At 38.9% G+C, this 140,839-nt stretch overlaps 17 protein-coding genes across 30 annotated transcripts; 8 read left to right on the top strand and 9 right to left on the bottom strand.

Annotated features, from left to right (window-relative positions):
- Positions 1-1,291: 1,291 nt before the first annotated feature.
- LOC135624025 (uncharacterized) lies at positions 1,292-3,212 on the top strand. The gene has a single exon (XM_065127497.1). The coding sequence runs from the start codon at positions 1,292-1,294 to the stop codon at positions 2,954-2,956; it is 1,665 nt and encodes a 554-aa protein (XP_064983569.1). The 3' UTR covers positions 2,957-3,212.
- An 18,933-nt stretch (positions 3,213-22,145) lies between these two features.
- Positions 22,146-26,260, top strand: LOC135623277 (uncharacterized). Of its 2 annotated transcripts, XM_065126061.1 has the most exons (3): positions 22,146-22,268; positions 23,730-25,124; positions 25,216-25,382. In XM_065126061.1, exons 2-3 carry the CDS (start codon positions 23,819-23,821, stop codon positions 25,242-25,244), a joined length of 1,335 nt encoding a protein of 444 aa, XP_064982133.1. In that variant the 5' UTR covers positions 22,146-22,268; positions 23,730-23,818; the 3' UTR covers positions 25,245-25,382. The 2 variants fall into 2 exon arrangements, with proteins under 2 accessions (XP_064982133.1, XP_064982132.1); XM_065126060.1 differs by having other exon boundaries at positions 23,730-26,260.
- Positions 26,261-29,080: 2,820 nt separating this feature from the next.
- LOC135623348 (peroxidase 1-like) lies at positions 29,081-30,569 on the bottom strand. Its single transcript, XM_065126208.1, has 4 exons — positions 30,306-30,569; positions 30,049-30,237; positions 29,802-29,964; positions 29,081-29,718 (listed from the first exon to the last, which is right to left on the bottom strand). Exons 1-4 carry the CDS (start codon positions 30,522-30,524, stop codon positions 29,303-29,305), a joined length of 987 nt encoding a protein of 328 aa, XP_064982280.1. The 5' UTR covers positions 30,525-30,569; the 3' UTR covers positions 29,081-29,302.
- An 8,638-nt stretch (positions 30,570-39,207) lies between these two features.
- On the bottom strand, positions 39,208-40,698 carry LOC103997680 (peroxidase 1). Its single transcript, XM_009418979.3, has 4 exons — positions 40,436-40,698; positions 40,179-40,367; positions 39,932-40,094; positions 39,208-39,848 (listed from the first exon to the last, which is right to left on the bottom strand). Exons 1-4 carry the CDS (start codon positions 40,652-40,654, stop codon positions 39,433-39,435), a joined length of 987 nt encoding a protein of 328 aa, XP_009417254.2. The 5' UTR covers positions 40,655-40,698; the 3' UTR covers positions 39,208-39,432.
- A 3,534-nt stretch (positions 40,699-44,232) lies between these two features.
- Positions 44,233-46,613, top strand: LOC135583104 (uncharacterized). The gene is made up of 7 exons (XM_065126310.1): positions 44,233-44,364; positions 44,453-44,529; positions 44,653-44,727; positions 44,829-44,975; positions 45,089-45,185; positions 45,282-45,465; positions 46,246-46,613. Exons 3-7 carry the CDS (start codon positions 44,707-44,709, stop codon positions 46,325-46,327), a joined length of 531 nt encoding a protein of 176 aa, XP_064982382.1. The 5' UTR covers positions 44,233-44,364; positions 44,453-44,529; positions 44,653-44,706; the 3' UTR covers positions 46,328-46,613.
- Positions 46,614-48,727: 2,114 nt separating this feature from the next.
- On the bottom strand, positions 48,728-55,721 carry LOC135622955 (gibberellin 2-beta-dioxygenase 8-like). 4 transcript variants are annotated; one of them, XM_065125342.1, is made up of 7 exons: positions 55,492-55,721; positions 53,180-53,269; positions 52,966-53,067; positions 50,523-50,968; positions 49,974-50,295; positions 49,021-49,877; positions 48,728-48,881 (listed from the first exon to the last, which is right to left on the bottom strand). In XM_065125342.1, exons 2-6 carry the CDS (start codon positions 53,222-53,224, stop codon positions 49,647-49,649), a joined length of 1,146 nt encoding a protein of 381 aa, XP_064981414.1. In that variant the 5' UTR covers positions 53,225-53,269; positions 55,492-55,721; the 3' UTR covers positions 48,728-48,881; positions 49,021-49,646. The 4 variants fall into 4 exon arrangements, with proteins under 4 accessions (XP_064981414.1, XP_064981413.1, XP_064981412.1 ...); XM_065125341.1 differs by having other exon boundaries at positions 53,180-53,266; XM_065125340.1 differs by lacking the exon at positions 48,728-48,881 and having other exon boundaries at positions 52,966-53,100; positions 55,492-55,710.
- Positions 55,722-63,852: 8,131 nt separating this feature from the next.
- Positions 63,853-67,214, top strand: LOC135622954 (protein translation factor SUI1 homolog). 4 transcript variants are annotated; one of them, XM_065125337.1, is made up of 8 exons: positions 63,939-64,018; positions 64,670-64,740; positions 64,877-64,970; positions 65,059-65,149; positions 66,207-66,318; positions 66,455-66,660; positions 66,768-66,821; positions 66,937-67,214. In XM_065125337.1, exons 5-8 carry the CDS (start codon positions 66,282-66,284, stop codon positions 66,979-66,981), a joined length of 342 nt encoding a protein of 113 aa, XP_064981409.1. In that variant the 5' UTR covers positions 63,939-64,018; positions 64,670-64,740; positions 64,877-64,970; positions 65,059-65,149; positions 66,207-66,281; the 3' UTR covers positions 66,982-67,214. The 4 variants fall into 4 exon arrangements, with proteins under 4 accessions (XP_064981406.1, XP_064981407.1, XP_064981408.1 ...); XM_065125336.1 differs by having other exon boundaries at positions 63,935-64,018; positions 64,670-64,970; XM_065125335.1 differs by lacking the exons at positions 64,670-64,740; positions 64,877-64,970; positions 65,059-65,149 and having other exon boundaries at positions 63,881-64,018.
- A 3,638-nt stretch (positions 67,215-70,852) lies between these two features.
- Positions 70,853-73,685, top strand: LOC103997675 (isocitrate lyase). Its single transcript, XM_009418974.3, has 3 exons — positions 70,853-71,011; positions 71,729-73,331; positions 73,414-73,685. Exons 1-3 carry the CDS (start codon positions 70,982-70,984, stop codon positions 73,509-73,511), a joined length of 1,731 nt encoding a protein of 576 aa, XP_009417249.2. The 5' UTR covers positions 70,853-70,981; the 3' UTR covers positions 73,512-73,685.
- Positions 73,686-75,208: 1,523 nt separating this feature from the next.
- LOC135622953 (nuclear transport factor 2B-like) lies at positions 75,209-75,916 on the top strand. Its single transcript, XM_065125333.1, has 2 exons — positions 75,209-75,614; positions 75,683-75,916. The coding sequence occupies exons 1-2, from the start codon at positions 75,234-75,236 to the stop codon at positions 75,755-75,757; spliced, it is 456 nt and encodes a 151-aa protein (XP_064981405.1). The 5' UTR covers positions 75,209-75,233; the 3' UTR covers positions 75,758-75,916.
- Positions 75,917-76,947: 1,031 nt separating this feature from the next.
- Positions 76,948-84,012, bottom strand: LOC135583086 (protein NEOXANTHIN-DEFICIENT 1-like). 7 transcript variants are annotated; one of them, XM_065125328.1, is made up of 12 exons: positions 83,359-84,011; positions 82,855-82,980; positions 82,657-82,740; positions 82,465-82,528; positions 82,173-82,219; positions 81,987-82,029; positions 81,883-81,921; positions 79,946-80,093; positions 78,535-78,586; positions 78,403-78,459; positions 77,353-77,624; positions 76,948-77,266 (listed from the first exon to the last, which is right to left on the bottom strand). In XM_065125328.1, the coding sequence occupies exons 2-11, from the start codon at positions 82,932-82,934 to the stop codon at positions 77,354-77,356; spliced, it is 885 nt and encodes a 294-aa protein (XP_064981400.1). In that variant the 5' UTR covers positions 82,935-82,980; positions 83,359-84,011; the 3' UTR covers positions 76,948-77,266; position 77,353. The 7 variants fall into 7 exon arrangements, with proteins under 7 accessions (XP_064981400.1, XP_064981397.1, XP_064981399.1 ...); XM_065125325.1 differs by having other exon boundaries at positions 81,987-82,041; positions 83,359-84,008; XM_065125327.1 differs by having other exon boundaries at positions 78,535-78,583; positions 81,987-82,041; positions 83,359-84,005.
- Positions 84,013-84,407: 395 nt separating this feature from the next.
- LOC135624024 (uncharacterized) lies at positions 84,408-84,797 on the top strand. Its single transcript, XM_065127496.1, has one exon. It carries the CDS (start codon positions 84,408-84,410, stop codon positions 84,795-84,797), a length of 390 nt encoding a protein of 129 aa, XP_064983568.1.
- A 179-nt stretch (positions 84,798-84,976) lies between these two features.
- Positions 84,977-104,166, bottom strand: LOC135622952 (protein disulfide isomerase-like 5-4). The gene is made up of 15 exons (XM_065125324.1): positions 103,979-104,166; positions 102,821-102,911; positions 102,044-102,138; positions 100,374-100,431; positions 98,673-98,857; positions 96,566-96,623; positions 93,838-93,878; positions 93,666-93,740; positions 92,488-92,544; positions 87,218-87,284; positions 86,921-87,067; positions 86,330-86,554; positions 85,621-85,782; positions 85,469-85,546; positions 84,977-85,386 (listed from the first exon to the last, which is right to left on the bottom strand). Exons 1-15 carry the CDS (start codon positions 104,017-104,019, stop codon positions 85,309-85,311), a joined length of 1,458 nt encoding a protein of 485 aa, XP_064981396.1. The 5' UTR covers positions 104,020-104,166; the 3' UTR covers positions 84,977-85,308.
- Positions 104,167-107,031: 2,865 nt separating this feature from the next.
- On the bottom strand, positions 107,032-107,973 carry LOC103997669 (vascular-related unknown protein 4). Its single transcript, XM_009418962.3, has 3 exons — positions 107,566-107,973; positions 107,389-107,454; positions 107,032-107,297 (listed from the first exon to the last, which is right to left on the bottom strand). Exons 1-3 carry the CDS (start codon positions 107,887-107,889, stop codon positions 107,148-107,150), a joined length of 540 nt encoding a protein of 179 aa, XP_009417237.1. The 5' UTR covers positions 107,890-107,973; the 3' UTR covers positions 107,032-107,147.
- Positions 107,974-112,879: 4,906 nt separating this feature from the next.
- Positions 112,880-119,600, bottom strand: LOC103997789 (uncharacterized). The gene is made up of 2 exons (XM_065127495.1): positions 118,386-119,600; positions 112,880-115,357 (listed from the first exon to the last, which is right to left on the bottom strand). Exons 1-2 carry the CDS (start codon positions 119,583-119,585, stop codon positions 113,066-113,068), a joined length of 3,492 nt encoding a protein of 1,163 aa, XP_064983567.1. The 5' UTR covers positions 119,586-119,600; the 3' UTR covers positions 112,880-113,065.
- Positions 119,601-131,231: 11,631 nt separating this feature from the next.
- On the top strand, positions 131,232-134,465 carry LOC135622951 (glucose-6-phosphate/phosphate translocator 2, chloroplastic-like). Its single transcript, XM_065125322.1, has 5 exons — positions 131,232-132,115; positions 132,210-132,435; positions 132,877-133,099; positions 133,631-133,844; positions 134,116-134,465. The coding sequence occupies exons 1-5, from the start codon at positions 131,585-131,587 to the stop codon at positions 134,125-134,127; spliced, it is 1,206 nt and encodes a 401-aa protein (XP_064981394.1). The 5' UTR covers positions 131,232-131,584; the 3' UTR covers positions 134,128-134,465.
- An 835-nt stretch (positions 134,466-135,300) lies between these two features.
- On the bottom strand, positions 135,301-138,433 carry LOC103997667 (large ribosomal subunit protein eL42). The gene is made up of 4 exons (XM_009418960.3): positions 138,276-138,433; positions 136,007-136,186; positions 135,698-135,772; positions 135,301-135,617 (listed from the first exon to the last, which is right to left on the bottom strand). The coding sequence occupies exons 1-4, from the start codon at positions 138,276-138,278 to the stop codon at positions 135,558-135,560; spliced, it is 318 nt and encodes a 105-aa protein (XP_009417235.1). The 5' UTR covers positions 138,279-138,433; the 3' UTR covers positions 135,301-135,557.
- Positions 138,434-138,892: 459 nt separating this feature from the next.
- LOC103997666 (septum-promoting GTP-binding protein 1) lies at positions 138,893-140,563 on the bottom strand. Its single transcript, XM_009418959.3, has 6 exons — positions 140,155-140,563; positions 139,928-140,048; positions 139,747-139,840; positions 139,585-139,624; positions 139,395-139,478; positions 138,893-139,201 (listed from the first exon to the last, which is right to left on the bottom strand). The coding sequence occupies exons 1-6, from the start codon at positions 140,440-140,442 to the stop codon at positions 139,037-139,039; spliced, it is 792 nt and encodes a 263-aa protein (XP_009417234.2). The 5' UTR covers positions 140,443-140,563; the 3' UTR covers positions 138,893-139,036.
- Between the last annotated feature and the right edge of the window lie 276 nt (positions 140,564-140,839).

The raw sequence follows: 140,839 nt of genomic DNA, 5'->3' as shown, positions 1-140,839 counted from the left end.
AGAAAACTGTGTGTTTTCTATTTGGAAGCTCTTTTGGCTGGGCGAAGAAAGGAATATACTTGCATGAACGATCGTGGAAAGCTGAGCACCGAACTAATCCAAAATGGACTAAAATTTTTAGTTTGTAACGCTGGAAAGTTCTTGCTTTTTGTGCTTTATTGGTTGGAGGAACAGAATCTCTACAGAGCTTATATGTCAGCTTACCTCGGCACCGATTGGTGCATAACTGTTAGTAGTCTATTTCTCGTCGTGCTACGACATGATTATTAAAACTAAGATTTTTCATTAGCTTTGTGATTATTACAACAAAGCTTTCCATTGTTCATCTAAATCGATTTCATAGCTTTCGATTAAGGGAAAAAATAACTTTTTTTATGTTAACTGTCAGAGCACATATGCTGCGCAGTGGTTATGCTTGACAACAATAAAATCATAATTTTAATTACTTATATTAAGAGTGCTTACATCTTTATTTATAATTTCTATTATTTTTTTTATTTTTATCTATCTCTTCTCATATCACTAAGACGATATGTTTAGACATAATAACAATAATAATAATAATAATAATAATAATAATAATAAACCTAGCTTACTTATTTATCTATGTATACGCAATAGGAGCTTCTAAGTTGTATACAATGTAATTTTCCTTTCTTTCTTCTTCATGTAAGGTTTATCGAGGATTAACACCACAAAAGGGATGAAAAGGACATATCAACAATACATATTGAGATTTAAATATGCATGAAAATAAAATTTAGGATTTATCATTTCAGCTACGGGATTATCGTATCATCACTATTCGTTTACTTTTCGTGATATCTTCATTTTTTTTTAGGACAAAAATCTTATGGAATCAATGAAATACCTAAGCATGCTCTCATGCAATCGTCACTGTATCAGAAAAATGAGATGAACTCTGAAAGAACATCGCTATCGTTTTAAGCGGAATGATCTTATGATAAACAACAATGAGGTCGCCTGCACACAGCTGAAAAGTCACCGGAGAATTTTCTTATGAAGATACTATACACAGAGATAGGCACCTTAGAATCTTTATTTCGTTAGTCCGTGCAATAATTGTCCAGGGAAATGGATATGTAGGAGCTGAATCTGCTACTGAAGCACTTGATTAAGATTCTATATGAAGGAAAGATCAGACAATGAAAATTGGAAGAAGAATTTTGCAGAACATATGATGTACTTATTTATTATTGGTGGCTTGGTGGGCACATATGTCCAGCCCACACACTCCAGCTTCAAAGTCCCGGTTATTGTACTTTCGATTATGACGGCTTTCAGAGTAGGTCAACGGACAGATGCATTTCGAATGGCCACAAACGGGCGGAAGAAAAGCAAATTAATCGCAGACTACATGAAATACGAGCCCGAATTGACGCCTCAAGATGAACCCGATCCCACGAACATGAGAGGATACAATTATCTGGTTGATGGAGAAGATCGCGTTGATCATATCTGTGAAGCTCCTGACTACTTACTCCGAATAGAAATAACTGATCATCGGGTTATTACCGTCAACAAAATCTGGCGGTGCACTGGAGGTCTGCTGAGCTCGAGCGGAGATCCAGAAGGGCGTTTGAAAGACATTTGTCTTTCGTTTGCCCTGTTCAAGCTAATTCAGCGTAGATTTTCCTGCTATCAACTTGCTGAGAGCAGCCTCCAAAAGACCAGGGACTTCGTGATTCGGGGATTGCTCTCCAACGATGATGATGCTCATGAAAGAGCCTTCAGGGTGATCGAGGTAGAGCTGGCTTTCCTTCATGATTATTTCTATACAAAGTATCCTTTGATATTTGTCAGTGAGAAATTCATGCTAGCCATGTCAGCTACACTTCTGATATTTCTATGTTGGTCCGGAGTATCAGTCATGAAGTATTATCTATCCCCTACCACTTACTTCAACCTTATCACAATCGGAAGGAAGAGCTTCGATGCAATTTTTACCTTGATAATTGTAGCAGCCATTTTTTGGCTGGAGCTGTTCCAGATCTACCTCTATGTGTGCTCGGAGTGGGCCAAAGTATCTCTCGTTTGTAGATACGTTGCTCATCCTTCATGGCATGATAAGCCATGGATCGCAGAATTGATAAAACATCTTTGCCAGCTAAAGGTTTCCGACAGGGTTTTGCAGAATAAACTGGGTCAGTATTCGCTTCTTAAACATTGTGATTATAAGCCAAAAGCTAAGAACATGTTATATTACATGACATGTGAAATTGTTGGGAAGACCAGAGCTGGCCAAAAACAAAGCAAGCGATTAAAGCTCCCAAGTGAGGTAAAGAAAGCAGTCGTCCGTTGGCTCAAACTCAACCATGACACGCTGCCGACCAACGGAATTTCATCTCTGCAACGAAATGGAATGAGCGCACAGCTTTCATGGGCATGCAATCTTGAAACTCACGCGCAGGTAATATTGGTTTGGCATATAGCCACTTCTCTGTGTGACATCCACGGATCCCGAGTGGAGCACGCAAAGGTTACTTCGATGGAGATGAAGGATAACCAAGTCGTTGCTAACAGTTTATCGCGATATTGTGCATACTTGGTAGGGTTTGTCCCAGATCTTCTACCGGACAACAGTTTTGAAGTTCGGTTGATCTTTGATGACGCAGTAAAGGAAGCTTCCTCGCTACTCGGGACATTCAACTTGGACCAAAGGTTTCGAAGTATGATGAACCTAAGTGACACTTCTCAGACTGTCGTTTGTAGGGGTGCGAGACTGGGAAAGCAGTTGATAGACATGGAGACGCCAGAGATGCGATGGAAGGTGATGGCGGAATTTTGGGTGGAGATGATCCTGTTCCTTGCTCGATCAGACAATGCAAAAGCTCATGCGGAGGGTCTTGCAAGAGGTGGGGAGTTCATCACGCATCTGTGGGCGTTACTTTCCCATGCAGGCATACTTGGAAGAGGCCCCAGCTGCATACTTTAGTTGATTGTCTGATGCATTCAGCATTCTCCTGTGTGTGGGTGTGTGTCAATAAGCGCTAGTTTGTGTGTGGGTGTGTGTCGATAAGCGCGAGTTTGTGTGTGCTAGTGCGTGCATCTGCCCGTGTGCGTGTCTGTAAGCGCTAGTTTGTGTGTGCCAGCGCGTTTATGTGCCCGTGTGCGTGTGCATGTGCGAGTGTTACTTGCGTGCATTGCGTGCGTGCGCGGTACAGCCAGTTTTCGTTCTTTTAGCAAGTGTGTTCGTCGCTACTCAGGTGGCCTTTAGATATAGTGTCCGAGGTGCTCTTGAAGGATGAGCTTCTCAATCTAGTTCTTTAAGTTATGGCATTCCTTAGTGTCATTACCATAGTCATAATGAAATCGATAGTATTTTGAACGATTTTTGAGTTCTCAGGGGGTCTTCATCGGATTGAGCGCTCTTAAGAGTCCTCTCTATCTGATATGGAGAAATATTTCTATTATGGATGAATTCAATGGTGGGAGAGAGGGTTTCGGGAGTGATAGGTCGGGTTGATCATGCTTCTCCTTGGCGGACCCGAAACCTGCCCTCTGGATGACTTTGCGTGGGGCCTCTTGTGCTCTTCGTGCCTTCCCACCACCAACGCCTCAGCAGCCACGTACTAGTTTGTGTGCTAGAGCAACTCAGGGACGGTCATCGCTGATCGTTCAACCAGCGACCAGAAGAATATGGATGTTTGCAGACCCATCAAAAACACCTGCATTAACAGAGAAGGGTGAGCATCAGGGACTCCTGGAGTCATAGTAGCGAAACGGGTGACAAACTGGGAGAGAGGCTCGTCATCTTTCTGGTTGAGGCCAAGGAGAATGGCTGCATATGGCTTTGGCCGTGCGTTGGCAAGTAAGTTAAGCTCGAACTTTTTAGCCAATTTGTCGAAGGATGCAACCAAGGCCAGCCTAAGTCAATTATACCACATCCGAGCTGGGCCTCGAAGAGTAGTAGTAAATGCTCAGCACATTAGGACGTTCAAAGTATTGTACAGGGTCATTTGGGTTCAAAATGCAGCAACATGTTCCACTAGGTTAGAGCTGCTGTCATAGGCTTCAAGCACGGGAAAATGAAAGCTTTATGGGATGGGATTGTCCTGGACCTCCTGTACAAAAGGTGACCCTCCCAAGGAAACCTCGCCCAGCTCTTCCTTGGACTTGTGAAACTCTCTTTGGACTTCATCAAGACGTCGATTGATCGAGGGTAATTGAGCCCGGAGAGAGTCCACCAAGTCGGATGACAATGTGTTAGGGTCGGGAGCGCTGTGCTCGGGTATCAGCCTCAAATTCTTCAATAGCTCCTTGGGTGATAGGGTAATGTTCACCACAATAGGCTATTGAGTGGCCGACGGTGATGTGGGGATACGAGCTGGCGATTGTCATTGTGGAAGCTGAGGCAATGCCGATTGTTGGGCGAGCTGAGGAACTAAAGGGATGATGGTCGGCATCATCCTTGCCAAAGCTTGGACCTGGTGAGTGAGACTAAGGAACGCCTCAGCTGAGATGGCAAGCTACCCCATGCTAGTGCCGGGAGGCAATAGCCTAGGGTCATTAAACAATCGCCATTAGCGACTTGGGGTTGCGGTTAAGGCGTTTCCTTCCAAGCTCGGAGGAAGCATAGGTTGTCCTACGAACTCGAAGGTTGGGTGTGGCTCCTCTCGTGGATACTCTCCCGGGTTGTTCGACTAGGGGCATTTTTGCGACATTGGGCCCTCCTTCTAGTGACATCGGTTGGTGAACCTTTATATCGTGGTTGAGGAGTCAGCGCAGCTTGGTCTAGTCCCCGATGCATAAGGTTGGCCACATAGACACTCGAGTGGAGTGGGCGAGCGTTGGGTTGGGTCGGGTTCGAGCCTCGTCCCCCGAGCGTGGCCTTCTCTCTTGACGAGCAGCTTACCTCTCTATCGTTGGGCTCCTGCAAACAGGTCGAGGTCGGGAGGGGGATTTCTCGACTCGACCCATCCAAAGCTTAAATTAGTTTTTAGTTGAATGAGAGAGAGTTGAGTATTCGAAAAAAGTCCTTCGCTAGTGCTGGCGAGGCGATGGGTTTTTATACCTGCTCACGAGGGTCGATCGTACCTAGTTCGCTAATGACCATCGACCCCTTAAGTGGTGAACCCATATCCTCCATGTAGACATCGATTTACCTGTATGGATCGATGCCGAGCGGCATCGTTCGGAGCTTTTCGGGGTAGCTTCATACGACGGTGCCATCCCGAGCTTTGCAGGGCAGCTTCGTACCCAACGGCACCATCCCAAGTTTTGCAGGGTAGCTCCGTACCTGACAGTGTCATCCCGAGTTTTACAAGGCAGCTTCATACCTGACGACACACCTTGCACGATCTTGTATGGCATGGGGGATGGTCATGCCATCTGAGTTCAAGGTGTCGCGCCGACGTGGTTTGCCACATTGGCTTCAAAGATCCACATTGGTGATGTCATGGCTGTGTACTGTTGCCAAAGGGCGTGCTACCAAATTATGCCCTATCAAATAGGAAAAATGAGGCCCGACCTATAACATACATAATTTGATTTGACTTACAAGTCTACATGTATCGATTGTTAAATTATATGGTCCTATTTAATCATGTAAGATATATTATAGATATGATTGAGTTAGTTTCATTGTTGTTTGTGGGAGTCGACATGCATGGCTAGGAAAAATGATACTGTTTGACTTGTAACATACGTAATTTGATTTAACTTACTAGTATATATGCATCAATTATTAAATTATATAATTTTATTTAATTAGGTAAGATAAATTATAAATATGATTGAATTAGCTTCGTTGTTCTTTTTGGCAGGAGTTGACATGTATGGTTAGGAAAAATGACACTCATTCGATCTGGGTTCAAAATGCAACAACATGTTATGTTAGGTCGGAGCTACCATCTTAGGCTTCGAGCACGGGAAGACAAAAGCTTTGTGGGATGGGATTGTCCTGGACCTCCTGTACAAAAGATGACCCTCCCGGGGGAACCTCGCCTAGCTCTTCCTTAGACTTGTGAAACTCTCTTTGGACTTCATCAAGATGTCGATTGATCGAGGGCAGTTGAGCCCGGAGAGAGTCTGCCAAGTCGGATGACAACGTGTCAGGGTCGGGAGCACTGTGCATGGGTATCAGCCTCAAATTCTTTGGAAGCTGAGGCAATGCTGATTGTTGGGCGAGCTGAGGAAAATAAAGGATGATGGTCTGCATCATCCCTGCCAAAGCTTGGACCTGGTGAGTGAGACTAAGGAATGCCTCGACTGAGATGGCAGGCTGCCCCATGCTGGTCTCGGGAGGCGACATCTCAAGGTCATTGAACAATCACCAATAGCGGCTTGGGGTTACAATTAAGGTGTTTCCTTCCAGGCTCAGAGGAAACATGGGTTGTCCTCCGAACCCGAAGGTCGGGTGTGGCTCCTCAAGTGGACACTCTCCCAAGTTGTTCGACTAGGGGCATTCTTGCGACATCGGGCCCTCCTTCTAGCGACATTGGTTGGTAAACCTTTATGCCATGGTTGAGGAGTTAGCGCAGCCTAGTCCAGTCTCCGATGCGCAAGGCTGGTCACGTAGACACTTGAGTGGAGAGGGCGAGTGTTGGGTTGGGTCGGGTTCAAGCCTCGTTCCCCGAGCGTGGCCTTCTCTCTTGGCGAGCAGCTTACCTCTCCATCGTTGGGCTCTTGCAAATAGGTCGAGGCTGGGAGGGGGATTTCTCAACTCGACCCCTCCGAAGCTTAAATTAGTTTTTGGCAGAATGAGAGAGAGTCGAGTCGAGTGTTCGAAAAATGTCCTCCCCTAGTGCTGGCTAGGTGGTGGTTTTTATACCTGCTCACGGGGGTCGATCATACCTAGTTCGCTAATGACCATCGACCCCTTAAGCGGTGAACCCATATCCTCCATGTAGACATTGATTTACCTACACAGATCGATGCTGAGCGGCATTGTCCTGAGCTTTTCGGGGCAACTTCATATGATGGTGTTGTCCCGAGTTTTGCAAGGCAGCTTCATACCCAATAGCACCATCCCGAGTTTTGCGGGGCAGCTTCGTACCTAATGGTGTCGTCCCGAGTTTTATATGGCAGCTTCGTACCCGACGACACACCTTGCACAGCCTTGTATGGCGCGGGGGATGGTCATGCCATCCGAGTTCGAGGCATCACGCCGACATGGTTTGCCACATTAGCTTCGAAGCTCCACATTGGTGATGTCATGGCTGTGTCCTACTGCCAAGGAGCGTGTTACCAAATTATGCCCTATCAAATAGGAAAAATGAGGCCCGACCTATAACATACATAATTTGATTTGACTTACAAGTCTACATGTATCGATTGTTAAATTATATGGTCCTATTTAATCATGTAAGATATATTATAGATATGATTGAGTTAGCTTTATTGTTGTTTGTGGGAGTCAACATGCATAGCTAGGAAAAATTATATCGTTTGACCTGTAACATACGTAATTTGATTTAACTTACTAATATATATGTATCAATTATTAAATTATATAATTTTATTTAATTAGGTAAGATAAATTATAAATATGATTGAATTAGCTTGGTTATTCTTTTTTTTGCAGGAGTTGACATGCATGGCTAGGAAAAATGACACTAATTCGGTCCATAGTATATATAATTTGATTTGACTTGCAAGTCTATATGCACCAATTGTTAAATTATATGATTTTATTTAATTATATAAAATAAATTATAGATAAGATTGAGTTGGCTTCATTCTTATTTACGAGGTCGACATACATAGGAAAACTGAGGCTCATTTAACATACATAATTTGATTTGACCTACAAGTCTATATACACCGATTATTAAATTATGTGATCGTATTTAATTATGTAAGATATATTATAGATATGATTGAGTTAACTTCATTGTTATTTGTATGAGTCGACATGCCTGGCTAGGAACTAGGAAAAATGATGCCCATTCGACCTATAGCATACGTAATTTGATTTGACTTACGAATATATATGCATCGATTTGATTCTATTTAGTTATATAAAATAAATTATAGATATGATTGAGTTGGTTTTGTTTTTTTTGTTTTTTGCTTGAGTCGACATGTATGGCTAGGAAAAATTAGGCTCATTCGACCTATATTATACGTAATTTGATTTGATTTGCAAGTCTATATGCATTGATTATAAAATTATATGATTTTATTTAATTATATAAAATATATTATAGATAAGAATAAGTTGGCTTTATTCTTATTTATGGGAATCAACATACATGGATAGGAAAAATGAGGCCCATTCAACCTATAGCATACATAATTTGATTTAACTTACAAGTCTAAATATACCGATTGTTAAATTATATAGTTCTATTTAATCATATAAGATATATTATAGATATGATTGAGGTAGCTTCATTGTTGTTTGTGATAGTCAGCATGCATCGTTAGGAAAAATGATACTCATTCGACCTATAACATACGTAATTTGATTTGACTTATAAGTATATATGCATCAATTATTAAATTATATGATTCTATCTAATTAGGTAAGATAAATTATAGATAGAATTGAGTTAGCTTCGTTCTTTTCGTAGGGGTCAACATGCATGGCTAGGAAAAATGACACTTATTCGACCTATAATATATATAATTTGATTTAACTTTCAAATTTGTATGTACTAATTATTAAATTATATGATTTTATTTAATTATATAAAATATATTATAGATAAGATTGAGTTGGATTTGTTCTTATTTACGAGTGTCGAGATACATAGGAAAAATGAGGTCCATTCGACCTGTAACATACATAACTTGATTTGACCTACAAGTTTATATGTACCGATTATTAAATTATGTGGTCCTATTTAGTTAGGTAAGATATATTATAGATATGATTGAGTTAACTTCATTGTTATTTATGGGAGTCAACATGTATGACTAAGAAAAATGATACTCAATCCACCTGTAGCATACCTAATTTGATTTGACTTACGAGTCTATATGCATCGATTATTAGATTATGTTATTCTATTTAATTATATAAAATAAATTATAGATATGATTGAGTTACCTTCGTTCTTTTGTACAAGGGTCAACATGCATGGCCAAGAAAAATGAGGCTCATTCGACTTATAGCATATATAATTTGACTTGATTTACAAATCTATATAAATTAATTATTAAATTATATAATTTTATTTAATTATATAAAATATATTATAGATAAGAATAAGTTGGCTTTGTTCTTATTTGTGGGAGTCGACATACATGGATAGGAAAAATGAGGCCCATTCGGTCGATAACATACAAAATTTGATTTGACTTACAAGTCTATATGTACCTATTGTTAAATTTTGTGATCCTATTTAATCATGTAAGATATATTATATATATGATCTAGTTAGCTTCATTATTGTTTGTGGGAGTCAACATGTATGGCTAGGAAAAATGATACTCATTCGACGTGTAGAATACATAATTTGATTTGACTTACGAGTATATATGAATCAATTATTAAATTTTATGATTCTATTTAATTAGGTAAGATAAAATATAGATATAATTGAGTTGGCTTCGTTCTCTTTTGCACGAGTCGACATGCATGGCTAGGAAAAATGACATTCATTCGACTTTAAGCATATATAATTTGATTTGATTTGCAAGTCTATATGCATCGATTATTAAATTATATAATTTTATTTAATTATGAAAAATATATTATAGATAAGAATAAGTTGGCTTTATTCTTATTTGTGGGAATCAACATACATGGATAAGAAAAATGAGGCTCATTCGACCTATAGCATATATAATTTGATTTAACTTACAAGTCTAAATATATCGATTATTAAATTATATAGTTCTATTTAATCAGGTAAGATATATTATAAATATGATTAAGGTAGCTTCATTGTTGTTTGTGACAATCAGCATGCATCGCTAGGAAAAATAATATCCATTCGACCTGTAACATACGTAATTTGATTTGACTTATAAGTATATATGCATAAATTATTAAATTATATGATTCTATCTAATTAGATAAGATAAATTATAGATAGAATTAAGTTAGTTTCGTTCTTTTTGTAGGGGTCAACATGCATGGCTAGGAAAAATGACACTTATTCGATCTATAATATATATAATTTGATTTAACTTACAAATTTGTATGCATTAATTGTTAAATTATATGATTTTATTTAATTATATAAAATATATTATTGATAAGATTGAGTTGGATTTGTTCTTATTTACGGGTGTCGACGTACATAGGAAAAATAAGACCCATTCTACCTGTAGCATACATAATTTGATTTGACCTACAAATTTATATGTACCGATTATTAAATTATATGGTCCTATTTAGTTAGGTAAGATATATTATAAATATGATTGAGTTAACTTTGTTATTTATGGGAGTCAACATGTATGACTAGGAAAAATGATACTCATTCGACCTGTAGCATACCTAATTTGATTTGATTTACGAGTCTATATGCATCGATTATTAGATTATGTTATTCTATTTAATTAGATAAAATAAATTATAGATATGATTGAGTTAGCTCTGTTTTTTTGTATAGCGGTCAACATGCATGGCTAGGAAAAATGAGGTTCATTTGACCTATAGCATATATAATTTGACTTGATTTACAAATCTATATAAATTAATTATTAAATTATATAATTTTATTTAATTATATAAAATATATTATAGATAAGAATAAGTTGGCTTTGTTCTTATTTGTGGGAGTCGACATACATGGATAGGAAAAATGAGGCCTATTCGGTCGATAACATACAAAATTTGATTTGACTTACAAGTCCATATGTACCAATTGTTAAATTTTGTGATCCTATTTAATCATGTAAGATATATTATAGATATGATCTAGTTAGCTTCATTATTGTTTGTGGGAGTCGAAATGTATGGCTAGGAAAAATGATACTCATTCCACATGTAGAATACATAATTTGATTTGACTTACGAGTATATATGAATCAATTATTAAATTATATGATTCTATTTAATTAGGTAAGATAAAATATAGATATAATTGAGTTGGCTTCGTTCTCTTTTGCACGAGTCGACATGCATGGCTAGGAAAAATGACGTTTATTCGACTTTAAGCATATATAATTTGATTTGATTTGCAAGTCTATATGCATCAATTATTAAATTATATGATTTTATTTAATTATATAAAATATATTATAGATAAGAATAAGTTGGCTTTATTCTTATTTGTGGGAATCAACATACATGGATAAGAAAAATGAGGCTCATTCGACCTATAGCATACATAATTTGATTTGATTTACAAGTCTAAATATATCGATTATTAAATTATATAGTTCTATTTAATAAGATAAGATATATTATAGATATGATTAAGGTAGCTTCATTGTTGTTTGTGATAGTCAGCATGTATCGCTAGGAAAAATAATATCCATTCGACCTGTAACATACGTAATTTGATTTGACTTATAAGTATATATGTATCAATTATTAAATTATATGATTCTATCTAATTAGGTAAGATAAATTATAGATAGAATTGAGTTAGCTTCGTTCTCTTTGTAGGAGCCGACATGCAAGGTTAGGAAAAATGACACTTATTCGACCTATAATATATATAATTTGATTTAACTTACAAATTTGTAAGCATTGATTATTAAATTATATGATTTTATTTAATTATATAAATTATATTATAGATAAGATTGAGTTGGATTTGTTCTTATTTACGGGTGTCGACATACATAGGAAAAATAAGGTCCATTCAACCTGTAGCATACATAACTTGATTTGACCTACAAGTCTATATGTATCGATTATTAAATTATGTGGTCCTATTTAGTTAGGTAAAATATATTATAGATATGATTGAGTTAGCTTCGTTGTTATTTGTGGGAGTCAACATCCATGACTAGAAAAAATGATGCTCATTGGACCTGTAACATTCCTAATTTGATTTGACTTACGAGTCTATATGCATCGATTGTTAGATTATGTTATTCTATTTAATTAGATAAAATAAATTATAGAAATGATTGAGTTAGCTTAGTTCTATTGTACAGGAGTCAACATGCATGGCTAGGAAAATTGAGGCTCATTCAACCTATAACATATATAATTTAATTTGACTTACAAGCCTATATGAATCAATTATTAAATTATATGATTTTATTTAATTATATAGAATATATTATAGATAAGAATAAGTTGGCTTTGTTCTTATTTATGGGAGTCGACATACATGGATAGAAAAAATGAGGCTCATTCGATCGATAACATACAAAATTTGATTTGACTTACAAGTCTATATCTACCGATCGTTAAATTTTGTGATCCTATTTAATCATGTAAGATATATTATAGATATGATTGAGTTAGCTTCACTGTTGTTTGTGGGAGTCGACATGCATGGCTAGGAAAAATGATACCCATTCGACATGTAGCATATGTAATTTGATTTGACTAACGAATATATATGCATCAATTATTAAATTATATGATTCTATTTAATTAGGTAAGATAAAATATAGATATAATTGAATTGGCTTTGTTCCCTTTTGTAGGAGTCGACATGGAAAAATAACGTTCATTCGACTTGTAGCATATATAATTTGATTTGATTTACAAGTCTATTTGCATCGATTATTAAATTATATGATTTTATTTAAATTATATAAAATATATTATAGATATGGATAAGTTGGCTTCCTTCTTATTTGTGGGAGCCGACATATATGGATACGAAAAATGAGGCCCATTTAACTGATAGCATATATAATTTGATTTGACTTACAAGTCTATATGTTCATTTGTGGGAGTCAACAAACGATACTAATTCATTGTGAGTTAGCATATATATATTATATATATGATTGAGTTAGCTTCATTGTTGTTTGCGGGAGTCGACATGCATGGCTAGGAAAAATGATACTAATTCGACATGGTTGAGTTAGGTTCATTCTTTTTTGCGGGAGTCGACATGCATGGCTAGGAAAAATTATACTAATTCGACCTATAGTATACATAATTTAATTTGATTTGTAAATTTATATACATTGATTATCAAATTATATGAATCTATTTAATTAGGTAAGATACGATGTAGATTTAGTTGAATTCTAATTATAATAGAAAGAATGTCAACTTATGATGAGATTCTCTAAACTTTTTCTAATTATTATTCTAGAGTCTTTTGTCACTCCTATAAAAGGAGATGACCGGCGAACAACAGAAATTTAGATTACAATATATGTCCAATTTCCTTTCTTAGTCCCTATTCCTTATATATCGATACTGTTGCTTCTTTGTTTTGAATGAAATCTAAAGGTACGCAGCCATAATCTTTAATATATGATTATTTGATTTCGATTTCTAACATTAAAGCTTTTCACATAATAACATAACTACAATTTTTATTCTTAAAATTGATATTAGAATCTATTTCAAAATTAATATCTTAAATTTATTTTACATTAGATCTTTATTGTGTTATCGCACTTAGCTTACAAAGGTAGGATGATATGATTTATTTTATTTATCTCGTCCATCTTAAGCGATGAATTTGTAGAAAACTGTGTTTTATATTTAGCAGCTTTTTAGGCCGGGCTAGGAAAGGAATGTACTTGCATGAACTATCGTGGATAGCTGAGCACCGAACTAATCCAAAATGGACTAAAATTTTTAGTTTGTAACGCTGGAAAGATTTAGCTTTTTGTGCTTTATTGGTTGGAGGAACAGAATCTCTACAGAGCTTATATGTCAGCTAACCTCGGCACCAATTGGTGCATAACTGTTAGTAGTCTATTTCTCGTCGTGCTACGACATGATTATTAAAACTAAGATTTTTCATTAGCTTTGTGATTATTACAACAAAGCTTTCCATTGTTCATCTAAATCGATTTCATAGCTTTCGATTAAGGGAAAAAATAACTTTTTTTTATGTTAACTGTCAGAGCACATATGCTGTGCAGTGGTTATGCTTGACAACAATAAAATCATAGTTTTAATTACTTATATTAAGAGTGCTTACATCTTTATTTCTAATTTCTAATTTTTTTTTTTTTATCTATCTCTTCTCATATCACTAAGACGATATGTTTAGATATAATAATAATAATAATAATAACAATAATAATAAAGAACCTAGCTTACTTATTTATCTATGTATACGCAATAGGAGCTTCTAAGTTGTATACAATGTAATTTTCCTTTCTTTCTTCTTCATGTAAGGTTTATCGAGGATTAGCGCCACAAAAGGGATGAAAAGGACATATCAACAATGCATATTGAGATCTAAATATGTATGAAAACAAAATTTAGGATTTATCATTTCGGCTACGGGATTATCGTATCATCACTTTTCGTTTACTTTTCGTGATATCTTCATTTTTTTGAAGGACAAAAATCATATGGAATCATTGAAATACCTAAGCATGTTCTCATGCAATCGTCACTGTATCAGAAAAATGAGATGAACTCTGAAAGAACACCGCTATCGTTTTAAGCGGAATGATCTTATGATAAACAGCAATGAGGTCGCCTGTGTAAGAAATTTTAATGAAGCCAACTTGTGTTTCTAAATCATTGTAATAGAAACACAATAAAACTAATGCGGAAACGAAATAGCGTACCTCCAGCCATTGTCACCAAGAATTTCTGCAGAGGTTTCTTCTTGAACTTTGGTTCTTCTCGGCTCAGAACTCTCGCTTTAGATGGTGTAGGAAAGCCTTTCGCTTCAAAGAGATGGTTGAGCCAAGGGACCAAAATCCTCATGTATATATAGATGTTCTCCCATCAAGAACATTTATCATCACCAACTCATAACGTTCAAGAATTAATTCAGATTTGTAACGTTTGGACCATAATGAAGAACTTTAATGATATTAAATATTTAATTTAATAATAACGGTTTCTTGCATAAAGAATAAGAAACTGAAATCATTTAAACCATAATTAATGAAGAAATTCATGATAATGAATTATGAATCTTAATGATAACAGTTATATTATTATTAAATTAGATATTTAATAATAACAATTACATTCTCCCACTTGGTCCATACGTTTATCTTAATAATTTGAATTAATTTTTCTTGAACAACTTTCTTAAGAAATAAATACACGAATCATAGCGATAAGTCCTCTAAGAGCGAGTATTATCATCCATGTATCACGATGTATTTAGTTTCTTAATCTTAATGTGGTAATATTACTTTATGAATAAACCTTATGTTTATTCTTGGTCCAATAACAATATATTTTCTCAAAAATAATGTGCACATAAATGAGAAAATTTCACAATATATAAGAGTTTCAATATTATTACAAAGTGGAACCAAGTCCCATTTTCTCTACATGATCCTTGAATTTCAGAGGTGACATGCCTTTAGTCAAAGGATCAGCAATCATCAATTCAGTGCTAATGTGCTCAATGACCACTTTCTTTTCTTTTACACGTTCTCTTATGGCTAAATACTTAATGTCGATGTGTTTACTTCGACTTCCACTTTTATTGTTTTTAGCCATAAAGACAGCAGCTGAATTGTCACAGAAAATTCTTAATGGCCTAGAAATAGAATCCATGATTCTAAGCCCAGAAATGAAACTCTTAAGCCATACACCATGTGAAGTAGCCTCAAAGCAGGAGACAAACTCAGCTTCCATGGTAGAAGTAGCAGTCAAGGTCTGCTTAGCGCTTCTCCAAGAAATAGCTCCACCGGCCATCATAAAAATATATCATGATGTTGATTTACGAGAATCAACACAACCGGCGAAGTCTGAATCTGAGTAACCAATCACATCCAGATTGTCTGTATGTCTATACATAAGCATGTAATCTTTGGTTCCTTGTAGATACCTCATCACTTTCTTTGCAGCTCTCCAGTGGTCCATACCTGGATTACTCTGATATCGACCTAGCATCCCTACAATAAATGCAATATCAGGTCTAGTACAGACCTGAGCATACATAAGGCTTCCTACGACAGAAGCATATGGGATGTTTTTCATTGATTCCCTTTCAAAATTGTTCTTTGGGCATTGGTTCAAATTGAACCTATCACCTTTCACAATAGGAGCAACACTTGGTGAACAATCCTTCATCCGAAATCTTTCTAAAAGTTTATCAATATAGGTTTCTTGTGATAGACCTAAAATGCCTCGAGGTCTATCTCTATAGATCTTAATGCCAATGACATAAGATGCTTCACCCATATCCTTCATGTCAAAATTTTTAGAAAGGAATTGTTTCACCTCATGCAGCAATCCCTTATCGTTGGTTGCAAGCAAAATATCATCTACGTATAAAACAAGGAAACATATTTTACTCCCACTAACCTTCTGGTATATGCATTGATCCATGGGATTTTCAACAAATCCGAATGAAGAAATCACTTCATGAAATTTAAAATACCATTGGCGGGAGGCTTGTTTTAAACCGTATATAGACTTCCTAAGCTTGCAAACCAAGTGTTCACCAACACTAGAGGAGAAACCTTCAGGTTGTTTCATATAAACCTCTTCCTCTAGATCTCCATTAAGAAATGCTGTTTTCACATCCATTTGTTGCAATTCAAGGTCAAAATGAGCAACTAATGCCAAAATTATACGTAGAGAATCTTTCTTAGATACAGGAGAAAACGTCTCCGTATAATCGATTCCCTCTTTTTGAGTAAATCCCTTTGCAACAAGTCTTGCCTTGTATTTCTCAATGTTGCCTAACGAATCTTTCTTAGTTTTAAAGACCCATTTGCAACCAATGGCCTTTGCTTCATTAGGCAACTCTACAAGATCCCAAACTCCATTGCTCATCATGGAATTCATCTCTTCTTTCATGGCATCATACCATAAATTTGACTCTTTGCAACTCATGGCTTGTGAAAATGTTTCAGGATCATTTTTGGCTCCAATATTATAATCAGATTCTTGTAGATATACAACATAATCACTAGGAATTGCTGATCTTTTATTTCTAGTAGATCTTCTTAATGTTGTACCAATGGTTCCTTGAGGAACTTGTGGTTCAACTAGTTGTTCAGGAGCTTGTTGTAATTCCTGAACTGCTTGATCTATTAGAATACTATCAACAACTTGTGGAATTTCAATGATTGGTTGTTCAACACTAGTTTGTACTTGAGGAGTGCTATGAACTATAACCAATCTATCATTTGATGTGGAAGGTTGAGATTCTATATGATCATGTTCGGAAACTATGTTCCTGAAATGATCGCTCCCACTAATCATATCATCCTCAAGAAATTTAGCGTTTCTTGATTCCACAATCCTAGTTGTGTGAGATGGACAATAGAACCTGTAACCTTTGGACTTTTCGGCATATCCAATGAAATACCCACTAACAGTCCTCGGGTCCAGTTTCTTCTCTTGTGGATTATATATCCTGACTTCAGACGGACATCCCCAAACGCGCATATGTCGCAAACTCGGTTTCCAACCTTTCCATAATTCAAATGGTGTCCTTTGGACAGCCTTGGTTGGAACTCGGTTTAATATATACACAGCCGTCTTTAGTGTTTCAGTCCACAAGAACTTAGGAAGATTGGAGTTGCTAAGCATACTCCGCACCATGTCTAATAATGTTCGGTTTCTTCTTTCTGCAACACCATTCTGGTCTGGAGAACCAGGCATAGTGTATTGGGCAATAATCCCATGTTCTTGAAGAAACTTAGCAAAAGGACCAGGTGCTTGTCCATTTTCAGTATATCTACCATAATATTCTCCACCTCTATCTGATCTCACAATTTTAATTTGCTTACCACATTGGTTCTCAACTTCAGCCTTAAAGACTTTGAAGGCATCCAATGCTTCATTTTTATTATGAAGCAAATATATATACATATATCGTGAGTAATCATCTATAAAGGAGATGAAGTATTTCTGACCATGTATGTCCATGTCTGGACAACATATATCAGTATGAATTATTTCTAATGAGTCTGAACTCCTATTAGCACCCCTTTTGGACTTATTGGTCTGTTTTCCTTTAATACAGTCCACACAAGTCTTAAAATTAGTAAAATCAAGAGTAGTAAGTACCCCATCTTTAACTAATCTTTTAATTCTCTCTATGGAGATATGTCCTAATCTCCGATGCCATAATATAGAGGAGTCCTCATTAATATTATACCTCTTAATGCCAGTGTGAACATGCATTGAACCTTGAGTATTATCATTTTGTAATAAAATACGGTAAAGACCGTCAGACAAAATACCATTCCCAACACAATCAGATTTATATAATAAACGAAATGATGTGTCTTTAAAATTAAAGGAATATCCAAATGGTACGAGTCTGGAAACAGAAATTAAGTTTCGTGAGAAACTTGGTACATAAAAGGTTATTTCCAATTTTAAAACAAAACCAGTACTTAAAGTTAAAATGCATGTTCCAATTGCTTCCACATGTGAGCCCATCTTATTTCCTGATAAGATGCTTTGCTCACTTCCCACTGGCTTCCTTAGGTTTTGTATACCCTTCAAAGAGTTTGCAATATGGATTGTTGATCCAGAGTCAATCCACCAGGTGTTAATATTAACATTGACCATATTAGATTCATAACATACATATGAGGTTGGTTTACCTTTCTTTTCAAGCCATTGTTGGAATTTCGTACATTCCTTCTTCATGTGTCCCTTTCTTTTACAAAAGAAACACCTTGCTTCTTTCTTGATATCAGCTTGGGGTGGTATTTTACCTTTTCCCTGCTGATAAGCTTTTTGGTTGGCTTGATGTTTGTCAGTTTTGTTCTTCCCTCGAGTGGTTACAATCAATGCACTCTCACCCAATTCCATTACTAGCCTCTCTTCTTCTTGAACACACATGGTCATTAATTCATTAATTGACCATTTGTCCTTATGTGTATTGTATGAAATTTTAAAAGGGCTATATTCAGGTGGAAGGGTGTTCAGAATATAGTGCACCAGGAAGGATTCTGACATATTAACCTCAAGTTTCTTAAGTTGAGCCGTAATATCTCGCATTTGCATTATGTGCTCACGCACACCCTTTATGTTGGTGAGTCTAAGGGATGAAAATTTCATTATAAGGGTGCTTGCTAGTGCCTTATCCGAAGTGATGAATTGTTCATCGATAGCCTTTAGCAAGTCTCGGACATTTTCATGCTGGTCAACAGAACCACGTATGCCAGCAGTTATCTTAGTTTTGATAAACATCACGCTGAGCCGATTGGATCGCTCCCATCGCTCATATAACGCGATCTCAGTTAGAGTGCTGGTATCAGTGACTATAGGTGGTTCGTCTTTTCTAATAGCATAATCAATATCCATCCACCCTAAATGGAGGAGAACCCTCTCCTTCCATATCTTATAATTATCATCACTAAGTTCGGGAATATCACATCGAATATCAGAGAAATTAACCGTTTGAGAAACTGCATAAAATCAAACATGCTTATGTCAAAATTTGAAGCTTAATAGACTAAATTACATGTTTTACCAATGTGAAACATGCCAAAAATATGAATCTCATGACATAAAAATTGCCTGTGGGCTAAATTCTTAATTCAAATAGATTCATATGGTCTTTATGAAAAAACTATCAAATTATATTCCAATTCATAATCCCTGTGGGTAAATTATGAAAATAATCTGATATTTTATCCTGATTAATTATATTAAATATAATAAAAGATCCTGTGAGATAACAATTATTATACAAAATATAATCAATCACAATATGATGTCTAATTACTTATGTGATCCTTATTTTAACTTTATATATAATTTTAATTAATTAAGGATGTTGTGGCTAATTCTTAATTAATTAAGATTATATGGATCACTAGACATTTTAAACATAAAAAATTGGCTCATAAACATAATTTAATATAACTAAATATGCATACATAATATGAGCATTTTACTGACTAAAAATGTTGAAAATGATATTTCCTCATGATTTTCAACAAAATATATCAACAAGTTTCCAAGAAGAAATCAAAATCAAATCATTTTCATGGCATAAAAATGAAAACTTTTTTCATATCAAGGCAGAGGTCATTCGACTCTGATACCAAATGTAAGAAATTTTAATGAAGCCAACTTGTGTTTCTAAATCATTGTAATAGAAACACAATAAAACTAATGCGGAAACGAAATAGCGTACCTCCAGCCATTGTCGCCAAGAATTTCTGCAGAGGTTTCTTCTTGAACTTTGGTTCTTCTCGGCTCAGAACTCTCGCTTTAGATGGTGTAGGAAAGCCTTTCGCTTCAAAGAGATGGTTGAGCCAAGGGACCAAAATCCTCATGTATATATAGATGTTCTCCCATCAAGAACATTTATCATCACCAACTCATAACGTTCAAGAATTAATTCAGATTTGTAACGTTTGGACCATAATGAAGAACTTTAATGATATTAAATATTTAATTTAATAATAACGGTTTCTTGCATAAAGAATAAGAAACTGAAATCATTTAAACCATAATTAATGAAGAAATTCATGATAATGAATTATGAATCTTAATGATAACAGTTATATTATTATTAAATTAGATATTTAATAATAACAATTACAGCCTGCACACAGCTGAAAAGTCACCGGAGAATTTTCTTATGAAGATACTATACACAGAGATAGGCACCTTAGAATCTTTATTTCGTTAGTCTGTGCAATAATTGTCCAGTGAAATGGATATGTAGGAGCTGAATCTGCTACTCAAGCACTTGATTAAGATTCTATATGAAGCAAAGATCAGAGATAGCACGCCCACATATTGGAAGTACGCAGATATCACCTATAACCCAAGTCAAACGTGTTAGGTTTTTGGCATGATGTCATAAGATTCCACCTACAGGTAACTCTTACAAAATCCTGTCAAGAAACTCTGTTTCCTCATCATTTAAAAACCAGAAACTTCCAAAGGTTTTCTGATGGGAGAGTCATTTCTTATGAAAGTTGACTTGCTACAAAAAAGCATGTCTTAACTGCAAGGGTATATAGACATGAAAGTTTGATTGCTTTAAGATAGATAAATGGGATTAAAAAAATTGTGGAAGTTGAAATGTCTCGCGTACAAGACTTCTTGATCGACACTGTAATCATTTTTCCAAGCTATCCATAATTTATTTATTACTATTAGAGGTTTATGTGTACGCTATTATTATTATTATTATTTGGTGTTTCACACGTTATCGATGTAGCTTAACCTCACAATATAACAGGCAGTTGCTCCCACCAAACTGGATAGATAGCTCAAGTAAGGAGAAGCCAAAGAAAACATGGTGCTCGATGATTGTCTTACTCCCTTTCCCGAAATGCTTCATGGCTTGAACTCCCCGAAGGGCAAACTCATCCTCATCGAAGTCCTGGTTCTGTTGGGGACTGTCCTTCTGTTTCTGCTGATCATCTTCGGTTCGTTCCGGCGCCGGTCCAGCAACAGCTTTATCCAAGCCGTCGTCTGGGTTGCTTACACGTGCTCCACCTACTTGGTGGTCTACACCGTTGGACTAATGCAATCCTCTGGCTTCAAGAATGGATTGCTTGCGCTATGGGGCATTTGCTTGTCCTTGGTACTCGGAAGCGCCATCGTCCCGTCACATACATGATTTGATTGAGTTGGCTTCATTCTTATTTACGAGGTCGACATACATAAGAGAAATGAGGCCCATTCATCCTCTAACATACATAATTTGATTTGACCTACAAGTCTACATACCTACAAGTCTATATTATAGATATGATTGAGTTAACTTCATTGTTGTTTGTGAGAGTCCACATGCATAGCTACGAAAAATGATACTCATTCGATTTGACTTGTAAGATATTTGTATGTTACGATGTAACATACGTAATTTGATTTAACTTACGAATATATATACATCAATTATTAAATTATATGATTTTATTCGTGGGAGTCACACATGGCTAAAAAAAATAACACTCATTCGAACTATAATACACGTAATTTGATTTGATTTACAAATTTATATGCATTGATTGTTAAATTATATAACTCTATTTAATTAGATAAGATATAATATATATGTAGTTGGATTCTAATTACGATTAGTGACCAATAGAAAGAAAATCAACTTATGATGGGATTCCTTAGAAGATGATGAGAGAATTTTTTTCTAATCATCATCATAGACCCTTATGTTTCACCTATAAAAGGAGATGACCTCTTGTCGATGAACTACAAAAAAAAATTAGAGTACAATATGTTCTCAATCTCCCTTCTTAGTCCCTATTCCTTATATATTGCTTCTTTCGGATCGATCAGTATTTATGCATCAGAACAAATATGTTCTGAATGAAATCTAAAGGTACGCAACCATAATCTTTAATATATGATTATTTGATTTTGATTTCTAACATTAAAGTTTTTCTCATAATAATATAACTATAATTTTTATTCTTAAAATTGATATTAGAATCTATTTCAAAATTAATGTCTTAAATTTATTTTACATTAGATCTTTATTGTGTTATCGCACTTTGCTTACAAAGGTAGGATGATATGATTTATTTTATTTATCTCGTCCATCTTAAGCGATGAATTTATAGAAAACTGTGTTTTATATTTAGCAGCTTTTTAGGCCGGGCTAGGAAAGGAATGTACTTGCATGAACTATCGTGGAAAGCTGAGCACTGAACTAATCCAAAATGGACTAAAATTTTTAGTTTGTAATGCTGGAAAGTTTTTTCATTTTGTGCTTTATTGGCTGGAGGAACAGAATCTCTACATAGCTTATATGTCAGCTAACCTCGGCACTAATTGGTGCATAAAACAAAGCTCGGACTTATTAGTAGTCTATTGCTCCTCCATTAGCTTTGTGATTATTACAACAAAGCTTTCCATTGTTCATTTAGATCGATTTCATTGTTTTAGATTAAGGGAAAAAAGAACTTTTGTTTACATTAACTGTTATAGCACATATGCTGCGTAGCTTAGTATAGGAAAATCCATTTGTTGTGGTTATGCTTGACAACTATAAAATCATAAAGTTGTAGCTATTTGAGATCGATGATCCTTTATCTTCATTGAGATATGTGACTATATTAAGAGTAATTAATTTTTTCATAGTTTTTATTATTATTTTAATCTTTATCTATTTCTTCTCGGGATGTGTTTAGATATAAAAAAAAAGAAAAAAAAAAGAAAAAGAACCTGGCTTGCTTATTTACCTATGTTTACCAATATGAGCTTCTGAGTTGCATGCAATGTGATCTCAGTTTTCTTTCTTTATTACTTCACCTAAGGTTTATCTAAGATTAGCCCACAAAAGGGATGAAAAAGTTATGTCAATGATGCATAGTTGAGATTTAAATATGAACAAAAACTAAAATTAAGATTTTTCATTCCAAACATGGCTTTGGGACTGTTGTGTTGTCACTATTTGTTTACTTTTGGTGAAAACTTCAAATTTTGTTTTTGAAGAACAAAAATCTTATGGAAACGTTGAAATACCTAAGCATGTTCTTATGGAATCGTCACTGTATCAGAAAAATGAGATGGAGAAACTTTGTTTCCTGACAAGAAACTCTGTTTCCACCTTCAAGTAATTCTTACAAAGTCCTGACAAGAAACTCTGTTTCCTCATCATTAAAAAATCCAGAAACGTCCAAAGGTTTTCTGATGGGAGTCATTTCCTCATCATTAATCATTTTTCCAAGATATCCATAATTTATTTATTACTATTCGAGTTTTATGTGTACGCTATTATTTTTATTATTATTTGGTGTTCCACACGTTATCGTTGTAGCTCAACCTCACAATATAACAGACAGTTGCTCCCACCAAACTGGATAGCTAAAGTAAGGAGAAACCAAAGAAAAGATAGTGCTCGGTGATTGTCAGACTCCCTTTTCCGCAATGCTTCATGGCTTGAACTCCCCGAAGGGCAAACTCATCCATATCGAAGCCCTAGTTCTGTTGGGGACTGTCCTTCTGTTTCTGCTGATCATCTTCGGTTCATTCCGGCGCCGGTCCGGCAACACCGTCATCCAAGCCGTCGTCTGGGTTGCTTACACGTGCTCCACCTACTTGGTGGTCTACACCGTTGGACTAATGCAATCCTCTGGCTTCAAGAATGGATTGCTTGCGCTATGGGGCATTTGTTTGTCCTTGGTACTCGGAAGCGCCATCTCCATTTCAGCTTATCGCCTTGAAGAAAATGAAAATTGGAAGAAGAATTTTACAGAACATATGATGTCCTTATCTTTTATTATTGGCTTGGCGGCCACATATCTCCAGCACACCCACTCCGGATTCAAATTCCCGGTTATTGTACTTTCTTTACTGATGAGTGCCCGAGTAGGTCAACGGACAGATGTATATCGAATGGCCACTAAAACAAACGGGCAGGAGAAAAGCAAATTAATCGCAGACTACATGAAATACGAGCCCGAATTGACGCCTCAAGATGAATCCGATCCCACGAACATGAGAGGATACAATTATCTGGTTGATGGAGAAGATCGCGTTGATCATATCTGTGAAGCTCCTGACTACTTACTCCGAATAGAAATAACTGATCATCGGGTTATCACCGTCAACAAAATCTGGCGGTGCACTGGAAGTCTGCTGAACTCGAGCGGAGATCCAGAAGGGCGTTTGAAAGACATTTGTCTTTCGTTTGCCCTGTTCAAGCTAATTCGGCGTAGATTTTCTGGCTATCAACTTGCTGAGAGCAGCCTCCAAAAGACGAGGGACTTCGTGATTCGGGGATTGCTCTCCAACGATGATGATGCTCATGAAAGAGCCTTCAGGGTGATCGAGGTAGAGCTGGCTTTCCTTCATGATTATTTCTATACAAAGTATCCTTTGATATTTGTCAGTGAGAAATTCATGCTAGCCATGTCAGCTACACTTCTGATATTTCTATGTTGGTCCGGAGTATCAGTCATGAAGTATTATCTATCCCCTACCACTTACTTCAACCTTATCACAATCGGAAGGAAGAGCTTCGATGCAATTTTTACCTTGATAATTGTAGCAGCCATTTTTTTGCTGGAGCTGTACCAGATCTACCTCTATGTGTGCTCGGAGTGGGCCAAAGTATCTCTCGTTTGTAGATACGTTGCTCATCCTTCATGGCATGATAAGCCATGGATCACAGAATTGATAAAACATCTTTGCCAGCTAAAGGTTTTCGACAGGGTTTTGCAGAATAAACTGGGTCAGTATTCGCTTCTTGAACATTGTGATTATAAGCCAACAGCTAAGAACATGTTATCTAACATGACACTTGAAATTGTTGGGAAGACCAGAGCTGGTCAAAAACAAAGCAAGCGATTAAAGCTCCCAAGGGAGGTAAAGAAAGCAGTCGTCCGTTGGCTCATACTCAACCATGACGCCCTGCCGACCAACGGAATTTCGTCTCTGCAACGAAATGGAGTGAGCGCACAGCTTTCATGGGCATGCAGTCTTGAAACTCACGCGCAGGTAATATTGGTTTGGCATATAGCCACCTCTCTGTGTGAGATCCACGGATCCCGAGTGGAGCGCGCAAACGTTACCTCGATGGAGATGAAGGATAACGAAGTAGTTGCTAACAGCTTATCGCGATATTGTGCATACTTGGTAGGTTTTGTTCCAGATCTTCTACCGGACAACAGTTTTGTAGCTCAGAGGATCTTTGATACCGCAGTAACGGAAGCTTCCTCGCTACTCAGGACATTGAACTTGGACCAAAGGTTTCAAAGTATGATGAACCAAAGTGACACTTCTCAGAATGTCGTTTGTAGGGGTGCGAGACTGGGAAAGCAGTTGATAGACATGGAGACGCCAGAGATGCGATGGAAGGTGATGGCGGAATTTTGGGTGGAGATGATCCTGTTCCTTGCTCCATCAGACAATGCAAAAGCTCATGCGGAGGGTCTTGCAAGAGGTGGGGAGTTCATCACGCATCTGTGGGCGTTACTTTCCCATGCAGGCATACTTGGAAGAGGCCCCAGCTGCATACTTTAGTTGATTGTCTGATGCATTCAGCATTCTCCTGTGTGTGGGTGTGTGTCAATAAGCGCTAGTTTGTGTGTGGGTGTGTGTCGATAAGCGCTAGTTTGTGTGTGGGTGTGTGTCGATAAGCGCGAGTTTGTGTGTGCTAGCGCGTGCATCTGCCCGTGTGCGTGTCTGTAAGCGCTAGTTTGTGTGTGCCAGCGCGTTTATGTGCCCGTGTGCATGTGCGAGTGTTACTTGCGTGCATTGCGTGCGTGCGCGGTACAGCCAGTTTTCGTTCTTTTAGCAAGTGTGTTCGTCTGTCAGTGGTGATGTAAGACGTACTCGTGTGAAGTGAATGTAGTGTCATTTGACCAACCTCGTACTTGTGGATTGTGTCTGCACATTGATGTTCATGGGTGTGGGACAATTTTACTGAGGGTTATCATATGACTTTCCTTTGTTAAATACCATATGAATTCAATACTAATGGAAAACTTTAGCTAATCCTCCTAAATATGAATAATGAAGCAACTTCCATTTTTCCAATTAAGATTAAAAAATTATATACTGACCAATTAGGAATTCTGCTCATGTAATTGATGTTGAAATATTAAGACCCATTTAATAAAATGAAAATATGGTTTTAATCCATTTTCATAATTATATTTTATTATTTTCGTAAACTAGGACTGGATTTAGGAGTTGGAATGTCAATTTTATCAGCCTTAGGTTGGATGCAATGATCTGTCAGATAATAGATACATTGTTTTGACATGTGAAACAAACATAATTCTCTTCCTTCATTCCCGAAGCAATCCAATAATTGCACATCCGCCGCCCAACCACTGTTCCGGTGACACCAGCCAGATCCAGTTTTTTGTGTGATGCAGACTACAAGGTGGTAACACGGCATACCTAAAATGTAAATTGATACTGATTAAAGAATCATTATGGATGTTTTGTTTCGGCATCTTGAAAAAGGATTGGAATTCGGCATCTTGAAAAAGGAAGAAGGATTATAAGGAATGATGTAGTGAGATCAACTAATTTACTTGACTAAACCCTTTGTTTTATTTCATATAAATATAATGGATTACGAGTTGGCATTGATATGCTCAATCGGACAATGATTAGTACTTAACATGTGCAACCTCTTACAAGTAAAACATTCAAGAACTATTAGTTAACCAAATCACAGTTGCTTATGATCTCCCCTGCATTGCCTGTGAGGACCACAATCTTTCCCATCTTGATCAGTGAAGTGACCCACTGATGTCGAATTCGTGTTAATACTTAATGGCTAGTAAAGTAGTTATCTAAGAATTGAAGAAAGATTGTTGAATTTGTGTTGCTGCAGCCATTAACTCCTCACGTCCATTGCGAACACCGAGTCAAAACAGGTTTAAAGGTGAAAAAAGGTGTGATGTATGGTCTCTGATTGATTTAGTAATAGATGGGAGATAGAGATTGAGAGAAACAATGCGTGATGGATAAAGCTGTTGGATTGGTTAGTGCATATTATATTCCTGCTATCTTGCTTTCAATCCGTCAGCGTTGGTTAATGTTGCGGTCGGAGAAGTTGCTGTTTTGGACCGCGTCCACTGTTGATCCGTTCTTGTTTGCGGTCGTACGACTAGGAAAAATGAGGAGCATACAAATTATTTTGGGACTTTGATAAAAGATTAAAAAAATAAATCTAGTTATTCTTATAGCTTTGGAATGATAATATATTTATTGATAGTATATTTATAGATGAGATAAAAGATATTCTAAATGATATTGAAAGCCACATAATTCTAATATTAGTATATCATTATATGATTTTAATTCTCACATTATGTTAGAACATATGATGTTCATATGGTTTATATGGTGAGTTTAATAAATTAAGGTCACATAAAAAGAAAAAAATGAGGCTTCTACCTATAACATACATAATTTGATTTGACCAATAAATCTATATATACTAATTATTAAATTATATAATTTTATTTAATCTAATAAAATATATTATATATATATGATTGAATTAGCTTCATTGTTATTTGTGAGAGTGGCATAGCTAGGAAAATTAATGCTCATTTGACTTATAGTATACGTAATTTAATTTGAATCATCGATTATTAGATTATATGATTTTATTTAATTAGATAAGATAAATTATAGATATGATTGAATTGGTTTCGTTCTTTTTTGCATGAGTCAACATACATGGCTAGAAAAAATGAGGCTCATTCGACATATAGTATACATAATTTAATTTAATTTGCAAGTCTATATAAATCGATTATTAAATTATAGAATTTTATTTAATTATATAAAATATATTATAGATAAGAATAAGTTGGATTCGTTTTTATTTGTGAGAGTTGACATATATGGATAGAAAATATGAGGTCCATTAGACCTATAGCATACATTATATGATTCTATTTAATTATGTAAGATAAATTATATATATATATATATATATATATATATATATATATATATATATATATATATATATGGGCCTCCCTTGTGCTATTGGTTAGCACGAACGTGTTGTAATCGATATCGACAGCTCCTTTTACATATTTATTCTTACAAAAATTTGAAATAGCATGTTTGGTCTCTTAAAATTTCCCTCTTTTAAATTTATAATACATAATATTTATATAATTATAAATTTTGTAGTAATTTAGATGCTAAACTTAAATTTAGAAGAGTAAATATGAACATCGTTGACTTTGACTTTGTATCGATATTTACACAATTTTACCTAACCTAGAAATGAGTAAGCATCTCAATGAAACCACTTAATATTCGAAGTGTCACAGAATTATTATCGCATTGTATTTGTGCTTCTGACATCATTACATAACAACCACAGCATGCGTCAAATCATACTGAAGAACCAATTTCTTAATTAAACCTCATTATTTAGGCATCGTAAATACGCAAATAGGCAAGAGATTGCTGAGCGGAGCCGTCAATTTTGGTCACCGGATCCAACCAAAAGAATCTTGACTTAGGTGTCGAGGAGAACTCCACACTTTGACTGGACTTGTTTGAACAGGACAAGCTCAGAATCTTACAAAAATCGTATTTACCCAGGAAATTATATAGAATTCTTTGGGACATTCAGACTTTTGAGACGAATATTCATGGAGAATCCCCAGGAAATTATAAAACGAGAACACAAGAAAAAAGGACTCTGGAAATATCAACTTATTTATTGAAAGATATGAACTTCGCTGGTAGAGTTCTACCAGTCATTCCGAAAAGTATCATTAGGATACAGAGAGTTACAAAGAATCACAGCAGACTTCACAAATGACAAGCTACCAAACCACGAATCATTTTGGTAGTCAAACACACAGCGTAAAAGTTGCTTCCTAAGTCTCTTCGATTGCTGATCGAGAAAGTTCGTACCCTCTAGTTGACAACCGAACATTTCTTCCTGACCTCACCTGCTGAGCCAGTGAGGACACCAACATTCCCCGTGTTGATCATGGAGTCCCCGAAGTCCTTGAAGAATTCCGACTCGGAAGCACCGGCATGGCTCAGGACGTATGCCTTTGTCAGGGGATGCTGCAGGAGAGCCTCGTCAGAATGGAAGACACCTCTTCTCTTGGCTACCAGCTTGTAGTAGCCTGTGTCGAATGTCCTGAAGCTCCCTGGATCCATCTCCACGAAAGTGACGGCGTCGTTGGGTTTGCAGATCGTCCTCAACTTCGCCAGGTAGTACTTGTCGAGTGTGGGATCGATGTCGGTGGGCGTGGCCTTGCCGGTGAAGTTGTAGAGCCTGTCGCTGAAGAATGAGCAGTGCGAGATCCCAATCGTGTGCCCACCTAATTGGCAAACATGAAAACTTCAGATCTCTGTAGCAAACCATCTGAAGTCCGATCTCTTAAGTTGAAGAGAGAGAATGCACCTGATAGAACAACAAGGTCCTTCACGCTCAATCCTTTGGATGCAAACATTGAGATCAACGTAGTGATGTTGGCGGTGGGTGGTGGCAGCTGTTTGGTCTCGTTGGCTATGGACACAAAGCCATCCCTTCGGCCAGTCGGCACAGGCCAATAGGGTCCTTTGCTCTGAGGAAAGATGGCCATCAGCTAAACAAATCCCTTGACGTTTACCGTATATCGGTTATAGAAAAAAGATAAAGGTTATCGTACCAAAACCACCGCATCCCTGGCGACCAAAGCTAGGATATCAGCGCAGGAGACGATCCCGGGGCAAGCTTTCTCCAGTTTAGCCTTCACTCTGTCAATGACACCATAGCCTCTGAGTGAGAGGTTGGGATGTGCGTCCTTCTCAGCTACATTTCCCTTCGTGGAGTTCAACAAGACTGACCCATCACATCCCTGCATGCTGAAAAGTTTAGGCAAAACACATTTTCGATGTTTCGATGAAAGCTCAAAGTTGACATTACCCTTACGAAACAATCATGGAAGTGCATCCTCAGGAGAGCACCAGCAAGGCTTGGTGCGACTTTGATGACTTTGGCCATCTCCTCGAACACGATAGCTTCGGCATTTGGACACGTCTTGCTGTAGTAACCAAGACTCAAGCCCTGTTCCTCTGCTGACCCTGTGAGTAGAAGGGAGAGGGCCATAGAGGCCAAGAGCATCGAGAGAGTCTTAGAGGCCATCTCAGAAATCAAAGATGTGTTGGCTCTGTGATGCTGAAGCTACTAGGGACTTGGAGCACTTATATAGAGTGAGCCTCATGAGTGCGACAGCTCGCCTCTGCATGGCCACTTCTTTGCTTCTTACTTCATTACTCTACATCTTTCGTTCTTATGATTGGGAATCTTCCAGTTAGATATATCAAGTGGCGTGTAGCGAGTATAGTGAGCAAGGTTCCATGACATTTGTAGAAGGATTGAGGGATGCAAAAGTTAGATACAGCTTTGGTGATGCTATGATCTAATTTTTTTGCTTTTCATGTTCATTACTATCTGTATGGCTCTTAAGATAATCATGCTACTCATCAGGCAAAATTGACACAAACGAAAAAGATAAAAAAAAAAAAAATAATTTTTCCCCCTGAACCACGGCTACAGTCCTCGGTCCTCAACCGCATGGGATTCTGCATTCTCCTTGCGCAAGGATGATGAGAGACAAAGGACATCAACTGAAGAGCTACTGATCTACCCACACAGTCACATGGAGCTTTTCCTGCACCCTCAAGAACGAGTTGTCTGGACGAACTGGAGGTGTTGTCGATTAACGTAAGCCATTGCATAACTCGGCTGATTTATTTTATTTCACAAGAAAAAGAAAAGGGAAAAAGAAAGGGAAAAGAGTTCCTCTCAAACTCTCTCTTTCCAAAAAAGAAAGAAGAATCACGTTCTTCTGTGGATTTCTGAGCCACCTGCCCTATGGTTCCGCTTTGCTTCGGTGGTTTTGCCTACGCACAACACTCGCTGTTGCTTTTCTTCCTTACAATTCAGTGTGTCGTGTGGTGTACATGGTCGGTCCTCAACCTGCAGCCACGACGGTGCAAGAAGAAGAAGAAGAAGAAGAAGATAACGAGAGGGAAAAGGACGAAATTATTTTTTAAAAATAATAAAAAAATATTTTTAATTTTTTTAAATAATTTTTAAAAAATGAGATTAAATGTTTCACTTTGATAATTAATAAGAATCCTAATACTATTTTTTAAACCAACAGGATACTAATCATAATTAACTATATGACATAATCTATGATTAATCTACTTATCAACTTAAAGATGATAGTACAGGCTGAGCAATATATGATTTCTCTGTCTTGCTTGACTAGGTTTTTCTTGCTCTCTCAAAATGCCTAGTAAAGTAGTTCAAAGGTTGTTGAATTTGTGTTGGCCATTAACTCCTAACATTCATTTTAAACACCGAGTCAAGCAAATCACAGTTGCTTATGATCTCCCCCCCTGCATTGTCTGTGAGGAGGACCCCAACCTTTCCCATCTTGATCATTGATGTGACCCACTGATGTTGAATTTGTGTTACTACTTAATGGCTAGTAAAGTAGTTATCTAAGAATTGAAGAAAGATCGTTGAATTTGTGTTGCTGCAGCCATTAACTCCTCACGTCCATTGCGAACACCGAGTCAAAACAGGTTTAAAGGTGAAAAAAGGTGTGATGTATGGTCTCTGATTGATTTAGTAATAGATGGGAGATAGAGATTGAGAGAAACTGGGAAGAACGAGTGATGGATAAAGCTGTTGGATTTGTTTCCTGCTATCTTGTTTTGAATCCGTCAGCGTCGGTTAATGTCCTGTTGACTCGGCTACGTTCTTGTTTGCGGTCGTCGACATGAATGGCTAGAAAAATTCATATTATTATAATCATGAAAGTAAATATTTAATTTTATTTATCTTAATATCATTGTTTTTATCAATTATTAATTTTACTAATGATAAAATAATTATTTTAAATATTAATTAAAAGGTGATAGAAAAGGATCATTGGCTTAGATAGTCATACAATTAGTTTCTTTCCCAAATCAATCTCTTAGGATCATTGGCTTAGGTAGTCATACAATTCCATCTTTTATGATTTAGGACAAAGCTCCTCGTAACGTTAAGTCAAGTCATACAAAAATTGGTTGGTGAACTTAGAAATTCCTTTGGACCAACATAAAATCCGAACTTATTTGAGGAGAGAATTAGATTTTGGGTTTGAAACCATGACAGTGGTCTTTGTTTTGTTGCAAACGATGATAATTCATAATTATATATTTTTTAGTTATAGGTATATGGTCGAAAAGAATAGTCTCTATTGAGATTATTATTATTATTATTATTTTTACACCAAGCACTACAGAGTTGTACATTAAAACTGATTCAATAATCATTGTGAATGATGTGCTACGAGATATTCTCTCACCATGGACCATTTTTGACCCTGATAAGAAAGATTAAAGAGTTGATCCCTTGTTTTGATGACTATAAATTCTCTCATATTTTTTTATTTTTTATTTTTAGTGAGGGAAACAAATGTAGCTAATTGGTTGGCAACATATGCACATACAACTAAATCTTGTAACCTTCGGACCAAAGGTGGACCTTCGGAGCTTTATTTTTTGGTTGATTGAGATGCAAACAAGCGTGTACTTTGGCGTTATAGTTACTAAAGTTTTAGTTAACTTATGCATGATTTGGACGGACCTGTTAAAGCGATTTTTGTATTTATTATTGTAAATTTATATGTATAACTTGATAGAAGATAAGATTTTCCCAACTTGATAGAGGATAAGATTTCTCCAATTATATGAGGAAATCTCTTTATTCTGTTTATTCTGTTGAGGGAAATCCTTCCTCTATAAATAGGAGAGAGAACATGTTAATAGATTCAAGCTAAAGCTACTTCATTTATTCAATAAAGCTTCTTTAATTATTGTTCTTATCTTTTATTATTTCTATTTCTATTATTTCTATCATGGTATCATAGCAACTTGACTAGAGCCAGCTCTCTTCTCGCTGCCAATTCATCATTGGTGTTGCCACTCTGCGCCAACGTCCGTTCCCTTCCGCTACGGCATCTCTAGTGCTGCTCATCAGCACTGCCCCACCTTTCTTCCTCGTTGTAGCTATTTTCTTTCCTCTTTTGCTATAGCTTTCTCTTCTGCTACAGCTTCCTCCTTTGTTGTAGTTTCCTCCTTTGATGTAGTAGTATCACTGCAATATTGCTATAGATTTCTTCTCTACCGTCGCAGCCGTCGTAATCGTAACCACGACCAACGTCGCTGAGAAAAGCGAAGCTTCGCCCTTGTCTTTGGCCACCAACGACCAACGCCGCTGCAGCCACATTCCTGAGAGGCTTCACGGCCAATCCTCATCTTCCTCACCGCGGTAGTCTTCGCTGATCTGCCAACAGTCGGCGGACTTAAGGAGAACGAAGGGCGGATGTAAGGAGAATGAAGGGAACACCTGTGCCCTCACAGCAACAGCAATCGCAACAACAACAGCGATCTGCTCTTGCCCTACTCACGAAGCCTCTTGCTTTAAACCATTCTTTGCATCGATCCAAGATTGGTATCCTTGTTAGGAGCACCATCTTGCGGGGGCATGATAGAAGATAAGATTTTCCCAACTTGATAGAGGATAAGATTTCTCCAATTATATGAGGAAATCTCTTTATTCTGTTTATTCTGTTGAGGAAAATCCTTCCTCCTAATCTGTATAAATAGGAGAGAGAACATGTTAATAGATTCAAGCTAAAGCTACTTCATTTATTTTCAATAAAGCTTCTTCAATTATTGTTCTTATCTTCTATTATTTCTATTTCTATTATTTCTATCATAACTAACTTGACTTTGGTGCTACTTTTAGGATCATTAGATTGCTAGTGCTGGTCGAATCGGATGTTGGGTTGTGTTGGATGGATTGATTTCGCTTAGGCGAACTTAAATTGCACAAGGAAATAAATATAGTGGTTTATTTTCCCAGGGTGCCAATAGTCTAGTCTTGTAAGGTCGTCTAAATGCTACCTGCTTCAGCAGCTGTATCCAGTTAAAATGATGCAGGCCTTCTATTTATTTATTAACTATCACAGAAGCTGGACTGGGCTTGGAGAAGGTCGAATTATAATGCAGGATAAGATCAGTTCATGGATTTCGCCTCAGCATAAAAGGATTTTGATTTTGGAATTCGGCATCTTGAAAAAGGAAGAAGAATTATAAGGAATGACGCCAGTTAGATCCACTAATTTACTTGACTAAACCCCTTGTTTTATTTTATATAAATATAATTAATTACGAGTAGGCACTGATACGCTCAATCGTACAATGATTAGTACTGCCACCTCTTAGGACTAAAACATTCAAGAACCTACTAGTTAATTAACGCACAGTTCCTAATGATCTCCCCTGCATTGGCCGTGAGGACCGCAACCTTTCCCAACTTGATCGTTGACTCGCCAAGGTCAGAGAAGAAGCTGGATTCGGACAAATGAAGCCGAGAAAAAACGGAGCCTCTGGTCTCCTTGTCCTGGAGAAGAGCCTCATCGGAATGGAACAGTCCCTTTCCCTTGGCCACCAAATCGTAGTGATTGGTGTCAAACGATGTCGAGCTTCCCGGGACTACCGTGTTGTTGTCACCCGGATGACATTTGCTTCCTAATGTGATTACATGGTTTAGATTTTCTTGTTTCTTAATTTTATTTATTTAAAATGTATTATTATATAAATAAAGGACAATTAAAACTTAAATAAATTGACTAGTATGTACAATAATTAACATTAAAGTGAAAAAAGTCTTATGATATTCTCGTTACTATTCGAGGAGTGGATAATAAAAAAAATTAGAGTATAATTTATAAAAAAATCAATTGAGTTTATAAAAGGTTATACAAACTCATAAAAGAAAAATCTTTATAGGAAAACACTATTTCTATGACAAGAAAGGTTAATGACTATAATATTTATTTTGAAAGGAAAAGATATAAGTTGAACCTTATATGTTCAAATAAAATATTATAAAAATATTTTCTAATATTTACTAGATTGTACTTAGTGCTTCATCTCATATTATTAATAATAGACAAGATTTCATTTTAACTCAAAAAGGCCAAAGCAACATGAAAATAGGGAATCATCTTAAGCTATAATTTTAACTTACGTTTAAGGATGATTTGAATTTTGAGACTACATGTTATATTTATATAATTCCAAAAATTAGTTTCTTTATCTAGAATTATTTTTTTAGTGATCATAAACTCAATATATTTATGATTCAATAAAAGTTAGATGTTGTATGATGGTTTGTAAAGAACTAATATTAATCTTGAATTTATAACGACACTATAGTAAAATGTTTGATACGAAATTTCATGAACTAATATTAATCATTTCATGTTCTCTATTACATGAAGAAATTTTTTTTTACCACTTCTATAAATAAATGAACTACCGAAATATATTTCTAATACATGTAATATATATATTTATATGTATATATATATATATATATAGTTAAAAATCTATTATATGCTTAAGTCTATAGACTAAGTATTAGTTTTATAGTAAAAAATATTGGATAGATATTATAGTTACTCGTAAATGGAACATTAAAGTGCTACAGTAATAAAATATCTATAAGGGATTAAAGAATTATATGTTCACATACAAGACAATAGATCAACTTGATAATAAAATTTTTGTATATTAATTCTATAAATTATCTCAAGAGAAGTCCACTTTATGATTTATATTTATATTAGTTAGAGAGATAATTTTTAAAAATGACATAATACAAATTGTATTATAAAAAATAAAGGCTGATTTCACAGGTCTCTAATCAAGTTTTATATTGGTAAAATTTTATCTTATAAGTTGGTATTGTGAGACTCAATTGTAATATCTTTAAAAATACTTTCTGATATATTATAGTAATTTTTTTTAAGAATATTAATTACTCTCATAGTTCTATATATTATGGGTATAAAATACTTGATAGTTGAATAAAGAATTAAAAAATAACTAATGTCAATTGAGAGCATGAGTTCCACTACTGATCCATTTACTAAGGTATTACAATCTTAAGTATTTAAAGAATATGTTCTTGTGATTGAGCTCGTAAGTAATTTATGAAAGATATGATAATGTATATATAATTAGACATCATAATTGATATTTTACTTATATAATTAAAGTTATTTATTTCTATTATCCTATTGATATTTATTTATATACATATTATAATTAGATGTGATAATAAGATTGTCTTGACAAGAGAATTTTCAATAGTCATTATAGATTATATTAGAAAAGACTAATAGTATCGTGGTACATAAAATAGAGTATGACATTAACGATATACAAGCGATATGACTCACATTGATAAGTCATACTCGGTTTAATATTATTAAATTTATTGGTTTATTTTATAAAATTCATGACAATGTGTAAAATACTTTTTAAAACTTTTAGAATTGAATTAAGTAAAATTATTTTCAAATATTTTTTATTATTTTATTTTATTTAAAAATTTTAAATATCTTATTAATTAATGGATCAAATAGAAGAATGCTAGATTATATGGTTTTGTTAAATTGAGTAAGATATATTATAGATTTGATTATTTTCTGATTATTTTATCGACCAATAGAATTTTTTTTTAATTATTATATCTTTTTATTAGGATGATCTTGACGAGAGACACTCACCTAATTGATTATCTTAAACCTCTTACTTTCTCTTATAAATAAATATGACATCTTAGGAATTAAAAATATTGAAGAAAGATTATTGATTTACTCTATCTCCCTTTAGTTCATATTTCATCGTTTATAAATCACTTTCGGATGATAATGCATTTACATATTAAATGAAAGATATTCTGAATTATATTAAAAGATACATAATTTTGACATTAATATATCTTATTTGATTTGGATTCTCACATTATGGTAGAATATGTGTTGTTCATATGGTTTATAGAGTTGTGCAAACGTTGGGTCAAATTGGATAGCTTATATATTAAAAGCAACCCCGTTGATTAGCTTATGAATCTTCATATAAATCATCCTGTAGTAGCGTGGTAGCAAAGTCAACTGATAGGCATCGAGCAATGTCAATTCGCTTGTGGATTTTTATTGGGTTTGGCAAAGTCTATTTACAAAGTGAAGTCAACAATAGCTGAAGCTGTATTATCTTTTATATAATGAATCTTACGTATGTAATGACCTTAGTCAAATTGGCTTAAAGATGGCATAGTATGGACGACCTTATTTCCTCTTGTGATCTAACAAGATAAACATTTATTGACTTAAGCGTGAATATTGTATACTTTCCATAAAATTAAAATTTGATTGTTCGATTGGAATGTCAATTTGGAGCAATTGGAGATTCCATTTTACATCTGTCTTTGATTAGTATAAGGAAATATCAAATCCTCAAAATTACATTTGGATATACCCAACAAAATCTCTCCATGCCTAAGTTTAAGAAGTTAGGTATCAACTAAGTGTTGAGATTGCTAGAGTTAAATGCATAAAGAACTCATAAATTCTTATCTATGGAAGAATGCGGATTTTTTTGTAGTGCAATCTACTCATAAATGCACATTGATGTCGGGACGATTATGTGCACATTCTACCCAATGTTTGAATGGAATCTTGCTATGTTGAATCTATTAGATGAACAATAACTATGACATGTTTGATAATGTCCGAAAGATAATGCTATGCCAGCTAAATGCAATTGAAATATCGAAAAATAGCATCGTGATATTAGCCACGTAATGTCGAGATATCAATCATGTAGTATCGATGTGTCAACAATATAATAACAAGGTGATGATTACATAACATTAATTTATCGGTTACATCATTATTTTTCAATCATCTTCTATTTTATTTTAACAAAATGATTAAGATTTGATTGGATATCACTAGGAGAAAAATTTTGCATGACCTGAACCCAACAATTTGAATGAATAAATCATCTTACGTTAGTCGGTCTAAATAAGTATCATATCAACACATAAGTCTAATGTCATAATTTCGTTTAAAGTGAGAATTCAAAAGATATCTGAATCGATGAGATCAATCGAACTTAACATAAAGACCTGATTTATTGGATGGATCGTGTTGTATTAGAAATTTCTCAATCCCACTGTACATATATACATACATATCGGGATAAAAAAAAATTTATCCATGGACGAGCCTCCCATGTGTTATTGACTAAACGAAATGTACTAATCGATAGCACCTTTTACATATTTATTCTTGTAAAAATATGAAATAGCTTGTTTGGCCTCTTAAAATTTTACATAGCATGCAGGTCCCTCTTTTAAATTTATAATACATAATATTTATGTAATTATAAATTTTGTAGTAATTTAGATGCTAAACTTAAATCTAGAGGAGTAAATATGAACATCGTTGACTTTGACTTTGTAGCCATATTTACACAATTTAACCTAACGTACAAATGAGTAAGCATCTCAATCAAACCATTTAGTATTCGAAGTGTCACGAAATTATTATTGCATTACATTTGTGCTTCTGACACCATTTCGTAACAACCACAGCATGCATCAAATCAGACTGAAGAACCAATTTCTTAATTAAACCTCATTATTTAGGCATCGTAAATACGCAAATAGGCAAGAGATTGCTGAGCGGAGCCGTCAATTTTGGTCACCGGATCCAACCAAAAGAATCTTGACTAGGTGTCGAGGAGAACTCCACACTTTGACTGGACTTGTTTGAATCCCAGTATTTACAAAAATCGTATTTACCCAGGAAATTATATAGAATTCTTTGGGACATTCAGACTTTTGAGACGAATATTCATGGAGAATCCCCAGGAAATTATAAAACGAGAACACAAGAAAAAAGGACTCTGGAAATATCAACTTATTTATTGAAAGATATGAACTTCGCTGGTAGAGTTCTACCGGTCATTCCGAAAAGTATTAGTAGGATACAGAGAGTTACAAAGAATCACAGCAGACTTCACAAATGACAAGCTACCAAACCACGAATCACTTTGGTAGTCAAACACACAGCGTAAAAGTTGCTTCCTCAGTCTCTTCGATTGCTGATCGAGAAAGTTCGTACCCTCTAGTTGACAACGGAACATTTCTTCCTGACCTCACCTGTTGAGCCAGTGAGGACACCAACATTCCCCATGTTGATCATGGAGTCCCCGAAGTCCTTGAAGAATTCGGACTCGGAAGCACCGGCATAGCTCAGGACGTATGCCTTTGTCAGGGGATGCTGCAGGAGAGCCTCGTCAGAGTGGAAGACACCTCTGCTCTTGGCTACCAGCTTGTAGTAGCCTGTGTCGAATGTCCTGAAGCTCCCTGGATCCATCTCCACGAAAGTGACGGCGTCGTTGGGTTTGCAGATCGTCCTCAACTTCGCCAGGTAGTACTTGTCGAGTGTGGGATCGATGTCGGTGGGCGTGGCCTTGCCGGTGAAGTTGTAGAGCCTGTCGTTGAAGGCTGCGCAGTGCGAGATCCCGATCGTGTGCCCACCTAGTTGGCAAACATGAAAACTTCAGATCTCTGTAGCAAACCACCTGAAGTCCGATCTCTTAAGTTGAAGAGAGAGAATGCACCCGATAGAACAACAAGGTCCTTCACGCTCAATCCTTTGGATGCAAACATTGAGATCAACGTAGTGATGTTGGCGGTGGGTGGTGGCAGCTGTTTGGTCTCGTTGGCTCTGGACACAAAGCCATCCCTTCGGCCAGTCGGCACAGGCCAATAGGGTCCTTTGCTCTGAGGAAAGATGGCCATCAGCTAAACAAATCCCTTGACGTTTACCGTATATCGGTTATAGAAAAAAGATGAAGGTTATCGTACCAAAACCACCGCATCCCTGGCGACCAAAGCTAGGATATCAGCGCAGGAGACGACCCCGGGGCAAGCTTTCTCCAGTTTAGCCTTCACTCTGTCAATGACACCATAGCCTCTGAGTGAGAGGTTGGGACGTGCGTCCTTCTCAGCTACATTTCCCTTCGTGGAGTTCAATAAGACTGACCCATCACATCCCTGCATGCTGAAAAGTTTAGGCAAAACACATTTTCGACGTTTCGATGATAGCTCAAAGTTGACATTACCCTTACGAAACAATCGTGGAAGTGCATCCTCAAGAGAGGACCAGCAAGGCTTGGTGCGACTTTGATGACTTTGGCCATCTCCTCGAACACGATAGATTCGGCATTAGGACACGCCTTGCTGTAGTAACCAAGACTCAAGCCCTGTTCCTCTGCTGACCCTGTGAGCAGAAGGGAGAGGGCCAAAGAGGCCAAGAGCATCGAGAGAGTCTTAGAGGCCATCTCAGAAAGCAAAGATCGGTTGGCTCTGTGATGCTGAAGCTATGAGGGACTTGGAGCACTTATATAGAGTGAGCCTCATGAGTGCTACAGCTAGCCTCTGCATGTTCACTTCTTTGTTTCTTACTTCATTACTCTGCATCTTTCGTTCTTATGATTGGGAATCTTTCACTTAGATATATCAAGTGACGTATAGCAAGTATAGTGAGCAAGGTTCCATACCATTTGTGGCAGGATTTAGTTGACCATGTTGGGGAAATATGTTGGCTTTAGCTAATAGTAATTGACTCGGCTGCTACTTTCAGTTCTACATCCTAAAGTTGAGAGAGTCAATTGACCGTGAAGAGTTAACTCTGTACATCTATTTACACATTCTTTAGAAGTAAAAATCCAACTTGGACAAAGCATACCATTTTACGGAGATGAGAGCTAAAAGGACCGACAATTAAGTTGCTATGAGAAGCTTGGGAGCTCTGCTCAGATGATGAAAAGAAAAAGAGCTACTTTTGCCTTCTCTTCATGCAGCTTGGACAGCAACATTTGGATGTCTAAGTAGTTGTGTCACCACCTTTAACATAATGGATCACATGCACCAGAAGTTTCTCCAATCTGAAACAACATGGCCTTTAGCTCAATGACAAGCTAGAAAAACAGAGGACTTCAACTACTACTTGCATAGTTTTCTCAGTAGGTGAAGATGAGGATTGGAAATAGAATGCTGGTTTATCTCCCAACCCAAGCAATGCCAGATAAGCTGTCCAACAAGAGTCCTTCAGTAGTTACTTGCTTTGAAATAACAAGATTATAATTTGGATGTCACCCACTGATGACCTACAAAGTATGAGGGATGCAAAAGCTTTGGTGAAGATATGATTTGGCTTTTCATGTTCATTGTTATCTGTATGGCTCTTAAGATAATTATGTTACTTATCGACTGAGAGATGCTGGTACAGCTTGTCTGAGCAATACATGATTTCTGATGTCCTGCTTGACAAAATTTTTCTTTATCACTCACAATGCCTAGTAAAGTATTTATCTGAAAATTGAAGAAAGATTATTGAATTTGTGTTGCTGCAGCCATTAACTCCTCACATCCATTGCAAACACTGAGTCAAAACAAGTAAAAGAAGAAAAGGAAAGAAAAAGATGCTTTTAGGTGAAAAGAAAAAAAGTGTGATTTCTACAAATCTCTACTTGGTTTACTAAAAGAGGCAGCATATGCGAGCTGCATCAGACAATGCTTGTATGGACCCAATCACATGTCACCATTGCACTGGAAAAGAAGCACTTCTCTTCATTAATCATTTATTTGAGATCATTTGACATATGGCAAATTATATCTAATGCAAATGGACTTACCTAAAGACCTTTGGATTAGACAGAGGTGTTGCTAAAGACAGAGAGGTAGGTGACACAGGCTGCTAAGAACATGCTGTTGGCCGGTGACATGAGATGGTTTCTTTCCATCAACCTCACTGCAACACTAAAATACTAAGACAGTTCTTCCAGATGGCTATCAGACAATACTAAAAATTTAGATGTCGGCAGATCAACTCAAGAAAATTTTACCAAGGTGAGTGTATTTGCTAGTAACCTCAAGAACTCGAATGTCGTGAAAACTTTTGGCACCGGTGGCTGTCTTTGATTGTTATGTCGCATACTTTAAGTATGGAATTTAGGTAAATTTGAGTGAAGTTTTGCATAGTTTAACTTAATTCAGTTCGATAATTTGGTCAGCGTAGGTCAAGCGACTCGCATCCAGTATAAGCCCGAAAAAACACCAACTTTGGTCGAAAAATGTCTCGATTTGGTCTAGTTGGATGACACAGAGTTGAGACATCTTCAGTGGCAAATGCCTTGGAGAATTAGACGAATTAAAATTAGATATGTGATCAAGTCAACCAGCAATAATTTAGAGGCCAAAAACTGTCAGACTTTGAATGGAATACTGAGGATGAATAGTTATGTACATTTTGAAAAGCCAAGTAGCTGATTATACTAAATATTTGGGTCAAAGGACCCAATGAAGAACATGAAGAAGCACCAAAGTACAACTATGCCGAAGCTTCTTTCTTCACTTTAAATTCCTTTCAAAGAAGTTGCTTAGCTACTACTCTCTTCCTCTCTCTCAAAAAAACTGCTTGTCCAGCAAAGACATGTTGGGTTATGAAACTTTTTAGAAGTAAGAGATTCTATATATGGCTGGCCATGTGAATATATAGTTGGCTTGGTCTCTATTTATTTCTATATTATGTTATAATTTTGATTTATGGAGTATTAGTTCTATATTGAGGGAGAATTTAATTAGGGAGTTTCTTGGAAATCTCTTCACTTACAAGGCATGAATGAAAATGATTAAATAAAACATAATAGAAAACATGCTCAGCTTAATACATTTTTGGGCCAAGCATGTATAAAGCATAAACAGCTAATTTATATGAAATTTAGTGAGTAGGAAGAACACTAGCAATAAAATGAAGCCTACCAAGTGCTACACAAACTAAAGGCACAGCACACTCCTCTGGGACTCTTTTCCAGGACCCTTTAATGAGCTAATAGCAGCTTCAGAAGAGGTTAAAGCAACAGAGATTTCTCAGATTAGGAGGCTGAAATCATGCTAGACTCCTAATTTAATAAGCGAGTCATTGATCAACATCATATCGTCGTCTGAAGCAAGAAAGTCAAACATTTTTCGTAGTTAATCCTCATTAGATATTATGAATTTGGCTCAGCTGACCTGCCTCAGAAATTGGCACTTCCTCGCATATGCTGCAAGCTCCACTAATACTGGAGAACATTGAGTAGAAAATTAAGGAGTTGACTTGGAAGGTGCTAAACTAAGAACAAGTTGCACCATCCAATATAATGTATTCCAGACCTCAAATAAGATGACAAAAAAATGAAAATAAAGAAACGATATTTGCTTAATTGTTCTTCTACGTAGTAGTATTCGACTCTGCTGCAGTACGCTTGACATGTCAAACAGAGTATTTCATTTCACTGTCTTTATCTTCAACACTTGTCTACCATGAATGAAATCTTTTCCTGGCTTTCTCATCTCATCTCCTCGTGATTGTGCTGAAGTAATTAATTAAAAGATTTTTTGGAACATAATAAGTGCATTTCCAATTCAGATGGGAGCAAAAGTGGAATAGTGCCTGTACATCTATGCTCGATTCCAAGAACGTAAGCAACCACAATTACTCATTGATCATCATGGAGCAACTGTCCATGCACTGGATAATTGTTGGCCCAGTGTAGCAGTATCTTTGGCTATGTAACAGAGATCAATGAGTTTCCAAAATCTAAGATAGTAGTTGGTTGTTGATGTCGGATGGTCAACTCCAGCTCATTCCATCATTTTCATGAAATAATAGGCAGATAGTACAAGCGATCCAATGGAATTGGAACATTAATGCGATAAGGGTTGACAGTTAGTAAGATGCAGATAACATTCTCAAAATCAAATCGAGATTTCTTATAGACTTCCATTCTCTTTCTGCTTCTTCTTATATATGTTTCCGGAGTAGTTACTCCTTTGACCGCACAAAGCATCCACTGCATGCGAGGAACACCTGTCCGCTCTCCCGTACCACTATTCCTGCCAAAGAGAAAGAACCCAAAAATTGGCGAAATAATAATAACATCAAGCCTACCATCTTTGCCTCGTAGTTGGAGTCAACCAATATCTCATCTGTCATTCAAATCTCACTGTTCGTGTTTTGCCCATTTGTCCATTTCTGATGCTTGTTGCCACTTCTTGTGTTCATATTGATGAATACTTGTGTCCATATTGAACAGGAACTATTCATTCTTGGGAAAAAGGCGACAGAAGCTGGGCTATTCCTATCTGATTTCCGCAGCAATCCAGATCTTCCGTAAGTGTTCACACCTCCTTTTTCCTATATAGGAGGAGAGTGACACAGAATACTCTCCTTCTCTCCTTTTGCTTCCTTCCGTTTCGCCATCACCTGTATCATACTCTCCATCGTTTCTTGCAGTAATCTATTCTTCATGTCGTAGCGAGGAAACAAATAGATATCCATAGTGAAGCGATGGCCAAAACCGCGCACTTGGTGAGTACTCATATAGGTACTTCAATCAGCTGCTGTTCCAATGTATTCTGTTGTACCCACTCCTCCCAACTTATTATCACTGCTTCGACTCGTCTACGAAGAGTTCTTACGAGCTTGCATCGACCCGAGAACCGAAACCGGATACTTCAGAGAGGGAGACGTTCGACTGCTTCGTTGCTGTTGACATCGATGAGATCTCTCAGCAACTCGTAGCAAACACCAAGGATCATTCCAGTTCAAGCCCACGAGTACTCTTCCTTTTTTCCTGCTCTTTGTCCTCTACGATTTCATGTTGATTTGGTAGAAGATTAATCATGAATGTTTATTGACGATTTAACTCATCGGGATCTGGTTTCTAAAGTTGACGAAGAAGATTCCTTCAAGAAAAGGATCACATGGCAGCGGCGTCGAAAAAGAGAAGAGCAAGACTGTGGAAGGAGAGGAGCATCCTGGCGCCGGTGAGTCACGACCCGAGTCGTCCGGGTTGTGGACGAGTGCGCTCGCCATCGGACTCGCGTAACTGATTGGGCTTTGTACAATGGATAATCGCGCAGGTGGGCACGGATGGGCCGAGAAGTCGCCTCTTTCGGTACACGTGGCGATCGAGGGTGAGGCAGTCGGGATTCCCCGTGCGATGGCTCCGACACTGGATGGAGCGAGGTGGAGGCGAGTCGGTGCTCGGCGTCCAACCTCGCGATGGCTCGACCCAAGCGGAATCGTTATCGTCTTCGCCACCTTGTAAGTTTATGACACCATCTGTTTCTACAGAAAAACTAGGGTATTTTTATGAACGAATGCGATTCTCCCTTTTAATGCTTATTATACGATAGAAATAACGATCAATAAGTTTCTTATTATTTTAACAGTTTGGTCGCTAATAATCGTTCACTTTTCATGATTTCTAGTATAAACTTAGTCTTCTCCAATGCCAATCTCTTGTAATGATACCAATATTAATATGGCTTTAAAACCATGTCGTCATAGTAATGGTAGGTGTCGATGGTGACACATTTCCACGAGTATATGAAATAGTTGGATTACTTGCATAAAACGGCAAGAAGAACGAAGGAAGCATTCTTTGACTAAAAATGGGTCCTCCAATGGTGACAATTTGATGCGTGGGGGTCTCGAATCAATGTGCAAAAGGGAGAGAAAGTATGCGACCATGATGCAAATTCAACTTTCTTTTAGTTGAGTTTCTCGGCTTGCATTTCAAGAAAAGAGTTGTTTCATGTCCTTTCCTTTTTCCTCCTTTAATTCCCTTAGGTGTCAAGTCACCCTCAGGAGGGTGAAACCTGGTGATGGTGATGCTAATGGTAGAAACTTGGACTTAAAAAGTTTGAATTATTATTATTGATCAGATAGATAGCCTCGAGCTGTACTTTCTTTTGGATAATGTTTCTATCGGTCACATAGATAGCGTTGGTAGCAAGAATTAGAGCTAATAGGAAACATAGTAAAGCAGTAAGAATTGGATTCGGTGATTTAGATTTTCGATGTGTGGTCTCATTTGTGCAGGTCTTGTATGGGAACACTGATACTGCTATACCTCACACTCTCCATGGGCAAGATGAACAGCGGTAATGAAACTGCCAGGTGATGTGATCCTCACCACCACCACCACCACGGGGTGAATTCAGAGCAATATATACTGCTCAAAAGACGGATATTTTTTACTGTGGTCATGCTTTGCATCTTCTCGATCCTACCTTATAACAAAGACAAAAGAACATGCAGAAGCTGACAAGAATGAGACTTATTGAGTCGTAGATGGATGCATAGATAGAGGTAGCTCAGTCAGCATGTTGTGGGATATCACATTTTCTCTTTTCCACAGATACTTGGTTTGCTTTCCTGAATGCATTGCACTTTGGCTTGTTCTACTACTCCGCCGGTTCCTAATCTTGTCGGAAATGCGTGTTGTGGAAGGTATGTGGTGGACTCAAGACAGACAATTTGATGCTGATGGCATTGCATGTTGTGAGAGGCATGTGGAGGAGGTTCAAGAAGTTCTAGCTCTTCTGATACGCCCAAAAAAGTAGAGAAGAGAAAGAAGGCATGTCAAAGTTATCTAATATTAGATGATTATTGAATTTAATACCATCAAACTAGCTACAGGAATTGGCAGTAAGGTATGAACCATCAAAGAGAAAATGATCTGCACACAGATGAGCCAAAGATCATGTCATGGCACCGACCACAGTTCTTTCCTTGCCAACAGAAAGCGTATATTTTTGTCTGAACATAGAGAAAGGGTAGGGGATCATACAAAACATTAACAACCAATCCTTTCTCCATGGACAATTCCTTGCTGGGGGTCCTTGATTGTTTCCGGAAGTCAAGAGCAACAGGCCATTGGCACGAAGAACGACCACCACTTCCCTGTAGCCCGATCTCCGTTGGGCAGCTAAACAGAGACCGTGAAGATCTACTGCTTGCTTGCTTCGAGCTGGACTTGGCTGTTGGGAAGCAATTACATATGAACAGCGGACAAGCATGCGATCCAACACCCTCGGCGTGGCCGCCATTGGTTTCGAGCGACAAGTCCAAACCATTTGCGTGGTTCTTCTGAGAGTTATTCGGTACAGATCTTGGCAAACTTCCAGTAGCTGAGGGACCAACTGTTGCTTGAGAACCATCAGTTGAAGGCAGTGAGGGCTGAAGGGTAACTGCTTCCCTGGTTTGCAACGTCGTCCTCGCCGGTCTGGAATCATCTGAAAACGTTGAGCTGGATCTCGCTGCCCTCTTGGTCTGCCGCAGCTCCTGTCATCTGCTCAACTTGTTCTTGCAACACCTTCTAGTGCAGCTCTTGTCATCTGCTTAATTTGTTCTTGCAACGCCTTGTAGGCAGCTCGTCGACCAAGTCATCGGCGGCGTAGATGACATTCCTGAACTGGATCATTAGATCAGCAGCGAGCTGGGTGGTGGAAGCCTCTTCCCCGCTGTCTTGAGCATAGAAAGCTGTAGTGTCTGGAGCTGCTGTTGAAGGCTGGAGAACGGTGGGGGATTCTCGTTCACCAGCTTGGAGGCCAACCGGTGGAATGTAGAATGAAGCGTGCGAGGTGCGAACATTCCATACTGCCGTGACCGGTGAAGCAGCCATATGGAGGAGCAGTAACTTCTTTGTCTGGAGCAGGAAGAAGAAGGGGGTGGGAAGGGGGGCGGGGGGGGGGGGGCAGAGGTGGAAATGGTGGCAGAACTTGGTGGGCAAAGATGGCCTCTGTCTCCCTGCTTAGGAAGGTAAACAGGGAGGAAAGAGAAGCCCACTCCCCAAGAAGGTTTTGTAGCAGTAACAAAAACTATTAGAGAATGTCCCAAACAGTGCCACTAAAACCCAAATTTACTATCAAAACACACACAAGAAGTTCTTGTTAGTTTTATTGGGACATTGGATCGATCAGTGTCTTTACGTATGAATGTCATATATATTATTTGATATAATATAATTTTTAATTAAAAATAAAATAAAATTGGATATTTACAGCCTAGCCTCACAGGAAACGCCGGCAATTGATAGGAATCATTGCCAAGTTGTTGTTGAACAGCAAACGAATAAATAAAAGAAAAAAAAAATTGAGAAGAAGATGAAGATGAAAAAGGAATTTTATGGATTAGATGAAAAGGTATCTTTTTATATATGTTAATTCTAATCATAATATTTCCTTTTGTGTTTATAGTTTTATAACTTGAAAGGTATAGTATTTAAGTATTAATAGGCATGAATTCAAGATTAAATATTGGCATGCAAAATAGAGATAGATTTTGGGCCAAATAAATTATGTCGACCAAGATCTAATATCAGGACAAACAAATTACAAGTTTATTACTGGTTTTATTCCCTTCAATCAATCAATAATGTAACCAGACAATTTTTTTGTAATGGAAAACTGCATGTTTGTTTAGTTCCGTCCTAATCCGAGGAAAGAGTCATGAATAGAATAAGAAAAGGAATCTTGACTTCAATTTCTGTCGTCCACTACGGATCTGAGTAGGATTGGAGAGAGATATTGTGATCTTTTGACCTCTTATCTGGTTCCTCTGCATGGCGTCACAACACCACATTGTTCTTCCTCGGCGATAAAAGCTTCGAGATCTTCGATTCGTAAAGAACTTGATGTCTGCTGCTAAATCGAAGATGCCGAGTGGTTTGAAAGCTTGGAATGGGAATTACAATGAAAGCATTCAAGTTTTGAAGTCAGGCGAGAATTCACAAGCTGTTCTTTTTACTTCAAGTAAGTCTAACCAAAACTTAGAAGTTTACGATTGACCAAAGAAAAGAGAGCCAGGCATTACCTGTGGCAAGTGCTTCTAGGGATGCTTCATATCATGGTCATATCGAGCCGATGATTCTCTCTTTCGCATATTTGATACGGCTGATGCATTCATTACTGAATCCAATGCCAATCCAACACCGAGGTCAACGAGGTAACATGTCGAAGGATGCATTCTTTTCTGTGGACGAAGATTCTGCCTACGGTCTTACAAAGTTTGGCAACAATCGCAGATCTCATGTGGTTTTATCTCCTCCTACAAGTGATTATGAGCAGCGACTGAGAAGTTTTGTTTTGTTGTATAGTTCCTGCGACATCTGAAACAGGTTGTGTACGTCCAAATATTTATCGAATACTACCAATTTATTCATGTTGCCTCCTCCCCAAGTAGTACATCTTGAAGGTAGCTCAAGCGGTTTCTACCTCTGTTTCTTCGATTTACAAATGTAACCTATAGATCTATCTGTTTCCTGTCAACTGTTTCGAGGATCAGATGACTGCAACACTTACTATTTGGACTCTAAATATTTAGCACTCCTTGGGACTATGGTTTGTCGCAATTTTAGATCTATAATTAGTGGCCAAAAAGCTAAAATTGGCACTCGGAGAAAAGAGCTGTGGAGGGAATCGCTGGATGTTTCATCTGCTTCAAGCAAGAAACCTTGTGAGCCCAACCTTGTGGCCCATTCGCCTGACGTCTTGCTGGACTTGTTGTCGGTATTCCCCAAAGCTGAACTTCCTGTAGATGGCCGGCTGTGCGCTGCTCTCGATCACAGTTTCGTTGGAGGGGCACATAAAGTAGGCCACTGAGAACCTTTCCAGGTGTGGGTTCGACATGACCCTGTGCTCCACACTCTTGTATAAGCCATTGCTCCATGCCTGCATTCCCATAAAACACCAGGTCTCCGTCTCGGTCGAGTATTTCATGTGTCAAAAGCACTTGGAAACACTTACTTGCAAGAACTATTTTCTCACCTGGAATAGATCGCCGATGTTGATGACGAGCGTGTTAGGATTAGGCCTAACAGTGACCCATCTCCCACCCTTCTTCAACTGCAGCCCGATCACTTCGTCTTGGCACAGGATGGTGAGGAAATCACTGTCAGTGTGAGGAACCAATCCAAACACTTGAGCAGGTATTGGGCATGGCGGATAGCGGTTTAGCCGTAGATAACACATGTTACGTGTGCAGTTTTCCTTCATATATGTGCCATCGCGTCCAAATCCTTCCGCAAGCGTATCGACCAGTTGAGTTGCCAGTTGGGCCATCGCCAAAGAAAGTTCTTCTATCACGCACCTGCGTTGCAAGATGGCCATTTGAAGCATTACTGAGGGTGTCATAAGAGATATGCAAAGTAACTTAACAGATGTGGAAATAAACTTAGGGTTCACAAGAGATATACACAGTCAACCGAGAGATCTATGAGGAAATCCAAGCTTAGCAAGAAAACCATGAAATTTGGCTGCAACACATGTCATGTATTATCTATTACTCCGTGATATAAAGAACATCTTGTGAAGTACCTGATCGTGCTACTTCTTGCAGGCTTGTTTGACGAAGATAGAGGAATATGATACGCCTCCGACCACGACAAGTGCTTCAGGCTGGTCGCCGTGGGTGTCCCCCACCGATAGCTGTCGTCGGAGAAGTCGAGGAGTTTCTCGCTGGTCTTCCGCTTGAACGGTTGACGAAACATCTTAACCTGCTCCTCTCGCAACCTCGCCAAGAGACCGTCGGGTATGCCGTGGCTCACTATCTGGAAGAAGCCCCACTCGGAGGCGGCGGTGACGATATCTTGCTTACATTGCGCGGCCTCGAGCACGTCGTGTAGACGGCTGAGATCGATGAGCGGGAGGTCGCAGCACTCCACCACCTCGGTTTCAGTGTCAATGGCTTGTTGTCCGCCGAAGAGGCTCTTGTAGGTGGCTAAGAATGGTGGACTGTGATCCATCACAGGAGCAGTGTGAGCCTGAGGGAAGGAGATGAACTTAGTGCTTAACTCTCACGAAGAAGAAAACCAACAGGCCTTCATGTTTATATAGCCATGAGCTCAGACCTCTGATGTTTAATCCAATGTTGTCTTGCTTTTACTTTCAAGGTAAAATTAATTAAACTCTGTTAAAAATATAACTCTAAATCATATCTTTGAGTTAGGATTTTGGATAAAATAGCAATAATAACTAATTTAAGAATTATTTTCGAATATCTCTGGCTCACACGTTCCATAAAATTATGTCCCCATTTAATTTAAGTAAGTCATCCGTCATCTACACGAGCCTTAAAGCCCATGCAGTAAGAAATTTCCTACGAATTCAAAATTTATGTATTGAATTTGAGCCATCTGTCATGCAGGTGTAAGGAGAATGTTAAAAATATAAATGATATCATCTCATTTACAGGCTTAAGTTCACTACTCAATACCTAATGATGACCTAACGCAGGAATATATGAACCACTATCACATCTTCATCACATAAAAGGAAAAGTAAGAAACAGTGTACTCCTCAAGAGAAAGAAACCCAATTCCAGAACTTCTTCCTGATGACATAAACGGAAATGTAAGAAATGGTAAAAGAAACCCACTTCTAGAATTTCTTCCATGTAGAAAGAAAGAGTTATCCTTTCTTGTGCCTTGTCCGGTGTGAACACAATGGCCTTTCTCTTTCTGATGTATTTAACATCAACGTTCCAGAGTTCGCTTTAACATTGGGATGCGGAATTTTGTATCCCTTAAAACTAATAATTGTTTTACTTGAATATATACGGTGTAATCGGAGAGGAGACAAAAAAAAAAGAAAAAGAAGGCGTAAGATTTTGGGGAATTGGCTTCATCCGCATGGACAAAGCAGCATAAGCATCTCCGTGTTTGGAGGGGGCGGCGGGGCGTGATTTTGGAGCATGCCACCCTCATAATTGTCGACCATCGTTTCTGCCGAACGCTCCACTTCGAGGCTTTCTGCGCCCAGAAGCGACGCAACGCGACGTGGGACTAGAAGCTGCGGCCGTGGACGGACATGACCCATCATGCGACGTCTCTCCTCTTCCCCGACTCCATCGCACATCAGTCTCTCCTCCTTGTATCCTTGCACACCCCACCCCCCACACGCCCACGGCCACAAGGTGTGCTGGCCATACTGGCCACATCCCACGTTGCAGCTCTACCCAGTTTGTATTCTTTCGTAAATTTGTTTTGTTTTCTACGTTCGAGGAATTGTCACGTTAGGGACATGGATGCTAAAGATCTGGTGAGGGTAATATCCTTTTATGATACCAGTGAGAAACTCAGCTTTGATGTAAGAAACGCTATGCTGGTCTTCTCACCTAATCCGAAAACAAAGACGGAAAGTAGGGAGTCGATATCATGGGATTGTTATGAACATTGGGCCACTACACTCGAAACAACAATCGGAAAGAATTCTCACCGGGAATAAAGATTTGGAAATAGTTCTACAACAAGTTTGAACAGGTCGGCAAGAAAAGCCAGTGGCTGGGTTGGCACTTCTTTTTCAGCCCAGCCATCGACACTACGGGAATCGTCATTGTCTAGCTAAGAATGAAGACTTGGCATCTCACCCCAGCCATCAACACTATGGTGAAGTCGTTATCTAGCTACGATTAATGAAGCGTTACGCTATATAGGTTCGACTTTACAAGCTTAACAAGGATTCCAGGCGGTGTTGTCTGACGATGTTGGAGAACTCCGTGTGTGGATCTCACTGCAGCAGGTCATTGAATGACCACATCAATGGGCGGAAACGTTTGCCATGGTGTCCCACGGCACAGGAATAGAAAGGGACAAGGAAAAGAAGACTACAGTGAGTTGATATTTTTATGATCCAAACCAGTTTTCTCTTTGACAAGGACGACTCCACATGTAGTATCCGAACAAAGAACCCTCTGAGTTACGGAAAATATCACGGAGAATGTAAAGACAAAGCACTGCATGCGGAGAATTTAGAATAATACCTGACTTAGCTCTCGTGCCTCTGAAACAATTCCCAACACCTCCATTCTTCCCAAGGACATTTGTTTGGCTTCCTTTAACTCACCGAAAGAATACGCTTTTATCTGCTTGGATATGGATTGCGTCGCAGGAATGCACTTGATAAGAGAAGCGAACCACTATAAGATGAGACCGATCGAGAATGCAAAGACTAAACTAACCATGCGAAAAAACTACCTGATTGAGATCTCGCGCTTCCGAAACGATTCCCAACACCTTCATCTTCTTCAGCTTCCTTCGACTCGCCAATGGGATACCCTGGACCTGCTTATATAGAGATTGCACGACGTGTTAGACTCGTGAAAGGGAGCTCCGGTAGCTCTGCGACTAAACGCTGTTCCCGCTGACTAGACGCTGAAGAAGTGCCCCCACTAACTAAACGCTGAGGGTGTTTGCCCTCTTGCATGGGGAAGGGAGTAATGCCGTCGCGGTGACCCCCCACAGAGGCCTTCGACACGCTACGGCCGCGGCTTTAACCCAGAGTTCATGAGGTGATTTCAGTGAGAACGATGGATGCACATGGGCTCAATGAGCAATGATGCGATCGTGTGTGTACGGATTAATGTCAGGCATTGCACGGATTAATGCTCGTAAATGGTGCTGCTTACTGTTTCAGAAGAACGGTACTCTTCCTACCTACTAAATTGGTCCTTTACTCCCTCATTTACTCATCAGGTACCACGGTAGTCAATTAAATCACGGCACTTGCGTATTGACTCTAATGGACTTAAGCATTTTTTTCTGAAACATCATGTATTTTATCTGCCGTAGTAATTAGAGAAATACAATTTATATAATTCCAAAGTTATTCTCTGGTCAAAAAATTCATGTCATTACCATATGGGTTGTATCAAAGAAAACATGAAGTTGTCGGTCAGTTTATGTACTAGCTTTTTCTTTTGTTTTGACAGACGAGTATCGAAGCAATCTAATCACATAATTAATGCTTGTTTAGGACATTCGATTAAATCTTGGACGTTCTTATTAGATGATGTAAACTCTACGTTTTTGTTAAGAGAATAGGACTCAAAAGCGAATGATTGTGCAAATAGCATGTACATGGCTACTCATAATCTACTAAGCCATTCGCACACATTGGTTTGCAATTCATGCATAGCTAAACTATATATTTTCCAATAGAAAAACTATTAACTCAAGGAAACCATTATTATAGAAGTCAATTATGAATACCAGAAAGAAGGGCTTAGAAGTTGCTCTAGCAATCAAATATCTTATTCATAAAATAACTAAATAACTTCACAATAAAATATCTAATTTATAAAAACTAGTGGCAATAATAATTGGAAAACTTTCTAGCAATGGAAAAACTAGCATTTACTGTCTTTTTCCAATGATCAATATCCAATGAATATTGGAAATTCAGGTGAAGAAATATACGGAAGAAATTTATTGTAGAGGCTTAATTAACAGACTTCTCTAGCAACCTTCAAGTGCTCTTGAATCTACCTTTTAATGCGGCTATTACCAAATTTTGTTTCAAACATAGTGTTTGTGTGTATATTTGAGGATCAAAGAGAGAGAGAGAGAGAGGCGACTGATCCCACCTAGTCACCTAGAAACAATTGCATGTCCTTGCCAAGGACATATATAGGACCCTGCCAAGGACATATATAGGAAACTTCTCCCTGGAATCTTTCGAGTGGAATGAAGGCCATACAAATCGGTACGTTTTGTTTCAGAATATTATTCCATGTAAGCTAGTATATCTTGGAGCAGTTTAAGTATTTTTACCTCAACTCCATTGTCTATGAGCTAGCGCGAGACGGATTGGAACTTCTGAGAGTTCTATTGGAATCCACTTGTAGATCCATATCACACTATTCCTGGAACCTTTGAAAAGCTAACGAGTTTAATCCCCAACTCTTCTAACTTGTTAAGGATATGCCTAAGTTTTTGAGGCATGATCGTTTTCAGAGAAGTGCTTCAGGCATCACAAGACGACGATAATGCATTATTTACTATTCGTACACCTTCAATGATTAAGGACGATAGTTGAAAACATATATTTGAGGAGAGATTAAAAACAAGAACTAGGAAAATAGTCCAGTATTAAATAAATATAGATATATATTTGAGCCTAGTTCATAATCTATCAAATTTAGTTTTTTTTATTGAATTGATGCTTGGCCCAATATATGTTTATCCTGATTAATTTGATTCATTTATCAGTAATAGATTTCTGGTATGGTATCAGAGTCAACATGAGTTTGGTAACAGGAGTTAAGCTTGCGGTCCACTGACCAGATATTATATATATATATATATATATTGAATTGATGTATGACTCAATATATATTAATCCTAATTAGTTTGACTCAATTATCACTATGAAACATAGGAAGATTAATGTAATCTTTATATAGAACGGTTGTTTCTATATGCAGAAACTTGGTTTGTATGAAAAATCATAAGCTGAACCAGATAAGAAGTGACAACAAAAGGAAGACATGGAAAAAGCCTAAACTTACTTGGGGAGGTCTGGGAGGCGTTGACTGATCCCTGGAATGAAGCAGTTGAGCAATTAATGTGGTGAAGCTACAGATATAAAGTGTTCAGCCATATCTCTGTGTTGCTTGGGTGTCTGGCTGCTAAAAAGAACACGTTCATCCATAGAATATCAAAGGATATATAGTACACTTCTGCAAAGGGATTGGCAGAGTGTTAGGAATCAGGATCAGAAGAGAAACGAGGACCAAAGAAGTTGATGAAGTGGGGATAGATAGAGCTAAAATGATTATGTCGGATGAAGAAAGATTCAATGAAACAAGAAAAATAAATAGTTTTCTCTAGCCTTCTCCTTCACAAATCACAACCAGCAAGTCACATGCTGCGGTTGAATGGATTGTACCACCTTCATTTCACTCTCTTTCTCTCTGTTGATTCTGTGTATTTTAGTAGCCGTCCATGTCGGCATGATATATATAAGGTTGACTGACTCTCATGTATCAGCGACGCCAAACATCTCTTGCAATGATTGGGAAGGGAAGGAATGGTTGGACTTATAGCTACGTTGACAAGCCACATGCACATAAAGATCCTAATAACTCTGCAGAATCTTCTCTAATGTGGACCACGCATAGGATGTTAGCATTGTTAAATGGTAATTCAGATTCTATTGTGATTCCTACAACCCTTTCATGGAGTGAGTGCCTTTACAATTGCAAGATTTCTTGGTGACCTCCAGATTTGATATAACTCTTGAATCCTGGAGTTGTCACTAAAACCGTAGAAGCAAATAGGAGAATTTGGCTGAAACATGTTCAGTGCAGTGTAGTTGTTAGTTGTGGTAAAGCATGCATACAGGACAGAATACTTAAGTTGGTAGATATATATATATATATATATATATGCTATCAGTACATACATACATACATACATACATACATACATATATTGCCATGAGACTTAAATAATGCTTCATATAATCATTACCAACATAAGATTCAAAGTTCACACCAACGTTTCAGGAGAAGAACATCATATCTTTAATTTCACTACTGACACGACAACGAACACTTGGAGGCAACCTTTTGGAAGCATTTAATTTTATCTGGAAAGCTATAGAACGGAAACTAGTTTTAGCCTGTCGAAGGCATTTAATCTGATTTGCAGACTCCCACTATGACTGTACCAACAGCTTGCATAAATATCGACAACATCTTGGATCTAACTTCGGCACAAACTGAGACGTTGACCCTTTTCCTTCAGACGTTCGAAGAGCACAAGTAGAGGATAGAGCTCCCGTAAGTGTTGTTGGACGTCGGCATGGCCACAGAAGCTTCGCTGCGTGTCAAACTTATCCATCAGTGTTCAAGTTAAGCAGGTGGGAGGACATCCATCGAGTGCTCTAAGATAAAGGATGGCTCAGATCAGAAACACCGGAAGAAGATGAATGCTTTTTCCAATCTATCTCCCTGTGCCTGAGTTAAGACATAATTATCCGCAGAGGTACAAGACCTCGCAGAAGATTGTCAATATCATAAAGACGATGCCTTCGATCTTACTATACAAATAGTAAGCATGTGAATATGTGCTGAAGGGTACGTGACATTACATTTGTGCTGACGTTGTTGAATCCCAATCATTCCTTTCCTCCTATTCACAGACACATATCTCGGAAAATACATGATGTCAATGCAACCACGTCATTCACGCATCGCCCCATACAGCCGCCCTAATCATTGAGGACGGGCGTCTTCCACTTCTCTGTGTCTGCTCAATCATCAACCATTACGTCCAAGTCGGTGTTGGGTTGCTTTGTTGGAGTACAATTGTTTGTTCATATGCATGGGCTGTACAACGTGCACACTTGACGCATTGCAAGGAAAGAGAGTTGTTTTCCAAGGGGGTACATTTGTGGCTTCAACAAAAATTCTATGGTTCCTACTGCACTGCATCGTGGAGGATCTTTTGGAGAGCAGTAATTTGTCGGTGTAACACATCACGTTAACATTTAAGATGATGATAATAATAGGATCATCACATCAACTTAAACCCTTGTGAACATATTAATGTGGATCATCCATCCATCAATTGATAGGACTAGTAACAATGGTCCCTCACGAGCATTGATAGGTCACCTTTTACTCCTCCTGGTCCCAGCTCATGTCCCTTCCGCTAATAATTGTGCTACAGGAAGTCTCAAATCAAGTTCAAGTGAATCGCATGGTCTGCATTAAGTATCCTTTTGGTTGATTCTGAAAAATGCGATAGTGCAAACCCGTAAGCTATTGCCTATCAAATCAGAGACTCCTGCCGACATAGTGACGATGAGAGTGATGTTCTTTCAAAGTGTGAGCACTGGGCTGGACTTTTACTGACATTGAGTGTGTACTGTCTTTCTCTTGATAAGATTTCGAAAATGCTATCAAACAACAACAATTGTCGGTAAGAATTAAAATGTAATGGATGCTGTTGCTACTGCTATGAATCATCACTGCTTGCGGTTGGTTGCCATCATCACTCACTCGAGTCCCAAATGATTCGTATGAAGACACCAGAAACCATACGCACCAAGAGACTCGAATCATGGTAATAATTCAAACAGTGGAATCACCATTAATTTTTACTCCCTTACAGCTACTACATGTAACCCTGTTTCTTCCATCATTATTCTCAGCAAGTACATGGGCTTATTATATCAGCAAAATCACCTCCTGCTAACGATGTTTCGGGCCTCAACTCAATTTCGTGATTTTTTAAATATTTATTTAAATATGTATGAAGAAATGTTTACTAATTTAGTTGATAAAGACCTTGATTGATTATTGTAAGGTTCTGATTCGAATTTCGTTTTCACCCTTTATCCTTTCCGAAAGAAAATAAAAAATCATTTCTTCTTCTAAATTACTTAAAAGCAAAGTCTACTATTTAAGCTTCACCTGCGGCTTTGAACAAATACTGTGTCTTCCACTCTGTTTCTTTCTGAAATCTCTCTAATTCTACCAAAGAAAATTGGCACTCCAAATATATATTTTTTTCATGTTTGAATTCCTTTTCTTTCAAGTAATTTGGTTGTTACCAAACCTGTACGTATGTTTCATCAATCACACAACAGAAGTGCAAGTGATGTGGTACAACCGGTGGGCTTGGAACAGCGTCGACATCTCTCTGCTGAAAACAAGTCATCTGCAATACAGGATTTGGGTTCAATATGTATAGTTATATCTTTACAACATTTCAATCTCCATAAGTTATCGTTAGATCTTTACAACATTTCAATCTGAATTCACCTGATGTCATAGTTATTAGCTATCTACTTTCGGCTCTGGATTTGTACCGAATCTAAAGCCACATTGCAGCCACAATCGGAGTGTAGTTATATATAGGGCAATGCGGCTTTTGATCACGCATGTAAAGGTCAACTAGAGAAGCTCGTGAATTGCAAGTGAATTGTAAGTGATCACTCATGGAATATATTTTCTTCAATAAAAGAAATATATTAAGATTCAATCGTTCTCTGGTATGACCTAAGAAGCTCGTGATACAGGATGGTGGAGAGCTCCACTGGAAGACACAACGAATCAATCCAAAGAGAACAGTAGTTTTATAGGCTCTTGCTTGCTTGACAGCCCAGTTTACCGCCCTGTTGCATTCACGAAAGCAGTGAGTAATAGTATACGACTGTACATGGTTCGGCATGTCTTTGATGTCGTGAATAGTATGAGCAATAGCCCGAGGAACTGCCTCATTCCCATTCAGCACATCTACTATCGTAGAAGAGTATGTTTAAATTGATAAATGGAGATTTTCCTTGAACTTACTGTTTGTAATCCACGTTTAATGGCTGCTGCTTCACATTGCGCAGCTGACTTGTTTTGAGAGTATTGCTGTCCAATTGCTCGACACTCTGATCTCTGATGATAAATCTCCATCCTGCAATAGGGAAGCACAATTAGTATTCAATTTTAACCAAGCTATAATTTTTGTCATTTGAATTAGTCAGTCTATTCCCTTCGGATATGGATTCTCTAGCACAATAGCTAGTATAAGACAATACTTGTGTCCAAGACCATAAAATGAAAGATTTTTTTCTTTGATTAAAATGTTCAGCGTATTTTTCGAATAAATCACAACTGGTTTGCTATTGCAGTCTATAGCAGTTTGCGCAGCCCCAGACTTGTTCTTTCTTGAAGCCAATCCCAGTGTTCCAGGATGCTTTATAAGAGAATGAGAAGTTGAAAGTAATTTCCCAGAGATTCCATTTATATATATATATATATATATATATATATATATATATATATATATATATATATATATATATATATAGGGCATTGGAAAAAAAGATGGTCAATAGTTTTAGGTACTCAAAGGCATAGGGAACGAGTAGATTGAACATTGAAACGAAGATGTAGCAGATAGTCAGCACTAGCAAGTAATTTCCAATTCCAACTAGATAGATTGATGATATTTAGGAATGTGAATTTGACCATATTTTGCATGAATAATTTTGTTCTAACGATTGTTATCATTACTAAGATATCGAAGAATTATGCGAGTGACCGTAAAGTGGGTTCTGAAGGTTGAAGAAACTATGCTAAGACCACCATGATATTTATGAGAAGTAACTAAATTAAAATGAATAAGATGTAAGTCTTTTTTTTTTCTGAATTATTTTATCATAGAAAGTTTTTAATCAATGTTTGAATTTTGTGTATGAAACCTTCTTGAAGCCAAGTATCACTTAATAGTGTGTGAAGCGATGGAAGTCAAAAACAGATTTTATCAAAACTAAATGATCAGCTTGAGATCAATGATTGCATTTCCATGTAACAAGTTTAGTTTTGATTTTGATTTTATTAATGAATTGATCATGGGCCGATTGAGAAGTTGCATGTAGCAAGAACATGAAATATATACTTCAACAAGAACCAATGGGTTTTGGCCCATTACAGGACAACTTACTCTCGTTCATCATGAAATAAAAGGTGACAAACGTTTTTAGAAAAGAAGTTACAGAGTAAATAAAACTACACATGTCAAATTGTCATGCTACAGAGTAAATAAAACTATCATCATACGATACAAGATCATTATAGAGGCAAACATGGAATGACATCAATGCATTTCTTACATCTTTTTAATCAATTTATGATTTGAGGATCAGATTTGATTGATTGATTTGATTATATAATTTTAGTATATTATTGATAAAAAGCTCTTTCTTAAAAATTTATAAATATATATTATCTAAATGGATGTTATCAATTTCTTTCACAACATATTCCTATATTCTACATGATATTAGAGCCTATTTGCTTCAAAAACAAGATTTTCTCTAGAGTCTCAATAATAACAATCAACAAAAAATTATATACTGTGATAAAATTAGACATATAATAAAAGTTTGTTGGTCTCGATCAAAGCCTATTGCTATACCCAATTGGCCCCAAGTAAATATCATTATTATTTTGACTTTTTATCTAACTAATTAGATTGTCGACTCCGAGCTTCTTATTATATCATTTCTAATTTATAGAACTTATATATCTACAATGACTATAAAGATAATAAAGATATTATCATTAGTAATGGTAACAGAATCTCTATTACTCACTCTTTCATAACATTTAATTCATACATCAACATTTTTACACTGTTATTTATGCAACTCACATAAAAAAATATTATTTTTATTTCTTAATTCTATAAATAAAATAACATATCTATTAAGTTCTTTTTCAACTCATTTCTTATAAAAGATTTAAGCACAAGGACATCCTTAGTTTAAGGTCAAAATAAAGTAAAAATCTACGAGTGATCATTAGCTTTTAGTTATTACTTCAATCAATGTTGACATCGTTGCCTTGGTCATCCATCATTCTCTATTCAACAACAAATACTTTCTCTTACTTTCTTCCAACATTCAAATCGAGTAATAAAAGTTGCTTGCTTTAATAATAAAAGTCAAAGTATCTTTTGGAATGTCATTCATATCTTGCTTTAATCGTTTAAAATTATCTATATTGATGTCCAAGGCTCTACCCTAACTACTTTCTTTGATGATTTTAGATTTTATTATTTTCATATATTACTTTACTGAATATACATGGTTTTATCCTCTCAAATATAAATATGAAGTTATCATAGTTTTTACTCATTTTAGAAAGATGGAACGAGAACTTCTCTAATAGATGGGATGAATACCAAGTTTTAATAATTTACTTACTTCTTATCCTATGATATACAATATCTCAATTCATCACCACACATACCTTAATTAGTTACTCAATTAAACTAAAATATTGACATATGATTGAAGCTAATGTTACCCTTTTATATCAAGCCTTTATGCTAGTAACCTTTTGGTCAATAATCTTTCAACCATCAACTCTATCCTTAGTCATGCCTCAAACACACCTCTCACCACATCAACTATCAACTCTCCTCTAGAATTACAATCCCTTATCACCCTAGTTCAACAACACCTCACTCCCTCATCTTTTTTTGCTTCTCCACCAACTTACCTTGCAGTGCTTGTTGAAACAATATCCTTGCCACCATAAATGATATTTTTTTTCTCTTTTCAGCTAAGTGACATAGAAGTGTATTAGTCTAATCAAGTACGTGTCAATAACTCTCTACTAATTCGCATATCTCCAACATAATTCAATAATACCACCATGTTTAAACATTAGATGACAACACGGTTCAAAAATATTATCTTAAAATCATATTAAATCCTTGACCTTAATGCTACCACAAGTTCTTTACCTGAATCTACTAAACCCACAATCATCACCTAAGCCCAAAAATCTCCATAATGGTGTAAAACCATATATGAAAAATACGATGTCCTACTTCATAATATCACATCGATCATTATATTATTTTATGGCACACAAAATATCATCAAGTATAAGTGAATATTTCAAATTAAGCAAAACCCAAATAAATCTATTACTAAATATAAAGCACGTCTAGTGGTCAAAGGATTTCACCAATTACCAAGTGTTGATTTCACATGAACATTCGGTCCAATTGTTAAACCAATGATAATTTGGCTCATCCTAAATTTAGCTATCACTTAAAAGCTAGCATATATACCAACTAGATGTTAATAGTACTTTTTTTTAAGACACCTTAATTGAACAACGACCTCTTGATTTGATCCACCCTTAATATATATATATATATATATATATAATATTTATAAACTATAAAAATCTATTTATGAATTTCGCTAAGCTCCAAGAGCTTGATATACTAAACTTGGCTTATTTTTTATGTTAGTTGACTTCGTCAACTCTAAGTTTGATAAATCTTTGTTTATGAAGAATAAAAGGGAAGTACTATATATTTATTAATTTATGTAGGTGACATTATCATCACAAACAATAATATTTGAATATGAAGTAATTCTTTAAGCAATTGACAAATCGATTCTCCATAAAAAAATATAAAAACCTTAAGATTTTTTTAATAATGAAAGCAACATTTTAATCTTCTAGATTTTTCTTATCTCAAAAGAATAACATTCAAGATTATACGATATACATAATGCTAAAGAAGTCATCACCTTACTCTTCCAATCACTCAAATTATACGATAGTAGTCCTACTATGGATTCCGTACTCTACTTACAAGTACTTAGTTTCTTATAGTATTTATCTCTCATACGTACAGACAATTAATTTATAGTCAACAAACTATCATTCATCACGTATTAGTTTACACTAAAATATGTCTAACGGTATCTCAAAGAAATTCTTAATTATGAATTTTTTCTTCGCAAATACTTATCACTAGTTCAACTTTATGTTTTTATTAATATTGATTGAATAGAGAACATTGATGATAGAATATATATCAATCTATATTATCTTTCTTCCAACAAATTTAATTAATTAAAATTAAAAAAAAAATCATAACAACCACACATATCGAATCATCACCTATCTTTCAACTTGCCATCTCCACTATCTCAACTTCTTCGTACCAAATCTTTAGTGTGACACGTAGCAATTTGAACTCATAATTCAGATTTAATAAATTAATGAGTTAATTATACTATTATCTCGATAAGTGGTAACCACGTCAAATCTCCATCGAACAGCACTTCCTCACACACCGCGTGATAGGATAGACGGCGATCTCAGCCGCGTTATAGAACAGACGGCGATCTCAGCCGTCGATTGACAGAAAGCGCCCGAAAAAAGAAGAAAAGAAACCGCCCGAGAGAAAGTAAAAGCCTCGTGACGCCTGACAACGTTTCACACTCTGCTAATTAATCTGGATCGTCCGTAGTTCCATAAAGAGATCCCGACCGTTAAATGAATAGTACCCGTAAAAGTTTTTAGCGGTAGGAAGAAAAAGGATTATATAAGTAAATAAATAAATAAATGTCCCCTCCGTCTCGCCAATATCTCTTCTGTCCTCTCTCGTTTTATTTGGTATTGGGGGAGTGGACGAGGGAGGCCCATCGAATCCACTTGGGTTTCTTCGCCGATAAGGATCGGTGGTTGGGGCTTTGTTCTCGTCGAGTCCGGTGTGGTGAGAAAGATCAATCCTTGCTGGATTTTTTTTTTTTTCGTTTTCCCTTTGCAATTTATTTGTTGGGGGTTTCGAGGAAATTGATGATAACATGCTCGTTTTCTGATGCTGATCTGTGGAATTAATTAGTCCGATATATTACTGGAGCTGTTGTTAATATAGGCTATTTGTTAATTATTTGTTGTTTTGGCTATGATTTGTGTTACTTATTTCGTTTCACCGATTTCTATCTTGCATCAAGTTGCTTGCTTGTCTAAGAATCCTTACATATATGTTCTCCGATCTAAGAAACGATTGCAACAGACAAAGAAAGATCTGTATCAAAGTCATATTTGGGGTCATCTCTTTAGGGTTCTGATGGTAGGCTTTCTTTGGATGGTAAAGTTGATGGTTGATTATCCGTCTTTATACTTTGTCAGACCTACACGGAATAGATCTGTGGGGTACGTTGTGAATTTTAACGATTCACTTTGAGTGCTGTCTAATGTGGATCTTATGTTATTTTTCTGCACTGAAACATCATTCTGAACCATGTTGATAATTTGCATCAAGACAGGTGAAAGACGGTCGTCTCATTAGTGTAGGATGCGATTTCATATGGGTAGCATTTGTTTGCCTGCGTTTTGAAATGCCTAAAAGTAGCAATTGCAGGCAAATGCGACTAAGATAAAGGAGGATGCTGGTGCCCAGACAGGAAGGACTAGCAATTATGCAGGACTAAGGTAGAGGAATAGAGGGCCACAATGTGTGAGGAGGCCACGTGTGAGAGGATGATATCTAAGATTTTATTACATATAGTTCAGTCCGCAAGTGTGTCATACAGTATTTCAAATCATACGCCCACTTTGCTGCATGTAGGGTTCTAGTTGTGTTGGCACAATACTACATTGGGTTTACTTGCAGACAATCAAATGCTTGCAAAATGAGCTCCTTTCTGCAAAAGCACTTGCAGGTAGCCCACTTACAGGCAAGCAAATAGCCCAAACAAGGCCTCATGTGTTATGAGTAATTTTAACTATGTGTTTGCTGTTGCCTTGCAGTAGATCAGTCATGCCAGATCCGACTTGATGTGTATTAAATTCAGCACAAGTTTTGGTCGAAATTGTATTGGCAGGAACGACATCAAATATTGTACTCAATTTCTGAAACCCAGTTGTTCATGGAGATTGAACTTTTTGGATTTATTTGATTGTTAATTTGTATTGATAGAGTTCAAGTTGTCAAAGCTGTCATGAAGTCAATGTTTTATATAGATCATATATCACATCCTAACATACTATATAAAAGAAACTGATGTGGTTGGTGTATTCTTCATCATGTTTTTGTTGTTAATTAACATTATCAATAAATATGATTCTGCTTATCACTTAAGTGTGGTTCACTTCTTTAGACCATGGTTCTATCTTTTTCATTGATGGTCCCTGGTGGATTATGAACAATAATAACACACTAAACTAATTGTTCTAGATATCCCAATTTTTTGGACGATCTCTTTGATCTGTAGTAGCAACCAATAATATTTACATAGGCATCCTACTTTGCTTTTCTACATTTGTGGTATCATTTTTTTGTGGTAGTCAACTCTGGACATGTTCTGTTAAAGGAAAACTTTGAATGTGCTTTCTTTTCTTCTGGATGCTTGTATTTATCCAAGAAGATGTTTTGTTCTATGTTGTTTCAAAGATGGCTTTCTATGGTTCTAATGGTAACTGGAATGAGACTATGCAATTTTTATCTTTTCCTCTCTCATCTCAGCGTCCTTTGGATGCACATGCTTTATTCTTGCATTATAACCTGGCCTTTTATTCAATATATATAGACTTTTGAGGAGATTTTAAGTGTGTAAGGCGATTCTCTTTTTGTCATATAATTTGTTAATGAAGAAAATTTTGAACTACATACAATGTGGGAATCCTGAATGTCACCATAACCAGTCCTGTAATTGATATTCTCCTCATAATTGGTGATCATAATTGGTTGGTCTGTTGGGAAAGAAACATCTTTTACACTTTTGATTCACTTTCACAGCATTTCCATATTGTCTATAATTTAAAATTTTCATTTACATAGAGAAAATTTTAATGGGTTCTATTACCTAGCAACAATTTTTTTGGATTATTATTAGCAAATATTCTCTTTATATTATTCTTCAATGTCAACTGATGTTATCGCTACTCATAATTTTCAGTTTTTGGAGTGAAGCTTCTTTGCAAAGCCAGTGAAACTCTGTTCTTTCTCTTTGAATCTCAAAGGCTAAGTGTTCATGTCTGATCTTGACATCCATATTCCAACTACATTTGGTATGATCACAAAAGACTGTTAGACTATGAATACAATTATGTTCTAGATTCATTTTTATACGTCAATTATCATGTGTTATTGGGGTACTATATCTGCATCATTCCATCTTGCTTGCACTTGTCTCTTTGAATGCAGATCCTTTTGCTGATGCAAATGCTGAGGACTCTGGTGCTGGTGCAAAGGAGTATGTTCATATCCGCATCCAACAACGAAATGGCAGAAAGAGTCTGACAACTGTGCAGGGGCTAAAGAAAGAGTTTAGTTATAACAAGATCTTGAAGGACCTAAAAAAGGAATTCTGCTGTAATGGTACTGTGGTCCAGGACCCTGAATTGGGCCAGGTACTTAATATTCCCTTGAATTATTTTGCTTCTGCTATGTTAGTGCAGTCTATGTCGCTGCACCTTGGTTTGGTTTTTCTTTTCTTAGGAGCATTAGTTGTCTGCAGGTTATTCAACTCCAAGGTGATCAGCGTAAGAACGTCTCGAGTTTCCTGGTTCAGGTGTGTATACCCTCTGTGGTTATTTAGCTTCTGTACTTAATTTGTGCAACCATGTAAGGAACAGTGCAAACCTTTTTCCAAAACTGTGTTAATTTCTCATACTCTTCATATCCAGGCGGGTATCATCAAGAAGGAGCATATCAAAATTCACGGGTTCTGAATAATCGCATATCATGCGTTAAGACTTGAGTTATATATATTGTTTCTGGCTGCTTGTAACATGTAACTTAAGGGGACACTGTGTTGCGACTCCTGCGTCGCTGGTCTTCTGATGGCTTATCTCTCAGTGACGTTTTCTGCCGTGAGAAGAAGCGTTGCTTTGTGTTATGGTTTATGTTCATTTGTGTTGGTCCGGATGTTTGATCTCACCATGACTATTGTTCTTTTGGTCTATGCGTTACATTGCTGGTTAAAATGGGTGGCCTATTGCATGATATGAACATCTCGTTCAGTACGATTTCTAGAGAAGTGTAGCGTGTGCAGGTCTGTATCTTCCCCTGTATGAATCAGAAATTTAGTGGAGCTTGCAGAGGGTTGATGTTTATATAATGTCCGTGTTTAATGATCTCAAATTAGATTTGTAATTACCAACACATTATGTGAGCGATTGATGTTTAGATATCATCGTTGACATAAATGTAACTAAAAATCTGGTTAATTATATATTATTTTTATAATTAATTATCTTTCGTATTTTGATCGTTATATTTTAAAAAGCGGGTATCATTATAGTTATGGATATCTTTATAGTTATAGAAGTGAAATATTTAGGTTTATTTATCCTAATATTATATATTTTATTAATAAAAATATAAAAATAAAATGATAATTTTAATATTTTAGTTGATGATTAGTAGATTGTATCGATGGTGTTGTTAGGGGTTGTGGATGGTTATTGTGGACGAGGAGAGTGACAGGAAAATGTGAGGATTGTTTTGTATTTGTGTCGACATTGATATAATTGTCGAGTGGAGAAAATGTTGCTTAGCAATTGCATGGTGGTCTTTTCGTCACTCAGACAACTACATTGATATTGATGATATGCACAATTGTATGGAGAAAAATTTTTCTACTATCGTTGGATATATTCATCGGGAGTTTGACAATCGTTTGCTTACCAACCTTCCGGAGCTTCCTTTCTTGGTCGATGATAATCGCGACAAATAGAACTCCAACAAACCCCTAATCTTCTCTTTTCATGCCTATACCAGAATTAACACAACATTATGGGAAACTCCGACGACTCTAACTTTGGGTCGAGAGATCCGCCCAATGGGTCGACGACAAGGCAACCACTATCTTCTCCATATGCGTCGAGCAATGCCCAGCTTTGGGTCGAGCAATTCGCCCACTGTTGTTGGTTGTCGCTTGGCAACTACATCAGCACCGACACAGTTGGTGGGGGTCATTGCGACGTCTACAATGAAGATGGTGATTGCCTTATCGTTGACCTGTTGGGTGGATCACTCGACTCGAAGCTAGTGTCGTCGAAGCTCTTGCTGCTCCCCCTACTGTTGCATTAGTTCTGGCATGGGGCATGAAAAAGGGGAGATGAAGTGCTCATCGAAGGAGTTCTATTCGCGGTGGTTGTCGTTAATTGGGAAGGGAAGCTCTAGAACATTGGCAGGCGAACGGTTGTTGAGCTCTTGGTGGACAAATTCGGTGGTCGTAGAAAAATGTGTCTTAGAATTTGATTCTGAGTATGTCATCGTACCCATCATTGACACAGTTGTTGAGCGACAAAAGGGCTATCGATGCAGATGTCGAGTGACCCTTTTGCCACTTAATAACTACGTTGATGTCGACGCAATTATAGAGTGATCCTTACCTCTTGTCATCGCTCTTCCATCGACAACAACAACCCCTAGCCTCCAGTGATATCATTATCCGTCACCATAAACTAGAATGTTAAAATTATATTTGGTAAAACTAATAACGTTATGATAAATGAGGATAATTTATAGTTAACCCCTAAAAATCACATAGAACTATAATGCTCCCCAAAATATAATTCATAATTGATGTATACTCAATTAGATTGGTTAGAACAAGTCTAATTACTTAATTATATCACATAAGTGGTCCTCAAATATTAAGGACACATCCCACCATTTTATTATTATATGAGATTTTTTTAAAAAAAATTGTAAGAAAAAAATTTAAATATCAAAGTCGTAATAATATGTAGTGTTCAGATTAGTAAATGCCGTTAAGGAATAGCATTCAGAATAAATGATAAAATCATATCTTCAACATTGATTGATATGATATATCTGATCTTTTTATTGAAGGTTCCAAATTTCATTCGACGTATTCAAACGTATTAACTTACTCGAATCTCATTCGACATATTCAAATTTCATTTGAACTTGGATTTTATTTTATTTTTATTTAAAATAAATAAATAAATAAATAAATGATAAAATATCTTATCTCTTTATATTCTAATCACCAAAGGTCGGAGGGTAGAAATCCAACACAATGCCCAGTGGGGGGGGGGGGGGGGGGGCGGGGTCTTATATTGACGCTCTTTCCTCGATGTGCGCCACGTCCGACCTATCCAGAGTTCATCGCAAAGTCCTCTGGTTCACACGAAGTACGTTTCTTTTCAACCCAAACGCGCTGGCAGATGGGATTTGAATCGTGTGTACTTCACACCGCCGTACCAGTGGACGGTAGGCAATCGATGGTCACATCTTCCCCATATCATACATATTCTGAAAGTCCGGTGAATGATTCCATACTCGTACCGGTTGAAGGGGGATAACGATAAGCCCGGTGACCTCAATACCACGTCGATCGGGTCGGGTTCCCGGTTCCTGAGGTGAAGAAGACACGTGCACGTATTGCACATCCGAGTTCTTAGATAAACATCAATCCTTCCTTCTTCTTTGGATTGGACGTTTGCAGACTGGTGTCATGCGTCCCTAACTCTCTCTCTCTCCCCCCACCAACCAACCTTATCCTCTTTCTCTCCGCCCATCCAAGCGCAACCGTTTTCTCCGTCACCATATGCCCAACTATCTCTGTACATATTATTATTATTATTATTATTATATATATAAACAATTATAAGTGTTCTAATAATAAATATTCACAGAAATATAGAGCTTTCTACTGTTTACCTACATGTCTATCTATCCATCTAAGATATACGTTAGTGTTTCAATTGCTGGACATTGTCTAAATGTATATGAAATATATATACAAACATATTTCTTGGAGAAGGATTAAGGGTCTCATCCTTCACTAAAATCCTTTACTAGGACAATGCCCTCTCTCCTCATAAAACAAAAGAAAAAAAAAAGAGAGAGAATGATACGATGAACAATATATATTTATCATAAAACACCTAGATAATCAATCATCCGAAGAATCAGGTTTTTATTTCTCAGAAATAAGAAGATTTTATTTCTTTTCTTCAATTTAAAGGAGAAGTAAAGCTCTATATGCAAATTCTCTTTTCAAAGGTACCCCTACATTAATTCATTTCACTTATCTTTTTATTCTCGATTATTCATCCTTTTGGATAAAAACAAATATAAAAATTTCAAATAGCCAAGCAGCACTCCAACACGTCAGAAAACAATGCCATGAGGAACTTCGCCAGTCCTGCACGACTGGCCTACATTGATCTGCAACTCTGGGCGATAGCTACTGCAAGCATTCGACTGGACTCTGCATCATATCTTCAGAGCTATTGGATTAAACAATCAGCATCAAACATCTCCATTTTCATCGCAGCTATTGTTTGATGAAGATCCAATGACTACGGATGTTCTAAACGCTTCTTACACCCTCGTATTTCCTTGACCATACTCATCCGTCGAGAGGAAGTTCCTGAGAAGCAACAGGAATCTGAAAGGTGTTTGCTTGCATGGGCTGGTCAGCTTCCAAGTGAGGAAGCTTGTGGGGTAAGGATGGAGGGTGTGGCAGCTGAACAAGACAATCTGAGACTATTTAAATATGTTATCATCACCACAATATTTGGAAAATGAAAATAATTAAGTTGTCAACCTGTGTTCTCTCTTGATGGATAATTAAGGGAAGTTGCCATGCCAACCCACTTCTTGCATCCTTTATAAAGGAGGAAGGGGAGCAGACCTTTGCATGCGCTGGTTGCAACTCCTGACAAATATCCATCTCTCAAGAATTCTCCCATGGCTTCATCCTTTTCAGTGCCTTCAATGGTCAGTTCTCATGCCTGCTTCCGTAATCTCCTTCCTTCCCATTTTTCTTTACTTGCATCTAGCAGAAGATATCTTCATCAAGCCTCTGTGCTCTTCTGTATTTATTCTTTTGCGGTAATACCAAAGAAAAAGAGCACTATAGACAAACCTTTATTACTTGACATGATGGAGGGAAAGAGACATAGGTATCTAATGATCATAATATGACGAGTCTCATTAGTTTAATGAGGAATGTAAGTTCATGTTTACTTGTTTCCTATCCTTCTTATGCATGCTATGAGAACCAGCCAGAAAAATTGGAGGTTTGTAGTTTTAACAATGAAAATGTGATATTTCCATCGAGAACTCTACCACTCGATGCTTTGCTATTCTGATGAGTTTATATATGCTGGATTTAGTCAAAACTATACTTATGAAATTGCTGCCTCATGTCTTCTTTTCTCATGGATAAGATTTTAAGCTTGTGATTGTCATTAAAGGTGTCAAAATTTTGGTTCGGGATAAATGTAGTTAATTTTGTGGTTTTGGCCTTTGAACTCTCCATCCTCTGTTGAGTTGGCTAGAAAATAAGATGTCAACCAAGAAACAATAATTCATCCTGAAAAGATATTAATTGATCGGCAAATTCCAAAGATGCTGCTATATTGCCCAGTCAAGGCCAAATGTTGTATTGCTATATAGTCTTGATAAGTATAATTAACATGAGTTTAACTACAGATAATGGCGGAAGAAAGCAGATTTGAAGCGGAAGTTGCCGAGGTGCAAGCATGGTGGAACACCGAGAGGTTCAAGCTTACCCGCCGCCCTTACACTGCTCGCGATGTCGTCTCCCTCCGTGGCACCCTCCGCCAAACCTATGCCTCTAACGAGCTCGCAAAGAAACTCTGGCGCACTCTCAAGACCCACCAAGCCAATGGCACCGCCTCACGGACCTTCGGCGCTCTTGACCCAGTCCAAGTCACCATGATGGCCAAGTACCTCGACACCATCTACGTCTCCGGCTGGCAGTGCTCCTCCACCCACACCACCAGCAACGAGCCGGGTCCTGACCTTGCTGACTACCCTTACGACACCGTCCCGAACAAGGTCGAACACCTCTTCTTCGCGCAACAGTTCCATGACCGCAAGCAGCGAGAGGCTCGGATGAGCATGAGCCGCGAGGAACGGGCACGCACCCCTTACGTCGACTACTTCAAGCCTATCATCGCCGACGGTGACACGGGCTTTGGCGGTGCCACCGCTACCGTGAAGCTCTGCAAGCTATTCGTCGAGCGGGGCGCGGCCGGAGTTCACATCGAAGACCAGTCATCGGTCACCAAGAAGTGTGGTCACATGGCCGGAAAAGTCCTTGTATCGGTCGGCGAACACATCAACCGGCTCGTGGCGGCGCGACTGCAGTTCGACATCATGGGCGTCGAAACCGTCTTGATCGCGAGAACTGATGCAGTTGCTGCCAATTTGATCCAAACCAACGTGGATTCCAGGGACCACCAGTTCATTCTTGGTTGCACCAACCCACATCTCAAAGGGAGGAGTTTGGCCGGTGCGTTAGCTGAGGCGATGGCAGTCGGAAAGAATGGCCCTGAGCTTCAGGCCATCGAGGACGAGTGGCTGTCGATGGCCAAACTAAAGACCTTCTCCGAGTGCGTCGAGGACGCAATCAACAGCCTCAACATCCGCGAAGACGAGAAGCGCCAAAGACTCGACGAATGGGCGAATCGCTCGGGTTATGATAAGTGCCTGTCCTATGAGCAAGGGAGGGACGTAGCTGAGAGGCTCGGCCTTGAGAACCTCTTCTGGGACTGGGACTTGCCCAGGACCAGAGACGGCTTCTACAGGTTCAAAGGCTCAGTCATGGCGGCGGTTGTCAGGGGCTGGGCTTTCGCACCCCACACCGACCTGATATGGATGGAGACGTCGAGCCCCGACTTGGTTGAATGCACCAGGTTCGCCGAGGGAGTGAAGTCGAAGCACGCGGAGACGATGCTGGCCTACAACCTCTCGCCGTCGTTCAACTGGGACGCATCGGGCATGGCCGATGACCAGATGAGGGACTTCATTCCTCGGATCGCGAAGCTGGGCTTCTGCTGGCAGTTCATAACACTGGCCGGGTTCCATGCTGATGCACTGGTGGTGGATACCTTTGCCAGGGACTTCGCCAGGAGGGGGATGTTGGCCTATGTGGAGAGGATTCAGAGGCAGGAGAGGAACAACGGGGTGGACACTTTGGCTCACCAGAGATGGTCCGGTGCTAGTTACTACGACAAGGTGCTGAAGACCGTGCAGGGTGGGATCACCTCCACCGCAGCCATGGGCAAAGGCAAGTTAATTGCCTCTTCATTTCTGTCAGACAATCCTTACCATTTCTGGGCGACAAACTTTAATTGATCTATCGTTTGCAGGAGTCACCGAGGAACAATTCCAAGAAACATGGACTAAAAATGGAGTCTTGAGCATGTCTGATGCCAATGGCATTGTGCTGGCCAAGTCTAGAATGTAGGACCAAGTTGCCGAAGCCATGAGAAGAACTTCCAGCATGGATCTAAAGGATTCCATGGTTCTGTTGCTTCGTTTCAGTGCATGTCCTAACCAGATTTGAATAAATTGTGTAATCACTAATAACTCAGTGGAGATTGGGCTTATTATTTTTTATGTTAAGCCTTAATTATCTGAATCCGGCCCTTTGTCATGCATCCATGTTTAAGTTATGAAGCCTAACTATGTTGGTATATGATGAACAAAGCTGGACTAGAGCAGAGTATTGTTGTGCTCTTAGAACATTAGTTTATATTACTCATGCAAGTTCCTAATCACACGATGGATGTAGTCACACGGAGTCTTCGAAAGCTGTAACGATCTCAAAGCCCCAACACATTTCCTAACATGCAGTGAACAGGAAATGAAAGGTTCGGATAAAAGGTCAGTATTATCCAAGAGCAATTGCTAGATGATCATCCACAACATCACACCACAAGGTTCGGCCTATTAGCTTAGGAACCTCGACTTGTTTCTCTACACTAACGCTAACATTTGTGTTCCTATCATGATGATCGTTCCTTCGATGAACCGAGAACAAACTATTCCGAAACCTCAAATGTTTGCTGGTTCAGTTAGGCTTACAGAACCCAATGTGATGTCACAGAAGAGGTACTATCAAAATCTTGGTGTTTATCAGGATTCAAGATTAGAAATGAAACAAAAGTTGGTCTCAGGATCTTCAAACCCAAATGCCAGAGATCTTCAAACCAAAAGTCTCAGACTCCGCATTCCACCAGGAAGTGCCCGAGAAACCAAACCAAATGTCACTTGGCTCACCACTAAGTTAAAGGTGCACTATGCAACTTCGTTCCCCGGAGTGCACTTTGATAGAAGATAAGATTTCTCTAACTATACGAGAAAATTTTAAAGAAAATCGTCTATTCTGTTGAGGAAAATCCTTCCTCCTATAAATAGGAGAGGGACATATTTATTTAAGCTTTTTCAATTCTTCAATAAAGTTTTTTAACAGTGAGAAAAACGAAGCTTCACTTTTGCCTTCAGCCAGCGACCAACACCGCTAAGAAAAGCAAAGCTTCGCTCTTGCCTTCGGCTAGCGACCGACGCCACTGCAGTCAAATTCCTATGAGGCTCCGCGATCAATCCTCATCTTCCTCATCGCGATAGTCTTCGTTGATCTGCCAACAGTCGACGAACTTAAGGAAAACAAAGGACGAACTTAAGGGGAACGAAAGGAACGCTTGTGCCCTCACAGCAACAGCAATCGCAACAGCAGTGATTAAAGTCCTTGACAGGAGCATCATCTTGCGGGAGCACGACAGAAGATAAGATTTTTTCAACTACACGAGAAAATCTTTCTATTCTATTAAGAAATATTTTTCATTCTGTTTAAGAAAATTTTTTCTCCTAATATATATAAATAGGAGAGGATGAGGTAGGGCGAGGCTTCTTAAGCAGCAAGGAGGAATCTCTTTTATATGGCCTTTTTCTCTTTATCAAAGCCGTCGCCGACCATTACGTGTCATCTTCTACTTTCGGAAGGACTCCCGAGTGCGCGCACTTCCTACCATTGCCTGCCAGGATTCTTTGCGTAGAATTGCCGCAGCCAAGCAGAGGAAAGCAAAGCTGCTCCTCCCCTTTTTCCACGCAATTAATGGATGGTAGCTCCATTTATTAATCACGTACCCTGCTACTATATTACCCATCACCCTTTGCTCTTCCGGCCATGCAAATGCTACCTCTTCGCACTGCAACTTCGACCACAGGTGGAGCGAGGATGGACAAGGATCAAGGGAAGAGGGAAATGGAAGAGCAGCTCGAGATGGTGACCAAGGCCTTTGTGGATCACTACTACAACCTCTTCGACACCAACCGTGCCGCGCTCGCATGCCTCTACGACCAGACCTCCATGCTCTCCTTCGAGGGGCAGAAGATCCTGGGCGCCGACGAGATCAGTCGGAAGCTCTCGCAGTTGCCGTTCGAGCAGTGCAACCACTCCATCTCCACCGTCGACTGCCAGCCGTCGCCGTTCGTCGGCGGCATCCTCGTCTTTGTAACTGGTAACCTCCAGCTCGCCGGAGAGGAGCACCAGCTCAGGTTCAGCCAGGTATATAGCGATCACCACATCCTAAGCAGTAACATGAGAATGATACTCAAGTCTTCGTTTGGGTGCAGATGTTCCAGCTGATCCCGACACAGCAGGCGAGCTTCTTCGTGCAGAATGACATATTTCGCCTCAACTATTGTTGATTGAAGCAGGAGAGCTTGTGTAGTCTCCGGAAGTCAAGACTGCCATGTCATGAACAGAAGGGAGGTGCCTGGTTTTAGATGTCCTCTCTTCTATGGTGTTTTTGTGGAATTGAATTCCACTGAATGTCTTCATGTGGATTCAAAGATTTATTCCAATAAGTTTGCTTGTGTTTGGTTGAAAGGCATTTTTTTTCTCCATGAACAAATTGCATACAGCTGCTTAAACTGCACTATGGAGATCAGAAGAGAGAACAAAACAGCAAGGCACTGACCCTCTCTTCCTATAGAACTGAAGCTGAACTCTCCAATCATTTAAGCTTTGATCAATTTCAATCAATCTGATTCTGGACACACCTCTTAGATTCTTATGTTTGCAGCAATCTAAAGAATCCAATGAACTGCTTTTCACCTCTGCCAACCCTGCAGATTTGGTTTCGGAAAATTTCTTCAAAGAACAGGCTAAAACCTCACTAAATTCAATCCCTTAATGCTGCACCAAAACCCCCCACATTGATCTCAGTCTCGCTTCCTGTGAGTCCGGGCTTGATCTTGCAGGAAGTAGAAAGCTGATCCTACCATCTTCTCTCCAGTATCTTTCATGTTTGTTCCTTTATGATGAAGGCAAGCATATGTTGATGTTATCTGAACACTGTGAACCAAGGTTCGCCGTACCATACCGTACTAACGTTTCGACCCAGGCTCGGTATCGGTACGGTACGGTATACCGCTCGGTACACCCAGGTGTACCGAGCACTGTACACTACTACAGTGTTACTGTACCGCTACGGTACGGTATACCACAAGCTGTGCAGTGTACCGCTACTGCTACAGTGTTACTGCCACAGCAAGGTATATCGGTACGGTACGGTATACCGCTCGATACACTCAGGTGTACCGAACGGTACACTCAGGTGTACCGAGCACTATACCGCTGGCCTGTCGGACCAGTACGTACCGCCCGTACCGGGCGGTACAATCCAGTACGGCAAACCTTGCTGTGAACCAATAGGACTGAAGCTGAAGTCTCTCTCCGATATCTAAGCAAAAAAGATTCATTTAATCACTTTGAAGCAATAAAATACAAACCACAGAAAAAGGAAGCTTGATCACAGCAAAGGCTGTCTTTGTCGGAAAAAAAGAAAAAAACAAAGATATAGTTAAGCATATACCGCCATTATAGTGAATGACAATGGTATCCAAGGGCTGATCACCATTTTCATCTTAAAACTATGGTTGAAACCAATCATTATTGTATAATATTCTTTTGGCACACTTTTAGTGAATATGCTGACATTCTTGTAAGAAACAAAATAGCTATGCAACTTAAGTTACTTGGTAGCTTTCCAGTTGCAAACTTCCTCGAACCAATACAGCCAACTGTTTCCCTGGTTGGCTTCCAATACACTTGTGGGATTGAGAGTAGTCACAAAATATTGTTATGTCCCAAACCATGCAATGGATATTGAAAAGGGTGGTAACACAACTGTTCAAGATTGCTGTATTAGTTAACTGTAAAGACCAAAGGAAATTACATTAGAACACCCCAAGATATCTAAATGTAAATGAATAGACATCAAAGTAAACATTACGATCACCTTAGCAAGTTCTTAAATCTACCACTTGATTCTTCTTAGATCTAGATTGTGTAGTGACATCTGTTGGAGCCTCAACTTGCATTTTCAGAAGACTGAACTCTAGAGCCAGTATAGGCTTTGATAGTAAAACTGCAATGCTTCGTTCTCTCTCTTCATTTTCAGTTGTTAATCTGTCATCAAAGTTGATTTTTTTCACTTCAGTGGCATTAGGAAATTCGTTGAGCTGAGTAATCCTTGGCCTTGATATCTTCGCAGCCTCCACTGCTCTTACCCTGTATACACCATCTCAGTGAGTAATCAGACACCCTCAACATGGTCTGCTGGTCAGGACATGGCTTGAGAAGCTAGTTATGAAACCAAAATGCTCATTCTTTGAGACGAGGCAATTAAATGTGCCTTAATTTAGACTCGTCTAAATTTGACATCATGATCGTCTGGGAATGCAGCACCAAGTTTTGAATTTCACAGAAAATATTGTTTTTATGCTCAATGAAACCATTTCGATTAGGGTCCTTCAATGTGTGGTCACGTATGATAGGAAAAGGTATCAATGATGAAGATGATGAGTTGCCAAGCATATGCCTTTTAAGATATGAATTATAAGCAGCTAAAAAAAGCTTAAAATTAATTTGAAACATGACCTGTAATTGTAAATTTGACATTCTGTTAATCAGTACAACAAAGTCATTAAATCAGATTTCCTGTAGGGTTAGGTTTACTAGGTTAAACAGAAATGACAAAAATTGTATGCACCTACAATTTGCCTAGAGGAGAATGGACTCCTATTGTGTTTATAATCTTAGGCGTCCAATCTAGTTTAGGAAACATGAATGTTTTCTTAATGTTCTATGAGGAAGTTCCTAAAGGAGATTGACGGTTGAAAGAATAGCCATATTATTATTTGGGAAGAGCTGAATTGACTTCTTTTATGTAAAGTAAGCAGGCAGCGAACAGAGAATTATCATTGCAATTTGGAAGAAAAAAAAAGATACAGAATATGTTTTGTGCTTGTCAGCCTAGAGAAAATAAGATTCTGTAACTGGCACATACCTGCAGTCAATTTGGCAGGAATACTTAAGAAGACGAGGATTGTATATAGTCTGGCCACTGATTCCATAAGTGACAAGTTATTACAGTCAGAAAATGGTTAAAATCTAAACTTTGTATGTTTAGGAAACAAACCTAAAGCTTGGAAGTGATATCCTAATCTGAGGACCCATCCGATTGTCACCTGCTTTAAATTTTGGAAAAGTAGTTATGGAACACATGGCAGATAAAAGCAAATTGGAAATAAATAATCCAATAAACAAATGTTTAACAGATATTATTTTAAATGGAATTATACTACTATGTGATTAGTTAACAATGCATGGTAAAATTGGACTTTTTAATATGTTACAACAGAACAATTCCATATATCGGAGCATTCAAGGAACAAGAGCGTATACTGTCTACTCATATATACTAAGAACCAAGCCACTGTATTTATCTTAAAAAATAGACAAACAATTAAGCCACTTTAAGCCAAACAAAGAACAACTAATGAACTTGAAAAATCAACTATATTATATTTTGATACACATCAGTCATTTTCAGGTCCTGAATGCTAGATGATGGTTGTGGTCCCACGTGGTTAAGATTTTGTCAACGGGCAGATGTTATTACTAGATGATCACTGGGAGAGAGAGAGAGAGAAGACCAATAAAATCTTATCCTCCATATTGTAAGCCAGAAATTATAAACATCTAAAATGTGTCCTTTTGCATGAGCATCAAAACAATGAAAATATGGGTTACAGACAAGGACTTTATTTTTTTCTTTTTTCTAATTAACAAGGTCTTGAATATTAAATAAACCATCCAGATTGAATAATCATGATCTGCAGTTCCAATCCAATATGCTCCTGATTTTTGGTATAGATCTGATTGGTACTTTGGATCAAAACACTTGACAATAATGTGTTATGGACTGACCAAAAACACTGTTGTGCCACTGAAATCAACACAAATCCCATCAATGTTAGCAATCATGTATATCTGTTAATAAATTTTCACTGAAAAATGGGATCTCTGATTTGAGCCAGCATAATGTTGAAACTTCTGAGACAACCAAAGCCACCTAACTCCCCCCCAAAAATAATGATACAAACTTCCAAAACCAAAAGATACTCTTGGGGTCAAAACTGGAAACTAGACCAATTCGAGAAAACTTAGCTTCCGGAGACTACCAATGATTGTTAATTGAGTATGTTCTTATTTTTCTAGTTCAGACAAACTGCTGATTCTTGGACATTATTTTTGCATGCCATCAATATTACATGCATAAATACTACCTTAAAAAGCAAATCTGAATCAACTCATTATTACATTGTTATGAGCACAGCCTGAAAGGCCTTTTACCTCATCAGAGTTGACATTAAGTAAAAGTTCTAAAATATTTTTGTGATGATTACGTCCACAACAAGTCAGGTACTCTTCCATTCTATAAAGTTGAATATGAAAGTCTGAAATGTCAAAAGTGACATGGTCAGATCTGTAGAGTTTAAAGATTGAGTGATTTTTTTTTGTACAACTACAATATATTGTTAACTCACCAGCAAAAGGTAAACTGATGTTACAAATGAATATCTGAGAAGAATCCTCCATCTCTAGCACTTGAATCTCACTCTGTTCTTTTGGCTTAGAGTGGATAGAACTTTTTCGGCACTTATATAATGGCTGTTCTGAAGCTGCTGTGTCTCTCTGTTTTGGACAATAAAAATGAGAATTAATTAAAAGTCTTGGACACTAAACAGTTACAAAATTATGGATATTTGAATTTTGATAAAATCATAAACACTTACCAAACAGTTTCTTATGCAAGCAGAAAAACATTAAATAAAAATAAGGGTAGAAAATGAGGTGGAAAAGAAAATTTTATGGATCCTTCTTTCCTCGTGGAGTTGGGAAAAATTCTTATAGGTACTCTCAATTAACATAATCACTATTCACTACTATATCATGCATATATTTATTCATCAACCTTATTTTGGACCAATGGATCTCCCTACCTCAGTCTTAGCATCAGTGGGCTTCAAACCTCTACTAATTGTATTGAATTCATCCTGGTGAGTCTTGATGAACATAGCTTCCATCACCCAACATTAATTCATGTGGCGCTTGTCAGTAGAAGACCATATACAATTATATGGCAATCAAAATCTTTTTGTTTCTGTCAAATCTGTTGACATTTCTCATTTCCTAACAGCACCTTCTACAAACCATTCTGTTGTCTATATCTTGACCAGCCATAGAGCAAAACTTCCAAAGCACCTGAGCATCTTATGTGAAAGCCCAACGATGATAAATATAATACACTAGACAAGTCCCTCTCTAAAACCCTGATCAAACTTCTTTTAGGAGACAATAAAGCTCCAATAAGTATGTGATTACAACTTTGCAGAGACCCTAACAGATATGGATGTGACCAATGATCTAAAGCCATTCTATGTGTGAAGATCCAACATGCAATGATCCAACACAAGGTGAATAACCATCCATATACAATTTGATGTCCATACAGGTACTCCAACAAAAATTAGTAGTAGACAATAGCAGAAGTATGAGTCCCAATCAAGGTTGAGCATACCATAGCATACCACTTAGTACGTGCAGTACATATTGGTCCGATGAGAGACCGGTACGAAGGATACATCAGTGTGCCCCCATGTACTGAGTGTCGGTATGCTCGATACAACTCAGTACATACTATACCGACAGTTGGTCGGTACACTGGTATGGACCTATAAAGTGAATCATGGTCCCAATAGTTAATAATTAGGAGTTGCATCACTGATTAAACTAAATTCTTCTGTATTTGAAAGTCCTATAGCTAATAGAAAACCACCAACTTACAAACCTTACCATGTTAATAATTAGGAGTATGAGTCCTATAGCTAATAGGATACCACCAACTTATACACCTTACCATGTTAATAGACAAAAGCAGAAGTATGAGTCCCAATAGTTAATAATTAGGAGTTGCATCAGTGATTAAACTAAATTCTTCTGTAATTGAAAGTACTATAGCCAATAGGATACCACCAACTTATAAACCTTACCATGTTATAGTCTGCCATCAAGAACTTAAACTTGCCTTGCCCGATTTGATTTTACACAATTATCTCCACTACAGATTTGGAGAACAGTGCAACACCAAAATCCAAACTTCAATATTACATAACTCCATTTACAATAGAAACTCAGATAGCACCATCCAAACATTGTTGCTTGATGTAAGCCTAGGCAGGCAGGCACCACCCTGGACTAAAGGATCTTCAATATAGCATAACTTGAGGTATATTAAAATTCGTTAAGACTGTTTTTGTTAAAGCAGATTCTGCCCATATCAGTTTTAAAACTCTCAATTTTTGAAAAGAAAACGGAGTAAAATATAAAACTTTTTGAATGTGTGTGTGTGTGTGTGTGTGTGTGTATATATATATATATATATATATATATATTAGTGGGTGTATTCCCCAGCTTGCAGTACCTTGGAGAAAATAGCAACTTGACTTGGGAGACCTATTTCCTGCAAGAACATAAGTGATATCAACACACCAAAAACTTGAATAAGACAACCTTGGTCTATCATACCTTCCTGCCATGCCTGCAAGCCTCGTGACTATTCACAAGAACTCTAGAAGCCCACCTTAATGAAATCAGACCAAATATAAGAGATGTGTGATGACAATTAACTTGCATACTTCATATCAAGAGAACCTGTCTGAGAATAAGCTTGCAACTATACCAAATAAAGAGAAAGCAATGAAAAATCATTACGCGCACGATGTAGGAGGGTTCCAGACGATGCCAGGAATCACGACGAGCTGCAGACAAAACAAATCTAGCAGATCAGTGATGGTAAATTGTAGGAGCATAGATCTGCTAAATCAGTAGCCACGTCAGATTGAGACTGTTAAAATGGAAAACCTTGTTATACCATGATCTTATTCTTATCCAATAATGCCCTTTAACAAGTCCTCCATAATCATGCTAACTAGAATATTCTTCTAGAAAAAGTTGTGTGCAAGGAATCATAAATGAAATTGTAAGTGAAAGGAAGAGAACAAACCTCATTAAACTCCCCAGCCGGGCTGTCATCATAGTGAGCAAGAAACAGCCCACCTAAGGTATACCTATAGAACAAACATAGGAGTTTATTACAGCAAAAAGTTTGCAAGTTTTACTGTTTGGACGAGATCAAGCAATTGTGTGAATAAGCAGAAAAAACCGTGTAACATAGGTCACACAGATTAGATGATACCCAAATGCTTCAACTAGCTTCAGCTCCTTTGGAATGAGAGCCCGAGCAATGTCTGCTTTAACAAGATGTAACTGGTACAATGCTCTAAATAGGAAAGTAGAGACCATTAAAGCCATTCAAAGACTTGCTTATCCATGGTGAACAATGAAACAAGCTCTTCTAAAGAAATTAAAGTGAAAAGAGTGGCAAAAGTCTCACCTTCCTCTGAACAACCAGGGCGGCCCGAGGGCATAACCTGAAGGAGAAGAGGAGTTAGAAATCGTTCCTGACTCTCCCATCGATGCCCAATCCAACTCCAGGTAGCTCAAACTTCAAATCAGGCGCCTGCTTAAAGCGCATTTGCAATTACAATTCAGCGATCCAGAAAATATGCATCAATACAAACATTAAAAAAAGAGATGGGGAGATGCATCATCAATCAATTGCAGGGGTTCCAACAGAGTGCAAACGACACTGAACCCTGACAAATAGGGCAAACTCTTAGCAAGAAAGCCTTTGTCAACAATCTGAACCAAGAAGCTGAAACTAGTCATCGAGAATGGAATAACCCCTTACAGTTAAGCCAGACACAACAGAAAAGGCTTCAGCATGAGATTTACCCCTTTCAGAACTAACAAGACTCCACCATGGGAGGCAAAAGGAAGAAAAAACTAAGAACATGCATTTTGCAATCAGCCGCTAACAGAATAGGGAACTGCTCACCTTGCAAGTTGAACTAAAGGCGACCGCAACCATGAGAGTGTGCCCAACTTTGTTTCAGTGGGGTATGCGTGCTCGAGGAGAAAAGGATGCGAGAAAGAGACAAAAAGGGAGGCTTCCAAGATAGGAACGAATGACGACTCCTTATATGGTTGACCAGAGCAGTGGTAATTGGTGGCTTTGGGTTCGTCAAGGTGCCGACTTGTTACTGGGCAGCCGACATCCATATCTTATTCTCTAATTCGGTTCTGCCCCACTAAAGAAAACAAGGCTTCACGGTGGCCCTCCACGTGTCCACAACGGCATCATCATAACGGAGGAGGCCATACCACAGCCGAACCCAACCCATAGTTTTTACAACCATTTGGGCCGTTCTTGGACACGTCTTGGCCCATTTTCACTGACTGATATATACTATGTAATCGATCATGATATTATTCTTTGATCAGGATTGTTCTGCTTTGTTCTCGCATTAACCATGCTTCAACTCCCCGTAATCTCCCCCGCAGCAGATCACACACGGTTCTGCAAGTTGCTAACTCCCAATTGTGAAGACCGCCAATGCAAACCCCATCTCATTCATCCTCGTACAATGTACAATCTTCTTTTCCTTTCTTCTTAGCGTCTGTCACGCGAACGTCTGCAGACCCCGCCCCCAACAAGTTCTACGGTGCTCTTTATCGCACAGCAGAAGCAACCTTCAGCGTCGGTCCTGTACTGTGCACCACAATTATTCTCCTTTTGACATCCCAACAACCGTTGTTTGCACCGATAACGATTCACGAACTTCGAACCACCGAAGCCTTATCTTCCTAAGACGGTCTCTCCCATCCATTCTCTTCACTGCTGCAAACGGCTACAGGTGTTCTTCCACCATGCTGACGACCAAAACCAGATCTCGCAGAGGGCCTCAGGTTTGCTGCTTCCTCATTCTTCTGCTGCTCGTGACCCTCATCATCCTATACTTAACGGTCTTCAAGCCGAAGCAACCGGAAGTGCGCGGCACGGTGGTCGGCCTCCGGCAGATCGAGTTCCAGCCCTTCCCCAACTTCATGCTGAACATTACGCTGGTTGTGGCCGTCACCATCGAGAATCCCAACTACGCCGGCTTCGAGTTCGAGAGCGGGACGACCTTGATCTTCTACCGCGGTGTCTTGGTCGGACAGGCGCCGGTGATGGAAGGGGAAGTCGGCGCGCGCTCGACGGAGACGCTCAGCGTGTACGTCGAACTCGAGGTGTCGACGATCACAGCCAACCCCAACTTCGTGCAAGACATCGCCTCGGGAATTCTGCCTCTTGAGTCGTCCACGAGCGTTCGGGGGAAGGTGACCATTCTGGGGGTCTTCAAACTCAATGCATCCATTTTAACGTCGTGTGATATAACCGTGGCCCTTCTTTCTCGCTACGCGAGCGCGACCTGCAATTCCAGAGTCAGCACTTGATCGCCGACCGTAGTATATGTACAGTAGATTTCTCTTTTTGTTTTGTTTCCCGTATACAGTTCGGATGTAATGGGCTCCCTGTAATCATTATTTCATTGGGTGTGGAGTTGGATTTGTTGAGTCTGATGACATCTTATATATTGGATTATGCACATGGAATAGGAATCTTAATAACCTACTCAAGAAGAATCTCATCCTGTTTAGCCTGTGCTTTCTTGCATTTCCAATCTGCAGTCACAATTGAAGGATGTTTCTTCACCCAAAAAAGATGGACTGTTCAACAAGGCAAAGTTAAGAGGCCAGCATTATGTGTCATAGTTGCATTTTGAAACAGATTGCAGCTATGCACGTCTAGCAGTCTGTTTGTTTACACCATATAGTCAGGGAGATATCTCTTCGGTACACAAGCAAAATTATGAGGGAAGACTAGGCTGACTATTGCTTCATCAAGGAATGTGTATATCAGCAAAATTTTGAGTACTTTGAATCACCAAAATTTCACCATTCCCCATCAAAAATGTTTGCCTAATTCAACCTTCTTCACAAGTCGCAAGGTGTTGTGTAGGATGGAATCCAATATCCCAGCAACCTGAAACACACAACAGTTCACAGAAGTCTTGTTCTAATCAATAGAAGGCAAAAGCATCAGCGAAGCAGACTGGGAAGCATACCGTGAAAACGCCTCCAATGATGGCACAAATATTGGTGACAAAGTGGGATAAGGGTTTTGGAACTTCAGTTACCAAGACCTGGAATTTATATCGGTATGTCAAGCAGCTAAATCTAAGTTTTGCTCAAATTGATTCAAGTGACAGATGCCAACCTGCATAGGAGATGGTTCATAATGAAATTTAGCAACAGGAATGTGTAGACTGTCCACCAAACTACTGTGGGCCGTGTACTCGTACTCCTCAAGTAATTTGAGTTCCTGAGAAGACCTTCTTGACACTACCTCAGACTTTACCACTTGAAGATAATGCTCAATCTGCAAATTTATATGAAAGGCATAAATAGATTTTCTCTAGGAGTCAAAAAGCTATCCAGCATCCCTAGGTAAACTATAAAGATCTATTTGCTTTAATTTTAACAAGTGAAAGTTGCATCAAAACCTACCAGCACACTTTCTTATTATTATTATTAACATCATCATCATCATCATCTCTTCTTTTCATTTCCATTTTGGACAAGCCCTAAGGGTCCAACTATTATAATATGTCATATGTTAAACAGAATGGTTAGTTCTTTGTAAGGAGGATTCAAGATGACTTAAAATGGCACATTTATAGCCTGTCTCCTTTCTCCATTGAATTTCTTAATTACTAAAGTACACTAAGCGGCTTCCATTAGGGGTCAACAATGTTTAACTATTATGGGTAACATTAGTGAAAAGATGCATTTACAGATAATATCACTTCTCAATTAATACATCACAATTTGGATTTGCATCCACTAAATGCCAAATAAGCTGTCTAGAAATGAGGATGATGGAGATTGGAGAGTATATACGCAACAGAAGAGGTATTGAAACTTACAGTAACATTTGCGTTAACATGATCACGATTAGTAATATATGAGTGGCCCATCAATCGATCATGACTTCCACCAAGATATGGCGTCAGTCTCTTCAATTCAGACAGCATCCTCAACGAGAGCTTTTTACCAAACGAAAATTGTGAAACAACATGCGAGACATTTATCTGAGATGGATCGAATGAGTGTGCTCCAGAGTGAGCTGAGATAACAAGATTACCAGGAACCTGAATAATTAGCAAAGTCAAAGAATGTCACAACCTTATTTTTATCAGATAAAAGAAAACACACCAAACATGAAAACTAAAATATTAAAATACATTCAAAAACCAAGTTCTTTTATATATTTGCACCGCAAAAAGATAACATATATGCACAAATAAAAATGGTCAAAAAGCTCAATTTCATCATGATCATGATTTTCTTCTACGTATGAAACACACGCAGAAATCCTTCGGAAGTAACCCAGATTAACTGAAAATAAAATTGGGACCAACACTGCTTAAAAATTATCCATTTTTAAAGCAAAGATGTGAAGAATAATATTTCAACTGTACACTGTCCCATATGAGTAAAGAAAGAAGGTTGTTTACCTTCTTAACACGTACAAAACCTTCTATTCTACATCCACTGGTCAATGGTGCGGGACGCTTTGCTGTATCAACAGATTTATTAGATTTATCTTCCAATGCCAGCTTATGAGACTCTCTTGGAACAGGAGCAACCAGAGTTTCCATTGCCTGAAATTGCCAACTCCCACAATCAGTTCATCTAGAATTAGTTCAAAGAATGAGATCAAAGGACAATCCTTAATTTTGTAAAGACATAAGAAATTAATTTGAACTAATATCATCAACAATTGATTAATTCAACAAAAGCAATAAGCATACCGCTACTAAACTTTCAGTGTCACGCTCTCCATAATAAGATTCATGTTCATGGTGTCCATGGTTGTCCCTGCATTATTTGACAATTTAATAGCAAGTATTTAAATTGAATCATATAAAAAAAGAAGTGATTCTAAATTTCCCATAGAATTTTTGTGGATTTTAAAGAGGGATCAGAAGTTTCATCAACAAAAATTAACTTTTAGCTTGTTATAACTGCAGTATATATATCAAGAACATAGGCTTGCAGTGCTTAATGGTTAGCTGTGATAACATCAATTTATTACACTGACAGTTATGCAATCTTTATTTGTCGCACTGTGTAATTTATGAGATAACATGAATTCATATAAACTGAGTTCATAGAATGTGTAATTATTCGTATACATAAAAATGATCATGTAGGTTGACAGCAGCAACAGAGTAAAACAAAATATTGTATTTTTTCACCATTGTTAATAACAAAATAACACAAGCACTTACACATTTTTGAAGCAACATGAGAGAATTTCAAGATTCCCAATCCAGTGAGAAAGATGTATGCCTTAAAAAAATCAATGAACAATGACAACGTGAAGAAAACAAAATTCATGTATCTTTCTTGCCCCGTTTCTCTTATTTCTTTCACCAAATCCATCCTCCACCAGAATTTCACCACAGCAGCACTATTCCAGTTTCTAGTAAAGCTAAATCTGTAAGATGGTTACAGATGCTACCATTGATTAAAGACTTCCAAGAACATTTCACATTAAGCATTCTTAAAAAGTCAGTAAAAGGACTGAAGAAAATATTGGACGGAAGTATGGTCAAGATGACAAAAGTCTTTGCAGAGATCAAGAACATGAAATCCTCATGAAAGAAAAATTAGATTATGAAAATTAATCAACATTAGCAGATGAAGATTTTTTTGCTAACAGAGTCTAAATAAGAGAAGAGCAGTGTTGAGGAAGACGGCAATGATACAGATATATAAATTGAGTTGTTACCATAGATGTCGCTATCCAACCCAATGGAAAATTTGACCCAATAGTTTGATAAGGAAGATAACCACCGGTCAAGGTAATGACAGTCGATCCATCTAGTCCTATGTATTATCGATTAAATCATCCACCCACTTCTAATCTGAAACTACTTTGTGTGTCATGATCTCCATTTAAAATGCTTTGACATTCCCAACAAGGTACAAAGCTCAATGCAAAGCTCAGAATAATACCTAGCCCCTAGACTAATTTGTAGGTATTTCGTTCATAGTTAGGCCTTCTCGCCATAATACTGTGTTATCTCCAATACCAATTGTCATGACCCATCCGATGGGAAACTAACACAATAACTTGATCAGCGTAAAAATGTTGACCAAAATAAAGATAATAGTCAGCAATGCTTAAGCCCAAATTATCAATAATAGGTTCGCTAGCCTTATATGTTATCATCATAATCATTCTCCCACTTCCGATGTGGGATTATTTGGGGTGTCACAATGAAGGAATCCGATACATATGTAGATGTTCCCCATCAGTCTGGTTGATCAAGTTTCTTAAATTGAACTCTGTGTACATACTATCCTCAAGCCATCCAAAAAGGTGTTCTCAGATCCCTCTTCATTGCCTTATATGTTGCAAATCATTGTCACGATCTTCAACTCAAGTCACATTTTATTACCAGAAGCCATCATTTGAATAAGTCAATCGAAATTTAAGCCATCTTGGAAAATTCCTACCTAACTCCCCACTGAAAGATCTTAAAGCTACAATTGATTATTTAAAACCCTTTTTTCATCTACTAGCAGATCTCAAGATGTGCTTGGGGATTGATCGAGCGAATTACTGCAAGATAGTTGCGCATAGTTAAGTTTAAGCAATTTTGCCAAAAGAAAAGTTTCTTAATTTAATGTATTATAGAGCTATTTCAGTAAAGAGTCTTCGAGCTTGCTCTAGAATACTTCAGTTAGTAGTTTGAGGCAAGTTCTAGCTCCTTATATCAATCTAAATTTCTATGACTAAGCCCTTAAATATAATTTTAAGATGGAATCAAACTGTTCTAACACGATAAATGAATAGTTCTTTGGATGAGAATTTCTTAAGAGTATTAGTTGAGTAGACTCCAAGATGAGCTGTAAGGAATAGAATGAACAGTGATTTTGGAGGAAAAAAATGAAATTTAAAATAAATTTTCATGTGTTTGAGAATTTCTAGGCCTCTGGCCTGCTAATCTTTTCTTCCTGATTCCTCTTTCGGCTATATCTTTCTCTTCTTTACATCTTCCTCCTCCACCTCCTTTTTTCTAAGGAATCATATTCCTATTATCTATTTCTCCCAATTTTTAACGCACCTGCAGTATTATTCCTTTTTTAAAACCAAACAAATCATAGCTTGATTGGATTTTCTCCAACAATAACTCCATAAGGAATTTTGATTTCCTTTCCGCATTACATTTCAGGGATATAAGTTGCTACAATTAAAAAATAAACAAGTTATCTAATTTAAAAAAGAATCAAGAAAACATTATTTTTTGATAGTCTCATTAATGCTGAAAATAAAAATGCTCTAAATATGAGGTCTTCACAAATCACAATGGGAAAAATCAGTAGAGTATCCATGTGAAATCATTGCTTGCTTCCTAAAATCCTTCATCAAAACTGTGATTGCAAAGCAGCAGAGCAGCCCTGCTAAATCAAATCAAGACAATAAAGCTATAGAAAAACTGACAGTAATGTTATTATAGAGGTCATAACTCATAACCACATTAGGAAGATTCTTGCACACTTAAATGGTCTTACCTGATGATATAAAAAGAATAAACGAAATGTTAACAATGAAGAAAATATTCCAACATAAAAATATAAACATTGATTTTTCCAGATGACAAGACAGCTTAATTAAGATCCTTTTCTGGAGGAACCTTTCCGTGTATGACTTTCCTTGTCATTAATTAATGCAAGAAACCTAGCGATCTTGCAAAAATAAATCAGTTACTAACACTAATATCTTAGTATAGATCAGAAATTACCCTAGAAGGGCATTACTGTTGAGACATCCACTTGTTGCATAATTGATAGGTCTTGAGTTTGAGTCCATATATGAGTTGTTAATGGATATTTCTTTTTTGAAAAAAAGAAGGGCATCTGACTGAAACATCAAAATGTACTCTAGTTTTTACATATTTTTCACTTTCATGATGCACTATCTTCTATACAACCCAAAGTGTCATTATAATTTCAATTATAAGTGAGCCTCCATCAAGGACTCTGATATCCACACCCACGAATCTGGTTGAACATGTATCCAAATGTCCATGAGGCAGACACCTACGAAACTCTCAAATAATATATTCCAACAACAAATGATACAACAACATGATAAGTATATATCTTTTTAAGAACTTGAAATTATACAACATGATAAGCCTCCTTCTAAGTGTTGTTGCTTGTATGAACTCAACTTTTTAAATATCACATTCCCATAACATTGTACTCATCATATGAAATATTTTAACTATTCTTTTCATACATTGATCCATATGGGGGTTCGGGCTCGATGGTCCGTTGATCCGATACCACCTCTTGGATGGAAGTTCTGATGAAGGAGAGAACTATCGCTAAAAGATCAAGTGTAAAACCAAAAGAAAACAACCTCTCTGGCTTGTAAAGCTAAAGTGCTAACTACAACGCTTAAAGCAACAAAATAAAAGTGCAAATAGAGACTAATAGGTGCATAAGAACGCAAGTTATCTTTGGACAACACCTGAATGCTCTTGACAGATTACAGATCATTGCTGGTTTCGGTCTCCTCTCTTGCTACTAAAACCTGCTCTTGAGGTTTGGCGAGCGAACAGCAAGTCTTGGGACTTCTTTCAGCAGTTGGACAAAGCTTCCATGAAGAACTTTGGCTGCTGAAACTCGAGGAAGAAGGGATTACAGCTGGAGGGCAAAACCCTTTTTTGAACTCTTGTTCTTTTGACTCTCTGCACCAGCTAGAAGGCTAGGATGGACTATGGGACTTCTTGGTTGCCTTTGGTTGCTTTTGTTCTTCTTTTTGTTGCTACCAAAAGCCTCTTTGGAAGATATCAAGGCTGGCAACAAATCGAGAAAAATTGAGAAAAGATCTCTGCACCAAGGTGGCCATAGGCAGTAAGAAGAGTTGCTGATCTTGCAAACCCCTTCCTCTCTCTCTCCTCTCCTCTCAGCCTAGGGCCAGTTGGCTTCTCAAGAGGGGGTACAACTTGGATACTTCAAGGGGGGCTGTAACCCCTTAGACTTATAGGATCGAGGGCGTCCAAAGTCCAATACTGATTAGGACCTCTTATCAGTTCCCTGCAATCACAAGAGTTTTCTGTTGGAGGGTGCGCTAGTTGGCTAGGTGCTACCCTAATCCTAGTCCTACTAGGATTGGGATTGAGATGACTTGGGGATGCTCTAGATGAGTCTCTCCTCCCTTTTTTATAGCTGAGATAGGGATGAAGTCCTAGCGTTAGGACTTGGAGAATCCTAATACTCTAAGACTTGGAGAGTCCTAATGCATTTAAGACTTGGAGCTTACTTGAATATGGTCTTTAAGCTCGAGATTGGGCTTGGTTTAGTTTGACCAAGATCGAATTATAGTCCAACTGGAATTCCAATTGGGTCAATTGGAGTTCGGCTCGAACTGTGCTAGATCATCCTGATCATACATGTTCCTATATATCATATCATTTTTTTAATTATTCTTTTCCGACATGTCACTAAATCTATATTTTGTCTCGCAGCCACACTTGGATATGCATCTTGTGTCTAGTCCATGCAATACTTAATATTATAAAGAAACCATATAATGCATATTCCTACTAGAAAAGGGAAAACAATTAATATGGAAAAGCTCAAGTCAGTAAAATAAACATAACAAAGATTTCACGAAGATAAATAGAACTTACTTGGAACTCTTTCACTATAGATTAAATAATCCCAACTCTTTCACTATAGATTAAATAGTCCCAACCCCACCCCCACCCCGACCCCCTATTTTAAAATAAAAAATAAAAATCTCCAGTATTTTCAGGTGCTACTGTATGAGAATGCAACTGACGTGGAATGAACAGCAATCTATCTGGAACATTAATTACTTCAACTTTAATTACTGTGAGACACTCATTAGCAAGCTTTTGAAGATAAGTCGCTTAAACATCATGATAAGCTCCATTTAGTTACATACTGTCACTTGTATGTAAAGGAAAAGAAAGGTTAATTTAACATATCAAGTGCCATCATGGATGTAACACAGTTTGTTAAGCATTGTACTTACTTAACATCACTTCCTTTCCTGAAAATCCGAATAGATGGGTAACCTTGAATATGATGCCTGCAAAGTTTTTCAAGTTGCGTCATATTCTACCTTCAAAGAGCAGTGGCAAAAGATACAAGATGTCAAGATTAATTGATTGAGTAGTACTTCATGTATAAGAATCACAAGGTGAAGTTCTTTACATAAGTTCTCAGAAAAGGAGGTATGGCAAAGATAAATAAAATTAAAATATATGCATAGTTGTTCTGCTTATGATTTCTCATATTTTATAGTTGATTCGTCTTCTCTTGCTTGTCTTCTCATTCATCTTCCTTCTTCCAATCATTTCTTCTTATTTTCCAAGTTCTTACTTGAGGCACAACAAACTTTAAAGGAAATAAAATTAGATTCCAATGCTAGTATCATACTAAACAAGGTTCATCATACCACTGTGTGCCACTCGGTATGAGCAATACATACTGGTCCAATAGGGGATTGGTAAGGGTGGCACATACCAATCTGTCGGTAAATCATGTGTCGGTATATCGGTATGTACTATACCAACGATCGATCGGTACACTAGTACGGACCAGTAAGACGAACCATAATATAAACTACAAAGCACTTTGCATAAAACCAATATAGAAGTAGATCTAATAAAGTTCTCAAAAAGAGAATATTTAAGAAAAACAACACACAATGTCATACATAAAACTTGTCTTTCAATTCAAGTTATCCACCTTACAGTTCAGCCCTAGAAAATCTTCAAGGTGATCCAGAAGTTTCCTTCAAACTGTCATTTCTGATCTAGCAGCAATGACAATGCTAAATGTTAATATGTAGCTTAGGGCTACACTATGCCTAGTTTAAAGATCAAGAAATAATCTTCTTAAATTAAATAGTCCATGAACTAATAAGATCTTTAATAGAATAAAGCCATACAGGAATTTCTATTTATTGTAAGAGCTGTCAACCAAAGCTACTTGGATTTCCAGAATATCATAGTTATGAAAGTTTTGGAATAAATTACATAAACTAAAGTTTCTAACCTTTGCTAAACTAAAATATTAAATAATTGGATAGTCTCCAATTCTTCATTACCCCATACAATTAGTAGAATAGTACCAAAGATCACTTGTAACCTGAAATTTAATTAACATGATAATTTCAAGGAATGGGAAACCTAACATGAAAAGTACCTTCTGCACAATTCTGCTTCTTGAGTACAATCAACTTTTCCCAACAAAATCCGTCCATCCATTTCAGGATCATGTCTGAAAGTATAAAAGTTAAAGTGAAAAATGAATATTTATCTCAAAAATAGAGCATAAAATAAGCAAGATGGGAACAAGAAAGAACTAAAAGCAACACCTTTCTTTGATTATTTTAGCTGCCCTCTCCCATGATGGTTTCTGAGACAAACGATCAAACACAAAGAGAAAACTGAAAATAAATACAGACCTTTCAAACCATTCATTGAAAGAACATGGCATCATATATAATGTCTACTCAGGAAAGGTTTAAAATGTGAAATACAGATATTGCATCAAGGAAATGAACAACTGATGCAAAGGCTTCAAAAATTTTAAATGTGGCCACAGGAGAAGCATAAGGATGGCTGATCAGAAAACTGCTAATGTGTAGGCTGTAACTATCCTTTAAAAAGAGGGACTATTCATGCTTGCTTAACTAATATGGACTAGATTGAATCTTTATTAAATAAAATGAGCCCTGAACATGGACATGACATGCAATGAAATGGAACGAAGCATTTGTTACTTCTTGTGAGATGGAATACTCAAATCCTAGGTAATAAATGGTATAAATGTGGACAAATGGATTTAACTATTTATTTAATATGATATGAAATGTCAAGATGCCAGCTTATTATTATTTCCTGAAATAAATACTTTAAATTTTTAATACAAATTACTACAATTTGATCAACTAGAATTTGTTCTTTAATCAGCCAGAGCATGTTACCTTGTTAATTTAAGTGTTTTACTGTGACAAGTTGTATAACTCACTCCTACAAAACTTTTCTATGAAAACCAAAAGTCTCACTATCTTTCACAACAGCACCTTCTTGAACAATGGAGAAACTAGGTTTACTTTTACTATTTTCCATTGCAGTAGTAGTTGATTGTCGTCAGAAACATGAAAGCAAATGCAATAGTAACATTATGAATGCCTCTAAAGTTATTCTAAGATGCATAGTTCATGTTCAATCTACTCATAAAAAGGGTGTGTAAACCTGTATGATAGTTACCAGTTTGACCACGAACACGTACAACACCATATAGCTTGGTCTCAGTAATTGTTGTTCTTTAAGTTATACTGGATGTTACGGATCAGTATTACACATGGTAATATTGGTACTCCACCATACCAATAGCTTACAAGAAGTCATCATAATTGAGATCCGACTGATATTTTAACACCAAGTTTATAACTATAGTAGAAATGGCAAGTACAAAATTTGACTAAAGGATCAAAGTTCTATAACATGGTCTGTTGGCTAACATCCAAGTTAGTAAGTGCCAACGGCACACAACATCATGTTGACATGGGTGCTAGTAGAAACTAGGTGGGGAAGGGCTTAAATCAATTGGTTTACAATTACAAAAAAGTGTTTATCTTTGTGGACAAGTCCAACTGCTGTATCATTTCTGACAAATGTAATATATCCAACATTCGATGGCATTTTTAGCATGACCTAGTAAAGATTGTGGCATCATCCATTCCAAAATATAAAAAAGTTTGCTTTTTGAGGCCAATCATGAAAGATAACAAGTGCAACACCTAATGATTTGAATCAATTTATTTCAGACAAATAATAAGGTGAAAGCCCTTGAACAAAGATAAGCTATAGAGCTCTAAAGCTCGAACACTTCAAAACCCTTTGTAGTTTCCTTGTCTTTCAAGACATCCTAGAGATGCCAGATATTCCAAAGGATATCATCATATTAAGACATGTACGATCAGATATTAATAAGACATATCTACTTTGTCCTTTTAACATAATGGCCAAAAATATTTTCTTAATATTTGCATAATCCATACAAGTATACAACATATACTTTCATATATATGATATTGAGAACATACATAAAATACATATTGCTGATTACTAAGTTATTCATGTACCATGTCTTAATTTTTTAACATTAACGATGTTTCGAGTGTCTGTACTATGTTGTGTCTATGTCAAAATTCATAATTCATACCTATCGACGCAAAGGAAAAGAAACAAGACCTCATCATGTACTGAAAGGTCTGAAATGGGTTAGATGGGAAAGCTTCACAATAACTCCCTTGTTAAAATGATATGTGCTGCACATATAGCCTGGAACAGCATGAATCTTTCTGTGATCCTGTTTTTGGTTTTTGCCCAATAGCAGAGTGTATTTATTAATTACAAGACTAACACCCATCCCACTGATGACTTGAAGGTGAATATTTCTCTGTGCTCCTTTATAGAGTGACCACTTAAGTAAACATGGCATCAGCTTTGTGGGAGAGGACAGCAATACGTTATCTGATAAAATGCAGATGTAGCATTTATTAAGGACTAGATCATATATATGTCCAAGATATGAACCCTCTATTACATAATGGTACTGAAATGACTTATGCTTTCAAAATCTGGTTGCATATATCCTTCGGTACAAACAAAAGCAACTTACATAAGTAGTAGAATTTACAAGAGGCATACTACCAAGTATCAACTAACAACCTTGTAGTGAGGCAAGAAAACTACCCCTTAACTAAGAAAACTACCCCTTAAAACAGCCAAAAACAGCTTGAGATCCTAGGATTAGAAAGTCTCAAGAATAATATGACATTTTCCAGTCCAGACTTTGGTGTAAAGAGCTAGCTTAATCAGAAGGAGATAAGTTCTGAGATGGCTTCAAACAAAGTCCAGGAGTTCATAATCTCCATGCATCTTCCTAATCGTATAACTGAGGAATTGTCACTTTAATGAGGCAATGTCCTTAATATTATCATTATTTATCCCCAACTTACTATAGTATAAAAACACAAATCTGATATTTAACATCACAAAATCTGATGCAAGGCTAGACAAAAGCAGAATTACCAAGCGATTGCTCCAATAACACCAGGGTGCAAAAAAATTGACAACTAGGATTGAATACCTGCAAAAGAGATTTTGAGATAAGTGAATAAGGAGCTTGCTGCTATTATTAATCACGAGATGCCCATGCTCCTATCAGATCTAGACATAACATATGGTGCATTAATTATAAATATATATTAATAAAAAAGACTAAGCTTACGTACCATGTCTGAAAATCAAAGAAAATATCTTATTGAATAATCACAGCAAGTATGATGCTCAACAAACAAATTAAGAGATGCATGCAAAAGCAGCAAAACTAACCAGTCTGAAAAACTGTACACTCGTAAGAGAGATTTATAGCTACTTCTACATACCATGGATGACAGTAGATAGTTAAAGTTGAAACTATGTATGCTAAAACGTTGTACAGATGGAAATACCTTAAAAGTTAACTTCTAGGACCTATTTGCAAAAATCTCTTTCTTGGGTATCATACAGCTTTTTGATGCTTGCATATGATGGAATCTAGGATCAAAAAATTCTTCCAATGCACTTCATTTAATCAAATTCTCTCATAGAAAATATGGCACTGGACATGGTAGAGTGGACTGATCAATTCAACAATAAAAAGAACTAGGCAATGATATATAAAAATAGAAAATTCATTTCCAAAGCTCCAATTCATATAATCATAGTACAAAAATTAGTGCCTGAAAACCAAGGATTGTTGTACCACCTGAAATGGTACAAAACAAGTGGTACACATGGGTCCAAGCATGGGCCAATACACAGACCACTCCCATTTCAGGCAGCTCGATCAAGTTTAGTAAAAATAATAAAAAATAATAAAAAATAGTGATGGGGCTGTCCAACTTGGTGTTAAAAAAATTAAATAGAAATTAGGGCTCGCGTTCTTCTTGCGTTCAACGTTGTCGTCGTTGCCGCTGCCACTATTTCGCGACATTGCTGCCAATGCCGTTGCCGCAACATTCCTTCTTCTTCTCAAGTATGCTCGCACCTCTTATCCTCCTCTTTTTCCTTCTTCCTTCTCCTCCATTGCTTCTTCTTCCTCCATCCCTTCCTCTTCTTCATTCATTCTTCCTCCTCCCTCTATTCCTCCACCACACATTCCTCTTCTCCCTCGTTTTTCTTCCTTTCCAAAACACCAGTACATACCAGTGTATTAACACATAGTACACCAATATGTATCAGTCCGACAAATCAGTGAAATGGGTCCGGTTACCGAAACGACGATCCTTGCTGAAAACTGATATCATAATCCTCATTCATATCCCTAATATTATAACTAAAATATTTTGTCAGGTAATGAAGCAATGCCCTCAATATTATCATTATTTATGCCTGACTTAGAACAGGATAAAAGCACAGTCTGACATTTAACATCATATATCTGATGCAAGGCCAGACAAGACAGCATTACAAAACTTATTGATAGCATTAATTAAGACTAGATTGTTGGGAATATAAATTTGACCACAAGAAGTGGTTGGTTGGTGTTGGGAACAGCATTTGATAAAAACTAGGAGATCCATGTTTGATCGAGTGTTTGACAAAGTGGGTGTATAATGCATTTTTCCTGATGCACTAAAATAAAAGTAGAAGATGCCTGCAGCAAACCAGCAAAGAGACTAAAAATAAAATTAGAGAAAGAAGCACGTGGAGCGATCATAAGACAAACAAGAGATCAGACATTTCACTTCAATTACAAAATTACTGAAAAATATGATGAAGGAAAAAAAAGAACAAAAATCAACCAAATGAGTTTCCAGACAAAGAAAAGAGACTTTCTTCTTTCGGCTTAAATAACTATATATCTATTTTTTCTAGAACCACTTCATAACATCTAAATCATGAATTGAACAAGTAAAAAGAGAGATATGAGGCCGGGCAGTCCAAGAAAGAGAACTAACTGTTGCTCATATTCCATAACTCTGAAATGAAGCAAACTCTGAACCTAAAAGCAATTGTCAAATGGTAAAATTGCAAATGCAGCGCCTCTATCTGTAAGCAATAGTTACAAAAGAGCCATTGCATAAAGGACAACAAAGCCACCAATGCGCCACATGATATCCGAAAGAATATGGTTTTAAAATTGAATACTTACTGATGTGCATATTTATCAAAACTCTCAGCAGTCAAAGAATCTGAACCATCACTATATTCTTCTTGAAAATCATCTCCATGTTTATTAACTTTTGGGATTGGTCCAGAGTGAAATTCTGATCCAGTTGAAATCAGATTCGGATCTATTGAAAATTTTCGAACTGTTTTTGTGATATTTAACCTGTTCTGCAGATTGTTGAATGTGAATTAAAGTTAAAACTCAGATTAAAATAGGAGAATAGTAGAGGGATTGAAGACCACATTGTAATTAAAAAATGTCAAGATAAATATTAAAATGACAGAACAGAAACAACAGATCACTATTTAAATATTAAATTTTAATTTTAAAGTGAACATGGTATTACTACTAATGCAAGAGCAACTACAAAAATCATAAATACAACTTATATGTGGGCTAAATAGGTGAACAGGATTTATAAACATTTAACTTTCTCTTCCAATGGCTGCCAATTAGTCGGTGTATCTTTAAAGTCATGACAAGAATAGAGATGGACCCACCTCTTTTAGCCGAGCTCCAAGTATCATCACAAATGACATATGCACCTCATGATCTCAAACTATTATGGCTCATTACCTATTATCAAACTCAACTATAGTGGGCCTACATCCAATATGGCTAATACAAAGGAAAGACACCTCAATCCAAGTAGGCATTTACATCATTGCTGTGATCACTGCTGAGGAATGATGACTCAATGTCAAGATTCCTCCCATCACCAACTGTTGTCACCGACAACCATCTTTAGTAACCATCACCAATACCCACCATCTACAATAAGAATCAACCCCTCATCTTCTAATTCCTCATGCATATATATAATGAATCAGGATCCTTCGGTGTCATTGCCAGAATGTGGGATGAAACCTGGCGAGATGGAGGCAAGGGCCAGTTGCCTTAGGATAGGAAGTGAGGAATAACAGTGAGATCTTAATTCTTAGGAAAGAGAAAGGGAGAATACTAATAAATCTTCAAGTTGCATATGCAGGTAGGATAGGACACGAACATGTTTAACCACAAAATTGAGTTGAATAAATCATTCATCTTAGTCGGGTTCAGATTCTCAAGTCTCAACTCAATAACTCAAAATCCATTAACCAGATAACTCATATCTAACTAAACCTATATTTGACTCAAGACTAACCCGTACCAAAGTATCAATATTAAACTGATTGGCTCAACCATATTCTGTATGTGAACTAACCATATTCCGTTAATTATTAGATTGGTCAAGTTAGGTATAGACCCAGATCTGAACGAAGTATAATTATGACTCAGCCATATGCTGGCACATTTAGATCACTCTGCTAAGGACAGAAATCACTTGAGGGCCAATACATAATATAACATCTTTTATGGACTAGTAAAAACATCATAACCATCATTTAACCTCTAACTATGGTTCAAAAATGAGTTGATGGATTTGTCATGAATACAGAATCAATTGAGCATATTCATTTCCTTATATTCCATATATGGAATCCATTTGATGATTACGCTGTCATTTGATTCTATAATTCAACTATTCAAGCATGCTGATAATGTTGCACGATGTACCATACTCCCATGATAAGTTTGTGAAGTAGAGAAGCATGTACTAGCTATATAGAACTACCACATACATGATAAAAGTAGGCATCAACAAAAAGGTAATACTAGTAAATGCCAAAGACAGATACTTACAGTTCCCAGTACATCACTCACATCAACTGATGCAAATTCACACGACAGTGCTGGGAAACTACAAATAAATTAAACACTTGAACAGTCAGAAGAACCAGGGCATATGTCACAATAGAAAAATGAAAAAGGATGCTCAGACATGATTCATGGTATACACAAACTCCATTCAACCATATAAAGCAAGATGCACCAAAGGCATGATCAAAAAACAGACAAAGATCCAGATAATTGGTGCAAGGAAAACACTGTCATAGTCCATCTAGAAAACAATAAGCCAAATCTGTAACCAATTACCAACTAATTCAACATGGATGGAAAAAGATTTACAAGCTATTAGAAAATGACATAAAATTGCAGCAGACAAATGCACTCAAAAGATTATAGGAGCATATTTTGAAACCAAGTTCAGCAGAATAATGCTTTGATATGGTCAAAAGGTAAGTTAATCAACTGCTCAAGCTCTCTGCACATAATGTATCCAGTAATCCTTGATCCACTCCATCCATCTCAATAGCTTAGCTTTAGATTATTCGTGTGCACCTGTATCTAGTTTGTAGTATATGTACAATGATAAAGACAATGATAATAAAACCAGGGCTACCAAGCTGGATCATCAAGTTGGAGGACTTCTCATTGTTTTTGTCTCATTTTGGATGGTTGCTAGAGGATAGCTTTCTTTGGCATCTCTTGGGGTAGATCATCAAATTATTAAGGATAAAACATCTTGCGTGTAATTGTTTTGATACCATTATAGATAACATGTGTGTAGGTCTGTAGGAAACTAGGAATACGGTCTTTAACTTGTGATGTGGAGTTTAACTTGCTAACAATGTAAATGAAGGATTATTGTGCTGATCTACATGTGTCAATACGTTAGAATATATCATGTCATAAAGGTGTTAATAAAAGTCTCATTACCCACAACATGAGGCTCCCACCAGGGGTCTAGGGAGGGTCAATATAGATGTAGTTTTCCCTCTAAATATAAAGAGGTTATTTTTGCAACTTGAAACTTGGTCTCCTGGATCATAAAAGAGCAATCTTAACATGAAATATTAGCATTCCAAAAGGGCATCAACAAGCTACTGCATAATATGGCAATCCTTGATGTGCATAATTCTTTTTTACATTTCTTACACCATGTATGATTCCAAAATGTCTTGGAACATTAAATTATAGATATAAATATAAATTAATTTTTACTAATAGAACTCATGTCACCATGTCCTAATTCGAGTTTCGTTTTGTCACTCTGTGTCATATTGTGTTTGTGGCCCATGTCTATCTCCATGTTCCATAGTTTGAGATCATGCATTAAATCAAGGTATACAGTTTTGAATAATATCGCCCGATACGGGCGATACGTACTGGTCCGATAATATATCAGTACGCGGACCGCCCGCTACCGAGCAAAATCCCTGTTAGCTTTATAGAGAAACCGCTGATCGTTGAATTTCTTAAAAATCAGAATCCCTGTTAGCCACCTATTTAGAAGATAGATGCTTATCAGAATCTACCATTACACACAAATGAAGGTACGTGAGAAACCTCTTCTGAATGCAGAAATGGAGACAGCAATAAAAATGTTTCTAATTTATATATGTATAGAAAAGAGTAACTGTTCCAAGAACAGACAAGATGAATTTCAAAAAAAATAATGAAAGTTCAACCTTATGTTAAAATCAATGCGCAAGAACTCCCCATCCGAACTCCTATCAACAATTACAGATGTCGTCGTGCTCACCGTTAAATAGTTGTTCAACTCCTGAAATTAAAATTTGTTACAGCTAGGGGCAACAAAACAAGTCTGATAGAAGAAACCACCGTTTGCTAAGAAGACAAAGCAGGTAAAGTTTTCAATGAATTTTTCAACCAACAAACTGAATTTGAAGATGGTTTGTGTTGTTTGTCGAAATGTAGAAAGAGCATGACGAACGAAGTTAGAGAGGAATGTGCTGAGATCCTTTAAAAAACCAACTGTAGGAAAAACCGTTACCTTATGATGGATAATTACAGCGGAAGAAAGCAAACCTTTCATTGGAGAAGTCATTACTTATGGTGTTACATCAACAAACAGAACTTCATAAGGGCATCTACACGTTATCTATTACAAAATTTGAAGATGTCTTCATAATAGGTAGTTTAATGACTTTTCATTGTCATCCTCTTCATAATAGTTGCATATCATTTTCAACTTAAAAATCCAGCTAACAAATGTCTAAAATAGTTAATAGCAGTTGGTTATACCTTCTCTTTTTTCTTAATCCAAACATTTAAGGTGCTGAAATGATAGTAATAACAAGAATGAAAAAAAGCACTAGGACCAAGTTAGACTAGCTAGATATCCCACAACTTCATTGAAGAATGCAGGCATAGTGCTTTCCTCAAAGTAGAAGAAGAGAAAGAAAGACAATCATGTAAACTAAGGAAAAAAGAAAAGGACAAACCATTCCAAACAAAAACATCATGGAGAATGCAGCTACGATAGATAATCCTGCACCTGAAAGTGATGCCTCTGTCAAATCTCGAGGTATTTTCCTGTAGTCAAAAAGAGGTGTTAGGTACCAATAAAAATTAAAGTAGCTTTACAATTCTTTTCAAATAAAATTATCATAAAATTTTAAAGAACCACATCTTAGTACTTTTTGTGTTTCAATTGAAAGTTAAAAATGTATGCCATCAAGCACTCTTATAAGGTGATAGAATAAATTGTTGCCTAAAGAAAATTTACATGGTAAAACAGTTAATGACAAAAAATTACTAACATTAACATTTACAGATCTAATTCTTCATTGGTGCTTATTCCAAACCCATGAACACATAAAATAATCCAGTCAAAGTCCAACCTACTTGATGTATCCTCCTCTACCCATGGGAAAATCTAGAGGTAGAGATACACTGGACCTTAATACTGTGAGCAAGACAGCATGACTCGTCTACAGTCCTCAAAAAGCTAGAGACCGGAATAATTAACTTTCAGTTTTAACTTGGGACTCCTGAATTCCTATAGTCACTAAAAATTCAAATCTTTCCAAGGTGAAACTCCAATCATAGCCCCTGGCGATGTAAAATACATCTCAAAAACAAAATGCAACTGCTTTTCCTTAACCCAGCACGTTCCGCGTGACATGAATTTTAGCATTACAAATGTCCATCCCTAAAAAAATTTGTAAACCCATTAAACAATAACCCAAAGAATGAACAAGAAAATATATGCAAGATTTACACGATCTCCTCTGTTTCAGTTTTATGACACATGCGTCAATAAACCGCAGTGACAATTAAAGAGAAAGTTGGCTCGATCCCATGTCCACCAATAAACCCTATAGATCCAAGATTCCACCAATTTCACCTTCCCAAACAGATGCATCAAAAAATCAAGAAACAACGGAATTAAAATTCACTAGAAATATCCAAGATTCCACTTGCTTTCATCAAGTTCACCATCCCCGAACAGATGCACCAGAAATCAAGAAACGACAGCACTAAAAAGAAAATCTACTAAAAACAACAAGAAAGGAGCCACAGGATCCGGGCAATAATCCATGTAAAAGAAACGGCATTTCTGCATACGAAAGCAGGGATCTTGAAGCAAAGGATCAAACCTGTAGAAATCCACAGACTTGAGCTTGGTTGCGGAGATCATGGCTCCGACGATTAAGAGATCCCTCAATTCCTCCCCAAATCGATAAGGGGTTTCAGATCGTAACCCGAAATGAAGCGAGGGCGAGAGCGGGACACAGTAGATCTCAAGAACTACTCAAGGTCTTCCTCCTCTACGCTTTACGTTTCTTTACCCTCTCCTAGTGTGTTAAAAAGGATTCATCCACTCGGGAAAAAATTAGAAAAATAATATTAAAATAAAATTTTAAATATGCCCTTATGAAGTCAGTTGTCGTCCTATTTGCCCTTCTAATGCATGTATTCATGTAAAATTAAAAATGACAAAAAAATACAAAAGACTCCTGTATTCATGTATTTATGTAGTCAGATATCACCCTATATTCCTATTTGCCCTTCTAATGCATGTATTCATGTAAAAAATTTTAAGAAAAATTAGAATAATAAAATAATAAAATTACTAATGTGTCCTTATGAAGTCAGAGATCATCATTTTTGCCCTTCTAATGCATGTATTCATGTAAAATTAAAAATGACAAAAAAATACAAAAGACTCCTGTATTCATGTATTTATGTAGTCAGATATCACCCTATATTCCTATTTGCCCTTCTAATGCATGTATTCATGTAAAAAATTTTAAGAAAAATTAGAATAATAAAATAATAAAATTACTAATGTGTCCTTATGAAGTCAGAGATCATCATTTTTGCCCTTCTAATGCATGTATTCATGTAAAAAATTTTAAGAAAAATTAGAATAATAAAATTACTAATGTGTCCTTATGAAGTCAGAGATCATCCTTTTTACCCTTCTAAGGCATGTATTCATTAAAAAATATATAAAAAAACAACTTGTAATTACTTTTTTAATCAACTATTAGTGTAATGATAATCTAACTCTAATTAATATGAATACCTTTCGGACAGATGACTCATCTATGGGCTCCAATCTTTTTTTTAATGGTGTATACTCACTCTCTTTCAATTTATGGAATTAGTAGATATTTATTTCAAATAAAAAAGAGGAAACAAGCGAAAAGAATAACAAAAGTATGTTAGGTATAAAAATTGTATATTTAAACTAATTTTAGATATTGATAACCATGATTCATAGTATTTAACTGCAGTTTTGTTTAGATGATTAATAGAAATAGCATATCTAGAGGATTTATGTATTTGGAAGGATGTACATGCAATTAATTTACATTATTTTCGAACTTTGGAAGGATAGGCATTTAAAACTCCACTAGAAAATTAGTAAATATTTGTTTGTCAATTCCCATTTAGAGTTACCAACAAAATTTCTAACCAGACATTAAGTGGGTAGAAAACAAATGAAAACATCTTGGGAAATATTGACTTTTTGAAATAAAATTGCCTAAACAGTAAATTATTTAGATTGAAGTTTATTTTACATGAGAAATGATTTATACTTTATACATAAGATCTATTATCAATTTCAAGAACGACAAACTTAATTTGGCAGGGTGGTTCAGCATCAGTAGACAAGGCAGTTGAGTCTGTAAAATCTGAGCTCTGAAGATTACCTGAGACTTTGAAGCTTACTGTAAACACAATCTGTCTTGAGAGGATGTGCATTCTTAGATGATTAAGCAAACTAAGGAGTAAAGAAAGCCACAGATAAAGAATTATCTATATGTTACAAAGAGCCTTCATGTTCAGAACAATATTTCAAAGCAGGAGTGATTGGATGAACCCCCTTTCTTGTCTCTCCTTCATGTCTTCCGTCTCCTTTTCTGTTTCCTTCTTCAAACTGGCTACTCTGGCATCACCCTGTCTTCTTTTTATGCATTATCTTGTTTCCTTCCTACATCAGCAAATACTTTTTCCATCATTTCAAGATACAGAATCTTAAAAGCCATTATTCTGACTGTGTGTGTGCAGACTTAGTTGAACATATAATGTTTGTAGTGTTTCAAGTTTATTCTTAATTCATTTCTCTTCTGGTCATAAGTCACTGCCTTGCATATTCCCCTCATCCAGTAAACAGAAGCAAATAGTTATTCTGCAATTATAATCAAATAAGATAGTAGGAAGACCCAAACAAACAAACAAAAGATAGTGGGAAGACTACTTCTTGATGCTTTGGAGTTGTTTATTGGTAGTTCAAGTTGAAACTTAGGAGGTGAGTCCTGTCTACAATCTGCTACATTTCTGCAGACCTAGTTTTCATGACCATAACACCATCGAATCTTATCATGCACCAAACAAATAATTATTCTTGGATTATACTAAATTGAATTTGTCTAGTAAAGAAGATATTATATCGATACATCTAACTCTGGTGTCTTTACAATCCGAAAACCTTGGGATGTTCTTTTTATATATGCAGGGATGGCAAGATGCAAAGATTTATTTATGATGCAACGTATCTTTTAAACAGTGAGATTAGTTGTGGACAGGAAAGATTTCAGTTCTATTATATTCTGACTTTGTCAGTTTCACTGGATTCTCACATATCATTGGAATCAAACTCGAATTGGATAAATTAGTATCGACATTTTCTATGGTCCTTTGAACGAGACTTATACCGAATTATGTACTATTATATTTGTGTAGGCAAGAAACATTCAATGCATCTTCTATAGTTGAACTCTGGAATATCTGGATTAAGAATTCAGAGAAATAGATTTGAAGAGATTACAGTAGTAATCATCATCTGAGATGATGTGGTGATTGATTTCTGGTCAGAGAGGTTTTGAGGAGTGTCAGCTTTAGCTATAATCTTTGTAACTGCTTATACCTGTCATCTTAGTTATATATGACTAGATTTCATCTGGTGTAACAACACTGTTCCAACTTGATTTGTTCAAACGGACTCATTTATTCTCAGGTTTAGATTTGATATGGGAAAAGTGATAGTGTCTATCAATTGAAATATGAAGTCTAAACAAGCTACATATTTCAATTGGATTAAGAAGAAGAGAACAAGGTAGTAAGGGTGAAATTATGTGATATACATAGTGATTCCTAAGCAACATTAATCATCACAAAACTGCACGATAGAAATTGCATATAAGCCTCAAACCCAACTTTTAAGTAAATCGCATATACAATCTATACATTTGCACAAAGATAGGAACAGGGAGTCCTCTCCTTGGAGTATTTCCATGTTGCTCACTGATTAAAAGTCTATCCTAGATAGTCTACTAGCATGGACAAAGGAACTAAACAAAGCCCTCTTTTCTTCAGCTCTCTACACTCATCCGTCTTCTCAACAAAATCAAATCCATTTAGAGTTTGGTTCAGCTCTAGGCCATTCCTATTGCCGACATCATCTTCCTGCAACATGCAGAGGCAGAAGAACCAGGTTTTAGCTGGGACAAAATACTTCAATTAAATTCAACAGACCAAAGCGATTGTTTTCTAGTACCTGAGCTGTGTCCCTGCAATCATCATTCTTGTTTGGGTCACCAATCAAGTAACTCAAATCAGCAACCTGTTCTACGCAACACATTTCACAGGAATGACTGAAAGTTACTGAAACCAAAGAATCCCTGCAAGACAGGGAATACAGTAAAAGACGGAAAGAAGTTGTTGTTGTTGTAACCTTGGGGCTATTGACAGGTGAGCTAGCAGTGTCTTCCAAAGAATCATCATGCAGTAGCCCCTTCCTCTTCTTTAAGCTCAGCTTCCTGTAGTTCTCCGACACCTGGAGGCTCGCTGACGATGGCTTCCAAGCAACACAAGAAGCAGCATCGGAGATCATAGAAGACCCGCTGACAACACCGAAGGAGAAGCCACCAGCTGCTTTCCTCTCCTCCGAAGCCATGAAGTCCTCGAAGTACATGGTCCAACCGCTCTCTTCAGAAGAAGCTGAACCATCCTTGGGACGGAAAGCGCTATTCGCAGACGGGTTAATTGATTCCTCCATCTCAAGGAAACGGAGATGGTGGGCATGTACATCAGGCAAGAGGCCTATGAGGTTTGTATATAGAACACAGGAAAGAATGAGCAAATGAGAAATAAAAGAGAGAAAGAAAGGGATGTGAGTATTATATTGGCGTGGGGCAGAGAGGATGGAGAGAGTTCGAATCAATCACCTGCAAACAAAATGCTGGATTGTGACGTGCAAGAAGAGAATCAAAGGGATGCTTTGACATTACAACCCTCATACCTAACCCACTCATTTCTTCTCTTTACCTTGTTTCTACTGCCACTGTTGTATCATAAAACATCGAGAACTCTATCTTCACAGAGACGAATAAGTTTCGTACGTGCTGATTTCACTGTCAAATTAATGAACGTCATATTTTTATTTTCTCTAAGACAAACATTGGCTCCATTATCCTATGGATATCTTGAGTTAATATCCATGCTATTCAGAAATAGTTTTGTTTGCATTAATGAAACATCATCATCCTACTTCATTTAAAAAGGTAGATCATATCCTGGAGGTGGCTCTGGTCACACCAGGCGCAGTTATTAGATAAGATCCCTGTCAAGTTACTACAAATCCTCATAAACCTACCTGTTTGACATAATTCATGTATTGAATGGACTCTACAACCACCATATGTTGTGTTGATGCTTCTCCTGCCTCTCCCTGCTCCTATTCCAACCAATTTTTGTCAAAGTAATCTGAAGTCAGTTCCTTTGGATAGGAGCATTATGTACACAAAAAGAAGCAACTTCATTGATGTGCTGACTTGACACACAGGTATCCATTTCATTATGTACTGATAGTAGCCTTTTAGTGTTGTAAATGAGTAATATACCAATCATCATTATCTAACTGAAACTAGTAAAATAATCACATTCGACTAATCAATGTTTTGATTTGTTTGTGTATATGCCAGCATTGCAGTGTCAACTATGATTTAAAATTTGTGACACCATCACAACCACCACTAGTGCTTTATCTAAGAATGCTTTGAAATCTTCTGACAGACAAGTTGCTTAAAAGAAAGCAGAGGTTTATATGCGCTGAAGAGTAGGATAGTCCTGTAAAGGATTTGGGATTCCAAAACCTGTGACAATTCCATTCAGTGTTGAAGAAGAAGAAGTTCCCGGAATCTGCTTGTAGAATTGCTCATTTCATCAAAGGCAAAATTATTTTCCCTGCTAAAAAGGAATCACATAGTTTCCGGCAACAACATCACTTGGGGTGTTCATATCTGATCTGTTGAAAACTAGATCATGCCTTTCTCTGTGCAGAAGAAAGAGACCCACAGTAAATCCCCTCGACAACAGGAGGTTTCAACCTCAAATGAATTTTGAGGTGAGGAATCAAAGAAGAGGCCGGCCTTAGTTCCTTCTGGAAGGCGTGGAAACATGAGAGTGTCATGCCTTTCTGTGTCGATGCCCACAAACTAAATTTAATATTTTCTTAATATTAGGTGAAAGTGCGATATATCATCGATCGAGAGAATTTTGTCATGCAGTTTAAATATTTCGTTATTGGCTGCGTGTTAATCATTACTCATGCCCAATTTGATTAGTGCACGATAAGTTCCTCGTTTGACGATATAAATGCACTGTTAGTTTTTGTATCAGGCCAAGATTTTTAGATCTAAAGAAACAAAATTAAGAAAAAATTACTTCATTTTTTCGATTGAATTGATGTCTTAAATTATTATTATCTTTATTTCTATAACTTGTATCTTTTTGACTTGACGAGTTTCTCGCTGACCTCGGATGAAGCTGGTGCTTGTTTGCCAAAAGCCTTTTGACCTCGGCACAGGTGTGTTGGCACTTGATCTTCCCGATCCCGGCGGGCAGCATGGATGGTTGAGACACCACAAGATACATCAAGTAATCGGATATTTTCTTGCTTATCTTACACTCTGTCTTGCCTGTCCCTTCCTTGCCTTTCTCGGAACAGGATTGATTCGCTTCCAAATCTTTCTTACCTTCCACTATATCATTCTTAACGTGACGGGAATTCACTTTCATGGGAGGCTTATTGGCTGCCTTCGCGGCGGCCGCACTGGTCTCCTCCATCTGGCAGCAAATAGACGTGGCGATGTGCCACAACAGGATTCTCTCCGCGAAGCTCCAGTGGAGGTTCGTGTAGCCCATTTTCTGAAGCACACATTCCCCTCGGCGGGCTCGCAATCGCTTGTAACTTGCGACGTTTCCCTCCGCGCTGTGGGCCTTGTCCTTCAGTTCCTTGAATATAAGTGTCTTCAGATCATCATCCACATCCGTATTTTCCACGCCATACAGGCTATCCCACACTTTCAATCGGAGGAGATGCAAGATGCTTCTGCAACCGGTGTGCTTCTTGTCCTTCGGTTACAACTACGGCTATGGTCTCGAGCCCAAGAGCGGCAAGGAGGAGGACGTTAGTTATGGTGACGTCAGCTTCGTTGAAATCATGCTTCTCTGTATAGTGGAAGAGCACGAGGGCGAAAATTGCGAGTAAGAGCGAGAAGCCGCGCAGCATACGACCAACCAAGTAGGGTATGGACATGGGCAGCTTTGGTGTGGAGGATGTCGTGCAGGAAAGAGAGCTCGAAGTCCACCACTTGGAACGCCTGGTTCCACTTGCCCCGCAAGAAGGTTTGGCTTTCGATCTGATCCTGCGAGCTCAGCATGAGGTTTACCATGAGGCTCTTGAAGGAATCGAAGAAGCGATAGGCCACGGATATGGCCTACACTTCAGACATATATAAGACATCTTCGTTGGGTAGGGTAGGCGTGTCTGCAACTTGGACCAGCTCGAAGCTTGCCTTCAGCCCAGCGGTAACACTAGAACGATACGCTTTCATGAACTTGTAGTAGTCAGGCCCGGGATCCTGTTCGGTGATCATGGATTGCCTCAGCCGGTCCATTCTGGCCGACCACAACGCCAGTGTCCGCTCTGCGTGTTTGAGGATTCCGGCGGTGAACACCACGTTGGCGATCTTCCACAAGTGGGGGCTCGGAAACGACTCGAGGAACAGCACGATGGGCATGGTAACTTCGTACAGTAGCCCAATCAAGTGGCGCAGCCACAGCTCATTGTCCTCGAGGGAGTAGGAGGTGACGGTGTCGGGGCCGCCGAGTGGAGAAGAAGGAAGGGGGCCCAGAGGGCAATGGGGCCGCAGTTGACGTGCTGGTCGCTAGCCTCGATCTGCTTGCTGAGGAGATTCCCCAGCGCCAAGGTGGCGATGTTGTCAGACGCCCAGGTAGGAGAACCACAGGATAATCCTCAACAATGTTTTTGAGCTCCGCTACCGAAAGAGGGAAAAGAAGATGAGAATGATCTGCAAGGCGAGGCTGAGGAGAACCAGGATTCGGATTTGTTCCGCAATCCATAGCTTCCTAATCTTCCTGGAGATGAACTCCATCGCCATCGGCTGGCTTGTTAAAACTCCGCCTCCCTCCTCCACAACTCGACTCTTATTGTCATGAAGCTCGAGACGCTCTCACCGTGCTCAGCCGCAGTGTTGAAGTGAATGCCACAACACGTGAGCGATACGCCTCCCAACCATCTCTGTAGCTCACTACCGTCGCAAGCGCTGCTTTCAGCGGCAACAACGCTTGCCTATTCATCTGTGAGGTACGCAGTCCTGACATCAATCAGTTGTCAGTGGTCTCTGTGGGTACCTACTCTAAGTTGCTCCGATAATCAATAGAAAGGCGTCACAGTCTTCGATCAGAAAACAGGTAGACCAGTGGGTACACGTTGAAGGTGTGAGAAAAATATTGCTCTCATAGCATTAGGTTCTTGAGTGTGCCACTAAAGTTAGTTTATGCCCAAAGCTTTGCTATTAAAATGAAAGTAATTGGTGGATTCATGACTTGTGAAAAGAGGATTACATTAGATTCTGTGCTCTAATGTTTTCGAAAGCATCATTAGTCATCTTCTTCTTCTTCGATGTGAAGTCTCATCTCCTTATTTCTATCAACAAAATTAAGGTATAAATCTTCTTTTAAGATTCTATAACCATCATAATTTTTAAATTTTAAATATTTTAGATCAACAATTAATGAGTCAGTTACTTTAATAAATAATTAAATTTTATATTTTAATATATATTTTTATTTAAATAAAAATAAATTTATGATCAAACTAGAGATGGTTGTATTTTAGATTAATGATCAACCACATTCCGCACTTAGTATCTTTGGTCAACACTTGCATTTCACATTGATAATTTTTAAATCACGATCAATGAATCAAATCTAATAAAAGTAGTATGCATCACTTTGGATAGTAATTCAACTCAAAGCCTTAAACTTATTATTAAATTATAGATCAAACCTAATATATCTCAAATCACACCAATGCTCTTTTTAATTCTTATATCGTATATAAATATTTTTCTTGATAAAATTAAAAAAAAATTCTTTTCGTGCAATAATAATCGGGATTCACATCTTGAGGTCATAAGATTTGAGTGAGTCATACGTTAAAAAGGAAAAATATAATAATAATAATAATAATAATAATAAGGTAAAAACGAAAATTAAAAAATTAAAATTAAAATAAATTTTAGAGATAAAAAGGAAAATATTTAAAAGAATAAAATGAAATAAAAAAGACAATTCAAACTAATAAAAAATTAGAAATTAGAAAATTAAAAAGAGAAAAACTTTACTTTAACGGCAAGGAAAAAAGGACAACCAATAATTGTTCTTTTAGCCACTCAATTAAAAGGATGTGACGGTGTCAAACTTCTTCGATACTCCCGGCGGAGTTAAGAGGACCACTAGAAACACGATGGTCCCAAATTGTCTTTTTTATTACAAAAGATTGTTCCGCTAATAAGTCAGAATCAATAAGATAACAAATAGTATTCTGTTTCTTAATTAGAGACTTTAAATATCACCAATAACAACTCTTGGCTCATCAATCATTATTTCTTAATTTAAAATGTAACGTGGTATTTCTCCAATGAGTTATAAGCGTTCAAAAACATTCCAGTACGTAATGATTGCTTACTATTTGTGCTGAACTGGATCATCACAGAAGAGGTTTGTGAGAGATGACATCACCTCTGCAATTTTTCATGAGTACGTCACACCATCTTTCATGCTGTGAAACCAAAAGAGAAGGACGGGACGGGAGAGCGATCTACGTTCTTGGATTACGAGGGATTGAAAATTTCAGGTTCTTGTAATTAGATGTCGACTATAAGTTTTGCTCTGGCATGGCCTGCTTCGATCCGGTATTGTTCACCAATTCCCATGTGAGCCATGAGTAACCAGACATGGGTGAGGAGCTCTCCGCCCTGGCTCAGCTGCTTGGCGTGAGAATACGAGTTGCAGTTGCTGGCCGCATAGCACAACATCTCCACCCACACGGCACTGATGACGATCCACCTCCTGCTCGTCTCCAACTCGTTTAAGTCCTTTGCGAGCTTGCATGCATCGAACAGCACCGACTTGCTCCTGTCCCCTTTCACCTCTACGGGTTTGAGTTCAGGATCCGACTTGGCGACTTCCAGCAGCTTCTCGCAAGCTGCATTTTCCAACCGAGGCAGATCCTTCTTTTTTGGGTTGACAAGTTTTTTGGTCACCTTGAGCCATGAAGCTTCTCTGCACTGGTCCTCCGATTCAATTTCTCTGGCATTGTCTGTGAAAAACCTTTTGGCCTCGGCACAGGTGTCTTGGAACCTGATCTTCCCAATCCCGGCAGGCAGCAGGGATGGTTGAAAGACCAAAAGATACATCAAGTAATCGGATATTTGCTTACTTATCTTACGATGATCACAATTCGCTTCCTTGCCTTTTTCGGAAGATTGATTCGCTTCCAAATCTTTGTTACTTTCCACTGTATCATTCTTAACGTGACGGAAATTCTCTTTCTTATGCGGATCATCGGTTGTCTTATCGGCGTTGGCACCGTTCTCCCCCATCTGGTAGCTAATAGACGTTGCGATGTGCCACAACAGGACGCTTTCGTCGAATTCCTTATTCATGCTCCAGTCGAAGTCCGTGTAGCCCTTTTCCCGAAGCACCCATTCGCCTTTGCAGGCTCGCAATCGCTTGTACTCGGTGGAGTCTCCCTCGGCGCCGTATGTTTTCTTCTTCAGTTCCTCGAAGATGAGCGTCTTCTGATCATCCCCTACGATGGTATTTTCCACGGGCCGATTGCTATCCCACAGTTCTTTCAATCCGAGGAAATGCAGTATTCTTGTGAACGTGGTTTGCTTGTAATCTTCGAGGCAGATGCATAGTAGGTTGCACTGCCTCATGGAATTCGACCACCTTGTGCCACCACGAAATTTGACGATTGCAAGATCCAATTTTAAAAACCTGATGATTTTTTTCAGGCGAGCGATGAAGGGCCTCTCCAGCTTGCCGCTGTCCTGCAGCGCGACGATGGTCCAGTCCGAGAATACGAGCAGGACAGCGGCGATGGCCTCGAGCCCAAGAGCGACAAGAAGAAGGATGTAAGTTATGATGACGTCGGCTTCGCTAAAATTATGCCTCCCGCTACGGTGGAAGAGCACGAAGGCGAGGACTACCAAGGAGAGCGACAAGGCTCGCACCAGGCGACCTCGTAGGGTATGGACACGGACGGCTTTGGTGTGGAGGATGTCGTGCAGTAAAGAGAGCTCCACGTCGACCATGAAGAAAGCCCGGGTGGCTTCGAGCGTCAGAAAGAAGGTTTGGCTCTCGATCCGATCCTGGAAACTGAGCATGAGATCCACAGTGAGCCGCTTGACGGTCGGGAAGAAGCGATAGGCACCGAATATGATCTCCTTGTCGGTTCTTTTTTCGGGTTTATCTTTGGGAAGGGGGGGCCGTGGCTCTTTCTCTGTCTCGATGTTTGCGTTCAGCCCCGCAGTAACACGAGAGTGATACTCCTGCATGAACTTGACGTAGTTAGGCCCGGGATCCGGGTCGCTGATCATGGATTCCCTCAGCCGGTCCATACTGGCCGACCAAAGCGCCAGCGTCCGCTCCGCGTACTTGAGGATTCCGGCGGTGAACACCACGATGGCGACTTTCCACAAGTGGGGGCTCGGCAGCGACTCGAGGAACACCAGGATGGCCACGGAGACCTCGAGCACCAGCCCCAGAAAGTGGCGCAGCCACAGCTCGTTGTCCTCCAGGGAGTAGGAGGTGATAGTGTCGGGGCCGCCGAGGTGGAGGAGGAGGAAGGGAGCCCAGAAGGCGGTGAGGTCGCCGTTGATGTTCTGTTCGCTCGCCTCGGTCTGGTCGTTGAGGAGGTTGCCGAGCGCCAAGGCGGCGACGTAGTCGGCGCCCAGGTAGGAAGTCCAGAGGATGAAGCTCAACAGCCTGTTCTGGCACCGCTTCCGGAAGAGGGAGACGAAGATGAGGACGATCTGCAAGCCGAGGCTGAGGAGGACCAGGATGCGGATTTCTTCCACACTCCATAGTTTCCTGATCTTCGTGGGGACGATCTTCATCTGCCCGCCTCTCTTTCTTACGCCTTCTCCTCCCTCCGACACAACGCGAACTCCTCATATATAGCAATCGAGCTCGACAGTCTTTCACCGTGCTAAGCTGCCATCTCGCGAGCGAGACGGCTCCCATCTTTTTACTTTATCACATGACCGTCGCAAGCAACGCTTTTGTGCCAAATTTGCTTTTCCTACTTGTTCCTTGCTTGAGTGGCTCACCCGAGAGAAGCGCTGTGGAGCTACCGGACCAGTCAGGGACGTCCGTCTCGTCATTGGTCGATAGTGTGTGTCCCACCATTCACAGCTTTGCCAACCGACTGGAAAAGCGCTGTTTCCTTGGCTGGTGTCTCGGTCGAGACAGATGATTCAGGCGCAGCAGCAATTCCCATGCGGGATCCACCTGTGGAGCCGTTGCTTTCAGTTATCCGCAGACAGGTAGTGCAAGTTGACTGTGACAAAAATATTAGCCTCGCAGGATTCGGTTCTTGAGTGTGCTTCTAAAACTAGTATCGGAAGAAACCGTACTTTCTTTCTTTTTTTATTCCCTCGTGGGGACAAAACGAATCGGGAATGCGTGCTAAGATCGATGGCTTGTTAAGGAACAGAGCTTTGGTATTCATGAGAAAGGTGATGGATTCAAGACTTGTGAGAAGAGGATAACATCAGAGTTTTGATAAAGTATGATTAATGATCTTCCTCCTCGAGGACAGAACACTAATCACCTTTTTATTTTTATTGTTGTTATATCATATAGCCGTTGTATGCAATGCTAGATAGATATTGTCATAAGTTTTAGCTATATAAATCCAAGGAGGGATGTAGAACCCCTTTTTTTTTATCAAATGTAATATAAACTTGGGATGATTTTTTTTATATTTCTTTATTATATTACTTTTCTCATCCTTTCCTTTTTCTCTCTCTTTTCTCCTCCTCTCCCTCCTCTCTCCACCAATGATGAGACAAAGGGATGAAGGCAATAGTGGGGGTGCGAGCGATAATGACAAAGGTGATGGGGGTGCAAGTGACGACGACAAAAACGATGGGGGTGGTAGCGACAACGATGAAAGTAGCAAAGGCAACAGGGAAAGTTGATAGACAAATTCAATATGTTTAAATTTAGGAATATATTATTTAAGAAAAATAAAAAAGGATGGTGCTATTAAGGAAACCCCTAAATGGAAGTATTTTTAGAAAAATCATCATATAAACACTGTTAATATATACCATTATTTAGTCAAAACTTAGATCACAAATGATAAGAAAAAGTATCTTACATCAATCCTACATTAATACATAATAAAATCATCTTATCTATATTATCATCTCCCATATTGGCTGATCTATATCGTTATCTATTACACCAAAATCTTTATTTCTCTATGTCATATAGTCGAATTTATAACCCAATTGCAAAACCAAGACCATAGGAATATGCAATGATGAGATGATAAACTAAAATATCTTTTGTCAAGTTTCACTATCCTCTCATGTGCTAATTTTTTCATAGTGTGTCAAGGTTACTCTTCGATTAGGTGCCAATTAGACATCATCTTCCTATAAAATTGATATTTTATTAGACGTCAGATCTCTACTCCATCTAGGCTCCCTAGTTGTCATAAAGGATGAATAACAACTCCCTAGTCGTCTTAACAATACTTTTGATACTAAATCTTGATTGACTTCAAATCAACATTCCAATTGAACGATCAAAATTTATATTAATAAAATTGATCTCCTATTTATTAAATAGAGATTTTAAATATCACAAATAACAACTCTTTCGCTCATCAAATAATTATATTTTAACTCTTAAAATATAGTAAAATAATAAACATATCATATTAAATATCATAAATAAAATAAGAGAAAGCTTTCCAAAAATCAAAATTGTTCACCGTGTAAGTATGATGTAGTAATAACATATTATACAAAATCATGAAAATTATTTAGATTAGGCTTAACTCAATTTTCTCTCCCATACATATTTTGAAGACCGATTTTCCTAAAATGCTTCTTTTTTTTTCTTATATGGTATCCCATATTTTCGTTTCTCTTATATAGGTCCCCATATTATTTGTAATCTCATAAACGCCTTGATCCTTCTCCGATCCTTCTTGATCACTGTCTCCCCTCCACTACGAGGCGGCACCGTCCACCCATCACCCCTACTCCCATTGCGAGGTTTTGTCACCTTTGAGGAGGAAAAGAAGGAAAAGGGGGAAAGACGAACGAATGGAGAGGAGGGGAGAGAGAGAGAGAGAGGAAAAAGATGATAGGAAAGGGTGGGTGGAGAGGGGAGGGGAAGAGAGGAGGAGAGAAAAGAGCTTGAAGGGAAGGGTGGGTGGAGATGACAGGAAAAGGTGAGCGATGAGAGAAGAGGGGAGGAGAACGAGGAGGGGGAATGAAGGGGATGGGGAGAAAGGCGACAGGTGAAGGTGATGGACAGCAGGGAAGGAAGGGGAAGAGAGAAGAGAGAAGAGTGGAGAGGGTGGAGGTAAAGGGGAAGGGTGGACGTCATCGTCTCGAGATGGGACGGAGGTGATGCAAGAAAGATAAGGATATTTATGAAATTATAAAAATAAAGGTATTATCTAAGAAAAATAAAAACAGAAGCATCAGAAAAAATAAAAAAGAGGAATTTGCAGGAAAAAAATCCTTTTTTTAATATATGACGGTTGCCATAATTTAGCATTAGATTTCTAAATTCAATTTCTCCGCTTGTCAGATGAAACATCAAATAGCACCACGTAAAGTAGCCTGCATGGACATTGAATTGTGTTGTTTATAATATTTATATATTCGAAATGTATCATGATTTTGCTATAATGATTTATGACCGTCAAGAAACATTCCAGTACATAATAATTAAGTACTATTGTGTTGAACTGGATCATCACAGAAGAGGTTTGTGAGAGATGACATCACCTCTGCAATTTTTCATGGGTACATGGCACCGTTTTTTATGCGATGAAATCAGAAGAGAAGGGAAGGACGAGAGAGCGGTCTAAATTCTTGGATTGCGAGGGATTTAATTGGAGCGATTCTAAATTTCTGGTTCTTGTGATTAGATCTCGACTACAAATTTTGCCCTGGCATCGCCTCCTTCGATCCTGTATTGTTCAGCAATTCCCATGTGAGCCATGAGTAACCAGACATGGGTGAGGAGTTCTCCGCCCTGGCTCAGCTGCTTGGCGTGAGCATACGAGTTGCAGTTGCTGGCCGCATAGCACAACATCTCCACCCACACGGCACTGATGACGATCCACGGCCTGCTCATCTTCGACTCGTTTAGGTCATTTGCGAGCTTGCATGCATCGAACAGTACCGACGTGCTCCTGCTCCCTTTCACCTCTACGGGTTCGAGTAAAGGATCCAGCACTTCCAGCAGCTTCCGGCAAGCTGCTTTTTCGTTTGGCCGTAAAGAGAGCTCCACCTCCACCACTTGGAAAGCCCGGCAGGCATCGAGATGCAGAAAAAATGTTTGGCCGTCTCTTCGATCCTGGAATCCAAGCCAGAGGTCCATGGCGAGGCGCTTGACGGTGTCTAAGAAGCGATATGCAGATAATATGGTCGCCTCTTCGGATATTTTAAAGGGTTCTTCTGTGGGAGGGAGGGGCTCTGATATTTTAAATGTCGGAGGGAGGGGCATTGGTTCTTTATCTATCATGATATGTACGTTCAGCCCACTTGTAACACGAGAATGATACTCCCGCATGAACTTGAGGATGTTAGGCGTGTCGTTGATCATCGATTGCCTCAGCTGGCCCATGCTGGCCGACCGCAGCGCCAGCGTCCGCTCTGCGTACTTGAGTATTCCGGCGGTGAACACCACGATAGCGACTTTCCACAGGTGTGGGTTCGGCAGCGACTCGAGGAACACCAGGATGGCCACGGAGACCTCGAGAACCAGCCCGAGCAGGTGGCGCAGCCACAGCTCGTTGTCCTCCAGGGAGTAGGAGGTGATAGTGTCGGGGCCGCCGAGGTGGAGGAGGAGGAAGGGAGCCCAGAAGGCGGTGAGGTCGCCGTTGATGTTCTGTTCGCTCGCCTCGGTCTGGTCGTTGAGGAGGTTGCCGAGCGCCAAGGCGGCGACGTAGTCGGCGCCCAGGTAGGAAGTCCAGAGGATGAAGCTCAACGGCCTGTTCTGGTACCGCTTCCGGAAGAGGGAGACGAAGATGAGGACGATCTGGAAGCCGAGGCTGAGGAGGACCAGGATGCGGATTTCATCCGCACTCCACAGTTTCCTGATCTTCGTGGGGACGATCTTCATCTGCCCGCCTCTCTTTCTTACGCCTTCTCCTCCCTCCGACACAACGCGAACTCCTTATATATAGCAATCGAGCTCGACAGTCTTTCACCGTGCTAAGTTGCCGCATCTCGTGAGCGAGACGGTTCCCATCTTTTTTACTTTAACACATGACTGTCGCAAGCAAAGCTTTTGTGCCACATTTGCTTTTCCTAAATGTTCCTTGCTTGCGTGGCTCGCCCAAGCTACCATACCAGTGAGGGACGTCCGTCTTGTCATTGGTCGATAGTGTTTGTCCCACCTTACATTGCTGGCAACCAACGGGAAAGGCGCTTATTCCCTTGGTTGGGGGCTCGATCGAGACAGGTGACTCAGGTGCCGCAGCAATTCTCATAGAGGCTCCACCTATGGAGCCGTTGCTTTCGGCGATCACGAGACAGGTAGTTCGCCGGGTGCAGGCTGAATGTGTGACAAAAATATTGCCCTCGCAGGATTGGGTTCTTAGTGTGTGCGTAAAACTAGTGACGAGGATAATAACGGCGACAAGACTCGGGCTGACGTCAGCCGCCCCAGATGACGTCTCATGCCTCGATCGATCCGGCAGCATCTGGTCAAACAGATCAGAACGTTGGCCGAAGTGCATTTAACGCCCTGCTCAAGCTCAATCCTTTACGCCACGCCAACCGGTGGTAGACGCTACCAGGAGTACGATTCTGGCCCCTGCAAGAGAGCAGATCAGGCAACGGTAACCTCCCCTATAAATACCCTCGCGTTCAATAGGAGAAAGGGAAAAAGGGAGACAACAAACCCCCTACCACTATCTTCTAACTTGATCGTCGGAGGGGTCGGGTCGAGCTTCCCGACCCGACCTTTGTGCAGGTGCGAAGCCGAAGGTCCCCACTAGACGAGCATGCGAGGAGTTCCGTCCCGGAGGAAGCGACGAGCCCATCCCGATCGGACCACCGTGATTGGCCACCTGAGCGGACTCGAGGGCCGCACCGGGAATATCCCCCGTCATCCGGACCCGAACCGAGCCACGTCGGCCCCGAGGCCACGACTCAAGGTTGTTCCCGTAACATTTTGGCGCTAGAAGGAGGGCCCGAGATGTCGAGGGATTACCCGATCGGCCCGAACGAGCCTGCGGCTGAGAGGTCACATCCGATCGGAGCTTCGGGGGAACACCCCCCGCATGGAGAACCTCGAGACGAACACCTCGCAATGACCTCAGAGCGCTATTGGCGGATACTCAACGACCCCGGCTTGTCGCCACCCGACGGCGCCCTAGTCGACCCATCGCCCGTGTCATCCGAGGCCTTTCAGGACCTCACTCATCAAGTCTGAACATTGACCAGTATGGTGCAGTCCATTATCCCACTCGTTTCTCATCCGCTGCACCCGCCTGCGATCCAACCGCTACGGCAGCAGGAGCCGCCCGTTCGATTTCGCACGCTACCTTAGGAGCTCCCCACTTCGCCTCGGGTCCGATCGACCCCACTCGGGGACTGGGTGATGGCAAACCCAAGCAGGCGCCCGGAACCCGAGGCATTATCTTCGGATTCAGCGGACTCCCTGCGAGCCCAATTACGTTTTGTTAGTCAGTAGCTCGACGAAGTGCAGAAGGAGGTTCGCAGGTCAAAGGGAGAGCTCGGGGAGGACGCACACCAAGGGTCCCCATTCGCGCTTGAGATACAAGATTAGGCAGTCCCCTCGAACTTCCGCCTCCCCTCCTCGACGCGTACGATGGTGCCACCGACCCAGCGGACCATGTAGCCTCCTTCCGTGCCCAAATGGCGTTTTACGGAACCTCGGATGCCATGATGTGCAAGGCGTTCCCCACGACTCTGAAGGGGCCAACTTGTGCATGGTATAGCAGTCTGAAGCCCGGGGCGATCACTTCTTTCGGTCAGTTGGCCCGGGACTTTGTGTTGGGAAATCATGGGGGGCGACATCATATGCGTAGTGGAAGAACATGAAAAACAAAAATCCCCGATTCCCAAAAAGATGTTCGTCGTCGTGCGAAGATTGGTGCACAAAAAATCCGCAAAAACACAAAACTGCGTATAGAGATTGTGTTACCTAGGGAGATCGTATATCCTTGTTTCCTTGCAGATCCTTAGGAGAGGGTGAAGGAGGTCAAGCGTCCTCCTCTCTAGCGGTGATCCACACAGCAGGGTTGCGACGATGCTCCGCAAAACTCCAAGCCTACTCTGAGGTGGAGGGGGAGAGGAGAATAGGAAAGGCAAGCAAAGACTCTAGCCTATGAGGCTGTGAATCCCTCCTATTTATAGAGATCCCGTGTCAAACCCTAATGGGTCCTTCCCTAGTGGGTATTGGATCTGCATCCAATAAGACAAGGGCTCCGTCGGATATCTCATATCTGAACCTCTACTCATCGCAATGCCTACCATATGTGTGTGACCCTCTAGGCCCAATATCGAGCTGGCCGTGAGTCATACCTGTCAGAACTCCTTCTAACTCAGTGAATTATTATCTCTGTAATAATTCACTCGACTCATCGACTACGGACGTACTAGGCCACTACGCCATAGTCCCCAGACGATACAGGGGAATCCAATCCATTGGACCTGTCTGTCCTCAGTTACCATGTACCTATAGTCCCTCATCCATCTAATATCCCAGAGACCGTATATCGAGCATGGTGCTGTCAGACTCATACGGTTTCTACTCAAGTCTCTCTCTAATCGGATTCTCCCGGAGAACTCTTTCTCTCTCAACCCGAATGACCCTGGCCAGGGATTTGTCTGAGCAAGAACACATGGGATATTCCTCTCATGACGCCGAGAGTGGATGATCCTCTATCGACACTCAATAGCCCTCGTAAGGTCGACTACCACTCCCAATAACCAGCTGTACTAGATCTGAGACAGCCAAACCTATAAGTCTGGTATCAAAGAGTGGAGCACTAATACAGGACATCATTGGTGTCTCAAGTCTAAGGACCAGATACACCACTAGGACTACGGAATCGCTGTCTGACAATAAGGCATCATCAACCATCCAGCATTCCGTAAGCGGATCAATCAGTGAACTCATTCTCCAATGAGCACCTGTACTGTATCCCTAGTGTCCCTACACGAGCAGCTATGAGACCAGCTGCATCCATCATATGGACGGGTATACAGCACACCAGTATATCCGGTTATCACGATGTCCCTCTCGAGTAACCTATGACCGGGATTATTTAGGATATGTGTTTAAAGGTGAATCGATCTCATTATCGTGATCTCATCACGATCCAATTCCCATTGCACAAATCCAAGGACATCACAAAATATGTATGCATTTATGCAATAGTTATAAAGTGATATACGCCAAAATATAATAAGCAAAAAGATTCTGTATCAAGTCACATGTGCCATCACTCACGTGATTGGCTTGCTGGGCACCTATGACTAACACTTTAAGCTTAGCTTCCTAGCCTACGCCCGACCAAAGCCATTCGTTGCACTGCTCCTCGAACTCGGCCAAAGGGAGGATGAGCCCCTCTCACATTTTGTGGATCGCTTTGCCACGCAAATCCGAGATTTGCCGGACACTCATTCCTCTCTATTAATGCAGGCGTTCATGATAGGCCTGCGACCCTCCAGACTTTCTTGGTCCCTCGCGGAGCGACCCCCCACCACGGTGCCAGAGATGCTCTAGCGGGCTAACCAGTACATCACGGCGGAGGCCTGGGTGGCTGTGAGGAGAAGGGACGACTTTCGACAGCGGACTCCATAGAAGAGGTCAAGCACCCGCGGTGGCTGTCTGATGTGGTCCTCGTGAAAAGAAATCTAGGCCCTGCCTCAGTCTCTTCCGAGCGAAGGCTCAATATCTACCTGACCGCCTCTCGGCTCGCGGTTAGCCCCGGCCTAACCCCTTTTGTCTTTACATCCCTCGGCCTGCCCGCCTGCGTCGTGCTCCTCAGCTCCATGATGCCCGAGATCACACCTGCGCGGTTTGCCCGCCTGCATCGTGCTCCTCGGCTCCATACTGCCCAAGACCACACCTGCGTGACCTGCCCGCCTGCGTCGTGCTCCTCGGCCCCATGATGCTCGAGACCACACCTGCACGGTCTGCCCGCCTGCGTTGTGCTCCTCGGCTCCATGATGCCCGAGACCACGTCTGCGCGGCCTGCTCGCCTACGCCGTGCTCCTCGGCCGCATGTTGCCCGAGACCACGCCTGCGCATCTTGCTTGCCCGAGACCACACATGCGCGGCCTACCCGCCTGCATCGTGCTCCTCGGCTCCATGATGCACACCTGCGTGGCCTGCCCGCCTGCGTCGTGCTCCTCGGCTCCATGCTGCTCGGGATTACACCTGCGCGACCTGCCCACTTGAGTCATGCTCCTCAGCTGCATGTTCCTCGAGACCACAACCTCTGCTCGGCCAGCCCGATTAAGTCGTGCTCCTTGGCTGCATGTTGCCCGAGACCACTTTCTTTGCGCAGCCTGCCCGCCTGAGACGTTCTCCTCAAGATGCACGCTGTCCGAGACCACCGGCGCATGCCCAGCCTCCCTTATTTGCTAAATCCGGACCGCGCCCCTGGTAACGGACCAGCAGCCGCCCGGCAAGAACAAATACTGAAAGCTAAAGCCATGCCTCGGACTCCTGTTACAATGACCAACGCATAACTTCTTTCCGGGGGGGAATATGATGAGGATAATAATGGCGACAAGACTCGGGCTGACGTCAGCTGCCCCAGATGACGTCTCACGCCTCGATCGACCCGACAGCACCTGGTCAAACGTACCAGAACGCCGACCGAGGCGCATTAACGCCCTGCTCAGGCTCAATCCTTCACGCCACGCCAACCGGTGGCAGACGCTACCAGGAGTACGATCCTGCCCCCTGTAAGTGAGCAGATCAGGCAACGGTAACCTCCCCTATAAATACCCTCGCGTTCAACAGGAGAAAGGGAAAAAGGGAGACAACAAACCCCCTGCCACTATCTTCTAACTTGATCATTGGAGGGGCCGGGTCGAGCTTCCCGACCCGACCTTTGTGCAGGTGAGAAGCCGAAGGTCCCCACTGGACGCACAGGTGAGGAGTTCCCTCCCGGAGGAAGCGACGACCTTGTCCCGATCGGACCACCGTGATCGGCCACCTCAGCGGACTCGAGGGCCGCACCGGGAAGATCCACCGTCGTCCGGACCCGAACCGAGCTGCGTCGGCCCCGAGGCCATGACTCAAGGTTGTTCCCGCAACAACTAATATCGGAAGAAACCGTACTTATCTTCTTTTTTTTTTCCCCTCTTAGGGACAAAACAAATCGAGAATAGGATCCAATCGACGTTCTTGTCTATCTAAGCTCATTTCACCGTTTTGATCGAAGGAGCTGGATCAACAAAATTATATTGGGGGTATTTTTGATAAATATCACTTGAATGATAAAATTAATCTCGATTTTTGATTGGTTAGACTCATCGGACAATTCTCTCAAAAACATCTTTTAATATGTGTGGATAACGCATTTGGGGGCCTCTTTGATAGGTGGCTTTGTAAACCGTTACTCCTAAGACTAGCGATTGTCGTGGGGTCGATTGTGCATCCTTATTGGGTCGAATCAAGATAGTGATGTCACGATACATCGAATCCAAAATTTGTCTTGACAAGCTCAAGCCACGTTGGAACCACATGGCATTGAACATACAATTAATGTGGCCTTAGGTGATTGATATGTCAACCACCTAGTGCCAGTGTGTTGTCTGTACCATGACCACCTGTCAAGCACATGTGGTTAGCATGGCCTTCGGAAATCGACATGTCAACCACATGAGGTGTTGACCATATCATTTGCCATCTATCAGTAGCCCCCTTGCTTCGTAGCTCGTTTGAGCACAGTGCTATCTAGTCAAGAAGCAACTTTGATTGACATTGTGGTATTTATAAGAGAGATGATTAGCATTCGGTTGGGGTATCATCAATACGTGTGTTTGGCCTTTCGATTGTACACCGTCAAAATGTACATTCAACCTTTCAACTATGAGTCATCGATATATGTGTTTGGCTTTTCGACTATGCATTGTCATGCACATTCGGTCCTTCAATTGTGCATTGTCGATATGCACATTCGGGCACTTGATTATGCATCGTCAATATACCCATTTGGTGTTTTGACTATGCATCATAAATATGCATATTTATCTTTTTAATTACACATCATCGTTATGCACATTCGGTCATTCGGTCTTTTGGTTATGCGTCATCGATATGCATATTTGGCTTCTTAGTTATGCATCATCATCGATATGCACATTCGACCTTTCGGTTGCACCAAAGATGTTGCTTCATCTTTTAAGATTTTGGCCATGTCTACCGGCATGCATCAATTTAGTCTCATTCCCTAATGGTAATGTTAATTTGATCACTCATCAAATTTGACGAGAATTGATCTCTTAGATTTTCATAATGATGACTTGTCGAAGCGTTGACATTGTCCACATGTACATTCTTTAAACAGTCGAGGATTCGAAAGTTCACCATGATTACACCACTTTGGCTTCATGCAATGATGTGCCACCACTTAGCCTGTTAGCTGAACCATCGTATGATGATGTGGTTAGTAGAAGGATCACTCAGACCCTATAAATAAAATGTCTTCTTCATGTGCTCCTCTCATGATTTTAGAACCATTCAGAGCACTTAGACCTTTAGTGGCCTCAACCTTTCAACATCTTTAGAACACTTAGAAAAGTCCATAATGTCTTCCTCCTCTAGATCTTCTTCCTCTTCTGATCGAGAATCCGGCGGTTTGAGAATCCAATCCGTCGACTATATACCAATTATAATAATTCACTCGACTCATCGACTACGAACGTACTAGGCCACTACATTGTAGTCCTCAAACGATATATGAGAATTCAATCCTTTGGACCTATCTATCCTCAATTGTCATGTACGTATAGTCCATTATCCATCTAATACCCCAATGACTATATACCAGGTATGGTGTTGTCAGGTCGATATGATTTTTATTTGAGTCTCACTCTAATCGTATTTTCTTGTAGAACTCTTTCTCTCTCACTCTAAATGACTTTGGCTAGAGATTTATCTAAACAAGAACATATGAGATATTCCTCTCATGATACTAAAATTGGATGATCATCTATCGAAACTCAATAGCTCCCGTAAGGTTGGCTAGCACTCTTAATAACTGGTTGTGCTAGATTTGGAACTTTCAAGCCTATAAGTTCGGCATCAAAGAGTGGAGTACTCATACAAGCCATCTATGGTGTCTCAAGTCTAAAGACCAGATACACCATATGGACGACGAAATCACAATAAGGCATCATCAACTATCCAACATTTCGTGAGCTGATCAATCAGTGAACTCATTTTCCAATAAGCACCTACACTGTATCCCTAGTATCCCCACATGAGCAGCTATGAGACCAGCCACCTCCATCATATGGACGAGTATATAATATATTAGTTTGTCTAGTTATCTCGGTGTCCTTCTTGAGTAATCTATGACCGAGATTCTTTAGAATCTGTGTTTAAAGATGAATCGGTCTTACTATCATGATCTCATCATGATTTGATTCCCATTGTATAGATCCATAGATATCACTTTATATATATATATATATATATATATATATATATATATATATAAAGTGAGAAAATACCATAATAATAATAAGCAAAAAGAGTGCATATCATATCACATGTGCCATCAGTCATCCGATTGGCTTGCAGGGCACCTATGACTAGCGAGGGGTGGCCTATCAACTTAACATGATCTATTTAGAAGTATTAGAATACCATCTCGAGGTTGAATGAGTCAAAATGGGAGCAACACTATCGATTGGCCAATGCTCTTTTTGAGATGATTTTGTAGATGAGCAAGGGTTGGCTCATGAAAGAAGGGCTCAGTCATGTGCCTCAGGGTCTGTATCTGAATCTAATCTCCCCATTATTTATTTCCTTTGAATCCATCCTGACCTTGCTCCCTATATAAAGATGGATCTTTTGTGCTAACATCTTCCAAGTTATCGATACGATCGAAGTGCCACGATGTTATTGGAGTCACACACACATGGCTCATCACCCATCGACATCTTAACGATACGAGGATTTTGTATGGGAGCAAAGGTGAGATGAACTCACTCTAGAAGTTTAAGAGGTAGCTCATGCACCGACCAATGGTCAGGGCTTGACAATAGCAACCGAGGTGAGGCTTGGAAAGCACCCTACTAATCTTTCACCTCTACCGCTGCCACCAAGCCAATGCCAAAGGGGCAGAGAAGTCCCTTCCTCCTCTCGACAGGCCGAGAGCTCCTAAGATAGTGGGAGCTGGGAGACGCCTTGTCGTTTGAATATGATGATTGTGTTGGGATATCACCTTTTTGCTTTGGGTTCCCTTGCATAAGTCTTATGGGAGGACGTGCTAGTTCCACCTAATGTTGATCCCCCAACTATCACATCAACCTATTGCTCAATAGGTCCTTTGGGCCTTAATGATGTTCCTCGTACCTTATGGAGGTAGTAGTGGAGGTACCTCTTCCGATTAAGCTCTTTTATTTATTGTTTCATATGGTAGTAATCCTCCATCTCATGTCCATGGTTTTAGTGAAAACGATAAAATTTTGATCGATTCCATTTAGTTGGTGGAGCTCATAGAGGGTGAGGTGTACGGAGGAGCCCTTTCTCCATTATCTATGAGTACCTCAATATGAGAGGTATTTAATGGAGTGTGTTCTTGATGACGGAGGATTTGATCTCCCGTTGGTCTTTTATTATGTGATCGCTCTAGAATATTTGGTTATGGAGCCCTACGTCATTTTTTTTGGGTTTAGAGCTCCTTTTCCCATGATGACAAACTCAGTTATAAGACATTAGTTTGCTTCTTGCAACCACTCTAGGAATATGATTGGAGGTCGTGTGATGATCAAGTAGAAAAACTTCAATAGTTGAAGGCCGTCGATATAAGCATTAATTATAATTAGAACAGATGAACTTGGCTTAACCACCAATCTTATTTTATCATTGAACCATTTTATGTAACTTGTCAGGGACTCTTTGACTTATTGATGTATTACCAAAAGAGTGGTTATAGGCTTATTTGGTAACTTGTAACTAATAAAGTTGAGTTCAAATTCATTGGCAAGCTGATCAAAAGAGGAGATTGATTCAGGAGAAACTTAGAGAATTATTCTCTCATCACCCCTTACATAGTTGTTATGGAGGTGCAACGTGTCAGGGAGTTTGTCATCCTAAACAATGTTATTTGTGGTGAATGTGGCTACATGTTTAGCAGGATCAAAGTTCCCTTCATATTACTCTAATGTTGGCATTCGGAACCCTAACCCTTGTGGGGTTGATTCTTCTATAATACATTTTACATAGAGACCTTAAGTAGGGATCGATCTCTTGTTGCTTTTCTTGTATAATCTTTTATTTAATATCCTCCATTCGTTGGTTCATCTCACAAAGCTAAATGTGAACATCTAAAGGGAGCTTGACTAATTAAGCAATGGACTCCTTTTGTCCCTTGGGCCCTTGGAGAGGATTGTGATGTTACCCGTGAGAGAGGTTTTGAGGGGAGCTATTCCTTAGGGTAGATCGACTGACAAATGAGTCTACCATTAGGAGTTGAAGCAGGTAGTGGTACTAAATTAGGAAAATGTGGAGTAAGTGGAGTTGGGCATGACCAATGTTGTGTTATTTGGATAAGCTATTAGAGATAAGGGCCATGATCTAGTGTACTCTAATCAAGAATTGGTCATGTTAGGTTAGGTTATGGAAGGTTTCAATGAGTATAATTATGAGCTAGGTTGATAAAATTGGATGTTGTGCAAATAGTGGTGGGTTAACTATCAAATCCTAGAATAATCAACAGAAAAGTAGGGGATTAAGTACTTCAAAAGTGGGGGAAGTGGGTTTGACTAAAGATACGAGCTGAGTTGGTCTCAGGAGGATCGAGTTACGTGGGTTCAATATAATCAGATTTTTGATCGTTTGACCCGTTCGGGTCCTTGTGATTCAGCCTAGAAGGCCTTATGAAATTTTCCCAAGACATCTTGTGTCCTCCTGGTACTAAACTATTAATGTAATTTTTCATTGTCCAAGTTGGAATTAGTTTCAAATCCAACTAAAGTTCCTCTCATATCTATCTCAATTCAAATCACTATTATGATCATCCGGAAGGAACTAAGCCTACAAAACTTTGTTGGGAGCATTTTCGACAAATGCTCCTTCGACAGCCAAGTCGGTCTCAAGTTCAAACCGTTTGGACTAATCGAATAGCTTTCTCGAGGAAATGTTTTAGTGAGTTTCGAGATCATGTGGGATTCTTTGCTAATGGATGATTAATGATCTTCCTCAGAATAAAGTACCTTCTGTTTCTTCAGTTCAATAGGTGAGTTGTAGATCCTCTATATGGACATTTTTGTTTGTTATAACATGTTATAGTTTTATGCAATGCTCAATGGATATTGGCATACATTTCATAGGTTAGTAGTTCAAATAAATAGAAGAAGGGATGTAAAACCTTAAATTTCTTTTTTTTAATAATGTAATCTAAACTTTGATTAATATACAAGTCACTATCTATTCAAAACTCAGATCACCAATAATAGAGAGAAATATGCCACGTCAACCCTACATTTATACCTAATAAAATGGCCTTCTATATATCAAAATCCTATCAATTCTCAGATCTAAGGTAACTAACTACTCAACTGTCGAAATACTACTTTTTAAACAAAAAGAAATACAGTTATATGTCATGTTAAAAATATGGATAAAATAAAATTAATTAATAATTTGCGAAATAAGATGATAGGACTTATAATAGGATTTATCTTCTCTTTTCATTTTTATTATATAAATTAAATATCCTAAAAAAATTCACATGTATTTAGTAATAAATAAGAATCAAAAGTATTTATTTTTCTAGGGATCAAAGCGAATCAATTGAGGGTTATGAATTTTCCGATCTGATTTGGGTTATATAACCATATTCATTTGGTAAGCACCAATTAATCATATTGAAACCATAATCATGTTGAAGGTTGTAAATAGTCCGTTTCGTTCGAAAAAAAGAAATGCAAATCTCATCTTATTTATGCTTAAACGCTTTGTTTTCCTATTGTTGTGCCTTCCAAAGCCTCTAACATAACATAAATGGGTCGGATAGGCATAAAATATCCACGAAGATTCGATCCGCTATCATCAGTAACCCGACTGCACTGGTCCGCGAACGAGGCCCATGACATCCCATCATCACCTACCAACGCGCGGCGAGCGCTGTAGACGATGCTCGTCGACGATGGGTACCCGCGTGCTTCCCGAACTCTGTAGCCTTTACAACCGCATTCCCTTTAATTGCCGTCGCTATCCATCTGGTGCTCACGAGAATTATGCTCAGAATCTTCCCCTGAGGTTATTCCTTTGTTTCCTCCAGAAGTTCTAAGCTATTGTTCTTCCTGCTCTAGAAACTATTAAGTCATGCCATCAAATGGTCAGCTCGAGAGAAAGCCACCAACCCACACGTATCTGCCATCTTGGATCTTAACTTTGTCGCAATTTTATATACACTGTACCGCAACCCCTCGGAATCCCAACAAAAGTCAATGAAAGGAACAAACCACAAGCACCAAGTAACAAAATCAAAATTTTGCACGCAGGACGTAGAAAGTTTCACAGCCACCAAACTTTCTCCTCCCGTTTTGCTTACAAACACCAAGTCCCTGCTTTTCTTTGCTTCCTTCCTATCTCTATCTATAAATTTACAGCCCACCGGAGGGCTCTCAGCCCGCAACTATATCGAGCGCGGATTCCGTGTTAGCGTTCATCTCTTTGCGTATGGTCCCCGTTTCTGAACTCTAGATCGTTGTTCTTCTCATTATAAAACCCTCTGTGGATCAAACTTTCTTCCGTCGAACCCGTAAAAATCGCTACTTTCCTCCGGTGTCGAAGAAAAATCACATTTTTCTGAGTTCCCTCTATTTCTCTCTGGGTTTTTGAAGAATCCAGAGCCTGAAATATCGGGTTTTGATCCTCTCTTCGACGTTCCAATGGCGAATTTGATCTGCTCGACGATGCCCTCGATGGCGGCTTTCACCGCCTCCGATCTTTTGAGGTCCAGATCGCTGAGGAAGCCATTGCCGCGGGTTTCACCGCTTTCATCTTCTTCCGATAAGCTAGGTTCGTCCCTTTCGTCTCTCAAACCCTTGTACTTGGCCCCTCTCGGAAGTTTCGGCCTTGGCTCTCGAGATGGACCGGCTTCGGTCGCCAATTTCCGAGGACTGTCGTCGAAGGCGAGGGCCTACGAGGCCGACCGGTCGGAGGGCATCCCGGTGCTGGACAACGAGGGGCGCGCAGCCGCCGCGCAGAAGGTCAAGATCGGCATCTACTTCGCGACGTGGTGGGCACTCAACGTGGTGTTCAATATCTACAACAAGAAGGTCCTCAACGCCTTCCCTTACCCCTGGCTGACCTCCACCCTCTCCCTCGCCGTCGGCTCCCTCATAATGCTGCTCTCTTGGGGCGCGAGGGTCGCCGAGGTTCCAAAGACCGACCTGGATTTCTGGAAAGCTCTCGCTCCGGTGAGAAATTTGCGATTTCGATGGCTTTTAGGATAAAAAGATGCATCCTTTTTGGATCTTGTGGATGTTGATGATGGTCTCCAATTCTGGTTAGGTGGCCGTGGCGCACACGATCGGGCATGTGGCTGCGACAGTGAGCATGTCGAAGGTGGCGGTGTCGTTCACTCACATAATTAAGAGCGGCGAGCCGGCCTTCAGCGTGTTGGTGTCGAGGTTCTTGTTGGGGGAGAGGTTCCCCGTGCCGGTGTATCTGTCACTGCTGCCGATCATCGGTGGTTGCGCTTTAGCTGCAGTGACTGAGCTGAACTTTAACATGACCGGTATGAGTGGTTGAGATGATGCGTTTCAGTAATTTAACTCTGCGAAATGTTATTCTTGCCGGTAACTATTTCATAGTTCCTAATCTCTTTTGGTAGAAAGGTGGTATTTCTTAGTATTTTTTGTTCAATCATTTAGTTTTTCCTCTTTCTTTCTTTGTCGATATTTCAAATGTTCTAAATTAACTTCTTTGAGAAGAACTCAACAGTAGCAATTTGACAAGAACAAATATTTGTTTGATGAGTCGAGTATGAAAGTTGTTCAAAACCTTTCTCTTTCACAATGCCTTTACGTGTATGTCACTACTAGTCCATTTGCCGTGTTGCTTAATGATGTCTTGAGGACTATCTTGAGATTTCCTAATAATTCTGTTCTAAGACTTTGGGATTGTTAACATGGAGTCTGCTACCTGAAGTGTTTGATCATGTTTCTCCTGGTTGCAGGATTTATGGGGGCAATGATATCAAACCTTGCATTTGTGTTTCGGAATATATTCTCAAAAAAAGGGATGAAAGGGAAGTCGGTCAGTGGAATGAACTACTACGCCTGCCTCTCTATGCTATCTCTGTTAATACTCATGCCCTTTGCTATTGCGGTGGAGGGTCCTCAGATGTGGGCTGCTGGTTGGAATAAAGCAGTATCACAGATCGGTCCTCATTTTGTCTGGTAATTATATTGTTTTCTCCTATTCCTCTTCGATTTCTTTTTTTTTTGTATCGAGACACTGATGACATTTACATGCTCTGCACTGTGCAACATTATTGAGCACCAAATTCAAATGTTGTACACACATTATCTCAAGATCTTCTGTGTTCTCATCTACATGACATTTAGTGAGGGCACCTTGGTGATTTAGGTGTCAAATCGTTCAATAGCATCTAAAACATGTATGTTTACTGATCTTTTTCTTTTGTACATATATGGTTTTCCCTCAGTATTAAGGCAAGAGGTTCTTCCATGTAATACAGCAAATCAATTCATAATTTGCTTCCATTTAGTCAATAATTCTTCTTGGTCAAAGTATACTATTCCATTGTTTGGTCAGCAAAGACCATTCAATTTGTGTAGACTGATTCCAGAGTTTGATTAATTTAGAGAGAACTATTTTCTTTGTTCTTCCACTGCTGATCATTCACTATGCATCGTATCATAGTGTTTCTGTAGCTAACATAATTCACCTATTTATGAATTATCTAGGTGGATGGCAGCGCAAAGTGTGTTCTACCACTTGTACAATCAAGTGTCCTACATGTCGCTTGATGAAATCTCTCCCTTGACTTTTAGCATTGGTAACACCATGAAGAGGATATCGGTGATTGTTGCATCTATCATAATCTTCCACACACCTGTTCAGCCAATCAATGCCCTCGGAACTGCCATCGCCATTTTTGGAACTTTTCTCTACTCCCAGGTAAATTTGCTCCATCAGTTCTTGAACTGAAATCTAATTCCTTTTTTTTTGTCTTATATGGAGCTTGTATCGGTGCATGAAATAGTAGTGAATGAAAAAAAGATTGCACTATTATGTATGGTAGTTAAACCAGTGAGTGTGCGATGGTGTTCAACATCTAGGCTTAAAGTCTGTAGGGCAAGTAAACCTTCATTTGTCTTGTGCTTCAATATTATAGCCAGTAATTATGTGCAACTTAATAGTGCTTACTTGTGATTTACTTGTTTTGCAGGCTAAGCAGTGAAAGCTAGTGCGGCCTTTTCGATATGATCATGCATGCTACTATACTAGTCATCGTTAGTTCTTATCTACCGATTCTTTGGCACATTTAGTGGCAGATTAATTAATTTTGCAAAGTAGCAGCTGAGCGCGGCATTTTGTTGCAGATAGATGTATTTGGAAAAATAAGCAATTGCAGTCATTCTTTTAGATTTAGGATGTTATCTGCAGCTTATATGAGTATTTCTACCAAGACTATTCTCATTAAGAGATTTGAGGGAGTGTGGTACTGTCAATGCTTGTGTGATGTATGGACACATTTGATTTTGAGGCAAAGTAATATCTATATATGTATATTGTCTATCTCATTTGTTGGAACGTTTGCCATAGTTCATTTCATTATTCCCAGTCATATGGGAGAAAAAGTGAGGACCAGTATATGGTCCTTTTGGGTTCTTGAAGGACACACTAAATAAGGATTGCCTCTTGGTTAAAGCGGAGAGCCAAGTTGTCCACACCTGTGATTTCATGATATTGTTCTGATTCATGTCTGAAATATTAGATCTTCTTTGGTTGTTTGCTGAATCTGCAATGCCTTGTCAGCCTTCAACTGCTCTGCAGACTTTTATGAAATATATATCCATATCTACATTTTCTGGTTTTTCGGGTGGGAGAATGGCAAAATTCCAAGGTAATTGAATACTTCATTATCAGATGTTAAACAATTGAATTAGCAAGAAAACCATACTCCTTCTCTCGAGTTGGAAGCAAGTAGGAAGAGGCATCAACGCATGCTGCTATATGGTAGAGGTGAAGATGGACCACCACAGTGATATGCAGCAGGGTAAACAAAACTTCCTACATTTCATCTGGATATTTGACCACCAAGATTTCAACACCAGACATATTCATCATCTGCCTACTCTCATACAATCACCCCTTGATACATGTAACACTGACAGTACATCCTGTATCTGTTTTGATATTTAATCAGATGATAAAAAAAAAATGTAGTCAAGAATCAGTACATCAAGTTCAGTGTTCAATCTGAATGTTACACAACAGATGATATGCCTGTCAAAAGGCAACATACTCATCCAACACAGAATAGAAGATTCATGTTCTGCTTGACTGGGTCATACATGTGTGCAATACTATTCATTTCATGCATTTAATAAAGGATAAAGGCAGCCGAGGCTGGCATCCAAATAAGTAAACTTCATAGATATTAATAAATATTAAGTATCCATTCTCAACCACAAGCATAAGTAAATTAACATTGTCATTTCAGTCACTTGAACCAAATTCGCTAGAGAACATATACTAGAACTACCATTTGAGAGTGATACCAAAAAGATACAGCATCAAGCTGTATGCCATGTTCCCTTGAGACCTAGAATTACCATTTTCAGTGAAACCAGAAAGACACAGCATTGAGACATCAACAAAAACAAACTAGAAGAGAGAAGTCCCCTTCCCCTTTTTGTCTCCACCAATCTCAAAGTGCTTGCATCTCTGTACCGAGGATGAAAATGATGTTAGTTATAGATAAAAACATTAAAAGGTGAAAAACAATAGAATATCAGAGCTAGTACTTTTATGGGATGCTGCGAATAATGCTTGCAACTTTGGCATTGAAGCTTCAACACAATCTTCTTGGTGGTTTTTGCCTGGCAGAAAAGTAATGACAATTAGTACACCTACACTACTTTAGAGGACAGTAATATGCACAGCTGACAGTCATCTCACATAAAATTGAATAGATGATGTACGAGAAATGTATTCATCATGTCTAATTTGGAAACATAAATCCAGAATCCAGCTAGCAGTTGCAGAGCAAGTATATATATAACTCATGCATCAGAAATAAAATTCCTTAAGCACCATCGAACAGATAAAAATACCTTCTTGTGAAAAACAGGCTTCGTCTGTCCACCATAACCTGATTGCTTCCTGTCATAGCGTCGCTTCCCTTGAACAGAAAGGCTGTCCTTTCCCTTCTTATACTGTGTAACCTTGTGAAGAGTGTGCTTCCTGCAAGCCTTGTTCTTGCAGTATGTTTTCTTTGTCTTGGGAACGTTCACCTGAACAATGGCATTCACAGTAAAGTTTATCATCAACAGATAAAAGAGAGCCAGACCACATATAGCAAAGGAAGTACTTGCTAAAAGAAAAGGAAACAAAATTAAACAAAATTGAAAAAATAAAGTCCGGTTAAGGCAAGTTTTCCAAGCATCTCAATTATTTGGAATTCTGACCACCAAATATCTCATAATTATTGAAGTGTAATAACCATACTACAAGACTCTCTTTGTTACATAATCAATATAGCTAACCTCCAAGATAGCCTTTGACTATTAACTCAGGTTTCAAGATCCCAAGACACCAATTTTTTAGCACCAACACCAAACATACATGATGGTACACCTAAAAGGTAGTTCAAAGTTCAAACTCCTCTAGGATTATCAACTTACATCAGCTGACTTGAGCACAATTTAGACTGTAAAAATCAGCATTGATTCTGGTGTAGTGCCTCTAGAAGAGATTGCTTCAAGCGTATCTAGTGTAAGTAGATGCAATTATTTTATAATTCAATGCAAAATCAAGATTGTAAGCTGAAAGATACGCACTGCAATTCTATCTACACAATTAGCTAAAGCCCACGTATGATGTATCTCCAGTAGCTACTCAGCAGGCCTTACAGGTGATAATAATTGCAATTGTAACTCAAGAGGTTCACACTAACAATAAGCTCTAGGTAGCCATCTGGAATGACATGTTATTTCCTCAACAGGCTGTTACACCATCATGCTGACAGAACTATGTCAGCAGAGAGAAGAAAGATTAGCTCTAGATATTACTATGTAAGCTTCCATATCTCTAGTGTGGAACTGCATGTTGTCACTCATATGACTTCCCAACATAATTATCTAAGTTTTTGCACGCCAAATTAATTCGAAATTCCCAATAATGCTGGTCGCACCAATTAAAAACAAGAAGCTATGTTAAACACTTCAACTATAAGTACCAATTTCTTATAGAAAGACTTGATAATCCTTATGGGAAATCTAATGAATTATTAAAATAGAGAGCACGCTTCTGAGGCCATCAAATACTAGTATTGAGTCATCAGACAGAATTCATACAGTTGTCAAAAAACCTAAATGTCAAACGATCTGGAATGACATGTTATTTCCTCAACAGGCTGTTACATCATCATGCTGACAGAGCTTTGTCAGCAGAGAGAAGAAAGATTAGCTCTAGATATTACTATGTAAGCTTCCATATCTCTAGTGTGGAACTGCATGTTGTCATTCAGACTTCCTATCAAATTTCATATGAATTTCTATCAAATTGCACGAATAAAAAATATTCAACTGCATTCTGATATGACTTCCCAACATAATTATCTAAGTTTTTGCACGCCAAATTAGTTCGAAATTCCCAATAATGTTGGTCGCACCAATTAAAAACAAGAAGCTATGTTAAACACTTAAACTATAAGTACCAATTTCTTATAGAAAGACTTGATAATCCTTATGAGAAATCTAATGAATGATTAAAATAGAGTGCACGCTTCCGAGGCCATCAAATACTAGTATTGAGTCATCAGACAGAATTCATACAGTTGTCAAAAAACCTAAATGTCAAACGTATCGTGTAAATTTGAAAACACAAATGACTTCATTCACATGAATGAAACCTAAAAATATGCAGTAATAAATCAAATAATTTGCCCAAAATGTTTTGGCAGATTCAGCTATTGATACAATATGCAGCCCCAAGAGATAACAAGGGAAAAAAATTGGTCTTCACACCACGACGCTAACATGATTTGCTTCACCAATCACGGGAAACGTCGTTTATAAACGGCCGAAACGAGTAATCCGAGAAATCTTCGCTAACAAAGTTAAGACTCAAAGAAGCCTCCTTTCTATGCCAAAAATCCCTAGCCTATTGCGAGCGCTCAATACTATCCACTCCAGCCCATCCACAGAAAACATGCGACGGATGAATCTAGCCACGAACCCCTAAAAGATCGATTTTTGTTCCGATATATGGAACAGATCAAACACTATCAATACAAAGAAAACAGTCGGGAAGAATCGAGGGAACAAATCCAAATTTTCCCATATCCATAAGGACAAAAAGAAACAAGATCCGTCGCGTTACCATGACTGCAGCGCTTGGTTGGTGTTTCCGCCTCCCAAGACCAAGAGCAATAAGAGCCGGACGAGGTCGCAGCCGCCTTTCTTATGTACCGTAGAGCGGTATGTTAGGGTTAGGGCTTTAAAACGTAGACCAATGGAATCCCAAATGTACGCCCCCCGCGCCATGGATGGGCTTTTGGGCTGGAGCGACGAGTATCTAAAAAGCCCTCGAGGCCACGAGCTATTGACGAGGATCTGATGAGCAGCTAAAAGTCCATTATGTTCGCGTGGTTAGACCTCGAAACGGTCGAAGCGCCTTTCAATGTGACATTTAGGGTTCAATTCGACTCGAACGTTTCGACTCGGTGCGAGACGACGATTGGAAGCTCAAAGCTGCACGATTTGGCATTTTTCGTTTGATTTGATTAACCGGCAAGTGATGTAGAACAAAGTGCAGGTTGTTTGATCTCTGCCCCCCATGCCTTCACTTCCGGAGTGGTATATCGCACGATCAGCTGCTCATTTGCTTTCCTAATGAATGCTAGATCGAACTCAGCCATCATATTCATGGTATTTCGTATCTTTGTTGTTTGAGCTATCAATCTCTACATTGAACAATTCAAGTAGGATTCCAGTTGGTATTCTGAAATTTCAAGGCTCATCAACCCTTGTCATGCAGCGTGTTGCTATCCACAGCGTAGCAATTACAGGACAAGGAGCTTCTGTAACAAATAAGAGAAGAAGAAGAAGAAAGAAAGCGAAAAGCCAAGTAAAAAAAAGAACCTAGAAATCAATGGTAGGTTCTCCTATGTTCAAATTTCTCTCCACCGTCCATGGCAAGTTGAACAACTTGGCCACGACAAACTTGAAGATCTTGTTCACGTTAATGTTGTGGGTGGCACTCGAAAAAAACAGTGTCGCTTTCATCGCTCTTGCGCATGCTCTGGCCTGCTCAAACAACACAAAAATACCTGCTCATTTCCGCACCAACATAGTTCTTAAAGATTATGCACTACTAAACAGTGATCGAGGCTGCAATTAGAAGAAGAAAAACTCGATTTTGTTTCAGCATCGATGTTAATCTGTGATCGAATCACAGACAACAATCTACGGATGATGGGTTATTGGAATGAAACTCCACCTGATTCACGATCGCCCATTGCATTTCAAGAGGAAGCTGAACGAAGTCATCGAACTTGGTCCCTATAAGTACAGGAATCGCGGTCTAGACGAAGCGGAAGAGAGACGAATTAGTATGATCAGCGGACGCAACCATGAGAGCCATGGTATCAGATGCAGTAGGGGAAAGCAAATGAGGAAAACATCAATACCTTGTTCCATCTTCTTGCTTGTTGGTACCAGGAAATAGCACTGAAGGAAGAAAGGTCACACGACATGAGATGCAGAACAAGAACTTCCAAGCATCCTTACTAATCTTCAAAGGAGATGATACACAAGACACGATTTCGACTTATGATAGAGGAAATACTAACTTGTTTAGCGTACATCGGTTGGTAAGATCGAACATAATGAGAACTGCTACAGCATCTTTACAGGCGACGGGGACATGATCCAGATGATCATCACCTACAAGTACCGTGTTTAATCTCCAATAGGCTCATCCTGGTATGCTAACATGGCATTCATATTTGAAGAAGAGAACTCTGTTCTTACCTTCTACCTCCCATATCCTGAAAGCGATCCTTGCTCCCTTGAGATCGAAAATTTTGTCCATTAGATTCAATCCTGCAGTTTCTACTCCTCTCTGTTCCTCCATATCTCCCACACACTTGGTCTACCGCATCACGCAAGCAACACAAAAGAACAGACTATCAGATCTACTTACGTTTATTGCAGGTTAATGATAACCAAAAGATCAAGAATTGCATATGAATATATACCATGAAGCTTGTTTTTCCAATATGGCAATCACCGAGGACGCTAATCTTCAACGACAGCACATCGGAGTCCACCTCCGTTTCGGTGCGCACCCCCACAACATCCACCTGGGGAATGTCATGTAGCACCACCATGGGATTCGGCGCACGCAGGTTCGCCTTAAGCTGCCGGTACCGACCGTCGCAGGAGGAGCACGAGACGAGGTGGCCCCGGACGGCGTGGAAGAAGCGGCGGACAAGGCGAGCCCACTTGGCCTCGAGGTGGACCAGAGCCTGGCCGACGTGACTCATGTTCGTTGGGCCGTGGCGTCGATGGTGGCGGTGAAGGGTAGAAGGCCTCTCTCGCCCATCAACGAAGGGGAGAGAGGGGTGGTGGGGAGCCAAGGTATGGCTCCATAATCGTTGGTGGCCCTTTGTATCCTATTCTCGTTGTCTTCTTCCTCTCCTTCACGACTTTCTCTCTCTCTCTCTCTCTATCATATGGTGCACGTGGTGACGAGCGGATGGTGCGTGAGGAAAGGGTTGACCAAAGACGAGAGATTGGTTGGTGCAAAATGCTTCCTCGCTTAAAACGAGTAAGGTTTTTGTATGTTTGTTTGGGAATCGTGGCCGCTGAGATCACCGCCGATGTCTCATCAGGAGACGAGGATGCGTGTCGAAATTGGCACTGAAAGAATGAAACATACGA

The sequence above is a fragment of the Musa acuminata genome, chromosome BXJ2-9, assembly GCF_036884655.1.
Source record: "Musa acuminata AAA Group cultivar baxijiao chromosome BXJ2-9, Cavendish_Baxijiao_AAA, whole genome shotgun sequence".
Taxonomy (NCBI): Eukaryota; Viridiplantae; Streptophyta; class Magnoliopsida; order Zingiberales; family Musaceae; genus Musa; species Musa acuminata.
The sequence above is the reverse complement of the archived record's forward strand: the minus strand, read 5'-3'. Positions and strand labels throughout refer to the sequence as shown.

Bases quoted from the DNA above. Each gene is read 5' to 3' on its own strand.
- LOC135622954 (XM_065125334.1), top strand. From the start codon at position 63,868: ATGTCCCCTCCGTCTCGCCAATATCTCTTCTGTCCTCTCTCGTTTTAT. The intron at 66,661-66,767 runs GTACTTAATATT...AGTTGTCTGCAG, and splicing joins AGGACCCTGAATTGGGCCAG to GTTATTCAACTCCAAGGTGA. The intron at 66,822-66,936 runs GTGTGTATACCC...CTTCATATCCAG, and splicing joins TCTCGAGTTTCCTGGTTCAG to GCGGGTATCATCAAGAAGGA.
- LOC135623348 (XM_065126208.1), bottom strand. From the start codon at position 30,524: ATGGCCTCTAAGACTCTCTCGATGCTCTTGGCCTCTATGGCCCTCTCC. The intron at 30,238-30,305 runs GTAATGTCAACT...TTCAGCATGCAG, and splicing joins TCCATGATTGTTTCGTAAGG to GGATGTGATGGGTCAGTCTT. The intron at 29,965-30,048 runs GTACGATAACCT...ATCTTTCCTCAG, and splicing joins CCAGGGATGCGGTGGTTTTG to AGCAAAGGACCCTATTGGCC.
- LOC135583104 (XM_065126310.1), top strand. From the start codon at position 44,707: ATGGCCAAAACCGCGCACTTG. The intron at 44,728-44,828 runs GTGAGTACTCAT...TCGTCTACGAAG, and splicing joins TGGCCAAAACCGCGCACTTG to AGTTCTTACGAGCTTGCATC. The intron at 45,466-46,245 runs GTAAGTTTATGA...TCATTTGTGCAG, and splicing joins GTTATCGTCTTCGCCACCTT to GTCTTGTATGGGAACACTGA.
- LOC103997669 (XM_009418962.3), bottom strand. From the start codon at position 107,889: ATGGAGGAATCAATTAACCCGTCTGCGAATAGCGCTTTCCGTCCCAAG. The intron at 107,455-107,565 runs GTTACAACAACA...TGCGTAGAACAG, and splicing joins CACCTGTCAATAGCCCCAAG to GTTGCTGATTTGAGTTACTT. The intron at 107,298-107,388 runs GTACTAGAAAAC...TGCATGTTGCAG, and splicing joins ATTGCAGGGACACAGCTCAG to GAAGATGATGTCGGCAATAG.
- LOC135622953 (XM_065125333.1), top strand. From the start codon at position 75,234: ATGCAAATGCTACCTCTTCGCACTGCAACTTCGACCACAGGTGGAGCG. The intron at 75,615-75,682 runs GTATATAGCGAT...GTTTGGGTGCAG, and splicing joins ACCAGCTCAGGTTCAGCCAG to ATGTTCCAGCTGATCCCGAC.
- LOC135622952 (XM_065125324.1), bottom strand. From the start codon at position 104,019: ATGATCTCCGCAACCAAGCTCAAGTCTGTGGATTTCTACAG. The intron at 102,912-103,978 runs GTTTGATCCTTT...TTTTGACTACAG, and splicing joins AAGTCTGTGGATTTCTACAG to GAAAATACCTCGAGATTTGA. The intron at 93,741-93,837 runs GTGTTGCTTTTA...TTATACTTTCAG, and splicing joins GCTAAAATAATCAAAGAAAG to ACATGATCCTGAAATGGATG.
- LOC103997675 (XM_009418974.3), top strand. From the start codon at position 70,982: ATGGCTTCATCCTTTTCAGTGCCTTCAATG. The intron at 71,012-71,728 runs GTCAGTTCTCAT...GTTTAACTACAG, and splicing joins CCTTTTCAGTGCCTTCAATG to ATAATGGCGGAAGAAAGCAG. The intron at 73,332-73,413 runs GCAAGTTAATTG...TATCGTTTGCAG, and splicing joins CACCGCAGCCATGGGCAAAG to GAGTCACCGAGGAACAATTC.
- LOC135583086 (XM_065125325.1), bottom strand. From the start codon at position 82,934: ATGGGAGAGTCAGGAACGATTTCTAACTCCTCTTCTCCTTCAGGTTAT. The intron at 82,741-82,854 runs GTGAGACTTTTG...TTTCCTATTTAG, and splicing joins CCCTGGTTGTTCAGAGGAAG to AGCATTGTACCAGTTACATC. The intron at 82,529-82,656 runs GTATCATCTAAT...TTTGTTCTATAG, and splicing joins AAGCTAGTTGAAGCATTTGG to GTATACCTTAGGTGGGCTGT.
- LOC103997667 (XM_009418960.3), bottom strand. The intron at 135,773-136,006 runs GTATTTTTATCT...CTTTTCTGCCAG, and splicing joins AGCCTGTTTTTCACAAGAAG to GCAAAAACCACCAAGAAGAT. The intron at 135,618-135,697 runs GTACTAGCTCTG...TCCTCGGTACAG, and splicing joins ATTCGCAGCATCCCATAAAA to AGATGCAAGCACTTTGAGAT.
- LOC135624024 (XM_065127496.1), top strand. From the start codon at position 84,408: ATGCTGAACATTACGCTGGTTGTGGCCGTCACCATCGAGAATCCCAAC.
- LOC103997680 (XM_009418979.3), bottom strand. From the start codon at position 40,654: ATGGCCTCTAAGACTCTCTCGATGCTCTTGGCCTCTTTGGCCCTCTCC. The intron at 40,095-40,178 runs GTACGATAACCT...ATCTTTCCTCAG, and splicing joins CCAGGGATGCGGTGGTTTTG to AGCAAAGGACCCTATTGGCC. The intron at 39,849-39,931 runs GTGCATTCTCTC...TTTGCCAACTAG, and splicing joins GGACCTTGTTGTTCTATCGG to GTGGGCACACGATCGGGATC.
- LOC135622951 (XM_065125322.1), top strand. From the start codon at position 131,585: ATGGCGAATTTGATCTGCTCGACGATGCCCTCGATGGCGGCTTTCACC. The intron at 132,436-132,876 runs GTATGAGTGGTT...TCCTGGTTGCAG, and splicing joins GCTGAACTTTAACATGACCG to GATTTATGGGGGCAATGATA. The intron at 133,100-133,630 runs GTAATTATATTG...TGAATTATCTAG, and splicing joins ATCGGTCCTCATTTTGTCTG to GTGGATGGCAGCGCAAAGTG.
- LOC103997666 (XM_009418959.3), bottom strand. From the start codon at position 140,442: ATGAGTCACGTCGGCCAGGCTCTGGTCCACCTCGAGGCCAAGTGGGCT. The intron at 139,479-139,584 runs GTATTGATGTTT...CGCTTCGTCTAG, and splicing joins AAGCAAGAAGATGGAACAAG to ACCGCGATTCCTGTACTTAT. The intron at 139,202-139,394 runs GTGGAGTTTCAT...TTGTTTGAGCAG, and splicing joins AATGGGCGATCGTGAATCAG to GCCAGAGCATGCGCAAGAGC.
- LOC135623277 (XM_065126060.1), top strand. From the start codon at position 23,819: ATGCTTCATGGCTTGAACTCCCCGAAGGGCAAACTCATCCATATCGAA.
- LOC103997789 (XM_065127495.1), bottom strand. From the start codon at position 119,585: ATGAAGATCGTCCCCACGAAGATCAGGAAACTGTGGAGTGCGGATGAA. The intron at 115,358-118,385 runs TAATCACAAGAA...GTTGTGTCGGAG, and splicing joins CAAAATTTGTAGTCGAGATC to GGAGGAGAAGGCGTAAGAAA.
- LOC135622955 (XM_065125340.1), bottom strand. From the start codon at position 53,224: ATGAAGGTGTTGGGAATCGTTTCGGAAGCGCGAGATCTCAATCAG. The intron at 53,101-53,179 runs GTAGTTTTTTCG...TCTCTTATCAAG, and splicing joins AAGCGCGAGATCTCAATCAG to TGCATTCCTGCGACGCAATC. The intron at 50,296-50,522 runs GTACTTCACAAG...CTTGCAACGCAG, and splicing joins GCAAGAAGTAGCACGATCAG to GTGCGTGATAGAAGAACTTT.
- LOC135624025 (XM_065127497.1), top strand. From the start codon at position 1,292: ATGACGGCTTTCAGAGTAGGTCAACGGACAGATGCATTTCGAATGGCC.